This window comes from Scleropages formosus, chromosome 8 (genome assembly GCF_900964775.1).
Source record: "Scleropages formosus chromosome 8, fSclFor1.1, whole genome shotgun sequence".
Taxonomy (NCBI): domain Eukaryota; kingdom Metazoa; phylum Chordata; class Actinopteri; order Osteoglossiformes; family Osteoglossidae; genus Scleropages; species Scleropages formosus.
In genome coordinates this window covers 25,331,907-25,449,400 of record NC_041813.1, presented here as the reverse complement: position 1 = coordinate 25,449,400, position 117,494 = coordinate 25,331,907, and the positions used below count along the sequence as shown (strand labels likewise).

The 117,494-nt window shown below is 41.5% G+C and overlaps 3 protein-coding genes and 1 long non-coding RNA gene across 10 annotated transcripts; 3 read left to right on the top strand and 1 right to left on the bottom strand.

Annotated features, from left to right (window-relative positions):
- Positions 1-13,132: 13,132 nt before the first annotated feature.
- On the top strand, positions 13,133-26,719 carry LOC108937199 (tumor protein 63-like). The gene is made up of 4 exons (XM_018756995.1): positions 13,133-13,498; positions 21,422-21,553; positions 24,323-24,452; positions 26,678-26,719. The coding sequence occupies exons 1-4, from the start codon at positions 13,446-13,448 to the stop codon at positions 26,717-26,719; spliced, it is 357 nt and encodes a 118-aa protein (XP_018612511.1). The 5' UTR covers positions 13,133-13,445.
- Positions 26,720-32,189: 5,470 nt separating this feature from the next.
- Positions 32,190-64,669, top strand: tp63 (tumor protein p63). Of its 6 annotated transcripts, none has more exons than XM_018757241.1 (12): positions 32,190-32,341; positions 43,053-43,310; positions 53,814-54,000; positions 54,383-54,498; positions 55,878-55,987; positions 56,098-56,222; positions 56,516-56,598; positions 56,693-56,817; positions 61,246-61,391; positions 61,813-61,960; positions 62,950-63,043; positions 63,132-64,669. In XM_018757241.1, the coding sequence occupies exons 1-12, from the start codon at positions 32,300-32,302 to the stop codon at positions 63,426-63,428; spliced, it is 1,731 nt and encodes a 576-aa protein (XP_018612757.1). In that variant the 5' UTR covers positions 32,190-32,299; the 3' UTR covers positions 63,429-64,669. The 6 variants fall into 6 exon arrangements, 5 of the variants coding, with proteins under 5 accessions (XP_018612757.1, XP_018612756.1, XP_018612758.1 ...); XM_018757240.1 differs by having other exon boundaries at positions 56,098-56,234; XR_001966341.1 differs by lacking the exon at positions 61,813-61,960 and having other exon boundaries at positions 56,098-56,234; positions 63,132-63,212.
- A 1,273-nt stretch (positions 64,670-65,942) lies between these two features.
- Positions 65,943-115,786, bottom strand: p3h2 (prolyl 3-hydroxylase 2). The gene is made up of 15 exons (XM_018757273.2): positions 115,175-115,786; positions 78,335-78,487; positions 77,186-77,375; positions 73,293-73,424; positions 71,934-72,061; positions 70,480-70,569; positions 69,620-69,660; positions 69,162-69,253; positions 68,910-69,037; positions 68,647-68,742; positions 68,353-68,503; positions 68,077-68,194; positions 67,893-67,968; positions 67,629-67,769; positions 65,943-67,046 (listed from the first exon to the last, which is right to left on the bottom strand). Exons 1-15 carry the CDS (start codon positions 115,610-115,612, stop codon positions 66,954-66,956), a joined length of 2,067 nt encoding a protein of 688 aa, XP_018612789.1. The 5' UTR covers positions 115,613-115,786; the 3' UTR covers positions 65,943-66,953.
- Positions 91,257-112,102, top strand: LOC108937369 (uncharacterized). 2 transcript variants are annotated; one of them, XR_001966344.2, is made up of 4 exons: positions 91,257-91,479; positions 91,607-91,793; positions 97,398-97,530; positions 111,861-112,102. It is a non-coding gene; the product is annotated as an uncharacterized LOC108937369 (long non-coding RNA). The 2 variants fall into 2 exon arrangements; XR_001966343.2 differs by lacking the exon at positions 111,861-112,102 and adding an exon at positions 103,140-104,574.
- Positions 115,787-117,494: the final 1,708 nt, after the last annotated feature.

Genomic DNA, 117,494 nt, shown 5'->3' with positions numbered 1-117,494 from the left:
CATGTTAATGCTCTCTGCCTGTGGCATTCAGCTTGTTCCACTTTCCACGGTGTCCTGGGCCAAAGTCAAAAAGAAGGTTTGATCGGATCAAAAATAATTCCCACTTCCAGTCTCTTCACTTGCCTTGCACTAAAAAGAACCATACACACACACACACATCTGTGGTTAAGGCATCTGTTTGTAAAAATGCATAATGTATAATAATCATTCTTTTAACCTGACCTCAGCTGAAATGCTATTGTGCTTGTTTGTAGCTTTCATAAGCTGTAAAAAAAAAAAAAAAAAAAAAAAACCTGTGTTGCAATGAGACTGTGTGCCAACAGGGGGCGATAAATACCATCAACCTGACGCAATGCTATTGTGTATAATGAACGGTACATAATTTAAAAGTATTATTAATTACCATTATCACCTTTATGAAAACTTCATGAGTTGGAGAAATCAACTTTAAAAAAAAAAAAATATCACGTTTTAATAATTTAAAGCAAAATCCCATCCTCAACTATTGAAATGTGAGCACTATATTAACATTGGCTTTAATGGCCAAGTGTTGGGAATCACTGCCTGTCGGCCTTAGCGTCAAACCGCTTGACAAGGGCATGAAGTTACAAGTGCACTTGTGATGTTAGTCTGACGCTGAGTTCAAGGAGCATAGCCCGAGAAGACCGACCCATCTAAAGCGTTCCCTGGCCTGACCTCTCTGGACAGGAATGTGATGGCTTGATGCTAAGTGAGCATCGCTGAATCCACCTCTGGTGTCCCTGGCCCCTCCTCAGCGTCTGTCACTTTGTGTCCCCAGTAACCCATTGCAGCACAACAAATATGTCCTTGATATGGCTGGCACGCCACAAGCAGATGTCGGCGAGCGGGAGATGAATTTCAGAGCATGGAGATGTAAGGCCGGTGACAGCTGGGGCTACGGTTTCACCAGATGTCCTGCATTTTAACCTTCGGCAAACACGAGCTCGCGGCCTCCGAGACGCACTTTGAATGCACGCTAAATACTTTCGTGGCGCAGGGGTCGTATCAGGCGCAAACTAGAATTTCACCAGTGAGTCCCACACATGTGAAATATTCAGAAGTGGGTGATTTACACAGCTTCATAACTCCACTGATGCCTATTTGGTGTGCTTTCACATAGCTGGATTGCCACTCCTTGTTAAGTCAAATCACATCTGGAATTTCCATAGCGCTGCAGCATGAGCCACACTACACCTAAAGATCATGCCCTGCTATTTATTGCCCCCAGTTTTAATCTGTTGTATGTAGCAAAGCATGTTTAATGTGACAATAACAGTGGATAAATGTTTGAATGCCTCCTCTGTGCTATTTTGTGAATGTCCCCATCATGTGCGACAGTTTCCCGGTTGACTTAAGTTGTTCTGCAGACAGGCGGCTGGAAGGGCTTAGATGTTCAGACTGGCAGCTCATGTTGGCTCATCGCCTCTAGACGCAGATCTTAACGTCCGGGATGCTGGCATTGCAGGGTAACCGTGTGGAAAGCAGTGCATGGACTGGCATCACTTACAGAATCGGCGGTTCACTAAGATGCGTGTTTGCGTTCAGAAATCAACGTTCACCCATGAAAAGGTACCAAAAGAATTCAGATTAAAAAGCATAATTACAATTCAGGGACAAAATCAGAAGTGTCAGTTATTCTTCTCTTCTTTGTCTGTGTCTTTCTTTTCATTTATTTATATTTATTCAATTAGCTGAAACTTTTCTCCAAAGGGACTTACAACGTTAAGTTACTCAAAATTACTTGCCCATTTATAGAGAAGGGTAATTCTACTGGAGCAATTCAGGGTAACTACCTTGTTTCAGGGTAATAAAGCTGGAGGTGAATCTACAACTTTCAGATTCAAATACAGCACCTCTAACCACTATGCCAGCAGCTGTCCCAGCTTCTCTTTGCTTACTTTTCATAGGTGCACAGTGAATGAAGAATCACTGAAAACTGAGGAAAAAATAATTGAAAAGTAAAGAATGACATCTACAGTGGAACAATTCAAAGGAGGAGGACTCAAAGAGATTCTCTCACTGACTTTCGCGATGCTGCCTCAACATGACCGTTTCTACCGTCACGCTTTTCTGTCCTGAGGAGTTTGAGCGCCCTGAGGCTGCTGTGCAAAAAGCAACAATAAAGACTCAGAAATTACTATATCAGAGGTGTGTTCGCAGCAGTGCTCTCAAATCGTTCTAACCTTCTCTTTGTCTTCTTTTATTAGACCATAGAGCGCCTACACAACACACACTAATGCATCTTTCTCAATGAGCATTAGAACGCTTCCGGTTTCATTTCATACCTGGGGATCGAGGGCATTATGCAATTTTTTTTTTTTTTTTTTAAACACCTGAAGTCACATATTTCACACTATACATGAAGGAAACAAGAAGGTCCCACTACTGCTGCTTTTAAATCCGGCGACACAGAGGCCTACAGAGGATCACTTCCACAACAACTCCGACCCCAGGCGCACGTGGAAAGGCATCCAATCTATTACTAACCACAAACTAACAATACAGTCCCCACCAACCAGCGACGCTTTCCTCCCAGACGAGCTCACCCACTTCTTTGCTCGCTTGGACCAGGTATCAGACATCACGCCACGAATGCTAACTCCTCCTCTGTTGACCCCCCCACTATCACTCTCCACAACTGAGGTATATTCAGCACTAAGCAGAGGAGATGCACGCAAGTCAGCTGGCCCTGATGGCACACCCGGGCGTGTGCTCAGGACATGTGCTGGTCAACTGGCACAGGTCTTCACTGACATTTTCAACCTGTCATTGGCCCAGGCCTCTGTTCCCACATGTCTGAAAAGCACAACTATCATACCTGTGCCTGAGCATTCAAACGCAAAGTGTCTGAACGATTTCCGACCTGTTGCGCTCACCCCCATTGTTATGAAATGCCTTGAGAAACTGGTACTGAGTCACCTCACAGCGGGCCTCCCACCTACACTGGACCCACACCAGTTCGCCTACGGCCCAAACAGGTCGACAGAGGATGCCATTCCCACTGCCCTTCATTCAGCTCTCACCTACCTGGATAACAAGAACACATAGGTAAGGATGCTGTTCATTGACTTTAGCTCCGCATTTAACATGGTCATTCCCACACAACTGATCACAAAGCTCAGGGACCTGGGTATCTGCACACCCATATGCAGATAGATTCTGGACTTTCTATCCAACAGACCCGAGACTGTAAGGCTGGGCAATCGTGTGTCTTCAACCCTTACTTTGAACACCGGCGTCCCACAAGGTTGTGTGTTGAGCCCACTGCTCTACTCCCTGTTTACCCATGACTGTGTTCCTCTGCATAACTCCAACATCTTCATCAAGTATGTAGATGATACCACAGTGGTTGGCCAGATCAGTAATAATGATGAAACGGCCTACAGGGAGGAGATACAACGCCTGTCAGCATGGTGCTCCACCAACAACCTCACCCTCAATGCCATGAAGACCAAAGAGCTCACTGTGGACTTCAGGAAATCTAACAGCAGCAGACACCCCCCTGCCTACATGAATGGTACAGAAGTAGAGCGTGTCTCCAGCTTTAAGATCCTGAGTGTCCACATCTTTGAGGATCTGTCCTGGCATCAGAACATCTCAATTCTGGTTAGGAAGGCGCAACAGCGTCTTTACTTCCTGAGAACAGTGAAGAGTGAGAAAGCTCATCTGCCCCCTGAGATTTTAACTAATTTTTACCGCTGTATCAGTGAGAGCATCCTCACCAACTCCTTTACAGTGTGGTATAGCAGCTCTACAGTGTGCAAAAGAAAAGCCCTGCAAAGGGTGGTGAAAACTGCCCAACGCATCACTGGCACACAACTACCTGCCACTGAGCTTCTTCACTGACAATGACAATAAAGTTGTATCTATCTATCTATCTACAGTGGGTACTTTAACAGCAAGGAGTCTATGGAGACAAATCATGGTGCACTGTGAGTAGTGAGCAGTTATTGATTCCGGGGATCAGGTGCCCTAACCAGGGAGCATTGCTTTGTTGGTTCAAGTGCAGGCTTCCAAAATGCCTCATGTGTTCCTATGGACACTGTGATGCTCCAGGAGAGACAGGAAGAAGCAGAACAGTGAGCACAGAAGGGCAAGACTGAAGCAGGAGGACAGTGAGTGCAGAGGAAGTGACAGTTAAACAATACACGATGGAACAGAGTGAAACAAAAATAAAACAAACACCGTTCTGCACTCTGGACTTTTGTGGTCACAGTAGGAATTCAGCAGTTCTGAGGGACAGGTGGAGCTCATTCCAGTACAGTGGATGCACAGTTTGGTTTGCATGGTCCTGTGTTTGACAGGGACATGTTCTTGGGTGTGCCACTTGTTCTTTGACATGACTCTGACCCCTGTGATGACTGCAGGGGTGCTCAGCACCCACAGCTATCCCACAGTGTTTGCATGCAAAGGCACAGCCAGCATTGCCTGCACACCCCTATGAGCAGAACAACACGATGCCGTTCTGGAAGTGATACGATGGCGGCCAGCCTGAGGAGGAGTGGTACACTTGCAGGGAGTCAGAGTGAACACGCCGCTGGAGGAAACTGTGGGGTTTCCACAATGCCTCAGTGCATGACACAGCAGCCACTCAGAGAGCAGAGCCTGGGAGAATCCATGGCCCGTCAGGGCTCCACCGACTGGTCCTGCAGCTTCGTCGGATTGCTTCCTTCATGCTTTCTTTCACACATACGCACCACAAAACTCAGTGCTCTTCTCAGTCACTGAGAAGTGATTTCAGCAAAATAACATTTTGAAAGTAATTACTTGTATTTTAAATTGTAGAACATACAGAAAATGAGAAAGCGTTAAAGATGGAAAATTATTTAGAAAATCCATTTCAAAATAAATATAACATAAGAACTCAAACATTGATGAGAAATTTCATGTAAGCTTCTGTGAACCTCTTAAGAGGTGTAAAGGTGAATCAGCTCATGAGGCTGCTTGGAAATTTTACCTTCTTTCCTTATAAGGTATTACATAGGAAAACACCATAGGTTCTGGTGATGCTTGACTGACTCTTACTCAGGAGACATTGATCACACTGTTTACTCAGCAATGACAACTGACATCAGCCCTGTATGACTTTGTTTGCTTATGTGTTCCCTATGTAAAGACATCCCGTGTAACACTTCTTGCCACCAACTTTGTTTACAGTTATTTAGTATTTTTATTTATAATACATAGCCATGAATGGTTTCATGCACCAGATTCTGTACTTCTGGAGTTGTTCACTTTACTGAATCTTATTCAGTTTAGATGCATTAATAAAATTGTATTATATTAAAAGAACTGTAATGTATTGATTATATAAGAACTCTGAGATGAAGGTATATGTTGATGAAAGCATTTCGGTTTCCTGAAAAAAACATGGTGAGAAGCTGGGTACCCTCTATATGGAAAACAGTCAAAGGCACTCATACAACAGGCAGTTTAGAGTCACCAGTTCACCTGAAACTGATGTGTTTGGACTGTTGGAAGAAATCCATGTGTGCAAAGGGCATGCAGACGTTGTGCAGACTGAGCAAAACTCAAACCCACTCCCAAACTCACAGTCCAGGCACTGTGAAGCACAACCACTACCCGCTGAACCACCATGCCACCCACTGTGGAAAAAATGAATGCATTTAAGTTTTCAAGGACAATGGAAAGATGGGGTTTGTGTCAAAGCACAATTCTATAATTAAAAAAAAAATAAATAAAATTAAAAAATTACTGACAAGTCAGTTTTGTTTAACAATCTATTTTTCCTGACAACACTCATTAGTCACACTAAAAACAACACTTAGAAGTTTGGCGATAAAGAGAGCGAATTTAGTGCGTCACGGGCTGTTATTTCCCTGTAATTAAATCTGTCATTGTGTCAAGTTTGATTTTAGAGAGTCTAACGTTCGAGTGTAAAATCCCGGCTGGTTAGTCAATTATAACTTTGCGATAACATGTAGTTTAGAGTCAGTGCACAAATTAAACTTTGGTTCAATTCACAGACCTAATTGTGAAATATGTATGTGGTCCAGCCTATTAATTACTTTTATTAATTACTTTTATTTCATTGACCTTATTTTCCCACTGCTCTTATTTCACTGAGACAAAATGAAGCTTTTCTCACTAAAATCTCTCACTAATTATGGTTTTAGGAGATTTTCATGCTTTCCGGACTAGAAGTGAACACCCAAATGTAAAATAAATTTTAGTAGCATTTTTACTTTTAGATTACTTAGGAAACATTAACATTTTTACCTTTGTTGGTTTGACTGACAAGTTTACATTAAAAAAGAAAAATTTCTCTCTGGCCATCTATTCACCTATTTATTTATTATGGGCACTGACAATTCATCAGTTACATGAAAATACTCCTGGTACTCACGATATTTGTAGGCCATTATTAGCAAGGCAAATTCAAGTAAAGCACGAACTGTTTCAAATAATGAGAAAAAAGTGAACATTTTTTAAAGATGCCTACATGAAGTATGTACATATATTTCACCAAAAAAAAAATTGGGCTGTGAAGTCTGACACGTAGCGGCCACTCGCATGGACTCCAAGGCAAGGGAGGAACGTGAGAGGTTTGGCAATGCCTTATTCTACGCACATCTGGAGGGTACAAACTCCACACCCCTGACCCGGACTCGCATCCCACACCCAGAAGGACCGGCTTTAATCCCAAAAGAGATGTATCCAGAGCAAGTGCCCAGAGCAACCTTATACTAAAGATAGAGCTGAGATGTTGCGGGGAACATCCTATGAAGCTGCACTGGAATAAGGTAGATTCTGTGAATGAGCTTTTGTTCCTGGAGGCTGGTACAGAGCAGCTTGGATCTCCAACTAGGGAGTTCTCAGAGCACAATAAGCACAACTGGGCCGCTCAGCCCCCTCCCCACTTATTTGGCTTCTCCATCGCTGCAGTAAAGACCAGCTCAGCAGTTGCCCAGCAAGGTCTGCTTGGCCCAGGTCATCTGAGAAGGTACCACAATACACGGAGCATGATGCCCCTCGTCAGGAATGTGTCGAAAGCAGAAAAGAATGAATCGCTTTTGCAGTCCCCATGTTACTCTCTTCCCACCTGGCAGCTGGCCCGGCTGATTGACAAGTGACGCCATTCGCCTGGAACCTGGGTCCAATGAACACTACCACCCCCTTCTGCCCCGCAACCTCCCACTCACCCCAGCTCAGCTTTCACACGTAGCTCTCGCTATGTAAATTCTTAAGCCAGCCCAATTAGAAAAACAGATTACATGGCCTTCGCATCTAATTGAGATCAGCCTTCCATTACAGATGGAAACAGGTAGATCAAATGAAGTAAATGCATTGGAACTCATTGATACACAGTTATTGGTGAGCTGTAAACATCTCTCTTCGTTTTTAACAGTGACTCACAGGGGAAGTTTACCAACTTTAAATCAGCACTTTCTAAGGTGATGTCCTTCTCATTTCCTCTGTCAATGCCAGTCATGTGGGACATCTGAAAACTCAAACCAAATTAACACAGTGATCCATCCATCGATCCATCCATCTATCTATCCATCTACTTGTTTGGTTAGTTGTTGGTTTTTTACTTGTTTTTCAGGTCAGTTGTATTTAGTGTCCCAAAGTAAAACAGAAACACTGCTTCAATGTTTTATGATATTTGAAAATGGTTGAAAACCTCACATTTTGATTTGCATTAGTGACTGACTTCTCATGTGGAAAAAAACAGAAGAGCTTTTCATCTCAAAATTTCAGCTAGCTTCACAAAGATCGTTTTGTTCACAAGGGTTAAGGGTTACAATGGCATTACTCTCAAATACAGGGCGACTCAGCAACCGAGACCTTTAGGAAAGACTTACTAAATACCTTCTTGCATTCTAGCATCCCTCCGTATCAACTGCATGTTTTATTTTTAAAGTATATCCAATGACAAAAGACACTTTAAACCCTTTCTTACATTACATGGGGATGGGTGTTAGCTCATAGATACAAGATAAAATGTCTTTGGGCAGGCTCTAAACATCATTATGTGCTGCACGTACATATGTTTTAATAGGCTTAGAAGCAGACCAATCACACTTGACTTTCTGTTACTAGGTTACCACTATCCTGGTAGCTAAACACCAGGCCATAAGTTTTACATCATGCACTATATTTCAGAAAGTTATAGAATATGAAAGATAGGATTACTTCACAGAATTGCTGAAGCAAGCTTCTCAAAGCCATGGACACCTGCTCTTTCAGGGTGTCATACTAAATTAAAGAGGGCCTTGTACGAATGCCCCGTTTACTAGATCTTAAGAGTTTTCGGTGAACTTGTATAGCAATGCTAACAATTATTTTGGTCTCACTGGCCCAACTATCCTTTCAATGGTGTGAAAAAGAGTGAAACAGAATAAAGAGTAAAAAAAGCAATCCAGTGCATAAAACTCTTAATATTAGTAACCACAATACTTAAATTTTGACTATGAATTTTCGTTGTCTGAAACTGTGTTTAAAATATACTGTATATCTATGGCTTTCACAAAAACTGAACATTTAGTTTATTACACAATGTAACAGAGGTTGCCTCAACACAATACCTGTACTCTGAAGTGCAAACTTTGCCTCATAACAAAGTTTATTGTTGTTTTAAAGAAAAAAGAGGTAATATCTGACCATATCTTACTATTTAGAAATAATCTGGAAAACTGTGTCATTAAAAATTCATACTCTTATTAAGCAACCATTTTCTGACCTGAAGTTAGTGTATTCACAGTCTTGCCAATACTTGCCAATTTGGATGTTTTATCTTTTCACTTTGGCACATGGCCTTCCCGATGCTAGCTGCAGGCAAAAACAGTTTTCCCATGAATGGAAGGTGACACGACTTATGTAATGGTTCAAAAGTCAGTGTGGCAAAAGTAATAATAAAGCAGAGCTGTTAAAAATCACAGCGTGGGAAAGCTTGCTCTATTGTCTCATCATCTCACAAAGAGTTTAAGGATGCACGCAGAGCATGTTGACATTTACACTGACAAACAGGTTTTCATTCTTTTCAACCATACTTTTATAAGGTATTATCAGTTTTAACTGTAAGGACAAACAGGACTTTTGACAAATGTATGAATAGTGTCACTGTGCCACATTATTTATTGTCATTTAATAAGCACTAAATACTGATTCACACATAGAAGGCATACTGGTTGGGCAGCTGATTCGTATTGTTAGATCCAAGTTTGAATCCCACTACCTCCTGTAATACCTTGGATGAAGGTACATACACTGAACTGATCGAGTTCCAATAACCAGCTGCGTTAACAGCTAAATAACTGTACGTAGCTTTGGACAGAAATATGAAATGAGAATTTACTTTGGGGAGAAGCATCAACTAAACAGTTAAGAGATTTTGTATTGTGACAGCAATTTTCTTTACCACATTTACATTTATTCAACTGAACTGTTCTCCAAGGCAAGGTACAAATCCCGATGAGTGCATTTCACATATGCAGTTTGCATACCCTAGAAATGAATATGGTAAAAGTCACCTTTTCTCATAGTTTTCACACTAATTAAAAGTTGCCTATGTTGATTTGTCTTCTCAGATTTATACTTTTCATTTAACCTTCTGCTTGTTGGGCTGGGCCAGTCAAGGACATTCCCCTTTTCTCATGAACCATTTCAGTGATGCTCTGGCATAAAACTGCATTTTATCTAAGGCTTCATAGCTTCAGCAAAATGGAGCAAGTTGCCTTGCAGTATTTGTATGTGCTTTGCGACAAACTCTGTCTTGGTCAGATCACAAAACCTTTCCAAAATCTTGCTGTCTAGCAAACCCCAAAGGGATTTTGAGACAATTCTTTCTTAAGTAACATCCTGTTTCTTACAGGTCAATTTCATACACATCTAGCTGATGGAGGCACCTTCACTTCATTCTCAGACACTGAGTTCTGAAGGTTTCAAAGTGATTATTGGTATCTCATTAATGTCCCTCACAGGTCTTTTAGTCTGAAAGCTTAGTTTTACTACCTGTTTTCGTGGTGCTGTCCGAGTAAAGCGGTGCAGCTTCCAGTTCTCAATGACTGAGCTAAAGGTGCTTTCTGAGATCTTCTTACACTTTTTTTTTTGTTAAATGGGACTCAGTGATGACTTCAGTGGTCAATACAGAGCACAACACTAAGTTTAACATGTGACATAACTTAAGGGTAAAAAAAAAAAAAACTGTAGTAACTTTACTAAAACTGTACTAAATTTAGACAAAAAATTCTGTGAAAATATGCAGCTATATTATTATTACTACTACAATTAAGACATGAAAAGAGGTTCCTGAAATGCCACTGTATATGCAACAGCTATACACCCACCAACATACAGATATATAAAATTTCAGACACTAAACATGATTTCAGGTGTGCATTTATTGACTTTAGAATAAGCATACTCATGTTTAAAAAGCCACAGCTGTATAAACATTAACATTATTCTTGTAATAAATGTACTGTATCCCTGAAGCTACTTTCTCATTTTTCAGTTCTGTCATTTCTTTCATTTCAATATTGGCCCTGAGCAAACAGAAATGGCATGTATTAGTCTGAGCTTGATGTACTTTGGGACTAATTTATTATTAATATACAGAAGTTTTTTTTTTTTTTTTTAACTTTACTGTTTTTACTTAGCGTACTTAATTTTAATGATGCTGCCATGAACAAAAATAAGCGTTCAATAAACCACTTTGAACGTATAACTGCTGCGGCAGCTTGATTGACTCAAGGTCACAGTGATGGACACTGGATGAATTGACTCATCTGGATGTTCCTTGCATTAGTCACCAAGAAAGAAATTTGCACCAGAGTTGCCATGCAACAACCACAGAGAACCGCTGGGCATTCATGAGCCACGTTGTTAACGCGGCCCGCTAAAGGCGGACGGGTCCGCATCATGGCCCACTTCGTCAGCTGCTCTTCCATTTGCTGAATGGCATCCCATAAGTAAACTCTGGACATTAATAGGCCAATAGATGCCTGGCTGTTATGCACATAGGAAGACAGAGTAATAAAGGTGTATTAAGGGGATAAGGAGTGAGGTTACACAAGATGGAGTCATTACTTCTATTTGCAATGCACAGCTAGCTGCTGATGCAGATGCGTATTAAAAGAAGCTTAACAATATGCGTAGTTAACAAGGCTGTGTTCATATAACAAACAACCTGCTCAATGACAACAGAAAGTGGCTGATGTACGGTAATTGCAATGTGTAAACATAGCCGTACAGTTCAGAGCTAAGCGGTATTGCAAGTAGTTTCCAATGATGTAATGTTAGCACAATTAATGATGTAAGGGTTCATATGTCATTATAAATATCACATTTAATTACCGGTGAAGGTCGCTTCAGCAATTTGGATTTGTCCTTGCTAAGCATTTTCTTATTGGTTTCGAGGGGCAATACGGCCAACTATATACGTTCCGTTTCAATTCCTTTAGAATTCTCGTTCAATGGAATGCGATAGGCAGCCATTGCCTCCCTGCTATAACTGAACACATCTTGAAGGTACATCAGACTATTCTCGACTTCATAAAATGCAAATGGTGTCTGTGACACTCGATCTGCACTCTCCTCACCTGCTCTTTCGACGCAGCTCTCTACGAAGCGGCGCTGGCATTTTCTCATCTGTTGCATTAACATCAAAATAGCGACGTGAGGAAGCGGAAGAACTTTGAGAGGGTCATCGCATCAAAGTGGTAGTTCCTGGCTCGCTGTCACTGTGCGTTTTTTCCCCCGCCTGAAGACTTCAGATAGTTCCACTGACCTATTGATTAAACTCATTGTTTGATGACTTGGTTGAAAACCAGTGGATTAAGGGACAATGAGGACAATTAGCTTTGCAGATTAAAGGTATGCCCAGGGGGACCCAGCTCCAGGTCCAGGTCAACGCCACGCAAGACAACGCATCCTGTTTTAGTTGGACGTGGTTCAAGAATGGCATATTCAAACAAGGTTGTTCAGTTTGCAGATGTTCATAACTATCTGTCTGGGTGTGGGCAGCGGGCAGTGGGTGTTAGTCTAAAATAACCGTCTGCTGCCTTGGTATGCAGAGAAAGAGCAGAAGCAGCGGAGAGGGCTATTAGGGAGGGGGATTTTTCCACATGTCACTTTGCTTCACAATATATTATCCAAAAAAAAAAAAGGAAAAAAATGCTTGTGTTTCTGAACTCACCAGCTTGGCATGTTTTGCTGACATCATGAACTCCCACATGCACTGTGAGCAAAGAAGAAGGAGGAATTTTTTTTTTTTTTTTAATTTAATGAAAGGTACAACTGTCCGGCTCAAGGGGTTGGGTTCCCTGGATACACTGCATCTATTTATTATCGTTCCCCCTTCTTTGACCCTTGCTTTATTTTAAGGCCTCTGATTCATCGGACATTCATTTCTGAAAGCCACAAAACAGCTCTTGGTTTTCAGCTTGTACTATATGAGTGAGAGAAGCAGTTCTATTCTGTATTTTTTGTCTCCTATGCGCATATTCCCTTTTGCACAGTAAGCATAGAGTGTGACTGCTGAATAATGTGGTGAAAGACATGTTTGATGAGGGCACTGGTTCTCACCATCCCAGTGATTCAGATTTTTTTTTTTTTTTTTACCAGTGTAGAACAGTGAAGTATCTCTCCATGGGCATCTGCTAATGTAAAATTTTCTTTCCTTAGACTCACAAAAAGTAATGAAAGAGCACCAAAGAAGACCTTTACCCAGCAATAAGCGGTATCTTTCAAACACAGGAAAATCCATCCATAGCAACAGGAAGCCACATGGCAGTAGAGCAAATCACAAGCCCTTGTCTTGTTAAAATGTTGCGGTGACTCTGGTTCTGTAATTTGAAGGAATCCCCCTTTAATATGAAGAAACGGCTCGAAATGGGACTTTCTGTAAGTGAGCAGTGCTGCGAACTGGCGACACCGTTGTTCATAACAAGAGCGCCAGTGGACAAAAGGACCACAAGCCACTGTGATGCAACTGGCTGCACACCAAAAGCACCGGAGAATGTGGGGTGGAAATTTCAGGCCGAAGCAAGCGAACAAGTGGCCTAGGACGAGGCTTTCTGCACAGTCTCGGGTGGGACAGGGAGGGGGAAGTTCAGGGGCGAGGGGTGCTGTCACTCAACCTCTACAACCTAGCAACTGAGGGAGAGTGATACCCAGGCCAGCTGCTCTTCAGGATTGGTCAGACTGCTAGCATGGGCTCCGCCTATTTACTCAGGCAGGAGAGAAAAAATACAAAAAATCTAAACATCTTCGACACTATATTCACTCCTGTGCACTTGACCTCCCAGCACTTTAACCTCTCATTTTTTTTTCCATTGTTTTTATTTGTTCAGAAAAAAAATATATTTTCTTTTGCGCTGTATATGTAACTTTATGTTAATACATGTGCTATTTTTATCCGCTAGCGTGGAAGATCTCAGCAAATAGAACTGCCTTGCAGAATGACTTCTCCGTATCCCACCTTACAGTACTGTCCAGAGCACACTTTTCAGCGGTAAGTAACAGCTGCTTGTGCATATAAAAATAGCCCTTTATTATTTCAAATACTAGCAATCACTTATCTTAACATCTAAAGCAATATATTAACGATGATCTTTGATGGCGATAGAGTGCTCAGTGACTTAAGTGTTGCCCAGCATTTCTGCAATTCATTTAAAGCTGATAAGGGTCATTGTTAATTGGTGCTATGTTTATTGTGAAAAATATTCAGTACAGCCATGGCAGAAGAACTGCAAATCCAAATTTATATCCATGTTTCAGTCCATTTCCCTTCTAAGAACTTCTAGAGAATGGTTCTTTTGTGGAGCGATCTAAGGTAGTGGAGTCAGTGTGTGTGTGTGTGTGTGTGTGTGTGTGTGTGTGTGTGTGTTGCACACAGGTGGTATTTTTAGCTGTCATTTACTTATGGCAACAATACAAGTGTACAGACGGTTCAGGCTGAAAGTAGCAAGCAGTTAGAACTCCTAGTCTCTGGCTAAAAATCACTTCCTCACTGTACACTCAGCCAATGAAAAGGGTGTCAATTTGGCCTTTAGATGTATTATTATTATTATTATAATTCGTCTGTAACAATAAGTGCACTGGACCTTATTTTTCATTTAAATTTCATTTGCAATGATTAAAGTGTAAGTTTAAGTGCTCAAATTAAAGTAAAACTTGTGTGATTCTTCACTGATGCAAAATTATATACAGCTACAGTTCAGGCTGTAAACTTTATCCATCTTTACAAAGAACTTTCGTTATATGCGATGTAATATATACTTAATTAGTATAGAAAAATAACATGTTTTTGTAATTTAGGAAGTGAATTCTATAAAACACATATTTTGCATTTCAACTCTGTCTAATGCATACAACTAAAATATAAAAAAAGAACCTCACAAGTATTAATAGTTTTGAAAAATATTTAACATTGACAATTTACAGTACTAGGTTATTACTTGCCATGTTAATAGATGGTGCTAAATCTAAGGTGTTAAATTACCTTACTTGAAAGTACGCTACATAAATGCATAGTAGTAATCCATATTATGTTGTAGTGATTACTAAACTGAGCATAACATAACAGCTTTTATAAATAAGTTTTAATAATAGAATTTTTTGAAAAAACACAGGCTAGTTCATATTCAGCTTAAGAAAAGTAATTTCATACATGGGGAACCTGTCCAACAATGGATTTAGAGGAGTGATCCTAGGCCCCTCAGAACTCTGGCTGTGTATGTAGACCTTCAGGAACTAGTAAATCTGCCAAAGCTGAATTTTCATGGCAATGCAAGGATATAAATTGACAATACGCAACTGTTCTTTAATATTCATATATCATAAACCAGAAATACTTTAAATTTACTTTTTTATGCCTGTTTTAATACAGATGAGGGATTTTGGGAATTATCTACTCTGGTAGGGTCCTTTCTTAAAGGGTTATACATTTCAATCCAGCTGACTTTGGTTTTACAGAGATGGTAACCCCTCTGAAGTAACTCAATACCAACACTTAGGTACATGGTGAATGGCTTAAAGTAGTTAAATCTTTCCTTCGTCAAGTCACTAACAAATACATTGTCTTTAGTTTGCTGCCGGGAAAGTGGAAAACACAAAACTAGCTGTATCAAGATTGACTGAAAGACCCCTGGCTGCTTCAATCTGGAAATTTTAGCGATATGAAATCTCTCATAATATGACATTTATTTTGCATTACTGCAGTCTTTAGTGTGTAACTGTTCTGTACCTTTGAAAATAAAAAAGAAAATAATATTCAGGCAATTACCTGATTTACCCAGGTTTACTCACATCTTTTTTTTTTTTTTCCTGTTTAATGGATGCTTTGGCGACAAAAGCAGGGAGCTTGAACGTAAATTGTGAGGATGCAACAATGGCTCTGACAAATCATTCGACACGCCGTGTGCAGCAGCGTAAGGTGTCTCACTTGTACATCGGCAGCCTTTCTTTCACCCAAAACTTTTTGCAAGTAATCCATTAATCAACCCAGAATTGCAGTTTTTAGTCTTTGACAATATAAACAATATAAAAAGGAACTAAACCCAATATGTGAGTTCCCATTTATATAGAATTGTAAATAGACCTGAATTTGTTCCTGGATAAAACAAAAATGTGATTTTTATGCAAAATATTTTCACTTGTTTATCAAACAATCCCTTCATACAGATTTTTAACTGCACACGTTTGGAGAAAAAATTAAAAATCACAGCTACCGCAACATTATTTTACTGTTGTTTTGATATTACAAACAAACAAAAGTAGATCTTATGATACTGCAAACTGATCTGCTCCATATAACACTGCATGGGTTATTTACAAAAAAATCCCCTGTAAAGTACCAAATATTTTCACTCTTGCGTTGCCATCACTATTTCTTTAAAAAATGAATGAAATGCATTCAGTGCTACTATTGTTGAACTCATATTACAACTAAGGGGACTGCATAATGAAACAATGTTTCTGTCTCAAGACTATAAATGCAAATAATGGTAACGCATGAGAACTGATCAGGAAAACTCTTTTAAGGTTATTTTAGGAGGCATATAGATCATACGCAATTATTTCTGACAAACAATACTATGGGGGAACAACGCTAGCCCAGTTATATAAGGGGGTAAGTTACATTTTTACTTTGAGAGGGAGCAGAGCTGCTAAACAATTACCACGTCAGCTGAAATTATATACAAAACATATAAAATAAGCGAGAAATAGTGATAAAGAGCCAGTTGTTATTTTAATACCGCTAGGCAAAAGGAAAAGAAAAAAGGGGCTTTTTGGCCTCCAGGTGTGATTAACGGAGACACTGAAGAAGGCCAGTGATCACCAAGCTGTTTGTTTTGATTGCCTCTTCATTCAGCGGACTTGAAAATGTGGACGAAGACAACGACCGGCCCTGTTTAGTGGTGACCTCCAGCCCGGTCACTGTCTAGGGAGATCGCTGTCTTTAAGTGGACGCTGAACAGCCTTGCCCTGAGGCTCACAAAATAACTCAGTAGGTAACCAGACACCTGGCAACAGGCAAACAACAAAAAACCCCCAGACTAACATTCACATGCTTGTCTCTAAGCTGTGCTTAAATCTGAACTGATGTGAAGATATGAGCCTTCAGCACTTACTTTCATTTCTTTTGTTATTAGAGAGATGAAGATTTTAACAATGCTCCTAAGTCTGTCCAGTGTCCCAAAAGATGACCAATACCTGTTTTACAGGTTACCTTGACAACCGTAATAGTAATAATAAGGCATATCTATAAAGTGAACATTAAAACTAGTCACTTCATCTTTCGATCCCTTGTTCGATTTCACAACAGGTTGGATTTTCCATAAAGCATTTCCTACTCTTGACATGCTAGTCAACATTTGAAGACCTTAAATTACTAGATACATTCCTTTGTTCGCCCATTTAGATATGAAGTTCTTGCGCTCAGCGTAGCTTTCCTCTTGTAAATGAAGTAAGATGTGACTTGTATCTTGAAGTCTGGATGCCTCTTGCTGTTGGTGCTGTGCCTTTTTGTGGCATCATGATGTCGATGCTGGCTAGTTTTTTGTTGTCAGGGTTGTTTTTCTGGCACCCCACCAATGATGGAGGCTATTTAGTTGCCTGGTTCCGACTCTACCCCGGTCCCGTTTCCTCACTGGACAGGCTGCTTTCCATCTTGGAGTGGTGATGTCATTATACCAGGCTGTCAGTTGGGCTCTTCAGTCTGCAGGAGTGCATGTGAACTATGCTTGTACTGTGTGACCTGAGATAGCAGCCATTCAGCACCTGCTGCAAGCCTATATAATCCCTGTGTTCTCACTGGGCTGAAATGCTTGCAAAATTAAGTTTGAAAATGTATAAATGACCAGGATATTAAATCCACTTAGTGTGTTTGTGGGCAGAATATGCTTTACAGTATATCAGTCGGGGTACAGGACAGTACCCGGTACCTTTTCAATCTAACGGCATTAAACAGTCCTTCAGCCACCAAACCTGTGGGAATTGCAAGTGAATATATTGCTCAACACGCACGTTATATCACTACTTGAGTTACTTATCGCTTTCAAGCCCAAAAAAGGTAAGCTGCTTCCTCACATCTGGTTCGAAACTGAACATCTTACTGTTATTTACAAGATGGACTACTAAGATATGCAAGATTCCAGTATCGTTTCAGCTAAGGAGCATTAATCTAAATGAGGTAACAGCATCACTGCCTCTTGCCTCAAAACCCCTAGTTGTGCCTATACTCACCAAATATCATGAACTTTTGAGCTACGGTATTCAGAAAAGGTGCAGAAGCCTAACTGGGAGTTGTCCATGTTGCCAAATGTTTAAACGCCTCCATTCTTTACCCTGTTTTTCTATCAACATTATCCACACCAGTTATTGAAGTATTTCTCGACTTCAACACACAGCACCCATAGGAACTCAGTAGGCATGACCACAACTGAACAGCTCAATTACTACTAGAAGTGAAAAAATCTGTACCAGACGATGCTAATTTGCAGCATCTGCCTGGAGAGGGTTAAACATACCTTGTAATGCACTAACTTGTATACAGCATCACTAAATCACAATATCACATGGTATCACTGAGTATTCAGACACCTTTGCGCAGGCTGTCAGACCCGAGCCTGAATCTGCTGCCTTTAACCCCCAGTTCACTTCTCTTGAGCTAAATACTCTGTCCAGAGCCTCGGTAACACAGTGTTGTCACCAACTGCCCATGATACCCAACTCAACGCACCGTAGGCCCTAAACAAAGACGGCACCGCAAAGAGATTCATCTTGCTGTAGAATCTTCCCATTGTTCAATGGAACATTTTACTGCAGTCTAACAAAATCAGGAATACATTATTCTTTACAAAATAAACAACAAGAAAATAAAGAATTTTGTCGGAATTCAGCTGAAAAGTCATCGGTAGCCTGTATTTGCTTACGAATTTATTACACACTGTATTAATTCTACTCTCTATAATACACATTAAAATATTTATAAATGAATTCCACAGTGCTGCATGTATGAACTCAGTTATAATTTAATGGTACAGTTATAACCTTCAAAGATGGTTATTAGCGTGTATAATGAATACAAAATTATGCTGTAACAGTGTGGATGAAAAAAGATAACAGTGATGTGTCTGATCATATTTAAAATAATTTTGGGTGGAGGAACTGTAATGGGCAGAAGAAAGCGTTCATCAATAATATTTCAAAAAAAGTACATTTTATTATGTAACATGATAAAACAAAATGGAAACTAAAGGGAAAAAAAAAACTGCTTACTTGCCAGTTTTTTTTTTCCTGAGCACCATATTGTATTGGAGCAGTACAAAGACTTTACCACTGCTTAGAGTAAGAGTTCACTAGGATCTGCCTAGATGGGGAATTTTTTGCAGAAGAATGACATATTGTTACTATTAGTAGAGGCAAATCCACGCCTGCACACTGGTTAAGAAACTGTACTTTTGACCGAAAGGTTGCCTTTGTGCCCTTCAACACGTTAACCCTAAACTGCTTAAGTGAAAGACACCATCGTGGGTAAAGCTTTGTGAATCTGAGAATAACTCAGTAAGTAACAATTGCATGAAATGCACTACTGTGGTGGTCAGGTTTTTGTTGATCTTTTTCATTTGTGTGAAAGCAGCTGATGTTGGTCCAAAAAAAAAGAAAACTGTTTAATATCATTTCTCCTGCAGCAAAATAACACTGATTTTGATCCTTTTTTGAATAGTGCAGAAGTACTGACAAATAATTAGAGGAGCTATACAGTCAGTATTAGAATAATTTTTTGATTAATGCTTTACGTTTTGTTCATATTTCATTAGGCAGAGTTGCCGACTGTGAAATTTCTCAAATTATATTTCTCCCGTTTTGTTAATAGATGGAAAAGTAAGCATGCAGGAACCTCATCAGCGAGAGGTTTGTGGGTGAATAACTTGTCAACTATGGCCTAGTCGTGCCCAACACCACAGTAACAGAGACAGTAAAATTTATAGTTTAACACATGCTTATACCAACCACACACCCCAGTGATCGACAGCTAAACAACATCTTTCACAGTAATGTTTCACGTCATTAAATTTCAAACAGCCTTGTGAAACTGATATTAGCTCCCCAGAAAGCTTTTAGCTCAGCTTTAAGGATTATTTAGTGTTCAAATCTGTAGTAGCACAGTGCATCCAAGTTCAAGATGAAACGTGCTGTAAAGCTCATGATGAGCTGGCTTTGCTCTTGGATCCTGCATTATATGAGATATTTTTATCTATTTAGCTAGGGGAGAGGCTGGGAATGTGATTTAAACCTCCTCTGCTAGAGTGTTTGATCAAAACGCAGTGGAAACGCACTTTAGTAACAGTATTCAAAGTGCACAGGTCTGTAATTGAAATGGAGCTCAGTACTTGTTGGCTCACTTTCAGTGTTATTATTAAACCGCCGAAATCCAGCGCAGGTGCTCCTGTGCACAGCTTTCCCGAACCAAAGTAGTTTTGTTTCAGCCCGTTGATGACGTGCGCAACTTGAACCACGATTGATTGTTTATCCATCTTGACTCAAGAAGTAAATAATTTGAATCACAATTTAGACAAAGGTGCGGTACCGTTCTTTTGTTTTTTTGATTAAAAGACTAACGGTGTTAATGTTATGTCTTTTTAAAGGCTCTGGTGGAGAACTAACCAGTAAAACAAACATGTCTGCAAAGACAGCTACTTGGCACCAATTTATTTATTCAACTACATATCGCTTGGTTTACATACTGAAAACACACCTTAATCCTGTGTGTGCAGTTAAATAAAAGAGAATTGCCGCATTGTGGGGTGCGTTAGAGTGGAAAAAAATCTACACGCAGTATTATCTATGTGAATCATACCCTGTTTTGTGATTATAACCACTGGCAGATCCAGCTGGAAGACATCTCATTGACACTAAAATTTCACAGGACAGTTCTTTATATTTGGGGGCTGTCTGTTCCAGCGCTGAAAGGCCACAGGATTTGGAGGTTCTGGCTGCATTTAAACTCTTCATTGTGTTACTGAAGCAACAGCTTCTACAGAAACTCGCGTCATCTGGTGTTCCAGAAACAATTCATGCACTACTGAAGTTACACTTTGAAAACTCCAGAACTGTGCCCCTAATACACCTACTTGAAAACAAACGTGTCAAACCTTTGAAGAGCCCTGCTGGGATTCCCAGTCATAGTAAAAAAAAATGAAACTGTTTATTCTTCAACATAAAGATGAATCTCTTAATTCTCCCGTGTCAGAGCTGGGGCTCTTTTTCGGTGTGTTAACATATTTCTGTGCTACTGAGTACAAGATTTGGATGGATTCTAGCTGCTGATGATTCTGGCTTTAAAAGCCCGGCCTGAGCTGTGCTCGGGATCTACTGGGATTTGCCACGCTTCATTATAGATGTTTGGGTTTGAGGGGGTTGCATTGATATCTTACTGCAGATGAATTCGGGGGAATTCCTGCAGCTCAGAGGGTGCCAACTTCTGTCTGTAGGTCTTCAGCTGTACACATACCAAAAGCTGGAAATTGCAGCACACTGTCATTTATACCATGGGGGAATTCCACTGTAGAGAGACCACAGCGCAGTGTCGTTCATTAGCAACGGCAAGGCAATCAGCCACAGCCTGGTGTACCGTTTCATGTGTCTGCACCTTGCAATCTTAAAGATGACGTGAATTTTCAAGCTGGGTGAAGAATATAACTACCGCGACACGCGTTGCCAATGTCGATATCCGATAGTGTCGTCAGATTGTTAGAACGGGGCAGCAGGTGGAGTAGTGCTTAGAAATACCCCTTCTGGATCAGAGGTCACGAGTTGCCTTCGAGAAAAGAGTTGGTTCAATGAATAAATTTACATCAATGAGCAGAGGGTAATTTGAGTATTCAAAGTTTATCTTCAGGTATCTTATATGTGCCTCTCTTATGTGCAGACTGAGAGACCCATCCTCCCGCAAGTGGACAGAGAGTTCATTCCTCACCTCCGTGCCCCAGTCCCAGTCATCGCAGACCAGTGACATTGTCAGTCAGGATGTTTTCAACCAGTTGCTGGAAATGTTGGATCAGTGAGTAAAATCTTCAATGTTTGTTATAAAAAAATTTTAGAATAATTGCCCCCCTCCCAACAATACCCAACATTTTTAATCACTATTAATTGTGTAGTGCATGAGGGTGGGGAGGGCATGGTGGGCTGGACCGGGTCCTGCTCTCTGCTTTCCGGTAGGTCTGGGGTTCGAATCCCACTTGGGGTGCTTTGCGACGGACTGGCGTCCTGTCCTGGGTGTGCCCCCTCCCCCTCACATCACGTGTTAGGCTCCGGTTCACCATGACCCCTTATGGGACAAGCGGTTTCAGATGATGATGATGATGATGTTGTGTGTGTGTGTGTGTGTGTGTGTGTGTGTGTGTGTGTGTGTGTGTGTGTGTGTGTGTGTGTGTGTGTGTGCGCATGAGGGCGGTGCTTTGGGCTCTGTTCTAAACACTGTTATAACCCAAAACACAAAGTCCCTTCAACAGATTACAGAAACAAATGCAAACAAAACATTAACAAAAGGCTTCACAGGAAGTACTTCAATATATTAGAACACAAGTAACATCACAGTTAACTTCAAGAAAAACACAGAAGTTTTTTAGAGAACCTCCCCACTCTCAAGCACAGTAACTTTAACACCAGTGTCTAGAATACACACACACACACACACAGTCTGAAACCGCTTGTCCTAAGGCTAAGCGGAGTCTAACCCGGCAACACAGGGCACAAGGCTGGAGGGAGGCGGGTCACAACCCGGATGGGACACCACCAGTCCGTCACAAGGGCGAAGCAAGGCACCCCATCATGCGGGACTCGAACCCCAGACCGACCAGAGAGCAGGCTAAGCGTGGCAAACCCGCTGAGCCACCACCCGTGTCTCCAATACTACTAGTGACGTCCGGCGGAGTATTTTAACTTTACGCCCCCTGGCCTTGCAGGCCTGATCGAAGGAGCTTGCGCGCGTCGTTGAGACCAAAATGGCCGCTTCACGTCATGAGCGAGGGGGGAAAAAAAGAAAAGATCCGCAGTTTACCTCGTCCGCTGTCCCTGCAACAACCAGGAAAATTCGGGATCGTCCACTCGCGTTTCCGGGGCGTATGAGAACTCTAGCGAGGCCCGAGGAACTTGGTGCGTCGCCAGGAACACGAACTGACGAAGCGCTCGGTTCTCCTTCTCCTTCTCCTTCTCCTCCGTCGTCGTGTCGTCGTCCGTTGCAGCTCGAGCCTCGACGACGGCGATGCAATAAACGCAAGACAGACAATATCAATATAGGTTGTAACTGTACACGCACGCGTTGGCACTGCTTCAAACAAACTATGTGTTGAAAACAGAAAACTTTATTTAAACCCTCAAAAAAATTAACCGACAAACTCGCAGCACAACAGGGCTGCACTTGACATTGCTCTATCAGCTCTATTCATGAATTTCACTGTGTTGACTTTAGTGTAAAAAAAAAAAAAAAAATAGCCTGTCGACAAAAGTTGTCAGACTTGCAATTAAATAATTTTATTGCACCTTGGGAAATACAGAAGTTTTTTTTAATTATTATTATTATTTTTTTTTTTTTGCTTTTTCCAATTATATTAATGTTCCAATTCTCTGTACAGTATTTTATCAAAATAACAATATCCTTATATGTCCAAATAAATTTGTTAGTCATTTTAGATGAAGGCATTGATGCACCAAAATACATAAAGAGTCATTTTAAAATATCATTTTTAACACATAAACCTTTGAACTGTAATTCTGAGCAAAATATTTTGAAGAAATGTTTCAGACTGCTGCTTATTCACACAGCCTGAAAGGAAATGGCAATAGCTAGAAATATTTATTACAATCCTAACACAGCGTAACAAAATTTCCCAGCAATAACGTCCACTATGCAGGCTTCTATTAATATAGATTTACAGTCAATTTCGTTTTCACTCTTTTGCGAAGGTTAAAAGCATTTGGGGTATTTGAGAGCTTGATAAGATATGGTATTACAGCATGGTGGTATGGAAACTTGACTGTCCGATCAAAATCGAAACTTGCACATACTGCTCTAAAAATTCTAGGGTGGGAAGAGATAACGACCCATACTGGAGTTGTACGAGGTATCTATTTTAAAACAAGCAAAAAAAAAATTGCTGCTGATGATGACACACATATTCCACATGAGAATTTTTAACGTTACCCTCAGGGAGACGATTTAGGATTCTGATGTGCAACTCAGATCGTTAGAAAAATTATTTTGTAGCAGCTGCGGTTAAATTATCGAACAGAGAATTCCAAAACTGAGATTTTTAGATTGCTATACAGTAGGTTTTTAATATAGTTGATTGTGGCTTAGGGGCACGGTGGGTTGGACCAGGTCCTGCTCTCCAGTGGGTCTGGGGTTCGAGTCCCACTTGGGGTGCCTTGCGATGGACGGGCGTCCCGTCCTGTGTTGTCCTCTCCCCCTCCGGCCTTACGCCCTGTGTTGCTGGGTAGGCTCCGGTTCCCCGCGACCCCGTATGGGACAAGCTGTTCTGATAATGTGTGTGTGTGATTGTTGCTTTATTTCTTATTTTAGTGTATGTTATGGTATGTATTGTTTTATGTGAGTCCAAAGTTGTGCACTGGCCGTGTCATGGTTGTCCAAGACAAATTTCCCAGAAATGAAACAATAAAGTACATTCTATTCTATTCTATTCTATTCTATTCTATTCTATTCTTAAATAATGTATTTCACCCATTTGTTAGTTTAAGGAAGAGCTCTTTGTACAGACTTGTACTCGGTCTTTTGTGACGCTGATTCGCTTGAACTTCTTCTCCACGCCAGGTCTGCATTTCATTCAGTCCAACCAATAGAGCTCAATTTCTCAGACCAGCCAGTGGACGGGTCTCCAGGCAACACTATTCAGATCAGCATGGACTGCATCACCATGCACAGCCCTGATGACCCGTTTGCTGTGAGTACTACTATGTAACAAGACAAGCAGCCATTCATGGAAAAGTGTGTGTGTGCAAGCTACCCATGGTCCCAGGAGAACATTGCCCAGGCTCTGTGTAGTACTGTATTTCTAGACATTCAGGTGTTGCGTAGCACCATCATTAATATTTCCAGCCAATTTTGTTTCCCCCGAAGGTTTGAAGGTGAACGGTCGGTGTGTTGGTGATGTACAGTAGCTGACTTGTTTCGTGGACCGGGGGAAGGAGTGGGAACCCTTGGAGTTGGTGCTGACTTGATAGAAAAGTATTCTTTGGTCCCACACTATGTCACGATTCAGCTGCGTTCATTGAACCAAAAAAAAAAGCCTTCTTTTAGCAAAATTTTTTACATTCATTCAGCTGACACTTTTCTCCAAAGCAACTTACAATGTTAAGGTCACAATTATTACATACTTGTAATTATTTATATAGCTGGGTAATTTTACAGGAGCAATTTAGAGTAAGTATCTTGCTCAAGGGTACTACAGCTGGAGGTGGGAATCAAACCTGTAACCTTTGGGTCCAAAGGCAGTAGTTCTAACTACTACACTACCAGCTGTCCCAATGCCCTGTTTTTATGAATGAATGAAAACTTTATTGATCCCAAAGGAAGTTACACCACAAGGATGCATCCACACACACATTTTCAGAACCGCTTGTCCCATACGGGGTCACAGGGAACCGGAGCCTACCCGGCAACACAGGGCGTAAGGCCGGAGGGGGAGGGGACACACCCAGGACGGCACCCCAAGCGGGACTCGAACCCTAGACCCACCGGAGAGCAGGACTGCGGTCCAACCCACTGCGCCACTGCACCCCCTTGTTAGGATGCATCCATGCAAGTTCAAATCAAGGACCTTTCACATATTAGAATAAAGTCACCTGTACAATAACCAGCACACTACTGAAGTGGTCTCGTAATGTCAGTTGTCCACCGGCGGTGATACCGCCATGCTCACGCATTTCCCGGCGAACTCGTCAATGGGTACATTTATTCTGTTTTCATAATTTTTTGCGGTTTTATATCAGTTGCAAGAGCTTCAAGCGGACATGGATCCCATAAATATGCTCTCCTAAACACATTCTGAAATTACAACATGCTTATTTTTTGCCATTCCTGTTTATGATGGCAAGTCAGAAAATATCTGCAATGTTGCTTGCAGATAATTTAAAACATTACTGCGGATAATTGTTGATTTAACCCTGCGGATGACTCACATGTGCACAACTTTAAGGGAAATATTTACAGTTTCTCTTGAATTGTTAATGAAATTGTTAAACAGGGCTCAAAAGAGAATAAGTCTTTAATATTCCAGTTTCCCTACTGCCAGCATGCTAAATGGGTTATTGTGGGTTACTGTGTAATTAATAGTGATTTAGAAAAAATGAAAATAAAGATTTGTTGACTGAGGGGAGGCGGGGTAGTTATTGTGAGCCTATAAATGAAATGCTAGGTTCCCTCAGAAGAATCGACGTTCATTAGGCGTCCAGAACAAGACACAATCCTAAACAGTTTAGGGTGCCCTGGGACAAATTAACTCTTTTCTTTTCAGTGTCTTTTCTTTTCTTTTCAAGTTGTCACCGGGGCGCCTCTAAGATAAGCACGTAGCACGTGAGACTCAGCATGATAAGGATGCTGAAAATCTTACACATCAGCAGTGACAGTCCGTTCCAAAGTGTGCCTGCGGTGAAAGAGGATCCGCTTCCCCTCCCACTGATGGAATGTGGAATGCTGGTGTTCTCCTTGGCTGGGAGCTGTCCAGCAGAGGATGGAAAAAAAAAAAAAAAAAACAACGCCGAAACAATCCCGACTTCGGAGTCACGAATTAAAGTGCGATTGCCTCTCCCTTTGGGCTAACAATATGTGCTCTCACTTAACACCCCCTGCCAACTCTGCTCCGTCTCCCTTTGCATGTATCGCCTCCAAGTCTTTGCCAACAAGACGCCAGGCACCGTAAGCACACCGACACCCCCACAAGTCAGGACTTTGGCTGGGACAGTTTGCCAATCAGCGTCCAGTGACTACACACCCTTTGACCGTCCAAACTGGAAACAGTCCTCTCATTCACCCCCAGCGCCCCAACAGGGCGGTGCACCCACCATGGCTCGTTCCAATACAGCGTTCCGCTCACCCCCCCCCGAGGGAAATGTTTGCATTGTGCGGGACTTGTGTTTAATCCAAAATGCCTTTTCTTGTTTTCTGTAGCTGCGGGGCAGCAATTTAATGCAGCACCTGCCGCCCAGTTGAGGTCCAGAGTCGTGTCTGTCAGTAGGTGCCTCCTTGGAAGAAGGGGTGGAGCTTTGCGTGGGGTAGGATGACATGAAGGAATGTGGCAGAAACGGCGGCAAGGGGAAATACAATATCTTCCCCAAACAGCTGATTTCACACCAAGATAAAGCATCAGTCAGCTGAGCATGGAGAACGCAGCACTGAGACATCGCGGCAGTCTCTAGAGGTTCTAGCAGAAGCCGAACAGTGCACAAACGGCGTAACTTAGGGCCGAAAGGGTTCGGGCTCTAACTGGGGTGTTAGTGTGTGACTATACACTTTCTCCAAATAGATACGCAGCAGTGCTTAGGAGAACATACCGTCACTAATCCTTCAGAAGAACAAGTCTTTTCTTTGAAAGCTTTTAAAAACTACTTTACTCACGGAGTACCACAGTTTTATGTAGTACGTACTGTTTTTTAATAAGATCAATGAATATTTATGCGTCTAACTAATTTTTCTATTGCTTAGAGGTCCAGGATTGTGCTTTTTACACCGGATTCCTTTTACACACGTACACCTAGCTGACGCTTTTCTCTCTTTTTCAAAGCCGTCACAGCGCTAATCAACCTACAATTATTTACCCATTTTCACAGCTGGGTAATTTTTCTTTTTTTACTGGAGCAATTTAGAGTAAATGCCTTGCTGAAGGGTAGTACAGCCCAAACTGAGGTTCAAACCTGGAACCTTGTGGGTCCAAAGGCACCACCTGTAACTACTACATTACCAGCCGCCCCATTACGCATGGCAGCCCTGCGCTAAATTGCAGCCCTGCGAAGCATGTGCCGTACGCTTTTTAATGGCGATCGAGTCACAAAAGTGCTGATTCAGTTTGGTGGTATTTTTTAGGCTCTGTTTTTGGGGCATTCAGCCACCATCCTGCGAAGCGCCTGTCCGTCCCTGCCTACGAGCTCCAACTTGCGAGCACCGATGCAGTTTGTCCATGCTTGGCATGAGCTGTCACTATTTTATAAACTGTCCTCCTTGACACATTGCATCACATAGCAGTTTTTGTGACGGACGCAGCTGCAATTCAGACACGCGTGATTTGACGTCTTTGGAATCCGGCCTGTAATAGAAACATATAAAGGCGTCACCGTCGCTGATGCTTTATTTTAGGTTATTTGCAGAAGAACTCATAAAAGCAAATTAATTATTGTCGTAATAATTATGGTGCAGTTGTCATATTTTCATAAATGCACAGAGATTTGTAAAATTTGTGTTTTCATTAATTAATAAATGGCACATACTGCTTTTAATGAAATGAAGAAAGCTGATAATTTTTCCAGTTTTGTGATCAAAACCTTGTGCTGTACTCCAGAATGAATATTGTAGTCAGTACAATACCTGTACTGTACAGTCCATTAAAATCCAGCGATTTAACAATAAACAACACACGTAATATTTTCCCAAGCGCTACTGTCGGTGGTGGTCTCGTGTTATACCTGTGAATATGTCGACATTTGTGTTCTCACACTTCTGCCAGTTGCCTACAGGACTCTGATCATAATCAAAGCTCGCCTTCTTTCACGACAGAAAGGAGTGACGTAAATTTCACAGGTTAATTATCATTGTTGGCACATGGCCTGCTTTTTTAAATTTCCTTCCAGCCTTTTTTTTTTTAAAATATCTTTTCCAGTGATAATGCCATTCATTTCGTCACATTCTTCCCCCTTTAGCCGAATGGAAGCTTTTCTCACTGGTGCTTTTTCAACCATGTCACGGCATCTAACGTACAATGTTGAGTCGAGTTATCACGTAAATAAAATACTAAATTGAGATGATCTAGAGAAGGTGCCCAGCACTGAGATACAGTCCTGCCTTCATCTAGGGGACTGTACAGGTATACAACACATTTATTATTTACAGTAGCTGATGCTTTTCTTCAAAGCAACTTACAATTATTCACCTGTATATACAGCAGGGTAATTTTACTGGAGCAAGTTAGGACAAGTACCCTACTCAAGGGTACTCCAAGTGGAGGCAGGACTTGAACGTGCCACTTCTGGGTCCGGTAGCAGCAGCACTAAGGATTGCTCTACCAACTGCCCCGGAGCTCTAATGAGCACAAAACTGGTCTCTTGTGTCGACTCCTGCTGTACAAATGGGAGAATGACTGTAGCTATATTAAATCTAACATCACAAGTCACATTGGGGAAAACCGCCAGCTAAAATTCATTTAAGTAATTTTATTTATTTATAGTTGGAACCGCACAGTTATTTATCGGACACTTTTGCAGAGCAGAATGAGTGAACAACTGGAGGGACATCTGTATTATATAGCTTTCACTGATTCTGACGTCGAGGCAGCGGTAGCTTCTGATTTACGGCCAAATCGAGTTATGGCCAGACTTCCGCTCCCAGTTTGCGTTCGTAAGTTGAGGAGCCACTGTATCGAGGGAATATACCTGCTGGCTGTATCTTACAGCAGATGACTGGGTATGGCAACTTCCGACCCGAGGATATCTAATTTTAGCAAGAGCCCTTGAACTGTCCCGGCCGAAGGGTAGGAACATTCCCAGTGGGACCTGCAATAATGGAATTACCACAATAGACACTTCTTGGCACTGGCAATAGTCATTTCTACAGCTGTTTTTCTTGTACTAACAAACTTTTTTTCTGTCTTCCGGATAATTTCGGATATTTTTTTCCCTTCTGAACGATTTGACTTAAAAGAAATTTTCCTGTTGATCATACCCCCACAACTAGCAAGATGCCTCAAAGGAAGAGGGTGTGAACACCCACCTTCATGACTCTTTTCACACTATGTCATTTAGGAAAGCTGGTGCAGATTAAAGGAGTGGCTCGTGTCTCACTGCCGAGAGGCAGCAGGACTCTAGTGAGTCTCAAAGGCGTTGTTTCGTCGGCGAGCAGAAGCTAAACAAGTTAAGCTGACAATATCACTGGCACAGGAAAGAATTAAAATTTCAAGTGCTTTTCGAGAAAACCTTCCTTGAAGAAAAAAATGGGTCCGCTTCGTAAATCCACAAGGGTTTGAACACATTACCTTTATATTGCTGGATTGCACACGAAGCGGTCAGTAGGTGTTAAAACTGCAGATGAGGTCCAAATGCAAATTTTCGTTTAAAATGCTGATTTGTTTACGGAGAAAAGCTGAGCTATTTTATCATTTGTAGGTGTTACCACATAAATAGGTAGGTTTTAGGAAAAGGTTTACTTCTGTTACAAGGAAATTATGAATGCTAACACTTCTAAATTTAGTCGTAAGACAGTATCCCATAAATAAATAAAAAAACAAACAAAAAAAAAATCTCAGCTGCATTTACAGAATCTTGTTTTTTTGTGATTCTAGCATTGTGCAGTAGCTGTGGCCAGGCTTTCAGCTCCTGGAGTTGAGAGTAGAGGACAAAAAAGCAGGTGTGCAAGTTGATGTCATGGTGGATCCTACAGGACTAGGAAGCCTAATGGGATGTTGTATGGTCACATTCTTGTGGGTCACAGGTCAGCACGGTTAAAGACCCAGCCCTTTCACAGAGCAGGTTACAGTTTACCACCTTAAAAGTGACTATTCAGGGCATGTGCTACAGTGCTACAAGCCTTCGGATTCTGTGAGAGCTATTCAACCCCATTTTAAAATCACAGATTCATTTCAAAACATGTAACAGTTGGTAGTTATACATTCTTCGTTGAGCTATTAAAAATATGTAATTTTACAGTCATTTTTCATCTTCTATTCAGTGGCAATTTGAGAAGAGAGGCCTTTACAACCTTTATGTTTCCACAACATATTCACAGTATTCATAGAGACCCTAATAAAGGATGGATACAAGCATTTGATCTGATCTGATCTGATCTGATCTGATCTGATTTGATTTGATTTGAATTGAATTGAATTCAAGACTTTACTATCATTGTACTGCTGTGAAATACAGTGAAATTATAGTGGTACTCACTGAGTACTTTAGACAACTATATAAAACACAAACACTGAAGTATAAAAATAAAAAAAATTAAATTTAAACAGACAATAGAGTAAATAAATAGAGAATACAGTATAATACACACACACACACACACACACACATTTTCAGAACCGCTTGTCCCATACAGGGTCAAGGGGAACCGGAGCCTAACCCGGTAACACAGGGCGTAAGGCCGGAGGGGGAGGGGACACACCCAGGACGGGACGCCAGTCCGCCGCAAGGCACCCCAAGCGGGACTCGAACCCCAGACCCACTGGAGAGCAGGACTGTGGTCCAACCCACTGCGCCACCGCGCCCCCCAGTATAATACAATACAATAAAAATGAATGAATTATCCTGTATCGCCTTGCAAAGGGGTGTAGTTTGAAGAGGTGGTGAGAAGGGTGAGTGGAGTCCCTGATAATTTTGGAGGCTCTGCTCTGACATCTGGACTGATAAATGTCCTCAACTGCCGGTAGCTGTGTGCCAGTGATGTTTTAAGCCATCCTGATGACCCGTTGCAGAGCCTTCTGTTCTTCTCTTGTATAAGTGCCGTACCATGCTGTAACGCAGTACGTCAGTACACTCTCCACTGCACATCGGTAAAAATTCATGAGAAGATCCTGGGGCAGTTTTGCTCCCCTCAGCCTTCTCAAGAAACTGTGGCGTTGTTGTGCCTTTCCAATAACAGTAGAGGTGTGTGTGCGCCCCAGGAGAATTGTGGGGAACGTTGGTGTGTGTTGGTATGGGAACGTTGTGTGTGGGGAATTCACATTGTTAAGGGCTGTTGGTCTGGGTGCTCTAATCACAAACTATTTTGAGTATTTTGCATATTTTCTATGTTAATCACTTCTTTTCTGCTGTCTTAGCCTTTCGAGCTCAATTTCTTCTTGTGTCTTTTGCTAGAAGAACTCAATTAAAGCCCAGAAGAGCTACTCTCAGCCTTTGAGAAAAAAGAAATACGGGATTTCAGGAGCAAACTATATAACAGGAAAAGAATACCACAGCTTTGAAACCCACCATTTCAATAGTTGTTTCACTTTTCCATTTTAATTCAAAATCCTCAGTGCTGCTAATTAAAATAAAAATGTAGTTACCCATCTCCTGGCTCCAGAATTATTCTTATTCTTTTTTAGAAAATAAAATCTTTGCTATTGTAATACAAAAGAATTTTATTCTCATAACATGAATGCACTTTTAAAAGTTCTAGTTTTAGTTTTACTGTACCACATGAAGTACAAGAAACCCTCACCGTGCAAAAAATAAAGCTGTGATATTTAGGTTTAGAGATTTGTTGGAGTTTCACTACGGCCAGCAAAGTTCTTGACTTCCCCAACCTACGGCAATTTATTTATTTCAAGGGCACCACTTTTCCCTTTTGTATTTTTCGAGTAAACCTGCAGTCACTTCTCACGTCCTGGGGATGGGTGTGGACTCAGGTATTGGACAGGTAGCTGTCAGACCCCACCCCCATGCTCCTGGTATATAGGGCAATCCCTGCAGAATCCTATAGAGACTCTGCCTGTCCCGTCCCCATCCATAGCCAACCCAAATCTAAGTGTGAGGGGAAAATAGGTAGGAAAACCTGGAGCCAGAGGAGCAAACGGCAGCTGCACTTCTCAACCTGAGCGCCAACATGTTGTACCTGGAGACAGCCGCCCCAGCGCAGTACAGTGAGGTAAGGGGTGCCCAGAGACGGACGGGTTCATCGCTGGGGATGCTCTCTCCCAGAGTTATGTTCTGGGGGCAAATGGTGCAGCTCGAAGAACCTGAGAATGAGCCTTGTGCTAAGTATGACACCAATGAGCACAGCAACATCTTAATATTTAGCTTTTATAATATTTTGTTTTTCTCTCATTTGCAATGACAGCAGTTACAGTATGACTTACGCTGGGTTGTGTATTCTTCATTCAAAAAGACAATAACAACAACAACAACAATAATAATAATAATAATAATAATAATAGTAATAATCTATATGTTTCACAGTTAGAATATTTCATTTGAGATTTTTTTTTAGAAACTGCAGGTTTCCGGAGGTAATAGGTGCAGAGTAAGTAAACAAGATATAGACAGGCACACTTGCAGTACATGGTGTTGTTGTGGTTTCTTTTAGTGATTTAGTGGCGCAATTTCTTGTGTCAAAGCCGAGAGGAGAGCACTTTGTTTTGTAATAGTCCCTGTTTATCAAATAGTGGTGTCCTTTAGTCTCTATTTAACAACTTCAGGAAAAAAAAACAAACGCACTAATAAATTAAAAAAATCCCGAAAACTGCCAGTTGTCAACAGGCATATTGACTTTTCTTTATTTATGGGTGGTAAATACTTTAAAACTGTAAAAATATAAATGTTTATATACTGTATGTTACTTTAAAAGTATTTGTTAACTTGTTCTTTGTCATGCTGAACTTACGTAAAGTAATCCTGAGTACAGTAAGTTTTGCAGATAAACTGTAAAGATTGTTTCCAAAAATATAAAAGTAGCTAAACGGAAATGTGTTTAATTTCTTCCCAGTTGTAATCATTTGGTCATTAAGTGTTGTTTGTAGACTGTTAAGACTCAGTCTCATACAGACCCAGTGGCTGACAAGTGTCAAGGATGAACATGAAGGATGAAAACACGAATTTTTTTTTAAACGACACAGGGCAATTTGGGCTGCTGTGAAAAAAATACCGACACGCACACCGAAATGTGCTTCGTTCTAATATTCTGTATATGAAATACTGAAAGCAAATGTGAACATACGCTGAAAATTCTACTTTACCCATAAAGTTTTTTTTTTTTCGTAACCACTTGTTGAGATTTGAAAGCACCGTGTTAAAAATTTTTAAACAAATAAAGCACATTTTTGGTTGCATTTTACATGCTGCGTAAATTATTCTGAATATCATTAGAATAGAATTTCTTAGAAAATTTTCTGAAAAGTCCTGTATGCAAATGATTTCCTTTCCAGCTTCTTTCCAAGCCTTTATTTCTAAACATCACCTGCAGCCAAGCTAATGAATTCTTCCTGTGACAGTAAATTGTTTCTTATATAACAAAAACTTTTACGAATCATTGTGAATAGTTTGACAGTCCAATATATATTATGCATAATATTATTGTATTATGCATAAACCGTCTGATAATGCAGACCCCTTAGATGTGGAGGTCATGGTGTGGGAGGAATTATCTTTAACCTCAATTAAGAAATATGTGAGTATTATTTGATTTCTAGTGTTAAAGTCTGAACATCTTAAAATCATGAATGTTATCATAATGTTATCACTTTAGTAGTATTAATTTTCTCTTTTCTACATTGTAATACAATGTTTTTTGTTTGTCACCTCATGCATATTACAAATTATTTTGCATGTGTTATCAAATATACGTTCATGTAGGATATATTAAATTTTAAAAAAAAAAAGAAAATCTTCCGTTCTAAATAGTCCCATGGAAGCTGCTACCCTATTGGCATTTACCCACACCTTTGAGATGGCTGGTGGATCACAACAGATCTCGTCGTTTGTTATCTAAAACGAGCATTCTTTGTAAGCAGGTGGTTGTGTTGTCTTCTGTGAGAAAGAGAGAGAGAGAGAGAGAGAGAGAGAGAGAGAGAGAGAGAGAAAAGCACCTTCGGCTGCACTGCTGTCAACACACTGTTTTGGTCGAGCCACTAGGGCAGAGGTGAAAAGAACCTCCACTGTGGTGTCCTTTCTCATGTTGTCAAAGCTGGACCCAAGGGGATCTATAGCTGCCTCTCTCTGTATCTGCATTTCTGTCTATTTATTTATTTATTTATTTTTTTATTTATTTATTCATTCAGTACAGAAGTAATAAACAGATCTTAACTATATTATGAATATGAGGTCTCTTCATAGATTATTTTGCACTTAGATGATGGGAGGCTAAGTGTGGGTGAAGTTTGTTATCAGGACCCAGCGGCTGCCTTGCCTTGTCTTTTTCTCTGAAGGATTAGGTTTTCCACCCAGTGGTCCCATGGGAGCACCCGCGCTGTAAGAATGCCGTCGTCCAGGCACTGCTGTTTAGTTTTGAGCCGTAATTGCTTTAATGGTGTGTTGGTGTAAAGATGTAATCACCCGCTCCGCCTTTCCCAGCAGGTATGTGGTACAGAGAGACCCCCATTGGGTGGTTAGTGTCTCTTCTCTTCGGTCGAACCCATAACAGTCGCACATGCGTCGCTTTGTCCAGAGAACTCAGAGCAGGAATGAAAGATATTTCACCCCTCAGGTAATAAGGCTAACCTGGCAGTTCTTTATTGGCGGATATTGTCGGCTCTGAAGGCCTCGTCGCCCTTTTGCAGGTGCACCAGCTTTTAAACTGGACGCTCCTAATATGCTATTTCAGAAAACTTTTTCATTTTGCTGGGTTTTGCTACGGTTTTGTTGCAGTATAGAACACCAAATAGTAACCCCAAAATTTCCCCTGGACAAGAAGCAACAAAGAGCAAGTGCATGGACCAGATGCCTAAATTGGGTGAAAAAAATGGTGGTCAGGGTTATAGATATATAATATTAATCACTTCCAAGTCATTATTATTAATGGCTGGCCTTGCTATCCAAATGCTCCCATTTTTCCTCTCATAGATGAGGTGGGAAATGTTTTGTTTGCTTCCTGATGTAATGGATCCTGTGAAGATCAAGTCATGGATTGTCTGTCACCAGCAAAGCGACACACGCCATTGTTTACAAGCTAAGAGTATTATAAGGAGGGAAGGCTTTCCTAATCATCGTTGTCAATGATGACTTACAGTCAAAGGAGGCACAGTGGCAATTCATGTGTAACTTCTGTGATTTGACCACTAGTGGATGGATTACTCCAGTTTGTACTCCATTAGCTTACATCAGAGTCCTCTAAATAATTTTGAAGACTTTTATCATAAATCTTTCATTTGTCATGACAATGTGAAGATGAATAAACAAATCAGTTAATAAAACAAAAAGATAAATTTTAAATTCTTCACGTTACATGCACAAAGAATGAGTGACCAAAAGACTAGCAGCAATTTTGACCTTTAATATGAATTATTGTTTGCACGTACAAAGCTCTGGCTATCCTCTGAATAATCTAGATTCCTCTAACAGAATCAACAGTGTCACTGTGAAGGTCATTTTTATTTTCTTCCCCCCGGAGTGTGGAATGGCAGCTATAGCATCTGCTTCAGACAAATAAACATTTCAGTGTCTTGAACAGAATGCAAAACCTTTCACTCGCTTTATTGTAGGCTGTCAGGGATGTCAAGGCCCTTAATTTACAGCATTTCTGCTTAGCGTCATGACATATAGCTTTGAGGGAGCTATAAAGGGAAGGTATTTTCAAGAGGAGTTAAAGTGGTTATTATGTGGATGGTGTATTACAGTGGAATAAGATACGATTAAAGGAAAACTCGAGAATGTCTCTCTCTCGGCCTTTTCCGTGCGATAGCCCACTTCCACTTCATTAACCATTAAGAATTTGTTTCGGGGAACGTTTTACTCAGAGAAAAACTCATCGTTAGACCCATATATCCAAGTTTGCCCTCTTTATTCTGTCTAAAATTCAATACATATCTAAATTCTTCAGATTCACTCTTTTGCAGAGTTGGTATGTCATGAGTACATATGTAACTGACAACATAGAAAGAGAAAATTAGTTTTTCAGACAAACTACAGTATTTTTGTTAAGTATTGTGCTTTTCTCCCTGTTTGTTCAGTGAAAGAAGTATTGGGACATTCAACAAAATGTTGTAATTGGTTTGAAATCCCTTTTAACTGTTATTTTTTTTAAAAGATGTATGTTCTTCTGCAAGCATACGTACATTATTTTCTTCTATAATTACAGTCTGTTATAGATACCACAAGAACCACATGTGTCAGAACAGCGATTACGCCACATTAAATTAGGTGGTAACGTCACTGTGCAGCTGTGCTGTCTCATGCAGAAGGCTACAAGTTGTTAGATCAGTCATTCTGAGGTACCAGGTGAACAGGGCAATGGACACCCTTGCAGAATTACTCCGTCATCTGACAGTTCTACATACTATGTCTGTGTATAATTTACATCACATTACATTTACATTTATTTACTTAGCTGACGCTTTTCTCCAAAGCGAATTACGGTGTTAAGCTACCTACAACTATTTACCCATTTATACAGCTGGGTAATTTTTACTGGAGTAATTTAGGGTAAGTACCTTGCTCAAGGGTGCTACAGCTGGAGATGAGCATTACTTAATGGTATGATGAATGTTTTCTCTTAGTGTCCGCTTGTTAAGAACTTTATATATGTTCTTAATTCTTCCTTTGTTTTTACTTATAGCATTTAACTTAAATTTATAAAACTAAATTAAATAAATGTAATTGCTTGATGAAAGCAAAAAATTAAAACTTTGCTGCTTCTTCCAATGAGGCTTTTCCATTTACACGCATTCATTTAGCAGATGCTTTTCTCCAAAGCGACGTATATCTCGTAGAAAGTACAGTGTGTTCATTACATTAGCAGAAAGAAAGGCATAGATGCAGATGTGTGATTCTTAAATGTAGTTAGTTTTTTTTGTCCACCATATGAACCAATGTTCATCACACGAGTAGCTGCATAAAACTTAATTTGAATATCCACGATTCCAAATCACCTTCCTTGTAATTTTTTTTTAAAGATACATATATTACGTTACTTTTTTGAAAGGCACACAGCTGTGCTATTATTCTAGTAAAAGGGTATTACAGTAATTGATACAGACATTCTGCTATGCAACAGAAAAGCAACAAAGGCACTGGAACAAAAGAAATTCCAAAGCACAGTGTAACTGTTGGATTCCCGAGCAGTTTTTGCAAAGATTTCACGTGAAAACTCATTATGCCGAGAAAACAGAAACAATTTACCTGCGTTTCGAATACTATGTGTCTAAAGACCGAGCCTAAAGAGGTCCCTCCTCATGCCTTCGCACCCAGATCAGATGCTGAAGGCAGCGCCGAGGCCACTGCCATCTGAAGAGCCCCATTGTTCTCTAATTGTAGCTGTATTGTGTTGTCCTCATTGTGAAGGAACACGTGTCTTAGAATAACGCATCCTGCTGTAGGCTGGGGGCTTTGCTTATACTAAGATTTCCTTTGTGTCTGTCTCATTGACAGCAGAATACACACATCTTCTTTCACCTGACCTCCCCCATCTCCTCATGCACCGGCACATTGTTCCCCGCAGCCTCCTAAAAGCCTCGGTGTCGTATTTTCGAGGCTGTGCCGTCTCGTGGTACACGCACGCTGACCCTTATCCGCAAACACAAGAAAGCCACGATCCAATCTTGTTGTAGCTCGGAAGCCGGGCTTTGCAGGCCAGCCTCTTTCAGGTGCTTGTGCCTGCATGCGGGACTCTGGTCACCTGGTGCAGGCAACACCTGCCGAAGGGTGTGAGAGCAGGACAGCTGTGGCCCACTGGGCCAGAAATAAAAGTAGTGGCCCCTGCTGCGATTAATAGCTGTCTAAAGAGCCACAGAGACATGGCACCTAGTCCAGGAATGTGCGGGTATAAATGGAATGGCATGGAGTGAATGGCGACCAGCTCGGGCAGGACGGGGGTGCTGGAGGGGTAGGGGAGGGGGTGTGACACTGCCTTCAGCCTTCTCTGAAGTGGCCATTTCAGCCCCCTCTGCTCCTTCCCTGCTGTCTGCGGCGATGAAAACCCTGGATTGCTTGCCAACCCAGACCCTTCAGTGTTCTCGGCATTGAGATCTTGTCCAAGGCACTGCAGTAAATCGACATAAAGCCATTCTCTTTACATATGTACCCGTACTCGTGATTTGATTTTTATTGGAAGCTGTTGAGAACCAGATGTGAGTCAATAGGGAATGTTTTTTTATGATGTAGTGGGTTTTTTTTTCAGTCATGGTCATGGAACGATTGCGTCTTTGGGTAGGCAATGAGTCATGTCTGTACTGATAAAATGTCTGCCTCGCTTTCCCATACGAACCAGATCACAATGTCGATAATGGTCAGGTGATCACATGAGCTGGCTGTAAAGCAGCCACATGTCCTCGAAGGCTATGTACTTGTGAGTAAACTTAGTTATTAAAATATGCTGCTGTATGTTATGCTAATGCTGAGAGAATTGGATTTAAACCCCCTGGCCAGTGCATGGCTGTGCCACGCTCTTACATGTTGACTTAGCATAATTACAAGACAACTTCTTTGTTCCAGCAAGATGCTCAGAGTATCTGGATATCTGTTGCTTTGGGTTTCCAAGATTAAAAAAAAATAGGAGATCAACCTTGGGTAACCAAGGAAACATAATAAAGACTAATGTTGGCTAAAAAGACAATTTGACAATGTATCTCCTTTACACCACATTGCAAAATGTAACAGCATGTCATGATGTCAGATGCATGCCCTGAACATCCTATGTCACCTAAAACTGTCAGATGAGAATGGAAGGGCCGGATATGGTAATTAGATAACGGAGATCAGAAACGTCTCATAACAGCTGGTAAAAATCTGTTTGTGAGTCTATAGGTACAACGAATTTCAGAAAAGAGACTGCATAAGCGTAAAGCTCAGGTATGATCTGACCATTGAAGCAAGACTTCAAGTCACCTTCTTCCCCTGAGTTACTTGTTTATTGTCCCTTGGAAAGAACATCTTCTGTATCAGATTCCAAAAGTGGTGTTGAGTAGAATTGGTCATCCATGACCATTTCACCAAATGTTAATTTTACCCAACATTACACAGTTTCCACCTCTGTCAAACTATTGGAACCCAAGGGAATTCCATAACAGTTAAGCCAACTCACATTACATTTATTCATTTAGCTGACAGTTTTCTCCAAAGCAACTTACGATGTTAATCAACCTACAGCTATTTACCCATTTATAAAACTGGGTAATTTTTACCGGAGCAATTTAAAGTAAGTGCCTTGCTCAAGGGTACTACAGCCAGAGGTGAGATTCAAACCTGCGACCTTTGGATCCAAAGGTAGTAGCTCTAACCACTACATTACCAGCTGTCTACAAAAGAATTATTTTGCTTTTGCAAAATAATTCAATTCAATTTATATTTATAAAATGCTCTTCTCACACAGAGATACAGAGCACTGAACAAAGGATCAAAGACATACTAACAAAAGGTTGGCTATATATTAAACTAGTACAATAGCTACATTTATTATTAAAACTGTTTCTAAGCCAACTGGTCCCAAAGGAAAGGAGAGGAAAACTCCCAACCGAAAGGCAAGGAAGAAAAAAAAAACATTTCTGTCGATCCAAGTGCCAGTTGATGTCCTGGGTTGCACAGGCAGGTCTCGACCACCATGGACGATGGATGGATAATAGAGCTTTGGTTAATTTATCCGAGACAACATAAACAACTGGGTGAAAAAGAAAAAAAAAGACAAAGAGCAATTAAAAATAGACTGTTTAAAATAATTGTTAACAAAAACGTTCAAGCTCTGTTGGTCCTTTGGTTACAACACGGAAGGTCTGTTACTGAGTTTTCAGCATATCAAGTAATTCCAGAGGTGAACTGACCGTGCAGGCCAAAACTGGTCATGTAGGTATCCAACAGACTCCCAGGTAAAGTTCTGCCTCTGGGAAATGGGAAAGAAAAGAAACACAGATATAATACACGATAAAATATAACATCTGAACTGAGGGATCAGAAACAAATTGATGTTTCGTCGACAACAAGCTAATTTTCAAAAATGATTATACAGGATACATTTGGCTCTCCACTAGGCTCAGGCTCTGGTTTCTGCTCTTGATTCACACTAAATGCCTAAAGGTGTGTTGAGCTGTTGTTTATATTTCAATGTGAATTTTTAATTCAGATTCTGTGTTTCGCAGTGTAATTATAGTCATGGGGTTATATTTCCTGAGGATACATTCTTTAACACAGCTACCTTGAACTCAAAATGATCATTAAATGTGAGCTAAATTAAGTGCAGTAATAGAGAATAAGGGCAATAGATGACAATTTTTGGTATTTTTTTAACTTATGTATACATATAGTTGCAGTTCTGCATGTCACTCTTAACCTTTCTTACATGCATGTCTCATCCTTCATTAACACAGGTAATTTGTCCCTTAATTTAGGCTGAAAATTGAACATATTTGTTCTGTTTTCAAGTTTAAAGTAGTGTATTATCTGGATGTGGTCTTACATTAAAGTTAGTTGTGTAAATCATCATCTCTCATATTTACATAAAATATTTTGTGTTGAATTGGATAGAATTATTTTTGCAAATAGTTTCAGCCGCAAAATATGTAAATACCACCAAAGCTGTAAAAAAATAGAATAGAAAAACACATTTTTGGAGGGGATGTACATGTGGGGGATGCTATGATGAATCAGAAAGTTGAGAATTTTCTGAAAGACTACACTGTACTCTACATTGTGCAGAAAACTCGCAAGTATCTGAACCAAACTGGAAACCATATATTTTCCACTGAAACTCAGACCTGTATTCCATACAGTACTGTGTAATTTCACTGCAGATACTGTAAAAGCCTGCATGATTTATGTAGCTCTTCTATGTAAGTGCCAGATGTTAATTATTTTACTGTATTTGTCACAGGCTAACATTAAAAAAAAACTAATTTGTTTAGCTGACATCTTTGTACAAGGCAGTTTACACTTTCTTATATCATGTACTCTGCTCTTTAGAATGATGTTACCATTAATACAAGTGGGTATTCTTACCGGATCAATTTAGGGTGCTGCAGATGGCAAGACAATACCTTAACCATCATGGTACCTTCTGCTCTCCTTGAAGTGAGCCTCCAGAAACATGAAGTGAAAAGCCGAGTCAGCAACAGGTGTCATAGTCATCTCCTCTGCTTTTCGTGATGCTTCAAGGTCATCACCATCAACCATTAGAGATTATGTAAATCTTTAATCGATTATTTGAATCTTAAGGATTATTGTTTAATATAAAGCCAAATAGATGTATGTACACTGTATGCTTGTGAATTTTAGGATTATAATAAACACTAGCGAAATCTAAACAGCATGATGATAGTGAGATAGTGTGAGATAACTGATACGAAATAAAATAACTAGTTAGTTGGTGTATGTTTCCTGTTCTTTGACGGTTGTTCTTCAATGATAGAATCCATTGTGGTCTATAACTAACCTTAAATCTTCCATTAATAAATGAATCACTCCACATACCCACCAATATACTTTGGACATACAACATTTAAACTTGTTTAATGTTAAATGTAAATGTCGGGTTTAATTCTTCATATTTAAAGTTCACATTTACATTCACACGTAATAGATTTTCCATTCACATTACCCTTGTAAATAACTGAAAGTTTCTTTAAATTATTATTAAGCATGTGAAAGGTGTACATTAGAAAAACATTTTTTTAAACATTCTTATCTGACAAAATAGGCTGAACACGAGGAAAGCCGGTTACATACTGGTCATAGGTGTCACCTTGCCATAAGGAGACCCCTGATTTGCATCATGCGCTGACTGTGATACCCATAAAAAAGGTAATATAGTACCACAGAAGGAAAAGCCAGCTGTAAAATTGGTAAACAGTTGTTTTTACCAGAGTGCACAAAGTTTACCATGGAAATTTGCCTTGGGCAAAAAAAGTGTCAGTCAAATGAATGTAAATCACTGCGAGAAACATCTTCCACTTGACACCTCCTACCAAGTGGAACAAATAATGCCGATGACTTTGATCCCCCTCTGAACCACAGCAATGTAGTATTTGTGTACATGTAACACAATATAAATTAATGTATTTGCTGCGTTTTTCTATAATTTTTAATTTACGCAATATTGATGTGGTTGCAGATTGTACCACGAGACTTTGAAGTGATTTGCATGTTATGTGTGTCTAATATGCAAAACTGAAAAGAAACAATGGTGACATGCATGATGACTGAAATCCCTTACGTTTCCAGAGGTTTCAAGCTGTTGCACGAAAAAAGACATTTTGCATGTGTGGAGTACTGACCTTTGCCCTTAGTCATCTGTTAAAAGGGAAAAAATGCCCTAAATCTTGTCTCTTCCTTGTTTTAGGAATTTATTTGATTTTGAGGTTTTCTAAGATAACAAAACGATTCTCATAGTACCACCTGTGTTACAGTTTTGGGCAAATTCTCTTAGTCTGAGATACGTTTTATAAACTTTTAGTGTGCTGATGCACTTCGACCTTTACTTTTGAGTTATATTGATGCATTACATGGTCACAAATTATACTTTTACATTTGAGCTTTTTAAAATGTATAAGCAATGGCACCGGTTTCCAAAGACTTCATAATCTCCTCAATCCATGCAGTTTCTTTTTTTTTGTCTACATATAGCTCTATGTGTAAAATTATACCATATTGTAATTTCATTTTGACTGGTTGGAATTTTTTACTGCCTTTGACACCATGGTATATTGACTTCTCTTTTGTTCCAGTCACAGTACACAAACCTGGGGCTCCTCAACAGCATGGACCAGCAGATACAAAACGGTGGCTCTTCTTCGACGAGCCCTTACAACAACGAGCACGCCCAGAACAGCGTGACGGCTCCATCGCCCTACGCTCAGCCAAGCTCCACTTTCGACACCCTATCTCCATCTCCTGCTATACCGTCAAACACTGACTACGCTGGTCCACACACCTTTGACGTGTCCTTTCAGCAGTCCAGCACAGCCAAGTCTGCTACCTGGACAGTAAGAGTTGCACTTTATTGTCTTCCAGATGTGTAAAATTGTATATTAAATTGTATATCATGTTGTTAACAAACTGTCTTTTACATCTGAAACTCATTTCTCAACTATCCCAGTTAAAGCATGTTAGGGATTGTGAGAATTTTATGGTAAAGATGCAATTTACCATTTTTGTATCAAGAAAAGTCTAAAGATTTGGAAGTGCTGGTTGGTTGGTTGGTTGGTTGGTTGGTTGGTTGGATGGATGGATGGATGGATGGATGGATGGTTTGTTGCTTGGCTGGATAGATGGATGGATAGTTTGTTGCTTGTCTGGTTGCTACTTTATTTATTTTCTTATTTTTTTTATTTTGCATTGTTTGTACAACAACAATGTATTTTGTAGGTAGTTGTTAACCAAAAACATCTTCATAATGCCAGGTCTGACAGCGACTTTCTGTAGGTCATATTACTTAACTGGAAGATAATACTATCTCAGTTTGCTTTCCCCCTACATATTTGTCCTTTGGTATAGTTTGATACTGTGAGTTATAATACTGCACTGTTTAGCCAATATGCCATCTACTGCCAACATTTGAAAGTTCTGTTGAAAAGTGCACACTCTGGGAAGTTTATTTAGGCAATTCTGCTGTATTACTAAGTAGGTGTCAAAGTGCAGCGGTGTGGAGAAGTAATCAAACGAGATTCTCAAGCATATAGTGAGGGCGTGGGAAAAGTTCTTGCGTCACCGCTCCAACTGTACGTTCCATTTGTGCATCTCGTAAGACAGTCATCGTGAGGTGACGCATGTGTAACGCGTTGGGGAAAAACTAAGAATGGTGCCCCCTGACGGTGCCATAGCTGACAGTTTTCTCCTGCAGATGGTGGCATTGTCGCGCTGAAACAGTAGCGCTGTTTGTCATTGAACCCATTTTGTGATCGTGCCTAGTACCGCTACGTTGTGTACCGAATGTATATAAATGCAATTCGAAATGTCGACTGACTGCGAGACCGAAGAAGCAGCTATCTAACACCAGATGCACTGACATCAAGAAGCTGAGGGCTGAGTGGAGTCCATTTGGAGTGTACGGTATACAGGTGGGATTGAATGTACCAAGGGCATGCCTGGTCTTCTCAAAATACACATGGTGAAAACTTAGAGAACATTAAATCTATGACCCTCAGATTTACCTTTGATGGCTGAGTCTTTCCTGCCTTTACATAGCTGCATCCATTTGAATCTGTTACGGCACCCGAGACATCATAACACCATCAAGACGTTTCATCTCTTTGGAAGTGTGATTTTTTTAAAAACTGTTCTATGGAGCATCTCAGGATTTTGCTGTATCCCGCCAACTTCTAAATAACTCATGTCTTCCCCTTTAAAACACTTCTGAACCTATGAGTGAGAGCAGACCAAGCTGATAACAGCTAAAAATGCAAACATATAATGGGTTATTGTCAATCATTAATTGATCACAATGTCACTGGTTTCTTTCACAGCTGATCTAAAGAGCCATTAATTGTCATCAACCAGGGAGCCAAGTCTTTAAGGCTCCATGGCAGATTGCGCAAAAATTAACCGATAAAAAGTTTGTCTTCAAGTAAACAGGCAGATTAGAGGAAGTTCTGGGGCCATATCTTAGTCAATGGTTATAGCAAGTGTGGGATAATGACTTGTAGCCGATTCCCACAGTATGCTTTTTACCCTTTCATTTTCACCTCGAAAAAATAAAGTGTCTGTCAGACTTGCAATTGTTTTCAAGGATGTGTGCGGGGTGTGAGTGGCACACCCCAAAGCCACTGCCCGTGTGTCCCGCTCAGGGCAAATCTCAGCAACGGAGCATTTAGAGGGAACGTATGCATGTCAATGAAATGGAGTGTAACTGGGGAGGAAACATGTCAGGTGTGTGACTGTGTCCTTCTGTTACATATCTGGGGTTTCAACTGCAAAATGGAACAAGGCAACAGTCTCATGTAAATAGGAGTGCAGTCTGTGGCCAAGAGTGTTCGGAAAACGGTACGGCATCAGTTTGTTTCCTATCCATGAATCAGTGACATCATCTTCTAATGTTTCACTTCACAAAAGCAGCTGAAAGGGGTTTTTTGTCGACTTTGTTCTCTTAGTTGGTGGCCCTTTCACTCTGTATGAATTACCTGCATGAACATTAGGCGGCAAATGTTACACTCATCTCACAATGCGGTTATTTTTCCCTGGGGGTGGGTATGAAATGACATGCAATTAATTTCTAATATAAATTACATTGTCTTATATAAAATACAAATAAACTGAACATTGGTTGCTCCGTATAAAAAGAATTAAGGTGAACGCTTTAGTTAAGGAGTCATAGTGGAGGAATTCGTTTTAAGTGCCAAGTAATTGAAAGCGCTTCTTCCTTGATTCATCCTGACTCTACTGAGAATGACATGTTCACATTTTCTTTAAACAATGCAGTTAATTGAAAGCTTATCTGAGAGCAATTAATTACACCAATTTAAAAAGCACCAATTACAAAAACAAATTCAAAAACACCCATTGAAACAAAGGCCAGCATACAGTGCAGCATTCATTGGACACTGGCCTGAACTGCAGAATATTGAACATAAATATCATCTGTTTTGTGCGGTATGATTCACACAATTTAGATTTTTCCATACCTAATAACAGCTATAAATTTAAAGAGCAATCTTTAATTATTTCACCCCCGAAACAGGCAGTGTAATAAAACCCAAGACATATATTGTGTCAGAGCTATTAATTTCATTCACTCTTTTTTTTTACACATATTTGCTTATCGTGCAAATAAAACTCTTGTATGTGACAGGCTAGGATAACCAACTCTTTGTGGGCTGAATTGTTTATACCAGCTCCGTCTTTTTGAACGGCCCCAAGGACTTTTATTGCTCGCTGTGATGGCTCATGAGATCACCGGGAGGAATTAGTGTGCTGCCTGCTGCTTTGTTTGATGAATGCTTTCTGGAGACGGACCTAATCCAGTACCCACACCTTAACCTTTTCCTGTCTGCATGTCTGGCACATGTGGACAGTTTTGCTTTCTCAGGTATTACTGGAAGAAAGTAGAACCAGTTTGCTCACTTTTTATTCCTCCTTCTCATGCACCTCTGCTACCACTTGACTTTTTTCCTGTTGTCTAATTTTGAATTTAGATTGCAAATATTTTACCCAACGGTGCAAACTCTGATTGTTGAGTTTACGAAAGGCATTTAATTAGTTTGTTGACCGAAAAAAAAGAAGAAACAAAACACGAGGAAAGTATGTAGTAGGTAAGATAAGTAATGGTCCAGTGTAAAAAAAAAAAAAAAAAAAAAAATGATGTCACTAGTGAGATTACTGCCTGCAGTTTAAAAGTTAAGGACTGCAAGCAGGGGATTACTATAATGGGATAAGGGCCTATAGACAATGCTTTGTAAACACTGAAAGTCTTTCTGTGAACTCTGTACTCCTGAGCTGATCTCAGGAGTTTTGAATGAGTTAAATTCAGTGATTATGTCTCATATTGCACCTCGGGCAAAGAGGGTGTGTACGCGTGCTAAGAGATGAGTGCGACTGCAAAGTGGCAAGATGCAGCTTGCCTGGGAACATCTGTGGACCCATCCCAAGCCGCACGAGACGGAGCCGAGACTCGTTTGTGTCAAGAAGCCTGTCCCGACTTGTCTGTCACAGCGAAATGAGCCCTAAACCTGCACCGAGGAAGAAAGCAAGGGCTAAAAAGATTTAGCGATAGGCAAACGCTTTCTGGGTAATGGCTTTGAAAAAAAGCTCTGTTTCAAACAGGTTTGTGCTGCTTTGAATTTGACAAGGGGAAGAGTTAACTAATTCAAAGGAAAGTCATTTGTCTTTTTTTCAGATGTAGCCAAGCCTTGTAGACTTGAACTCCCCAACAGTCTGATTTAGTCTCAGGGATAACTTTGCATTGGTGTGCTTGGACTGGATCTTGCAGAGCACGTTTCATACACTCTTACTGCAAAACTGCTAAGGTAAACACTACATCCACAGCCACAGAGCTTAGAAGAGGTCAAATGCACAATATTTTCTGCAAAAGAAATCGTTCCGACCCAAAATGTGAAGTTGGAAATATAATAGTACATGTCAGAGGAGTCCTTCAGAAAGGGAAAATCCACCATAATTACACAAAGGTCTTTCTTCTCCCAGTGACAACACTGGGAGATCACATTGCTAAACCTGATATTTTAATCATAAGGGATACAACAGAAATTCTGAAAAGCCACGTGAATGTAAAATGCATGCCTTAAACAAAAGGTCCGGCACGTGATCGTCATGGGCATCTCTATGAATGAATGAATGATTGAAACTTTATCAGTCCCGGAGGGAAATTTACTTTGGCTGCAGCAGCAATCAATGTACAACATACACACATACAAAATATATGTGCATCAATACATATGTAAAGGAACCAAACATATAAATAAACGTACAAATGAACTGAGAATGTGATGCTCCGATGTCATTTGAATTACGATGCGCGTATAGAAAGTACTTGTTGAAGATCACTTTACTGACTTTTTGTGGACAACTTCTTGAAGCTGCAATTAAAATTTTCATTTGCAAAGTTTGCTGTCTGTGCTGTTCGCTGTCAATAGGGTTGGCAGAGTTTCTGGAACAACCATTGACTACCATGTGGCACAGGCATGACGCGATGGGGGGTGGGGGGGTGGGTACTCATTCATTCAAGAACACGCACAGGTCAATGCAAGTCATGTAAAACACCAATCCCGGCATTTCCGTGGTGGCTGCTGCTTGTGGGCACTTCCCACCTAACTTCCCTACAGCCCTTCATTTTTGTCCAGTTTCAATGAAGAACAACTTGACTGAAGAATTGCTTCTGGTCAACGGAATCTTTTACAGGTTAAATGGACAGTAAACGTAGTCGCGCCTTATTCTCCGCATTTTTATCGGATTTCCTCATTATTTTTCTTCCGATCTTCAGACAGATAGATTTTTCAGAGCAATATGTGAAATTTCTATATATTTAAATTTAATTCACTTACACTCTCTTTGAAAGCGTGTTTGGAAATGTTTTCTATAATGATGTATCTGAAGGTACACTGCAAAATTGTAGGTCTCCTGTATGTTTTCTCGCTGGATAAATGCACTTTGCATTTTTGTGTGATTAAACAGGCTCTGGTGGAAGGGGTAGACATGACACTACTTGCACGGTACCTCGCAAGACAAGACCAAAGGCGCCAAACATGCTTGGTTAAGGTCCGGATGCTGCCAGAACTTGCCTCGCTGCGCCCGCAGCAGTAGTGCAGAGAAAGGGAGTGATGCCTCGATAGGCCTGCCTCAGCTTGTGTTGTCAGGGAAGTGTGTTACCATGCGTGCCTGTGTACCGTACACTAAAGTTCCTGCGCTCATCGACGCTGCATTATGATTCCAGCTGTGTCCTTTTTCAATGTGGGAAAAATTAAAGGATTTGTCATGTCAACTGGATGTGTCAATGATAATGCACATGTACAACAAAGATAAACTATGTAAAGTTAACAACTGTCTTACACATGAAGACTGAATGTGCAAGTAATGGATTTAACCGGATTTCTCAGATTATTCAATTCCTTAAGTGCAATATCGCATAAGATTGTTGTTTGACGGTGACTTCCATTGTTCTCTGCTCACTAACCGCATTAATCACACTGTCACCATATATACATCACACAAACCATAATATGTGTATAATTATATGTTGGAGCCTCAGTGTGGACCATGTCCTGTCAGTCAGCTGCATTTATTCATCTTGGACCTTTTAAGACTTTGACTGATACCTTTTTAGAACAAGTTCCAGCTTTTAAGCAAAAGAGCGGCGTGACTGCTTAGATTTGCACCTTCAAAGTTCGTGGCTCCAGGGCTGGGTTGGAGTTCCACTGGAAAAGCGATGTGTCTGTTTGTGTCTTCATTGCCACTGTAATATCTGACTGGGAGCGAAGGTGTATTATTCAGCATCAGCATTCTCGAGCAGCTCCAGCAGCGCTGCTGGAATATTGCCCAAATCCCAGAGCTAGTCCGCACAGGTGATGGAACAGCGCTTTCCAACTCTGTTGCTAGGATGCATGGTAAATTTGACATTTTCCCCTTTCCCCCCATTCTTCTCTTACTGTTACAATAGTGACTGCTAGTACTGCAAGATTGCCTGGCAAAAATTATGGTTCTCAAAAGCCAGGCATAACTTTTTTTTCTTAAAATGTCTGCAAAGATAAAAAAAGGTTCTTATCATAACTATAATGAATTCTCAACATAAGGAAAAGACCAGTTTCACCAATTTAAGGCAACATTTTTAAGAGCTCCTGAGATTTTCAGTCCAGATTAATGAAGTATCATGAGGGAGTTTCTGAGCTGAATTGAAAACAACCTCTCACCTTGCACATCATTAACAGAGTGATGTGTCATTTTCATGGCTAGCACTATATGGGTGTCAAAAAACAGCTTTTTCTATCTGTACTTTTCTCCAAAGCAACTTACAATGTTAAGTTACTTACAATTCTTTACCTGTTTATACAGTTGGGTAATGTTACTGCAGCAATTTAGAATGAGTACCTTGCTCAAAAGTACTATAGGTGGAAGTTGGATTCAAACCTGCGTCCCTTGAATCCAAAGAGAGCTGATGTGTATACAGATGAAAAAAAAAGTTATATTCACATGTCATGTAGTAGTAATGTGTCCTGCAAAACTAACTGAAGTCCCATCAAGGGCACATCCACCTTTGCATCTTATGCTTCCAGGATAGATTCTGGACCACCATGAACCTACGTTGGGCAAACCGTTATTGATAATGGATGAATGGATGGATGGAGGAATGATTCAGACAGACTTCTCTGTTTCTGTAAGCTGTAAGGAGACCTGGATGTGAGGATGCGGGAATTTAGAGCCCTCGGGGAGCTGGGGAACCATGGAAGCGACACTTTGTGTTTGCCTTCCCTTTCGTCTCCTCTCCCAATGGCTGTGTTATGCTTGTGTGAATTCTCCATCCTTGTTGTATGAAGTGTGAAGGGCTTGCTGGGCAGGCCAATATGACCCAATTCATCTGCCCTGCTAGAGGCACATTATGCTGATTGAATAATATGAATAAATGTTAATTTAGTTGACACTCTTCTGCAAAGCAACTTTCAAAAGCTCCTTACAGTGATTTGGTCATTTAAACATGAGGGTAATTTTTACTGGAGCAGTTCAGGGTAAGTACCTTGCTCAAGGGTGGGAACTGAATCCCCGTCTTTCAATCGCAAGGCGACAGCTCTAACAACTATATTGCCCTGTGGCCCATCCTTGGGTTTCCTATCTCTTCCGTTGACTTAAGTGATTGACGGCAGCTTTAAGGGCATCAGTTCAAGATCCAGAGGGCAATTACAGACAGTCGTTGCACTGTTTTATAAAACCTTTCACAACCAGGTCTTGTTTCATGAAAGGAGCACTTAAATCATCCTGTCGCAGACAATGTCCAACAGCAAAACTCTCGTAGACAATGTCCAACAGCAAAACTGATTTGTCAAAACCCTAAAATAAACCCGTTGTAAATACAACGACCTAAGGTTACAGCGGTCTCTGTTACCGAAGGATAGCAAAGAAATGCTTTAATGCGGATATTTTAATGGAGTGTGGCTTCAGTCTTGGGACTGAAGGACTTGATAAAAGAAGAGGCGTTTCTCTAATGGTGTTTTGGGAGAGGCAGCGGCAAATTCACCATAGCTAACGTCGTGAATCCACGCCTTCCCGGCGCTACCGACTCCTTGAGAAGGGAATGGATAGCGGAGGGCGGTGGCTACGAATGGAAAATTCCTACCCTCAGAAGAAGGTGTGTGCTGTAGTAATTAGAGGGCACAGTTTGGTACACTGCATAGGTGAGGTGCTGCTCCAAACCTCTAAAGTACTGCTTACTGTACTGCTTCTGTGCCCTCACAGAAATGTATCAGTCCAGCTTGTTGCAGAAGGAAAAACTTAATTTAAATGAAATTAATGAAGCATTCAGTAAAAAAAAAAAAAAAAAAAATTCAACCAGCATGTTGCTTAATGTGCAGCTTTTTATTTTTATTTTTTTAAGTACAAAAATTTTCAATTAAACGTTCTTTGAAGGCAGCAGGCTTTGGCTTTTCAATGTAAATTGAGCAAAGTTGTTTGTCGGCCCCTATGTGTGTGTGTTTGTGCGCATATGTGTTTGTTAGTCATTTTTTTAACGATGTTTTCCTTAGGGAAAAGAGAGGAAGCATGTTCGAGGCACTGACGTGGTACACATCCCATTGCCAAACTTGAGTAACGTTATAACTCAGCTTAGACAGGTGCTGGGATGGGCACCTTTCATTGGAACATTTCATATCAAAAGTTAATGGAAATGGAATTTAATGTATCATTGTTCTGGAAAACAGCCCCCGGCAGCGTTCACATACTCTTTTTTTCCATTGAAATTAACCTGAAAGGGAACTTGCATTACTTTTTTTCTATGTTTGCCTAAAGAGTAGGACTTAATACTTTAAGGAGAAGCAAAGCATGTTGCGAAACCGTGTCGATGACTGAGTCGAATTGCAGCACAAAGAAAATAAAACATAATTCTAACCTGGCCTTGGTTAACCCAGTCCAGGCAGAGCTGGTCTACTTGCTTTGTCTGGATACAGGATTCAAGGATGATGAAAGCAGATGTTCTGAACGAAGTGAACTTTGGGAAACACATAAACAGCCTTCTGATACATAATCAGTTCTTCACCTGGGTGCCCAGAGGTGCTGCAAAATTATCAGCAAATTTGCCTTGGCTTGATTGTCAATTTTTTTTGTGTAACTTTTACGATTTCCCTCATTTTTTCACAAGTATATTAACAATTAGATGTACTATTTTTCTGGAGCCGATGCCCATTCTTTTACATTGGTACACATACATGATTAAGAATGAACCTAAAGTAAATTAATATATTAGTCACTGTATGCTGCACATCAGTTTCTTTGTTTACAGCTGTCAGCATGTGATAAGTTTTCGTCGTAGGATGTGGCACACTTGTCTAGGAGATGCATCGCGTCCACTCCTCACTCATTAATAGAGTATTGACCAAGTGCCCATGGAAAAATGGCTCCGACAGAAAACTGATGGAGGGTGTCACAGAATAGGATACATGACTCAAGGGCGGCACCGCTAGAAGAAGTTTGGAAACCGCTGCAATAGACTTTGATGTCCTCGCAAGTTAAGAAAGGAAAATTGCAGTGCGTGGTGAGATGAGGCCATGCGATAGCTACTCCTGCCCTGACATAATGAGCTGTCAGCACTGGCATCTTTATTTTTCATGCTTTTTTTCTCCCACCTTAGTTATAACCGATTACTCGATTGTTAAATGTCCACCTTGAGATGACACCCCTCATGCCATCTCGGGAGGAACCAAAGCTGGTGCTGGTATATTAGCCAGCGCACATGCTATGTGCCACCCGCTTTTTCTCATGGTACGGGATGCAGGCTTTATTGGGTAACGTAACACGCTTGGAGGACAGCGCTCTTTGGCCCCTACCACCTGCACCCCTATAGGCGTTTAGCCGACCATAAGTCTTGCTGTGATCGCCGAAAGGGGAAGGGCTCTAGTTATCTCTGCCATTCAAGGAAAATTTGCTAGTGTTTCTTCTTTGGGTCTTCTCACCACGTGTGGCTAGTGTGGGGGCAGCAAATATCCCACGGTGGGAACTAAAACCTAGCGTTCTAGGAAATTCACCATAACGCATTAATCCGCTCTTCTCTGTAGTGTTTAGGTGGAGGGTTTCGAACTTGCGGCCCACCTCATACCTGAGGGGAATATTTGAGCTGTGGCTGAAGGAGTAGCACACTTCGGAAGTGCCGGGGGGGTTGTCGAGGGTACATCAGAAACTCTGGGTGTGTCATAAGTCCTCCCACCTCCACAGTTTTAAGATGATTTTTTTTCTTTAAATGAAAAACGTAATAGCAGGTGGCCATTTAACACTTTCAAGTCCGTCCACAAGTAGAAAGAGCTTAATTTTTCATATCAAGTTCTGCAGAAAGTTTGTAACTGGAACATCAAGCATATTGAAACACAAGCAAATTTTATAGGACGCTATCGGGATTCTTTATTTTAACTCAAACTCCGATGATTGAATGTCAAGTGGAGCCTGTCTATAAAATACGAGTTTCCCGTATGTTGGAGTTCAGGACACAAAGTAAAGAATGTCCTGCCATTGTGGTATGATGTTCAACCATGGAAAAACATGCTCTCCTTTGGCTGTGAATATGCAGTGTGCTACGCAACAACGGAACACATTTCGGACAATTTTCAACCCAGAATATACGAAAAAATACGAGCAGACCTTAATTCAGTCTAATATTAGAATATTCCTTGCCCCAAAGACTGTCCATTTTTCATAAGGACAACAGCCGTATCTCGCAACATTAGTGTCGCTGGAAATTCATATTTCAGAAGTCAATGCTGGCATCCAAGGAAACATAGTACTCAGGAAATAAATTACGAAAGACGTACACAGTCGTAATATTTTTATTTTTCCTTCTTTCTCCTCAGTACTCCACAGACCTGAAAAAGTTGTACTGCCAAATCGCCAAGACCTGTCCCATCCAAATCAAGGTTCTGACCACCCCGCCCCAAGGTGCCGTCATCCGGGCCATGCCCGTCTACAAAAAGGCTGAGCATGTGACCGAGGTGGTCAAGCGCTGCCCCAACCACGAGCTGAGCCGCGAGTTCAACGACGGTGAGTTCAACGTCACGCGCGCTCCTCTTCTTCGTACCTTCGCTTCCAAACACCGCAGCATTTGTTTTTTCATTTTTTGAGTCGACTGAGTCTATTAAGTGTTGCTATTGCGGTTCTTTTAATCCTAGATGTGGAGCTGTGTATTTGTAAGTGCTTTAATTGGATTTAATTCGATAAAGGGACTAAAAGACTACCTAGAGAAACTGTCTATTTTGAAATCCACTCTACTCTTTACTGTCAAGACTATCCTTTAAATGAGTTTTTCCCATCGTTTTCTTCTTAAGTCCCCATTTAAATATTTTTTACACACGCAGTACTGAGAACAGTTTCCTCTATATTTGTTATATTTCATTGTTCGAAAGCCATTCAATTATTGTTACAGGCCAGATAGCTCCTCCCAGTCATTTGATCCGGGTGGAGGGGAACAGCCATGCCCAGTATGTGGAGGATTCCATAACAGGCCGTCAAAGTGTGCTCGTACCATATGAGCCACCCCAGGTAAACCTGCCGTCATGACGCGTCACTTTTCGGCGCAAGGCCATCGCTCGTTCTTCCAAGACCTCTGTTTTCCAGACTGGGTCACAACACACTCAAGCAGATGAGCTCTTCTGACCCCGGATCTCCACACGCAGCCCTCAGTAACCCAGTGTCAATCATCCTGCCTGCTGCACGGAGTGGACCTGTTGTCATAGCAACAATCCCAATAAAGCTGCTCATGCAATCACACAGTTGAACAGATCCAACCGCTGACAATTACATTTCCAAAACAATAATGTGAAATGATACTGTACTGCGCGCCACTTTGGGCTCCGATGGGGTGAATAATGACACGTGGAAACTGTACATGACAAACGATGACGGAAACACAGCGACGTGATTAGCACGGAAACGATGCTTTCGGTCCGAGGATAGCTTCTTCCTCAAGGAGCTGCACCTCAAGCCAGCATTACACATGCTTCACCCCCCTAGACACTTACCTCCTTGTTGCCCTCGACAACCCCCAGCTGCGGTTGCGCAACCACATTACATTCCCCACAATTGCCATTATTTGCAATGATCACAATGGACATCTGTTCCCACCAACTGCCCCAGCCTGCTTGGCTGCTTTTGGATCCAAAGTTGGAGGTTTGAATCCCACCTCCAACTGTAGTAGCCTCGAGTGCGGTACTTACACTGAATTGCTACAGTAAAAATTACTTATTACAAATAATGGTAAATCACTTTGGAGAAAAGCATCCGCTAAATAAATGCGAACTTTCCCTTTTACTTCTAATTAAATACAACTAGTTGTGCTATAACTATGAGATTTGGATGTAACGCAATAAATATATTGAGGAAAACCATTTCACACCAACTTCTGCCAGTGCCATTCGTGAATATTTCAACCCCGTTACAGAAACTCACACTACAGATATTTGGTATTTGTGCTCATTTTTGTTTTTTCTTCATCTACTGCTTTATGGTAAAACATGGTTAGTCTAAGAGATGAGAATGTAAAGTTTTCTGTGGACCCAAGCCTTGGTAAACACAGCAAAATAAAGGCTATAATGCTGGAACAAAAAGTGGCTTAAAAGCCAAAGTGCCTTAAACTGTGAATTCCTGAATTACTTCACATTTTTTATCGTTTAATTGTTTGCAGTTGATTATGTTTTTGTTTGCTTTTGCGATATTTTCTCCTTCAATGTTGAGTGCGCTGTGAGTTTTTTGTAAGTGATGGTTACCGTATTTTTACGTGCCCATTTCTCATGTTTCAGTAGCTATTATTTTTATGATGCAAATTATAATGTGACGTTTCCTAGGAAGGCAACTATTGCGACAGATTTTAAATTTTTCTCATCTAGTTAAAAGGTAATAATTTTCCTTCATCCCCCCAACAGGTGGGAACAGAGTTCACCACCATTCTGTACAATTTCATGTGCAACTCCAGCTGCGTTGGGGGAATGAACCGACGCCCCATTCTAATCATCGTCACTCTCGAAACTAGAGAGTAAGTCCTCCATCGTCGTCTTCTTGACGCGGTATCTCCGCCGCTTGCGTCTCGATTCCGTTTGGGAATGGAATTCGGCTCTGAGAGCTGCTCTCCCCTCCGCGTCCTAGTGGCCAGGTGCTCGGGAGGCGCTGCTTCGAAGCCCGAATCTGTGCCTGTCCCGGAAGAGACCGCAAGGCGGACGAGGACAGCATCCGCAAGCAGCACGTCACCGACGGAACAAAGAGCAGTGAGGGTACGAAGCGCCGTAAGTAGTGGCAGGGGCTGGTGTAGGGTTTGCTCGTCCTGCGTAGTTCATTCCCCGTCTTCCCACGAATGCTGCCTGGTCTCTCACTCACCGCAGGGCCAAACACGCCATATGGTCCATCGCCGGATGGCAACGTACTGCATGACCCTCATCCCTCTCACACTTGCCCTTCTTCTCCTTGCCATTCATCACGCCTCCTGTCGTTCGTTCCTCCTCATCCCCATCCCCGCCACCCCGAAGCTCCTCCACGCGCTCACGTCGCTTTTCTTCCGCGTCCGCAGCTTTCCGGCAAGCAACGCACGGCATCCAGGTGTCCTCCATCAAGAAGAGAAGATCCACCGACGAGGAAGTGTATTGTCTGCCTGTAAGTGACCCCCCTCCGCGGCCTCGTCTCCCGCCGGGGCCGCTGCCCGGCGATGCACCGAACTGTCACTTACGGCCCGCTCTTCTCCCCGCAGATTAAAGGCCGTGAAATCTATGAGATCTTGGTGAAAATCAAAGAGTCTCTGGAGCTCATGCAGTTCCTACCCCAGCACACTATAGAGTCATACAGGCAACAACAGCAGAGCCTTATCCAGAAACAGTGAGTACCTCAAAGCCAGAAAACAGCTACTATTTCCACTGTGAGACGCGGAGCGGTGCGGCGAACACGGTAAACGCGTCTGCTCGGCAGCTTTACGGAAACAACGGGTCACGGTCGTTTTAACCGATCGCTGCCTTGCCTCATCTATTTATCTTTTTTTCCATTGCATGCTTGCCGTTGTACTCATCGCCGAAGGACGTAGCTGGAAATCATCTGCATGGTGTGATTTTAACACGAGGCTCCCGACTGAGACAGTTAAAAAAAGAAGATAACAATAAATAAAAAAACAGCGATGAAAAAAGAAAGAAACATTGTTAAATCTTGTCGAGACTCAGCATGTTGCTTGTCGAGTGGCCTTTTTTGGACCGGAAGCCGTTGGCGACTTTGCGTAGAGCGTGTGCGGTCATCTCTGCTTGGCTGTAGCTTCAAGATCTCACCTGATCTTTGATGGGCTTCATTTGTGCTTCTGCTGCTCAGTGGGAATGTTCATTTACTACGGTGGGGAAAAAATAAAAAAAAAAATAATAATACTAATAATAATGTGTTCAATTTGTGGCTGTCGGAACCGCTCCGAGTGCTAACAGCTTTGCGGCCGCTGACAGCTTCCGCACTTTCGACGAGCGGTTTTGCTTTAAACTAAAGGCTTAATTCGCTTAACGCACTCGAACGAGGGAACGCTCAACACTGCAGTGTGGCTTTACCACGGCGATGGGAGGGTCGCGGCGCATTGCCCAGCTGCGTTTTTCACTCAGACGGGTGGGGCTTGGGGTGCGAGGCCACGCGGAGAGCGAGCGTCTCCCGCCATCGCCACATTTACACGAGAGCGCCGGTTACACAACCGCCTTCCCTCCTTCCCCTCATCCGTAAAAGCAGCACGTCGCTTTCTCAGCAGACCGTGCCTCTCACCCGTGAAGAAAAAAAAAAAAAAGCAAAAGTTTTCCGCAAGTTGACAGCTTTGTTAGGCTGTCTTTAACGCTCCTTGATAATTATTGCTTTTGCTATCACTTCTCCTTAAGAGAGTCTCGGAAAGCCAAACGGTGAGGTAACGCGTACGCGCACGGCACTGCTTCGAGAAGTGTCGCCTTTTCTTTTTTCCCCCCTCTTCTTCTTTTCCCTCCTCGCTTCACCCCTCCTGTCTGCGCTGAAAACAAGGAAGGAACCGCTAAAGTGCTGTTTTGGCTTTTCGGTTTCAGACCGAAGTATGAAGTCCAGTGTTTTTATTCCCCTGCTCCTGTATCTGCTGGTGCAAACGATTAGACAGGGATGATGGGCGAGGTAACTATTCCAAGTTTCTCACATCCGGCTTTCTCGCACTGCTTTTTGCGGCCCGTCTTCTATTATTGTGCGCAGAGTGACAGCAGAAAACAGAGGGCAGCGCGTGTTGGGTTCGAGAAAGGAAATTCCCTCTTAATGTCATCTATTGTGCTGATGCTACAAGTACTATGTTTAAGTGCAGGGTAAACACGGGCAAGCGAAAGCAGCGCTCCCATTGCTCTCCTGATGCTCTCTCTCTGATTTGGTTTTGTTCATTCACTCGACCGAGTTGGTCTCGGAGGAAACCCGAGACGAAGTCCTTTAAATTTTACCTGCACGATGGCTGTTCCCCACCCCCAACCCCCCACCTCTTTCTGTCTTCTGTTGCTGTGTTTCATATGCTGTTTTTCCATAGCACACATTCGCCATCATTCATCATGGTCTCTGTAACCCCCCCCTCCAACCCCAAACCCCACATTATGCAAAGTGTTCTGGACACTAAGCAATAAAAGCACCCATTTCCCTGGAGGAAAAATAAAAAAAAAACCCAGTGTGTCAGTCTTTTCTTTATTTTATTTTTGGCCCGAGAAAATTTCCTGGACTAAAGTTTCCAAAGTATTCTGCAGTACAGAAATAGGCGCGTGTGTTTTTCCACTTTGTGACTGGCTTAGTGTTCCAGCGCCATCCAGTGGTCGTTGATGTGCGCTGCACCTTCCCTCTGAATTCAAACCAGTCTCCTCCAGCATGAGTGAAGAAAAACAGCACATTATTCATAAGAATACAAAACTTGTTGCAGTTTGACGGCACAGCGCAGATGTGTGACTTTTTATATTTATTTTCGGACGATAACGGATATAATGAGATAAAATGGAAGTGAAACTCTAGGTTTGGCTTCATATACAGTCACTTGTGTATTCGTTTCAGTTACTATTTATTTCCCTGTTGGCAGAGTGTCGTTTGAGTGAAACACATTTCCAGAATGTCGTTCTGGGTCTACATTAACGGCGCAGGGAATGAACCTGCCCTTAACCCTTCCTTTCATGGTCCGAGAGACGGAGCAGGCTGGGCGCCGGCCCCAGCCGGTCCAACCAAACCCGTCGAGTGTCCACGGTCATGAAGATGCCTCCTTCCCCCAAGACCGCTCCCTTATTTTTCCTTGTCTTTTCTCTCCTCTCTGGTTCCTCTCTGCAGTCTACTTAAAGCCCGTCTCCGTACTGAGCTTTTGGAGCCAGTCTCTGAGCAGAAGACACACTTCAGCGTGGCCTAAATGGCAGCCTCACATTCCTCTCCCAGTCACCGTCTGCGGTGCCTTAGATTGGCGCTGGGTCCGTTCAGCTCTCGCCTCCCTCTCGGGGCATTTTGTCCTCAAGAACGTCTTCCTGCGGGTCTCACGCTGACCGATTGAAAAAAGACTGCAGCCGATTAGCAGGAAGTGAGCCCCGGAATGCGGGTACACTGAGACTGTAGTTGCACCACGGTAATTATGTATGGTACAGTCATAACCGCATCATTTTTAAGCAGCTGGAATTAAAAAGACAGCTGACAGAAGGGAACTTGAGTCGCCTTTTCAGAATGGATCTCCGGGGTGAGATCACTGCTGATTCTTATCTTTTTTTTTTTTCTCTTGCATGTCTGGTTATCTGAATATTTCTGACCTCAAACGTCTCATGTGTTTCATAGCCGAGAAGTCAATTTTTATAGCCGAGTTCGTTGCTTCTTTCATTTTGTAAACACAATGTCCGTTTCCCACTTGCATGAGTTAGGTTGTTTGCTTTAGTTTTTGTCGATGAAAACGGGAAAGAAAGATTTTTTTTTTTTAAATATTATTATTATTATTATTATTTAGACTAGACCTGGTTGTGTTGCACAAATACATTGCACATGTACAGTGATGGCCTCAGCTGACCTCTTCATTTTCCTCACACTAAGGGAAGTTCTCTCAAAGGACTGAATAGACAAAGCTGGTCAGGAACCAAGCGCTAGTATTTTTCTACCTGATTTGTTGCTGCTGTTGAGCTGCTTTGTACGCTTGCTTTGGTTTCGTTGTGGTGTTGATATTGGAGCTGGACTCAGATTAATGCAGTTGTCACTGGAGATGTTAGAAAAAAAAAAGGAAAATATTTCAAATGTTACCTTTACAATGCAGGTCATGTTTTATATAATCACTGCTGGACAGTTGTGTTTGATTTTAATCTTTTTTTTTGGAGATTTTCATAAGAAAGTCCTTTCTTTTCTTTTTTCATGAGGATGAGGAAATGACTTATACTCTATGTACCATGAAGCTCAGAGCAAAGTTTATTCAGAACTAAGTATTGTGTCTCTTCTGTTTGAAACAGACACTTGTTGTGATGTATGGCTTTTGCACTTTCTGTCATTGCTCAATAAATGTCTGTTTTCTGCCACTGATCTCTTTTCCTTTCTTTGTCTGTGAACGCAATCTGTCACCTTTTGTCCGTAGAGCGGATCTCTTCAGTAGAGAGCAATGAACGAGAGGTGCCTCAAACACCACAAAATGTATGCATATAACAGTCATTTAAAATAAATGTCTGTATATCCAAAAGAAGCACATATTTTCATCAGTGCTCTCCTGCCAGAAAATTTCAGTCCCTTATACATAGTTATGATTTAAAATATGGATCATATATATTTTAGTAGCTATAACCTTGCAGTTAGGATTCATTATCTAAGAGGAACATTGGGGAAAACTAGTAACATAAAGATGGGTTTGAATTTTTAAAAAGTGTGGCGCTTTAACGTAATTGCTATAGCGTAGCCACTATTCAGCTAAATATGAACACTTAAAACAGAAATTGTTTCCTCAATGAACTCATGGAGCGTAACGGTACTGATATGTATTTCTGCGATAACAACCTGCGGGCTCACTGTCAGAACGGTAAAAAATAATTACGTATATGTGTCGTGTCAGGAATGTCAGGAAAGGATGTAATACGGAGGAAGCCATTCCAAAAGTTACTACACTAAACAGTATTCTCGCTCTATGAGAAGTCCTAAGCGTCCAGTATGCCTGGACGAAATGTCTGTGAGTATTAGTTAACGGTGGTGTCGCAGAGGGAGTGGTCACGGTGGATGTGTGAAGGGCCTTCCTGTGTCCTGCTGAACAGAGGGCACCTTTAAGAGCCAGTGTAACGCCGCGTGTGATTTTCTGCCTCCCAGGAGCCCCATCGCATCCCAGCCGTCCTTCGGCTCCAGCTCCCCACCCCACAGCAAAGTGAACAAGCTGCCCTCGGTGAGCCAGCTCATCAACCCCCAGCAGCGCAACTCCCTCACCCCCTCCAGCATGTCCACAGGCCTAACTGACAGTAAGTTGGTCCCATCCCCACCCCCACTTATCCCTTCCTAAGGGCTATCACATCGCATATCAGGGTTGCATGTCAGGGCTCGCTCGCACCTTGTACACCGTAGATTCTGCGTCTTTCTGGCTTCCTGAAGCTTGCGAATGTGATCCCTGTGGGACCGTCTTACTCAAAACGCCATTGTCCTGTAACGTTTACCATTTCCTTGGAACGTGTACTGATTCCCATCATCCCCAGGAGTGTTATTATTTAGCCCGCACTTTTACTGAAACGACGTCACGTTTTATCAGTCAAGGGTACAACAGCAGCGGTCTCGGAGGCACTTGATCCAGGAGCCCTTATGTTATGTCTTTCTCCTTAACCATCTTGCTACCGGCTGCCCAGTGTTCAAGCCATCCGATGCTAACAGCGGTTTGTGTCTTTGCAGTGACCCCCATGATGGGCACGCATGTCCCCATGGGTGCTGACTTGAGCACATTGAGTCCAACCCATGCCCTGCAGCCTCAGTTACCCATGGTGCCTGCCTCCCACTGTACCCCCCCACCACCTTACCCCATGGACAGCAGCATCTCCAGGTAGCTTTCTCAACCTCCCAATGTTAAAAACAAAAAAAAAAAAAGAAAAAAAAATCCATGGTAGGATGGGAAGGTTTGCATTTTGAGCATTTACAGTATTATAAGCGTTTTTTGAGTGTGCCCAAATACTTTAAAGTTGTACACTCATCCTCCATTACTCCCGCTCCTGATATCCGGTTTTTAAAAATTATAAAAAGGATGGTTTGGATTTTCACGTAATATCCAGCCTGTCACATCCAGTCCTGGCCCGCAAAATTCGTTCCAGCTTGATACACTGCATTGATAGCCTGCATCACGGTATTTCACAAAGCAGCTGTGTGAGAGACCGTGAGACGCACTGCATTGTGGGAACCGTGTACCCACGCTCTCATATGTGTTCCGGCATCCTCTATAGCCTCACCTGCATACTCATGTGTGTGTCTTTGCGATCCCTGTTTTCCGACACTAAATTTAACACAAAATATTACTCTATGAAAATAAAATTCATGTTTCTTACGTCTCGCCTCTTCTTATCACACGCGATTCAAGGAAATGTGTGTTAGACCACTTTTTTTTTTAGCACCCTGGCATCATTTTGGATGATATCTCGGGATTAGGCAAACTGGAATTTTTCCCCATAAAAAATAACAGAATCATTAATGTCATTATCCAGTTATTCCTCGTGCCGTTCGTATTCTGGAACAAATTAGAACCAGTTAACGGGGGCACAAAAGTGTAACTCTGTATACATTCTCAGGATGATCAAACAGTACTGTTATTAATAACTAACTACTGTGAGCCTCATTTGTACATAATGGTTTAGGAAAAATGATGGATAAATTGTTTAAATAATTCTCATTGTCGGTATTGTATTATTAACGTTAGGGTTAGAGGAAAAATGCACCCATTCCGGTGACGCTGCAGAGCATTTTGAGCAGCTCTGACAGTCCTTTTCGACAGTTTGTTGTTACTCCTAAAGAGCTGCACGTGCCGCTTGTGTTCCTGCGCAGCTTTCTGTTGCGGCTGGGCTGCTCGGCTTGCCTAGACTACTTCACTGCCCAAGGCCTGACCAGCATCTACCAGATCGAGAACTATAACATGGAGGTGAGGCTACGCCTGACCCAAAGTAAACCACACTGCCATCAGTGTCATGAGTGTCAGTCCTGAGGGCTTCTCCGCGCTCTTCCCGCAGGACTTGTCTCGGCTGAAGATCCCGGCCGAGTTCCAGCACGTCATTTGGAAGGGCATCTTGGAGCACCGGCAGGCGATGGAGTTCTCGCCACCACCGCACATCCTCCGGACCACCAGCGGCTCCTCCACGGTGAGCGTGGGCTCGTCGGAGACGCGGGGCGAGCGGGTGATCGATGCCGTGCGCTTCACGCTGCGCCAGACCATCTCCTTCCCCCCACGGGATGAGTGGAGCGACTTCTCTTTTGACATGGACTCCCGCCGCAACAAGCAGCAGCGCATCAAGGAGGAAGGCGAGTGAGCAGGCCACTAACCATCCCTTCCATCCCTCCAAGAGCAGATGAGAGGGTCCCCCGAAAAGTGATCGAGTGTCACCTCAAATATCCTCATCCGTACCCGTACTCTAGTTTCCTTTCAGGATAAAAGTAAGATGTGCACTTATTTCCTTTCTTTTCTTGCGTTTTGTTCCGCCGTTGACATTTCAGTGAGAGAGAACAAAGTCGAAAGGTGCTTCGCAGTAGATATTTTCCATTCCTCGAAACTCTTCGCCAGAGCACTTACCGTATCTAATGCCGAACGTGTGCCGCGTCGTCGCGACTCGAGAAAAGGTCCCGTTCTCCGCGCTCTTCTCGGTTGAACGTCGCGCTCTCTTCCAGCAGGACATTTCTTTATTCGGAGCGACAGTTAATGAAACGTAAATAATGTGGCTGATCGAGAGAGCGATGTCTGTGAAGTGGGGCTCTGCTCAGACCCTTTCACTTCTGCCAAAATGCTGTTATTCTCCCACATTATGGGCCCATTATGATTGTATAAAACTGAAGTGTTGTGCTGTGCTCTTTCCACCACATTGCTGTCAGAAGAAAGTATTATTCTGTCTTTAAATGTGACCTTTTCAGACTGTACTTTCAATATTCAAAAGTGTTGCATTAAATACACAAATGTATTATTTTGTCTTATAGCTGCCTGTAATTACACAAAGTCTGAAGTATTGAACGCGGCTTATAGGGAGGGTTCAAAATCACGTGCAGTGCCTAAGATGTCTTTTGTTTTCTTTGAACTACCAGCCCACATAGTGATGCACCCGCGCCACCATCTGGTTTACTTCGGTTTACCACCCATTACCTTTTTTTCCTATGGGGCACTCACTAAAATAGTGTACTTAACAGCATTGGGCTGGTAAAAACACATTATGGTTCATATTGGTAACTTTAATACATTTCCTACTTAGCTTTGCATTTGTGTTGGGCAAGTTTTTGGAACTTTTATGCAGTAGCAAAAAATATTGTGGTGTATTTAGTGGTCACCCAAAACCGTGCATTTACTGTAACTGTACATACAGTACCTGTTCTTGTATAGAGTTGATCGATTGGGGTGGGATTTTTCCCAGATGTAGTAACTTGTTATATTTTAAGGAAGCGTAATACTTCCTTTTTTTGTCAATTTCGGGGTCAGTTTAAACAAATTGAGCACTATAGGCAGATAACTATTTTCACGCATCTCAGCAACTTAATGTATTCAAACCAGTTATTTTTAGTTGTGTATCAAGGGATGTTTTCTATTTAGTTTTTAAAAGGATAATTAGGTTACTAGATTTTTGCTGCTCAGATGAGAACAGAAATAAATAATCATTTAAGGTATCTGATATTTGCTTAATTAAATAACATTGTTTTACTCTGTCATGTATGAGTCTGTCTGACAAGCAGAATCTTGAGTCCTTTTTCCAGATAAAGGTACTGAGACTTTTTCCAGTTATGAAAAGTACTGAAAAGTATAAGGTATGAAGTCATTTGCGGAGTCCTATAAAAGAGAATATGTTTCAAAGTCTGAGTGTACTATGGAGTGTTAAAGTATTTCAAAGTGTTTCCAAGGTCTAATGAAAGTTAAAACGTTTAAACGTGTTTTCGCAACATTACACTGTACATTTCTTGAACTGAAAGCGTTAGAACCACTGTTTTGAATGTCAGGAATTATTTCAAGCTCAACTTTTTACTTAGTTTTTTTTTTATGTTGGTGTGTTTTTATTTTTGCATTATTTGGGAAGCTATATGTCATTTTGTACAATTGGTTGTAAATATGTCACAGTTCACAGAGTTATAAACTTTTTCCATATTTTGATATAAACACAAAATAAAAGTTAATTGGTTAATAAAACACTGAAAATGGCTGAACAAGTTTTTTTTTTTTTTTTTTTTTTTTAAATATCTATTTCATTGTAATCACTGTGCCCTGCTGGGGAGTTTGTGAAACAATTTACCATAAAAATGAGAAGAGATTACCTTGATGGAAATTTCTTTATGCATTTTTTTCATATTTGTGAAAAAAGTAGCAATTTCATGAAAACACAATCATGTTCGCTACATCAGACATTACTGCATACATATACTTAAAAAAATACTAAAATGAATTTTTCATTGTGTATTTAAGAAGTAGACAGGCTGCTTAAAAACAATAACAATGAAAATGTAAATATTTATGTAACTACATACTTACTACACAATGAATACAAAGAGAGTAAACAAGAACATTTTCAATTTCAGTTTATTTTAGAAATATTTTTTAAAAACATTAGCACTTTTAAAATAAAATACAGTGGCCTTCCTCCCAAACAAAATTACAATGTGAGCTAAAATGACCTCATGGCTCAACACAGAACATACATAATGTATGCATAATTAAATCTGCAAGGTAAGCAAAGAAGGACTTTCATTTACACTTATTCATTTAGCTGATGCTTTTATCCAAAGGGACTTACAATGTTAAGCTGCTTACAATTATTTACCCACTTATACAGCTGGGTAAGTTTACTGGAGCAATTTCAGACTGAGTTCCTTGCTCCAGAGTACTGCAGCTGGAGGTGGGATTCGAACCTGCGACTTCCAGTGTCCGTTGGAGTAAAAACAAACGGACCGAATGGCTTAAGAAGCAGAGCTTCGAAAGGAAAGGACATCAGTAAAGTATCAGATTAAACAATTCCTTGAAACAGGAATAAATGCAATACTTTTTATTAAAAAAGTCTGCTAATATCAAACAATGCCAGTTGCAACAGTACCTGTCTTTTAGAACACATACCAAAGCCTCATGTGAGTACGGTAAACAGTGTATAAGCTTTTATTGCATTTAAACCAAAAAATGAATGCAGAAAGTTAACTGATCACACTATCAAAAGAGAAAGTGCACAAATTAGGTGAGTCTACTAGCTCGATGTCCGTATGCTGACATGTACACTTGTATGTACGCCTGAGATAGATTCAGTGAACGTAAAATAAAACTGCCCCCCGAGTGTTTAATATTGCCTATATTTGCGCTGGAAAACTCTCGATTCCAGAAGTAAAAAATGTAACATGCTGTATGGCCTCTGATAAGTTTGTGAAACATGAATGGATAAACATGATGCTTTGTATTCCTTTGGGTCGATAACTCAAAACGTGAGGTTCGTTATGCTTGGAAACCTGTGAATTTAACTTCTGCTCTTCAGTTTGGTTTGTTCACAGTGCTGCGTGGACCTCATACTAAGAAGTCAAGATATGCCTGCCTATTCAGCAGAAAGAACGACCGCAATGCTTCTCACAGTGCTTCTCGGTTCCTGTGAAGAAATGACCATCGAGTATCTCAAGGCACAATTTCACCCTAAACACTTTCACGGGTGACTGGTGACGCACAAATCAAACTGTACGAGCTCTCAAGTACTGGTATGAGTAACACATAGACACATCATACTGTTTCACACCAACTGAATGACTTGCACTTGAAATAGTACAAAAATAAAAATGTTTTAAGATTAACTTCATTAAATAAATAGATAATCAATTAGATTGCTTGATCTCTTCTACAGCTCATCTTTAGGGTTAATATTCAGCTCCTGGTCCCAGGAATTTTGGCTGTCCAACGACTGTATGACTTCATCAGCCTGGAGTCTCTCCTTTGGAAGAGAAAAACAAGTAGATAATTCATATATAGCACAAATAAAAACTGACACTAGAGGGCTCGAAGCGTGAAGCCACACGTTCGAGCAACATTTACCATGAGCTGGAACCTGTACTGAAAGAGCAGAACATAACAAGAAACAAGGTAGACTGGAATCATATCATTACACACAACATTGTTTGCACTGAACAGCAAGTGGGAGTAAGTGTAGTATGGTCTTTTTGGAGAGCAAAAAGGGGCTCTCCCTGGCCACCCTTCCATGAAACCCATACTTGTTTAGTCTTTTTTTGACTATGCGGTCATGAACTTCAACATGCAACAGTTAACCAAGGCCTGTCGATCTCTACATGGAGCTCTTGGGCTCTTTGCAATTTCTCTGAGCATTATAGGGTACCAGCTTGGGGTGAATTTACTGGGACGCCCATTTCTGGGAGGAAGCATATTCTGCAAACGCATTTTGAAGCATGTGTGTAGTTAGCGAGTTGGAGGCCAGCATGCATAACTACCGTATTTCTAAATAAAAATCACCCTGGATTTACAAAGAAAAAGAATATGAATAGGGTCCCTCCCTGCTCACCAGCTCTCTGAAGAGCGGGTCCAGAGTGAACCAGAGGGCCACAGCACACCTTTGCCCATTGGTTACTGCTCGGACGCCATGAGGGTTCTCCCCGCCAGAAGAGAATCCCACCATCCTGCCACACTTGGGCTTGATGGATGCCTGTGGGCAAAAGGGAGGAAAAAGCAGGATTAGCCCTGGGCCCAAAAGGTCAACTGGTATGAAATTATGAAATGAATAAAAAGAAACATTTCTAATAATGTGTCAATAATGTGTCGTACTCACTGTAACTGTTTTTGCATCCATCTCAGTGAAGATAAACTCCCCTCCATCAAAATCTCCATTGAGATACAACAGTGCGCTGCAATGAACCAGAAGGAAGAACATGAACTCTCTTAAGGCTACACCTTGGGTTATATGTGTTGGGTGTAATATACTATCAGACCTCCTCCCACATATGGTCTCTCACCTGTAATCTCTGTAGGTATAGGCAGGTGGTTCTTTCCAGCACTCGTTGGCCTCTGGGTCCAGGAGACAGTTATCAGCATGGATGGGATGACTGAGGTCATTTCTGTGCTCTTGCTGACCTACAGTCAATACAACATAGAGGAGGCGGCTTATACCTCATGAAGAACCACTCGACAGAGCAGTTAGTAGAGTCGTTCATGTTTTCAGTAAGCCACGGATGCTCTTTTATATTCTTTTCTTTTTTTTGCTATATTTACACATGGGGTTCAGTATTCACCTTGAATGGCAGTCCGGCACACTAGGTGAGTGTAGGAAAAATGCAAGGTTGTGTTGAGCATGAAATAAGACTCGATGATCCTCCTGGCCTTCTCGCTGACATCGTAGAACAAGCGGGCACTTCTCAATGGGATCCGTCCCTCATAGCCATACTGCCATTAAATATATATTAATTAATTCACACCAAAATTACTGCAGCAGAACAAGCAATACTACAACTTATCAATCAGGGTTCTTCACTACTACATGATGTCCATATATACAGATATACTGTAGGAAGTTCCTGACCGCCCACCTGCAGGGTTTTCAGTACGGTCGCTCCTTCAAACTTCTCATTGGGAGTATGAGGGGACATCTTTCCTCTGTACCCATCTCCTGCCATTGTGACAGACTGCAAAACAATGGTCGAAACCTCCAACTTCTGATGATACGATAGCATACACATGTAAAGCACGATACCCACAAAACAAGCACTGTAAACAACTAGTCAATTAACATACAAGTATTTCAGTGTTTGATGTTTCATCAACAAATTTTGTTGTAAATTAATCAGCTCACATGTGCCAGGTCTTTCAGCTCAGTGCACTCATCCTCAGAGATGACGTTATCGAGCAGGACCCTCTGGCTCCCATTCAGGTCCTCTGACTTCTGGACCAGCTGGACATTGCTGTACAGCAAAGGTCCTCCTGGTGGTTAAACAGAGAACCGAACCAGGCTTAACCATCATTTAAAGAATAGTAGAGAAACGCACGATATGCGTGTATAAAAAACTTGAATGGTTGGCATGGGTTGCTGAGAATCAAGGCTTACCCTCTCTCAGTTCTTTCACAGTATCCGTGCTGAGGTTTTTCTTCTCAGAGGTGGGAACATACTCCATCCATCCATTGGTGCTTGTCAGGAGTCTGTAAAAGTAAAGGTACAATACTATGAGTCGGAAGGGGGTGCGGTGGCGCAGTGGCGCAGTGGGTTGGACCACTGTCCTACTTTCCGGTGGGTCTGGGGTTCGAGTCCCGCTTGGGGTGCCTTGTGATGGACTGGTGTCCCGTCCTGGGTGTGTCCCCTCCCCCTCCGGCCTTACGCCCTGTGTTACCGGGTAGGCTCCGGTTCCCCATGACCCCGTATGGGACAAGCGGTTCTGAAAGTGTGTGTCCTATGAGTTAGCCAAATAACCATCTGGATCATCGTTGTGACAGCAGTGCTCTTGTGAGTCATACAACGGGTAATCCTTAAAGTACAATTATTCACACATCATCTGTTTTGTCACTTACCTGTTGACATCTTCTCTTCCACCAGAGCTGCTCCAATAATTCTGGCAAAAACACAGCATAAGCGGTAACGGAGTTTGTTATTGAGTAAACTGCTGCGTTTTTTTGGACAATATTTTTCCAAGATGCTTAACTAGTGTGGCAACCAAATGTATACCTTTCAACAGTATCTCACTGCTCCAATTTAAAATCACCCTACACTAAATATAATACAATGGGACCCGTTAAGAAGAAGAGTGCCAAAATCAATGGTTACTTCAAGCAACAGCTGACATTTCGTTGTTTCTCCACAATGCGGAGCTATTACATGAGGATTAAGTTCCTTCGGACACTTGCTTCAGAATATTCTCAGGTCCCCTCAAATGCAAGTCTTTAGCGAGTCTCTTGAGATGCGTAGTATTTAGACAAAAAATGCAATGTGCGATATTACTGATGCTAATGTTTTACAAATTTTTAAGGCAGTGAGTGCAAACACAAGTGGGACGCTCAGAAGTAAACGTATTGTCTCTGCGGAAAAAAGGGAAATGGGCAGGGTGGAGTGAACACTTTCTGAAAGCATGCTGTTTTTTTCCTACGTCAGCTGTGGGTGCAAACGATACACATACATGACCCAAAGGCCCGAAGTCTACGCTCAGCGTGCATTATGAGATCCTCTCATCCCTCTCCCAGTTCCCAGGGGACCCCTGAGGTCGGTCTGGTGCTCCAGCTGCCGTACAGCACTCATAAAAAATGTGCACTACGTTGCAGTAACACACGGCATGAGCACCCAGAGTCCGTTTCCCCTATGAGTTTGGGCCATGACGGAGATACATAATTACATCAGTAAATGACACAGTTGTCCCACCTGATTCATTCCACCTTACCCCTTCCGTGTACTCCATTCCAAGGTTCTCACTGCCCAGTTGAAGGAGCTGAAGCTCCTGCAGATGACGGCGGAGATACCAGTCAGCCTCCTGCGTATGAAAATACCCAAGGCAAGGTGAAGAGCACTGATGATAAAGTTTCAACAGAATACGAATTAGTGTGGGAGTCATTATGGAGTGTAACTAAGGCCCTGTGCTGAAGTGTGTATCTTCAAGGGTGGAACTGGGTAAAAATGCATGGTATTCCAGAGCATGTATTTACTGGGGCAGCTGGTAACGTAGTGGTTACGGCTGCAACCTTTGGATCTGAAGGTCACAGGTTTGAATAGCACCGCCAGCTGTAGTACCCTTGAGTAAGGTACTTACCCTCAAATTGCTCTAGTAAAACTTTAAAAACGGATAAGTAATTGTAGGTAGGTAAACACTATAAGACACTTTGGAGAAAAGTGTAAGCTAAAGGAATAAACATAAATGAGTGGTTTTTGCCCCAGTTAAATTTAATTTTAACAGCTAGAATTGGAGCTGGAGCAAAAGCAGGAATGACACACAAAGGCATCAGTAGACTGTTTTGCCAAGGACCAAGGCAAAAACTGTGCTTGCTTTGAAACCAGAGAAGCCCAGTAGCATCTGCGGCCACGAAAATTCTTGCTCTGACCACTGTGCAGCAAATCCCAAATTGTTTCAGTAAATTCAAATGGATTTTGGAAAGCCCTTCAGTGCTGTTTCTTTCGGTTTTGTTTTTTGTTTTTTTCTTTGTTCCTCAAATGCAGAGTTCTCCTATGAGGTCTTCCAGTGAAGAAGTGAATGACCTCACCATGGCTGCTCCTTGGCTTGCATGCTGCACAGAGTAGTAAGGCAGCCAAACCTACAGCTCCCTGCTTGAGTCCAGGACTCCAACAGCATCACTCGCCTCAAAGCAGCTTACTGGAAATACATCATCCAAAGCATGGAAGGCCGTCCACAGTAGGGTCACGACCTTAGCTAAAATTGCGCAAACAACCTCTGTGGTGATGCTATTCAAACAGACATCAAATCTGAAAAGCAATGCAGTGAAATTTCCAGAGGTTTGATATTATTGCGAGCTTGAAACACATTCACACATGGCATTTACCATATACAGAATGACAAGCTGGTCCATGAAGAAGTTTATCATGGTTCATGAATATTCGATTGACAGCTAATGCCACTGCTACTCTACGAGCCGTTGGACATTGGCATTAAGATATCAGTGTACATGATATCAGTCAATAACCTTCCACAAAACTAACAGAAAATATAGAACAAGTGGAGAATATGGGTAGATGACAGTGAATAAAATTTTTCGGAAACTTTCCGCTTTTGCGACGCCAAGTGTTAAGCATTGTAGCAAAAAGAAAAGAAAAACATATATTGGAATTTTTACATAATTGCTGGATAAAGAAGCAAAACGAGTGCAAAATGTAGATGTGTTTCACCTGGCGGGGTTTCATGTCATGTCCCAGCACCTCTCTGTAGTGCTCCATGTTCTCCATCATGAATTCCTCTCCTTTGTGGAAGAGCAGGTAGGACTGCGCACACTCCAAAGCCTCTGAGACCTTGTTTGCTGCAAAAAGAAGGGTCATTAAAATCCTCTCCACACATTCAGGCAGCTGCTTAACCAGCCTTTCCACAGGCAGTGATAAAACATGCCATTTTGTCACGAACAGTTGCCATCACTTACATCACTGTGAAATACTTCACCCTCTTCCCCAGACAAATCCACTTAAAAGAATCCTGAAATATGTCGACCGTGCCACCTGTCACCACACCAGCCATAGCCAGCCTCTCAAATCCCTAAATTAAGCTTCAGCAGTCCATTGTGTGTAATAAAACATGACCCATGGAGTAAAACACTTCACAAGGCATCTGAAGTGCATCCAGTGGGACATTCCAGGGTAATGACCATGAGGGAGTCAGGGCAGCAGAAAGCGCTGAGATAGTGGAAACTAAACCCAAGACAAAAGGTCTATTTCCAGGGGCTATTGGACTCGTAATGGTGAGGTGAGGTGAACATGCCAACTGCTTTCCTCTTCCTATGCTTTACGCCTCAATAAAACCACTCTGGTCCCATTTCTTACAGATGTAACAGCAGTGTTATGGAAACGCTTATGTAATTCTCTCATCTGTACTGTTTCCTAACTCGTAAATACTGAGCAGATCCAGAATTCGTGGAAATAACAGGTTGGTTGATTAACAGTTTATTATGAAACCATTTTTTTATCATGGTGAGAGACTGTTTAATGACAATATGACTGATGTTAAATGCAACAAATAAATATTGTAAAATTCATAATATTTTTTATGTCAGATTGCTGCTACTGTTGTGTCGTGTAGCTGATGTCAGTCCCTGACCAACGCATAAACCACGTGCCTCCAGAATTTTCTGTTATGTGTTCCATCCGTAGTTCTTATGATTGATGTTAGTTAACATTTTTACAATAAACGGTTATATCTGGTGGGCGTAAATTGTAGCAAAACTGTTTTTTTTAGTACTACTACTTTTTTGTAGGACTAGGTATTTTGTGTCAGTGTCTTGTAAGCAAAATATTACCATGAATACACAGTGTGTTATGTGTTGCTTTTCAGTATGTTACGAAAGTTAACAAAAATGCACAGTGATGATAAGATTTATAGACTGAAAACACTGCCTGGTTACCGTATTTTCACATGAAAAAAATTAATACTGTTACACAGTCACATGCTGTTGCAGGCATTCCGGGGTCCTGTGGTTCTTTTTAATGCACTCTTTAATGGATCATTTAGCAAAATGTTGAATCTCTGGAAAAAAGTGTTACCTTTGAAGTAGGCAAACTGAAGGTAGTCATAGTGAAGAGGTAGGTAGTTCTCCATGGGTGAAAGACGCCCAGGCCGTGTGGCCAGGTCCCTCACACATTCGTGCTTGCAGTGCAGTACCTGCATCAGGTGATCTGAAGACACACAGCCCCATCAGTCACGTCATTTTGTAGTGATTCAACAACAGTACATTCGAAATCACCAGAGAAGTGTACAATATGTGCGTAACTTTTGCACACAAAGCAGAAATGCATAAAAGAAGCAACACCTTTTCTTTTTTCATATGCGACCTTGTACGTAATGATTTGTAGATAGGCTGCTAGCAGCAATTACAGCAGTTTTCTTTAATATATTTTTAAGAGTTTTCTGGGGCTTTTTTGGAATTTTACCATACAAATTTTCTTAAACTCTTCCAGGTTTTATAGAGTTGGCAAGCTTGCGTTTGGGCCATTGTTGCGTTGTAATACCAATCTTCATTCTAAATACTGATATCGTGCCCATTAAAATAAATTTCTTCACAATTTGCTTGTATCCATCTTTGATGGCAAGAAACTTTCTTCAACAATCCCACAGCATGATACTGCTACCACCATGTCTGAGATATATGTTTGGTTTGCATTAAAAATAACGTTTTACTTTCAAGCAAAAATCTCAAAGTCAATTTCACTTTTGCAAAAGACAATGAAATTATCAAAGTATGATATTGCTCTCTGAAAAACTCCTGGTTCGACTTCATGTTAATCTTTTCGAGAAAAGCCTTCCACGCAGCAATTCTTCCAAAAAGTGCTCCTTGAAATCTATGTAATTGTAATGAAGAAATGGTTGATCTCAAATTTTTTTTCCCATTTCAGCCAATGAGCTCTTCAACTTTATCAGTGTTGTAACTTTTTAGCTGGGCTCTTGAGCATTCCACTGACAGTTGTCAAACTGTTTCTCAGTTAGTTTTTAGTTTGTATCACAACCTGAAATCAGTTATCAGTATAGTGCTTTTTGTTAACATTTTCAAATTTCATTTTTTCAAAGGTGACAAGCTTTGTGATTCTTCCCACACTTTTGCCTCCTAACAGTTTTGGCTTTGCAACACAGCAGAAGGTTTTCTGCACAACTAAATATACCTCAAAAGATACCTATATACAATATCTATGTATACATTATGTCTAATTTAACTTTTTAATATTCTGCCAATTATGGCTCTGCATACCAAAATGGAGCTCATTCTTCATCATTTAGGAGAGGCAATAACATCAGTATTTTTTTGAAGCAGCCATTCTGTGGCTGGGACAGGAGCCACCTTGGAAGGTCAAGACAAGAATGAGGTTGAGTTTGAAAAGCTACCAAGCTACACTACCCTCAATGAGGGGACAGCGGTCTGCTTTCGAGGAAGTGTGGTCAGAGCATCGCTAACGGATCACACATACAGAAGTCAATAAAAGTCATTCAATTCACTCAAGTCATTCTGTCTGCCAGCACAAGCCACACCACATTTTGTATCATTCACATTTTCCAAAAAAACTTATTTTTTAAGGCTTTTCCAGTTTAGGTTCCATAGACTGGGAAACATATGAAATATTTTAATCATGCAGGGCTACAGAAAAAAAATCTGAAAAACAATGAGTTTTGATGTGTAATACAGCCTAGCACATCTGTCTCATAACCCTTAGAGGATTTTTCATTAAACATTGTACATTGGTATCCAGCTGTGCTTCTCTATCACGTAACATCTTTACCATCTAGAAAACTCTGCAGTGCACTGGCTAATGATGTTGAAAATGAGAAAAAGACTTTTTTTTCTCATGTTCTTGCTAGGTTCAAGGAAAACTGGGTTGATTTAGAAAATTCAAAAACATGTTTAAAACTGGTAGCCAAAATATGATAAATACAGCTTTCCTGCAGACCCAGATAATTCATACACGTTTTTTCATACACACCAAAATTCATTCCGTTCTTATGACTGTGGGACTATAGGAGCAAAATACGCAACAAGAGCAGGAATGGTACAGAGGAGCTGGCGTTTTACATGTTGATCTGCACAATGGTGTCCATTGACCTGATGTGGGGTGCAGGCTGCTGGTCCCAGACATGAAGACCTTGGGTGGTTTTAGCTAGGACCTCCCAATGATGTCTAGGTATATAGCAGCGCTCTTCCCTAAAGGGAGTCCAGACCCCTTCTTTCAACATATATTACAAAATTCATTCATATTTTAATTGCTTTTATCGTTACTTTATTATATTAATTGTGATCCTGGGTTCAAAGAGACCATGCAATAATACGCTTAAGGTTTTTCAGGATGAAAACACAGGTATTCTCTCTCCTTATATGCCTTTATTGCTATGCAAAGGTCTTGCATACAAGTTCCGATTCTCTCCTTATGAAACTCAAATACCATTAATCTAGTAGCTGGATATCATCCAGCGTTAAAGTAATATAAAATTTAGCAATGTCTTTTAATAATCTTTTAAATAGTTATGCTCATTCTTACTTGAAGTCTGTTCCATCCCTTAGGGAAAGTACAAAGTGCATTAATATACAAGAATGACAATAAGAGAGTTTTGAAGAGAAGAGGTAAACTGAGAAACAGCTTAAATGGAACCATGTGTGTCAGGTCTCAGTACTTGGTGAGTTAAAAAAAAAAAAAGAAAAGCAAACAATATTTCTGTCCCCCCCCCACCCTGTTTATCAAGGGAATTCATAATTGTTTAAGACCAAGCCTAACCTGAAATGTTATGTCAATTTTTGTGGATCATGGACTAGAACATGTACAAACCAAGCTCCCCTATGCAGTCCAGTAAGGCTTCGGAGATGAGCAAAGTCATGTTGTCTGAGCAATTTTTTTTTTAATAAAGATGGAAACTGAGCTGCCAATTCTGACACTGGTATTTTGGGGCCAGTTAGCCAAAATAAGCAGGCACATTGTTCCCTTCCACGCTGCCTCATTAAAAAGCAAGGCCAAGCAGCTGTCACAGCTCCTTCACTTCCAAACTTATCCATCTGCATCACAAAAGAACAGGAACAAAAACAGTTGTCCCCAGTTAGTCCGCTCTGACGGTTCCAGGCGAAAACCTGCTTACACAACCATCAGTGTTCTCCTGGCATGCGTCATTGTTGCCACTGTTCCTAATCACTTGTCTCTGCGCCCCACTGTGTGTTTTCCATACGCTTTGTGCACCCCAGTGGACTGTTTGCCAAGTCTCCCCATGTTCCAAAAAGAGGTGAACAGATTTTGCACCGCAATTCTGCACTCAAAACCAAGCTCCTAAACAGTAAATAGTGTGTATATATATATATATATATGTGCGTGTGTATAAATATATATATGTGTGTATATATATATATAGAGAGAGAGAGAAAGAGAGGGAGAGAGAGAGAGTTTAAAATATTGGAATAAAAACCAAACAATAATATTTATGCCATGCATGATTTCTAGATATCTGCTTCCAGTTAAGCATCAGTGATGTTCCAGCAGAGCACAAAAAAACTTGAAACTTCTGCTGTGGGTTATGGGTCAATGTCAGCACCTTAAGTGTAAAAACACAAGGCCCACATCCGTGCTACATAACTGGATTAGTCTCATTAGTCCTGCAGTGTTCGATTACTCCTGCCACTCTCCCCATTCCCCCAGAGGGGACCAATCTTCATGTTTTTGTTGGGCTGTATCCCACACTGAACCAATGTGCTCCGCACTGGTGCACAATGGGCACTCTGAGTTCAAATCAAATCCAGCACCAAGACGGATGCTGAGCCAAGTGTCCTTTGCCATTACATCTCTTTGGTAGGAAATCTCAATCGGATCATAGGACTGAGTGGCTAAATTGAGATCCCTCTAGCTAAAGGGAGTCTAGTTCTTAAATTCACCGCAGGCTTCGAAAATAGATTAGTAAAGTAAAACCACGTTACCTGAGATTAGTTCATAGAGACTGGGCCGATAGTGCAGGTGCTCATTATCGGCAAACTTCTGGGGCCCTTCACACAGAACCCGGCATTCGACATCTGCGTTGAAGTACTCCAGTAAGGCTTCTTCGAAGTGCTCGATGGCCTTCTCATAGTCACCACTGTCATAGTGTTTCACTCCCATTGTGAAGGCTTTCTGTCAATCAAAGGATGTGTTCAGAAGCTATGTTTCACATCACAATGAACAGCATACCACCATTCATAAATAATTTTACAAACCGATCATTTCTAGACAACTTATTCCGAAAAGTCTCCTTCATATCAGTCATGTAATAGTTTCATAAACAACCTGTGTCATAATTACTAAACAAACTGCTTTTCAAGTGCCGCTTCAAAGTATGCGAACCTCCCGTGTCCCTTAGTTTTACCACAAAATTGTTTTATAATAAGAACCAGTCTTTCTCATTCTACATAACAGGTGTGTAATGACCAATTCCATTTGTTGCTTTAGAGGAACTCATGTGAAAAACAGAAGTAGCGGAGGTGCAAAAATGTGAAACCCAAGTTGCATTGGTTAAAACAAGTAGGTAAGTAGAACCAGGTAAGTATCTTATAAACGTTTATTCATTTTGTAAGTTCAAGATTTAGATTTTATAAATATATTTTTGTATTTTATACAGGAATAATGACCATTCCTACATGATTCACATACTTTCTGGCAGCACTGTAGATAAATGGTATGTAGTTAACTGAAGATAATGATGATATTAAACAGCTTTATGTATATTTCTCTGAAGTTGATTGGCCGAACACTGGTGGCTCCTCTGATTCACATTAGATTCTGGTTCTACATAATTGGTGGGCCTTTATGGGAATGGTGTTCCCCACAGACTCCAATCAATCTGCTAAACTTATCTATGTTTACCACAGTGCAATGGCCACTGTTTGCTGAGCACTCAAGACTGTAACCACAAAAACTCCTCTATATAACAATTGACTATGGTATTTCAGTATTTCAAAATGCTGGCAAATTATACATGTATTTAGAGACTATTCAATTGTTTTTTGTTCTTCCACAACTTGATCTTTCAGATTTCCTATTTTAGTCAAACATTTCCATAAAATTATAATGTTTTGACTCTTGCTTCCTCTCACCTGATGTTGGCGAGCTTCCCTGTCAATGAAGTCCTCTTCCTTCACACCCTCTAGTAACTTATACTGCTCCAAGTGCTCACCCATCTCTACATGCTCCGGGTTGGCTTGGAAGTAGGTGTGTGCAGCCGCCACGGCCTTGTCGGGCTGCTTCAGCTGTCAGAACAATGCAGAACAAGACAGTGAATGTCTGCTACATCAGTACCAATTCCTCACACAGAGTCAATAAATTATCCATACACATAAATATAAATATGTTAGCATCAAATACTAAAAGGAGCACAACTATTAATTTCTGTTAAAGGTTTTTTATCTATATGAATGAATATTTTGCATAGGGGGGTGCGGTGGTGCAGTGGGTTGGACCACAGTCCTGCTCTCCGGTGAGTCTGGGGTTCGAGTCCCGCTTGGGGTGCCTTGCGGCGGACTGGCGTCCCGTCCTGGGTGTGTCCCCTCCCCCTCCGGCCTTATGCCCTGTGTTACCGGGTAGGCTCCGGTTCCCCGCGACCCCGTATGGGACAAGCGGTTCTGAAAGTGTGTGTGTGTGTGTGTGTGTGTGTGTGTATTTTGCATGTTATACAATTAAATGACCTTGGTTATGTTCACATTATTCAAATTTAGAAAAATATTCAAACATATATATATATAAAATTAGAAAATATAAAAAATAACATTTGCTTGAGAAAAACAATGTTTTCAAAACAAAATCCATGAATATGTTTAGCTAGAGAAATCAAGCAAAAACATAAGTACTTTGAAAATACCAGACGTTTTCTATAAAACAGAAGAGTTATTATAGCTTTAATGGCACAATACCCATGGTCTAAATTACTATTGAATCAGACGTGGAAGACATGCCTATACTTTGCTGAAGGAAATTTTCAGACATGTTACTTTATGTCTCATAAAGGTGATGGATTGCTGAATGTGCTGAAATTGGACAAATGACAGCATTAATAGGACTTCTAAGAGCCAGGGCAAAAAAGTAGACAAACAAGACCTGCTATTTACAGGGATAACTAATTTGTACAGTCTTTCCAAATCAAAACAATCCATTTAGCATGTCTGTCAGATACCACAATGCATGACAATGAGAAAATATTTCCTTCCTGTCTATATTCTTCTTCTTTAACTAGACCCATGCAACATTCCTATAAACATATTTGATCATCATAATATAAGAGAAAATGGAAGATTAAAAATCTTTCAGAGTTCCACTGCCCAAATACAGAATGACAGATAACTAAATGATTATTAAAAAGAAATTAATCCACCATCCACGCTATATATATATATATATATATATAGTGTAGAATAGTGTACACTGTATAACACCAGTATTGTATAGCACATGTTGCTAATGGAAACATGGTGGCTTCTCATTCTGTTGTCAGCCTCAGCAACCTCAACACAGTCTTAGAACTGCTCCCTCTTCACAATGATTTATTTTACATAAACCCTTCCTCATTAGTTAAACATGGTACACATTGATGTAATGCCTTTTTTTGAAGTATGCTCTTCATCAAATATCAAATGCATCACTTGAAAAAAAAAAATCCCTTTGTCTTCCATCTCCCAACAATATGGCATCCTTTGTGCTCCACCCAGAGCTTCAACAGTGTGTTTTGTATCACTAATCCCAAACTCCTTTCCAAATAAGCTGCCAACTAAGGGCTTTTTAAGGTCACACCGAAGATTAAGTATCTCTACACAACCATGAGCAGTGACGTTGACGCAAAACACAGGTGGGGTTTTAGAAGTGCCATTGTACAAACACCGAGATGCGGATGAAAAGCTCCAACAGCTGCCTTCTCTCAACAGTAAACAGGGGGAACTATTCACACAACATAACAACACACTTCATTTTCACTCCCTTTCTGTATCTGGGATCCCATTTATCTTCAAAGAGAAAATGTGAATTGCCATAACAATGCTAAAGTAGTCTGATATACTTGGTGGGTTGTTACGAAAATTTAACGGAGGTAACCGATCACATTGTTTTCAAGTTTCAAGTAAATGTTCCAGTTATCCATTGGATACGGTACCACACCAAGAGCAACACCACACAGAACCAAATGCAATAAATATTTCATTTCTGCTCTCCGAAGAGACAACTAGGGAAGGAGTATCACCTATGACTGGCGTGGTTAAGCAATACCAAGCAATGTCAGCTTTTTCAGAAAAGAAAAATATGAATCATCAATGTTCCTATTCCTTTTCTTGGCTTACTTGGCAATGCTCCTCCTTCGAGAGCTGATGACTAGTAATCTACTCTTCCACGTTAGGGTAATTTCTTCTGTTTTCCTGTTTGCTAGTCAGGATTGTACCCTTTTTAGTCCAATAGAGTAAGGGGGGAAAAAAGACTGGGGCCCATGCTCCATTACCCCTGAAAGAGCACAGACAGGGAAACCACGTTCCAGGAACGCCTATCTCACATCACAGCTGGATGAATGGGGTGCAGCTGTGACATTCTGGACTCTGGCTAAATTACTTTCTTGCTTTATTAAGGGCTTGATCACACAGCTAGAACCCGAGTCCATTGGTTTCATAATGAGGAGGCCAAGGAACTTGGCCACATGAAGACAGACCAGAGGATGTCTAATGCTTTGTGGTTGGATGAAGCAGGTTATGAGGACATCAGAATGAATGATCATTGTACAATCAAATGTGTCAACATGACCCAAAGAACAGAGAGTAAAATTTTTCAAGCAACAGTATTTATACAAAAAAAATATCCATATACATATTATTATATGTGAATGTAAATATATACATGTGGATGTAAAAGCTGGAAGAAGCACGGTAAGAAAAACATAAGCTCTTATGAATTGTGGAGGTGAAAATTTACAAGGATACCATGGCTAGAGAGGAAAATAAAAAGACTGATCCTAGATCAAATCTAAACCAAACTCTCACTGGTAGCACATGTCACGAGACTGAGGATATCATACATTGGATATTTTACACACAGGTTGGACAATTCTGAAAACATGGTAATGCTTGGAAAAGCTGAAGGAAAAAGAAGAGGGGAATGAGTACAAGCCAGATGAAAGGAGTTAATCATAGTTACTGTCTCCAGCCAAAGAACATTCTGTTGATGGTTTATCTGTGTGGTCAGCTAGAGTTGAAACTGACTCAACAACAATGAAAATATCACAGAAATATAATTTGTGGAGGACTATTCAATGTATGTAAAGTGACATCATTAAACTCTCCATGTGGTTTGAAAAAATACTCCCTTTTGGAGCTGTGAGGTTCAGACTGCAGAACACACATCACAGAAACATCTCAAAATAAAGCCAAGGAGAATGTGATGCTTTGGGATGATGCAAGACATAGTTCAAAGACCAAGATGTGTATTAAGACCAGTTGAGTGGACTATGGTTACCTGTGTAGCTTGTCAAGTGGATGAAGGCCAGAAACACACACCAACGTACGTTGAAAACTTAAAAGGCACCTAAGTGAACACGAGAATCTGAAGACAAACGGGAGTAAACCAGATAAGGGAGTATCCATGGTTGTTTGTGTCAAATACAAAAATAAAGCTACAACATGAGAATTTCCAGAATTTCCAGGGTCAAACGTATGAAAGTGAGATGAGTGGCTTGGTTTCTTTTTAGAGACAGTGGAATGAAACACATGCTTTCCACCATTCCGATACCAGTCTTTCGTCTGATTTCTGCATAAAGTTATGTTAAATTGCTAGAGAACAACCACATTTCGTTAACTGATGGGCTGTACAATATCCACAGCCAGTCAGTGATGGAGTGGGAAAACAAAACTAAATGGACAGTATTAAATTAAAAAAAAAAAGAAAAGAAAAAATTATAATTGCCATTTTCTGACTTCATCAATAACTAAACTGAGAATGGGTCAAACTGAGAGCAAAAAGCCAAGATGAGAGCTATTTGAAATTTTAACATTCAAAAACAATCTTAATCACCACTTTCAGCAATAAAAAGACATTATAATTCTCAGTGGTACAATGCAAAGTTCTTGGTTGGTGCTTGAATGGTGCTATGCAGTCCATAGAAAATGGAAAATAAACTGTACTTCTTCTGATGTAACATCTTCAGTAACTTTCCTATGAGGGTCCTCTTTGAGACACTCCCAGCGGAATGGGCTGGAGTAGACCCAAGCAGGCTGTATCACGCAAAGTCAGTCCGGGGTGAACCAGGAACGAACGTGAGCTGATCTCTATACCCACACAAGGGGTATAGTGGGGTACAACAGATGGCTCCAACCAGTCTCTCCAAGTCCTTGTTCAGCGTCCAAGGCCAATCACAGAAAGCGTAGGGCATAAAGCAGGACACCTTGGATGGGTTGCAGTGGTTTCTCGCACACACACACATTCATTCACACACTAATTTAGAATCAGCAATTCACCAGCAACACATGGACTGTGGTAGGAAACCAAAGCACCTGGAAGAAACCTAAGGAGAGATGGACCAAAAAAAAAAAGGTTCCACTTTTGCTTTAAATCTATGAACATATGTACACCATGAAAATGAACAGCAAAGAAAGAGTGACCGCTCATTTGGATGGAAGGAAAATGTGTGGGACTCCAACGGTGTCTCTCTTCTCCATATACAGTATTTAACATTAAGCATGCTTTTAGGGGCAGCTATCCAACCTTTTTTTCTGTACATGCTGCTCTGATTTCTCATGTATAGGCTGGAATTCAATAATCCACTAGAGTCAGGGTTAAACAGTGCTTAATTAAAAGAATGTGTAAAGTGTAGTGTACTAAAGTCTTTCTCAGATATAAATAATCCAAAAAAAATGCAATCCATTTATTTGGACTGAAACTGGTAAAAAAATTTTCTGGTACTTCCATAGAGTTTATGTCATCACAAATCAAAATGTCATCACATTTTATTTTTCTTTGAATAATCTGTGTGTTTATTTCTGCAACTAATTTTTTCCCCCCTTGTGTCCCTTGTAAATGTTTGTTTAAAAAAAAAAAAAAAAACAAGAAACCAATTAATGAACTTTTCAGACACTGAAAACAATCTGCAGCACTGAGTTATTTTTTTCCTATCAAAACTGAAAGCAGATCCAAGAGACCACCATATAGCAGACTACCACCTACCCTCAGAGAAGAGAGCTGGTGAAGGCCTCTTGGCCGGGGGGTTTGTGATGGGATTATGGGTTTCCCTCCGCATGATGTCACTGAGACAGGGGCCGGAGTGGAATGAAGGGTGTGTATCCTCCTCTGCTGACAGCTGCCCACACTGGCCCCATTCTGCCTACCCCGGCTGCGCTCGCCGACCACGCATGTTGATTCAATAAGGTAACGTCTGCGGAATTTTCTAAAAGCCACATAACACAAGCTCTTTTATTAGAGGAGAACTACAGGCTATTTCAGAAGGGGCTGGTGACAAAGTGAAGAATAATCTGAGTCTGTGCAAGATGTCTGCACGATAATACCCTCAGCATGTGGGGTTTCTCTCCATCCATATCCACCTATCTGTCTGCCTGCCTTTGTTTGTTTGCTTGTTTGTTTTCCCACAAATGAAGAGTAAGACTGGATTACAGAACTTCGGCCAGACTGAAAATACTGAATTCCAACTGGAAAATTTCAGGTGGGACAATTTCAAGAGAAACTGGCACCCTATAAACATCACAATCAAAAAAAAAACTGTATCTTTAATTAGTGCTGGGATGGTGATGTCCCAAAAATAGCAGAATTACAGACAAAAAAATTGTGCCATGTTCGCTTTTAAGACAATAGCATATATTTCTTATCTCTTGCAACCCTTGCAAAAGCAGAAGGGGCTCAACCAGTCAGATCACATATTAAGAATTATCGTTACTATCGCTGAATGAGATTCAATGATTCTTTAAAACGGCACGGATGGGCATAAACACAACACAAATACAAAATACACCACGAGCATGCTTTATGACATAATGCATGGCTGAATATCTGAGATGTTCACAGAATTCACAGGACCAGCTAAGACCATGAGAGACAATCTTACAGTGTTCCATGAGAGGCCTCTCACAACTCTCTGCTGTTGCTTGAAAAGAACTAAAACCTTCTTACACATCCATGGACTCAGCACCCAGAACAGCAGCTGCTTTGGTTCACAGAAAACACAGCGGTTACGTGGGTCTCACGCAGGGGGGAAATGGACTTGAAATGTTGACGCTTTACCCTGGCAAAGACCTCAGGGTGGAACATTCCCTTCCTCCCAGGAGTTTCTAAAAACATGCCCCGGACTGCCGCATTATTTTTAAAATCTGCTCACTTGATTTCGGATGCCTGTGGTTTCCACTTCCATAAGGGACCCTTTTCTGCGCTACTCTAAAATCTCCAATTAGTTATTCCTTCAGTAAACGTTTCCACCATTTTTCCGCTTATTCCATTTGACTTGGGCGTGCACAACCACACATATGGACACTTTTTATCATAAACCAGTTTACTATAACTACCTTTACACCTTCACAATGCTACTTCACAATCCCATGCTAAATTTCTCCGGCAAACCTTAGGCTGGAAAAGTGACAGAAATCCTGTATTTAACAGTTTTCCGTAACTGGTTATGAAAATAGTTGGCAGCACGTTGGCACAGCAAGTAGTGCTGCTGTCTCATAGGGCCTGTGTGGTGCGAGAGGACGTGGGTTTGATCCCTGTTCACTCTGTGTGGAGTTTGCATGTTCTCCCTGTGGGTTTCCTCTGGGTGCTCTGGTTTCCTCCCACACTCCAAAGACATGCTGCTCAGGTTCACCCATAATGTGTAAGGGACACAGAGAGTGTGTTCCACTGAGGTATGGATGAGTGACCCAGTGTAAGTAGTGTATCTAGCAGTGTAAGTCACTGTGGTGAATAAGGTGTGTGGGCTGGTAACACTACATAGAGTTCATTGTAAGCTGCTTTGGAGCAAAGCGTCTGCTAAGTGAATAAATGTAAATGTAGTTAAAAACTCATGGCTTATTGCAGCTATTAAATTTTCACTGGTAAGGTTTTAAGGATACATTAACATACGGACTTGAACTCAAAGCCCAACAGCATCCACACTTGAATTGCTCAATATTTCCACTGAGGCCATGAAACATATGGTTATGAGAACAGTCTGACAGTGGAATAAAGCTGTAAAAAATAAAGTAGTGATCCACTGGCTGTTGGTGTCTACTTCCCACACAACTGGCCCTGTGTCGCATGGGAAGCTGTGGGCCCTTTGTGTGCTGACAATACCACCTTTCATCCAGGCGGCCTCCACCCAGAGAAAAATGAAATGTAGTCATCCACCTCCATTCTGAAATTAATCTGTGGACCCTTTTTTTCTGGGGGGGTGGGCTGAATACATTGAGAATCCTCAGTCTGTGAAACTAAACTAAATAAACCAGCACTGCAACTTAAATCATACCTTTGACAATAAGCCATTGACAGTATTTGGCAGCATCTTTTCAACTTGCCACTCATTTCTCAAAAATGATGAATGACTCATATGTATCACAAGGGAGGGCGAACTTTGCCTCATTTCATAAATATTTCATATTGAGTTATGAGTAACACTGCCAATGTATTTTCATCTGAGAACATATGTTCCAGTGTGACAACAGCATTCTGTGGTCAACAGGGTGAAACAACGTTCCTTCCACAACTAGACAACTGGTCCAAGCCTGGAAATATGTGCTGAAGCCAGAGGGGACACTACTGAGTCAATGTTTTGTTTCCGTTCCATGATGTACAGTTCACACCATCCAAACAAGCCAAATTGGCAGCTTCACAAAGTACATTTATTGTATCATATCCCTGGGTCTCCATTTCTTGCATTCAGTTAAGTGCAGATGCCTTTTGAGGGGGTTCACAGTATTTTATTCTTTTGCACTGCAGGAATTTTCAATTAAATGCCAATTCTTCATTAAAAAAACCCTATTATTTTTAGTAAGTTCAAAAAACAAAAGTAAAGCAAGAATGAATGAATGAATGAATGAATGAATGTTTATGAGCTACTGGCTACCTTCATCTTTATGGATTATCTACATCACTTGATTGATTTGGGGGTTAGTTTCTGTAAAAGTCTTGTATAAAGCTATAATACATAGCTTTGTACTTTGCCTTTTTGATTTCACCGTTTTTATTAACTTCAAAATACATAAAAATTTCTTTTTTAAAAATAATTTTGGTCTTTAGTACTAACTGTCGAGTAGGGGCGTGATGGTGCGGCGAGTGTGGCCTGCGCCTGCTTTCTGGCAGGTCTGGGGTTCGAGTCCTGCTTGGGGTGCCTTGCGACGGACTGGCATGCCATCCTGAGTGTGTCCCCCCTCCCTCCAGCCTTGCGCCCTATGTTGCCAGGTTAGGTTCCGGTTCGCCGTGACCCCGCTCGGGACAAGTGGTTTCAGACTGTGTGTGTGTACTAACCACTAACTGATGCATCTTATAAACTTGTCTAATGCTCCTCGCCTTATTATTGATCACGAAGGCTAACAAATAACAGACAAGCTGTAAACACTGTAGAAACAAGCTGATTCCCACACTCCTACTCCATCTGAGTGTGTTTTACTACAAACTAACGGCTGACTGCAGAAATGCAGGTTTCTGCACAACAAACATAAAGCAGCTAAGTGAGGAAAATTAAATTAAAAATAAATAAATAAAATTCTTCCGTGAAATTCAAAACTCAAACATTCATATCACAAGGAGCCAGTGTAATTTGAAGGCTGCTGATTCGACTCCAGGAAATTGAAATCAGTTCAGTATGACATCCAGCTGTAGAAATTAATACCTGAAAGTCACAAAGGATACAAAAAGACTGGGCTGGAAGCACAATTATACTAATCAACCAGTAGAAATGGATTCCTCAATGAATGCACTATATTTGGTGCTGCTGATAAACTGCTAAAGAGTTATTTAAAAGAGAGCTGAGGGAAGCAGTGATATTTTTGGACGAGCTGCAGCACCTGGCGTTGACAGTAACCTGGCAAGCTGCTCCTGCGGCAGAGCAGCTCCACTGGATCTGTACAATGAAGTTCATCAGAGGGCCAGAAGCACTATTAGAATCCCCGTCAAGCGAGAAGCCCCAGCTAAAGTCACAACTATTCCACAAAGGAAGAGCAAACATAAAATTAAGGTCATTAATGTCGAGGTGAGATACATGGATTCACCGAAGCAGTTTTTAAAAAAAACTGTTTTCTGATTATTCGTTTCCTCTGTAATAGATGTAAAAAAAGGTCGAGGGACACTTTTTTGGCCTCTCCACAAGCCACTTTAAATTTTGCCTGAACCACATCAGGCAAAATAATCCATGATTATGCTTACTTAGGAAAGTAAAAGTAATCCCTGTCAATTGCTACCATTTCACAATTAAAAAAGAACATCTTTAGCTCTTTCCAGGCCAAAGGCATAGACATGAAATATACATATCTCGACACCTTAATCAAGAGAATAAACAATAGCACATGGTGTGTACTAAAGAAAGTTCATTACGATATTTTTTGAATGGATAACACAATCTGGACTGTAGAAATGACTGTTATATTTTTCCAGCTGCAAGTGAAGAACGCAGACTGCATCGCATATGTGGTTTGCAGCGATCCCATTTAAAAATATTACTAATCCCTCCTGGTCTTGAACTGATATATAGCTGAAGACAGGAGACGAAGGGTCAAGTGGAGAGATTTCATCTTTTTTTAACACTCACTCACTCACGAAAAAAATCATATTCATCACTTGGTTATTTGGCTGTTTAATGTGGTCCTTCCATTGACACTGGAGGAAAAAAAGATAAATATTCACAGACAGCTACGTGAGAGGCTGCATGAATATGAGTGGGGCCTGCTGTAGATTTAGAGTCTCATTGCTTTTCAATCACATGTTATATAGATTTGAACCTACAGAGACCTAAGCCTAACAGATAAGCCTTGGCAGGAAGGCATGAGAGGTCTGGTATGTTGCATCCAGAGGAATCCAATTCTTAATCTAAGATGTTCTTTCTACTTCATGGGCCTGCTTTCTCAGACCTGCATTACATTAAGAATACTCAAAATGCCATGGTTGTGTCATTGGTGACATTGCAGTTGCATGACTGTAGAAGTCACAAGAAACAAAGTCCTATACCTTCAGGCTGGGTGGGTTCTGGGACCAAAGGGCAATCAGGGCAGCAGGCTTATCTTTATCACATTTTTGCATGTGCTTTTGGTGACTCTTATTAGGTAAACCATTTATAAGTAGGGCAAAGTCATCCATCTCTGGACAAAGATGCTTTGTCTCTGAACCAGGTATCAAGAAGTTACTTCATGCCTTCGTCTCCAGCAGGTGTAACTACTGCAACTCACTGCTGTCCAGAAGCCTTGCTGACATCATCTTCCCCTTCAAATTGTCTAAAATGTAGCAGAAGTTGGGAAATATTGTCATATCACCCCAATTCTCTACTCTACGCATGCATTGGCTAACAATTTTATACCGATGCAACTTCAACCTCCTTCTGCTGACTGACAAAGTACGAAGGGGTCCAGCTTCATCTTATCTCCCCAGTCTCCTCAAAAACTACATGGTAAATTGTGCTCTTAAAAAGCCGTGTTTTAATCTAGCTGTCTGGTACTTCATAATTACTGTGCTCATTGACTTCGCTCTCTTCCTATCTATCCTGGAGTATCACGGCCCTCACACCTGAGCCACCCTGGAAGTTGGCAGCCAAACTAAAGCACTAAACCCCTTTGGGTGCTGCCTGAAGTTAGGACGGGACCACACCAGCAACCTGGGACTGGACTACAGACTAAGCAGTAAAATATAAGTATCAAAGCTTTGTAACGGAAAGAAAAGGTCCAAATATTATTTTTTCAGCGTGAAACACGCACACCAGAAGGAACTAAAAAGGATAGAGGCAAGCCTCCTGATATTGTATTTTCAAAAAAGGATTTCAGAGCTGAGGCCAAGAGCACGTAAGATGTGCCAGTGTCCTCGGCTATAAAACACTTCATTACTGCATACTGTGAGAAATAAAGCAGTAACTTTGAATAGAAGACAGCTGTGTCAAGAACCAACACTGAACACATTTACATTTAATTGTCCACAACCAGGGGGTGCGGTGGCGCAGTGGCGCAGTGGGTTGGGCCACAGCTCTGCTCTCCGGTGGGTCTGGGGTTCTAGTCTCGCTTGGGGTGCCTTGCGACGGACTGGCGTCCCGTCCTGGGTGTGTCCCCTCCCCCTCTGGCCTTACGCCCTGTGTTACCAGGTTGGCTCCGTGGCCCTGTATGGGACAAGCGGTTCTGAAAATGTGCGTGTGTGTCCACAACTGGCTTCTCTAAAGTGTTCAGGAGAACCCAAGCGAGTAATGTAGAAAGTAACAGCTGTCATGGCGAATATAAGTGTCGTGAGTTGGTTGGAGAGGGATTAATGTTTAAACGAGCTGGTTTGCAGGACTGAAGGAGGCAGAAGTGCTCTATATGCTCTTCCGGCATTTATTTCTGTTGTTGTTTTTGGAACTGTTGCTGGTTTTCCATTTCCCTTTTTTCTTGTCTCAATTAAAGGGGTCTATTCTGTGGCCGTTTTGTGTTATTTATGTCGGTTAATGAAAATCTTCATTTGTTATGAGTATGCTGTCTACTGCCTTTATCTTGTCAATGTCTCCACCTTTGGCTTATAAATAGCTGTAATTGGGACTGTAATTAATGTAACTCACACTCCGTGGACAAAAGATGACTTTAAGGAGCAATTTTACTAATAATACTATCAACAGCCTGCCAAAACATCCTTCCTCAGGCAATCGCGTGCATTCCCATCATTACTGAACAGAGACAGTCCTGAAAGGTCAAAGGGCAGCCTTGTCGGGAGTCTCTGAACTGATGCTAAAAATACAATGCATGAGCAATGTTTTAGGAATGGAGCAGGGCCCATCTCTGCAATGCCCTTCACGTACCATGTACAATTATTATTGTACAAGAAAGGCCTGTGAATCACTTTAAAGGAACATGTGTGTTACATTGATGGGGCTCGAGACCCTTCACAATCTGGTATCACCATAGTGTTTACCATGTGTCCCCCGGGCCGGCGTAACCACAAAGCACGGTGTGAGCAGTGCAGCATGAAGGCAGCAGTCAACTTTCCACTCATTTCATCGCTATGTCTGTACATCGTGCAACTGCTGCAGATCTTTATAACATCATAAATGGGTTATGCTCGCGTAATGAAGGCTTCTGGGCGATTGCCCTCTAATGTGGGAAAACAGCCATAGATCAGGGATTATGGCTTCTTTTTATATCCTTCAGGAAAGCGCTCAGAAGTTAAGGAGGGCCAGCAAAGGACTCTCTAATTATGTTGTGGAACTGTACAACATGTATGGAACAGAGGAAATATGTGCTACCCAGCCTTGTAATTAATTTTTCTCTGGTTTCCATAGCTAGTTGTTTTTTTTTTTCTTCAATCTCTCTTACAAAATGGCTGTCATGTACAGTATATCATAAATATAAATATACATGCAGCACTGATGCCTCACAGCTCCAGGGCCTCGTAGCGCAACCCTGCCTTGGACAAGCACTTAATTATAAAGAACGAAGAAACACATCTATACATTGAAAACACTTGAACTTTTGAAATTATTGAAGAAAGGCAAATAAAATTACTGGTAAAGGTTCTTAATTATTAAAACAGTCAGAAATATGCCACCCATTCATCTATCTATCCTACGTGTTGGAGTGGCAAGACCATCAGGCACATTTCTTATATTTATATTTAGTTTATATTTCTATTTTTATTTATTTTTATATTTATAATAATTTATGTTCCTTAAGAGGGCGCCGGTGCGTGACGACGTATGATTGCTGAACCTTGATTTATATTTTTATATATATATATATATAAAAATATATATGTTTATATACGTATATGAGGAACCTCGTAGCGCTACTAGTTTGTTCGTTCTTTTTTTGAGGGTTTAAATAAAGTTTCATGATTTCAACATATAGTTTGTTTGAAGCTGTGCCAATGGTGAAACGGTGTACAACCTACACTGATGTTGTCAGTCTTGCTTTTATTGCCAACTGATTGGGTTTTGGTTTGAGAGAAACCAATTAGAGGAAGGAGGGATGGAACGTATTATAGAAAAGTTTGAGAAGCTTCTGGAAAGGAGTTTTATCGAGTGTTCTAGGTGTGAGGAAGAGGAGGAGTTCGGTTTTTTTTGGGTGCTCTGAAAACAACCAAGGTGAGAAAATATCGTTTTATTTTGTTGTGTTTTGTTTGGAGAGTTGAAGATACGTTTCTGTGTTGATTTGTGTCCAGCGAGACAAGTTTTGTTGGGGAACTCTGAGCCTGAGGGGTTTTCACTTCAGCTCGCGTCGTCGCGTCGAGGCTCAAGCTGCAGCGCCAACGGACGCGGAGAACTCGAGGCGATGGCGCTTCGTGTTCCTGGCGACGCACCAAGTTCCTCGGGCCTCGCTGGAGTTCTCATACGCTCCGGAAACACGAGTGGACGATCCCGAATTTTCTTGGTTGTTGCAGGCAGGGACAGCGGACGAGGTACCGTAAACCGGTGTTTTTTTTTTTTTTTTTCCCCCTCTTTCTTTTTTTGCGTGTGAAGCGGCCATTTTTTTTTTGATCTCGACACCGATCAGGCCTCGGTGGTGTTTTAATAAAGTTAAAATACTCCAAAGTATTCTAGTGTTATTGTAAAGGAAGTTTGAGAGTAGGAAGGTTCTAGAAGTTTCGAGAACCTTCCAGTCTTATGAGTTACGAAGATGTAACTGAAGGTCACGTCACACGTGTGTCGCTATTCCAACTTGCTGTGTGAAGCCAAGTGGGTACGTGAACACTCGCGCATGTCACGTCGTCACAATCTCGTTCCCCTTTCTCGCGTTTGCAGTTCGTCAGTTTGCGTTTTTCATGGTCAGTCCTTGAGCTTTTCGTAAACCGCCCGGTAGTTACGTTGTGCACAGTCACCCCAACCTCCACGTTCCGGAACCGTGCCATTTAAGTTCTATGTTGTAGTTTTCATCTAATGTATAATCTGAAGGGACTTTGGGTTTTTCTATTTACACAATTACAGGGAAAATTTAATGAATTGTGTGGACTGTTACCAAGCTATTATTTGCGTAGGGTTTTAACATTTTCGTTCTTAGAATTTTAGTCCCAGGCCGCAGGCACACCAGGTTAACGGAGAGTGGCGCTATACAGTATATTGTGCGTGCGTGCATATGTGTACATACTGTAGACAGAGGGGAAGCCTGTCTTTGAAACCACAGCAAAGTGTGGAGAAACAAAGCTGGAAATCTGGAGTGTGGAAGTGCTGTTGACATTTACTAATGGAAGTCAATTGCCCTTAGTTTGGGCTCTACATTTGGTTTTCATTCTTCACACAGTGAAACACATGCGGCTCTATTCCGCTATGATTAGGCAAATTTGAGAGCAGAACCAAGGAGCTATGATGCCAGCAGCAAAGACCACAAAGCTAGGCCTAAGTAGCTGAAACACTTCATTGTGTGCGAAGAGGAAAGGAAGACTTGTTGCAATCTGTGTGTGTACTGGGGGAGCAACAGCAGACAGCTGCACAATATTGACCCTTGTTCTTTGTCCAGTTTCTCCATTATACACTTCAGCCCTTGGCAACGCAGTGAGGGCCCAGATCGCTGCTTTTTTTCCACGTCTGATATTTCTGGCATCTCTGCACGATATCCGCTCAGGCTTTTAGTGTGGTGATGGTTCTTCCTAGCGTGTTGTGTTCCTCAACTCATTACTGGAGTATTGGAGCAAGAGCTGGGCAGGGTATCAGCATGAACTGGGTGTACAGGGTGCATGTTTACAGAAGCTATAATGTGGAGTTCAGCCTTTGTATGAAGAATCAAGCATGTGTACACATGAGTAAGACAATGAACTCTGCCCCCCCCCCCCCCCCCAAATGACACACTGTTCTACACATTATTCAGTGCTGTTAAAGTGGTGATATGATTAAATACTTCGATTGTTTGTGTCCATATGTGTGATATAAGTTTACCTAGAGCATGAATGTATGCACTCATTGTATGCGAATGCTGTTCTCACAAATCGTTTTTGGTTTCAAAACTTTGAAAGTTTCGGTCTGGCGGCCGCGTTTTCATTTGTTTCTTTCTGCTTGGAAAGGCTTCGCCTTTGGAGGAGCGACAGCCTGCAGTACCAGACTGAGCTAATACAGCTGGTAACACATCCCCTCATGGAGACTGATGGCAACATGCAGGAAAAATAAAAGGTGTAAAGGTTGATGTCTCCTGAGAACATTAGATGAGATGAAAAGCTGCCGAGATGAAGTATGAACAGAGGCATCAAGTCTTTTACAAGTCTCTCATGCAAAGATAAATTCAGCATTAAAGAAACTGCCTGCAGTAGGAAATGTCACAATGGAAAAAGCAATGTGACCGAGGCATTTCACTTTAGCCTTATTCTTTCCCCACCTAAGTGACCATGTAAAGGATACATCGTCACACTGCAGAATGGACCCATAGAGCCAACACTGTATTCATTCCAGCAAGAGCCACTGACATGTTATAAATATTTAGAAATTCTTCGCCCTGAGAGGTCACAGTACTCAGAAGGGTATGGACCAGACTTCATGATGCTTGTGGAAATAACTAATTGATGAGAAGATGGATTATGGAGATTTTTAAATTAGACATTTAGTGGAACTGTACATTTGTCAGTTGTGCTCATGTTAATCCAAAACACACTTTGAAACCTAAACTGAACATATCCATAGGGTTAGAACAAGATTGTTTGATGTGGATACTCCAGAGATTTGTCTAATCTTGCCTGAGAAAGCAGAAGAGTTTTAGGAGTTATGACTGCCTGCTGGAGCATGTTCCATCATTCTAATCCCAAATACACAGCAAACTGCAAGGAAGTTGTCTGATGCTGTATGTCAGACAGGAGGTTGATTTGAACCCTTGAGCTGTGTTCAAGATAGTTTTTCTGTTTTTGTTGTTCCTGTCTAAAATTTGGCAGCCCATTGTAATTGTTTCTAAAGAAATTACAGGCCAGAAGTGACTGTACATGCCATAACTGCGCAAAATTTTAAGAAAAAATGTAAAATGCAGTGAGACCCCACACACACACACATTTTCTGAACCGCTTGTCCCATACAGGGTCACGGGGAACCGGAGCCTACCCGGCAACACAGGGCGTAAGGCCGGAGGGGGAGGGAACGCACCCAGGAGGGAACCCAATCCGTCGCAAGGCACCCCAAGCAGGACTCGAACCCCAGACCCACTGGAGAGCAGGACCCGGTCCAACCCACTGCGCCACCGCGCCCCCCCACGCACTGAGACTAGTGATCATTAATTTTATGTATTCAGGTGATATATATTTTGGAGGATGCCATGAAACCTCATGGGAATACAATGAGAGAAACTATTTACATGTATGATTCACCCGCATCTTAAGTGTCAGCAAGTGTTAAGCCTCTGCTCTGTGGAAAAAGTCTGAATTTCTCAGCAATTGTTTAATGCGGTGGTTCATTTAACATTTAACCAGTTTTGTTCTTTTAAGCCTTCAACAAATGATGTCAGACCTAAGATAAAATTGTTTGAATCTTAATGTGTGGGAATTTCAAAAAAAAAAAAAAAGAATCGATGGAAGTGGGGAAAACTTAAATCAATACATAAATTCTTATGTCTTTAAATGGAGATTAGGCTAGTGTGAGGTTTTGTTCCTTAATTTTCAGAATTTCATAATTACAGTGCATTTCATTGGTGATCTTGAACAAGATTATCAAGTAAAAATATTAGTTTTTCAAAACAAGTGGTTTACCAAGAAGTATGGTGAGTGCAAATGTAATTTAAAATAAAAAAAAAAAAATCATCTAAACCACATCTATTCGAATAGCAATGTGCACTCTGTTCAGTAACTATCATTGAAATGGACTTGTGCAATAATGGAAAACAATAGGCGGTAAGCTGAGTAAACACTGGCTGCTGTAAAGCATAACACAGACACAGCAGTGACCGAAACAACAAACAGTTCTCCGTGTTCCCAGATTTCTAAGTATTGTTGTTCCTTCAAAACAAAAGTTACGCATCTCAGTGCCTTAACCGGTGTAGTGCTAGAGGGATAATAGCTGAATAACAGGAACAATTTGTCTTCTGAAATGCAATATGGAAAATAATTTTTCTGGCTCTTCTTTCAGTCCAACTCACTTCATGAATGTGAGGCCCAAAGGAATATATGGCACATGAAAGTTATTCCTAACGCAGCACAATAAAGATGGCTTTACCAGAAAGAGTGATGATGTATGCAGCAGACTGTTGCGGGACAGCCAGAATTCAGGGTGCAGTTACCTTCCAACATACGCATTTGACAGAGGGATGTTCTCCTACGCTTCCTGCTCTGCTGAAATCACAGAGGGCATCCTGTATCTGATGTCAGACTCACTGATGGCTGAAATCAGATGTCTAGCTGTAGGAGCTTCTTCATCTCCTTGCAGTTCTAACCACGAGGTGTTAGGACAAGTCAGCTGTGTAGTCTAAGCCACTTTACGTCCTGTGGTTGAAAAGAATTTCCTGGTCAAACAGACTTTCCACACCCCTGTCCGACCAGCTGCAAGTGAGTGAGAACTGGCAAAATTCATTTTAGTGAAAGGTAATATCTTCAGTTCATCTGACCGTAACAAAACAGTTCTCCTTTTCATTATTAAAATTTGCTCCCTGTGGGATTCACAACTCTCTGTATGTATGTAGGTTGACTACATTATCAAAATTAAAGAAAATGCAAGTACAGTACTTGAATACAACTGCTTGATGGCGATATAATTTATAATTCACAAAGTTTCCACATGTGATATGAGCTTTATTTTTTAAAGAACTACTAATCAAAAAAATACTATACAAATAAACACAAAAAGTGGCCTTTAAAAATTAGCAAAGAAAAGTTAAGAACAAACTGAGTAATGCATTATCTCACATGCTGACCCCTTTTGTAATATTTAAAATATAAAATGACAAGGTTAGGCTTTCATAAAGAAATGAGTACATTTTCATGGTTGGTAGTGATGAATGACACAAACTATTAAGTTGGTTCAAAATAACTATTCCTGTAAACCAATGTCCACCGGAAACGTTTACCTAAATCATGTGAAATTAAGAAGGAATCAAAAGTCTTAAAACATTTTAATTTAATTACACATATATGTTGCCTTTATTATGGACCCTGTTCACCCTTCGGTAATTAACTATAGACATGTAAATGTGGCAAACGTGGGGCTGTGGTTTCATAAATAGCACGGTTTCCAGTTGTACGAGACCTGCAGCGCACTGGCACGCTCTCGGAAAGAGGGGAAAGCTGGAAGTGATTGGTCCCAGACATTACAACGGTGTTAACATAATCACTCTCCTGTTTAACAAGATAGATGTATTAGGAATGCATACACACTCATTGCTGATTACCCTTTCATTTTCCGCAGTGGCATTTTTTTTTTTTTTCTTCTTTTCTGCGAAAAGTACATTCTGACAGCGCGTCTTAGGGGGCTGGCAGCGTCACCATGTTAGAACCCTTAGACTACAGTTGATTTACAATTTCAAAGAAATATGAGATGTTTTTCTTGCTTCATTTCCAGTCATGGGACATTAAAGATACTGCTCAGTTAAGTGAGATTATTTAAAATATTTACAAATACTATGTCCGAGTCAAAGAAATAGTTTGACAAATATTAATTCATGTTTTAGTTTATTCAGTCTGGAATGGGTTAACACTGACAGTATTTACCTGACTTTTTCCACACTCATCATTTAGAATTAAACAGTATTTAAATTGAATATCAGGATCTAGACTGAAAGAGATCCTGCCAGAAAATAGAAAGGACTCATGCTAGTTTGAGTTTCTTATCTTGCAGGGTTGATGAACATACCTTATATTTACACTGTTTGGCATCAATTAAAGTCAGGACATAATATATTATGGAAAACGTACTATGGTGAGGGACAGACTGAAAGGTGCCCATGCCCCGTCAGAAAACCCACCCCACCAGACATTCCGAGAACTGTGAAACTGAATCGCTATGTTTCTGCTCCAACAAAGAAGTCTGGGAAATCGATCAGCTCTGAAGCCACCACCTGACACCCAGCTTAAGGAGTGAAAAGGTCATTTGTTGTGCTGTTTTGTCAGAACCCTCCAAGGCCTCCGGAAGTTGCAGATGGCACTGCACCCGATCCATTCCCTTGGTACAGATCTGCACAAGGTCCGTGGACAGAAAGTGCTGCCCACCCATGAGACAACTCCCTCCTCCTGCTACATAGATGTGAGTCAGCATGAAAAATCTCGTGTTGCCCTGCGTCTGGAACAACTACTCAGTTTACTAATGTGCTGATAGAAGGTGGAGAAATCCCACATTTTAACCTACCAAGAACAAACTGTGTGATGTTTCCATGTGGTGCTTTTATGTGTTTTTTGTTAAGTTAAAAAAAAAAAACTTAATTCCTTAACCTTAAGCCTATACCGTGTAACTTAAAGTGCCAAAAATCTGGCAAGAGCACACACAAAATAAAGCACACAAAGCTCAAGAAGTACAAATACACATATTGTTCAACACAGGAAGGCAGTTTTCAAAAGCATTCAGTTTAATTTCAGAGAAGCTCTTCCAGTCTCGTCTGTCTGTCTGACAGACTTTCACCATGTACTCAGACGTAGTCTTGTCAAACGAAACTATCATAATAGTAAAACCTAACGCCTCTTTCAATCGTGACCAGAGGCAAGATGAGGTTTGTGCTAAACTGCTCGGACAACAAAAAACACTCAAGGCAAAAAGCAACATTTACATTTAATTGTTGCTGAAAAAACATTGAGGACTCAGGTCTGCTGAGTTAAGTAGATCAATATCACACTTCATAGCACCAGAACAGTATTAGTTAATGATATCCATTTTATGTTGCATTTGGAGGAAAGCACCTGCTAAGATAAAAAGTCAACGTAAATAACGTAAGTCATGTCATTCATAACGATATTGTCTTCTAAGAGAATGCTGTGCACTTACTGACAAGTGTTAGTATAAGTTTTCTTTGCACCTCACATGTACAGGAGAATGTGCACATTGTGGAGTTAGGGAACTTTGTTAACCCCATCTGAAGCTGTCACAGAGGGTTGTTGAAATGTCTGGTCTCACAGAATTTTTTATGGGAGTGACCAGATGTTTTGTTGGAGTTACAACTTACATTTATCTGTAAATTGGGCTGCAAGCAGTGTAGCATAGTGGTTAGGACTCGTTGGATTTTGGAAGCTGCACACTGAAATCCCAGTTCCTGCTGTAGTACCCTTAAGTGAAGAACTTACCGTGGAACTACTCCAATAATAATTACTCGGCTGTGTAAATGAGAAAATAACATTGTAAACTACTTTGGAGAAAGGCAAATTAAAATTTTTAAAAAGAGTATATGTCTTATACAGGAAACTGGTACTTATTTTAGAGCATACAGGAGGTCAGTTTGATAAATGAACAGCCCAGTATTCATTTCTGCACTGTACACCATCGCTGTAACCCAGAGGTCTCTGAACACCACCACAAAAACAGGAGGTAAAATACAAACTGAGGGTGACAGAGAAAGTGTTTTACAAATATTAGGAAGGAGTGGGGCCTGCAAGTGAGAACTGCAATCTAACAGGGTGCATATATTCTCTCTGAAGCCAGAAGAAATGTAGAAGGACAGGGAGGGCAACACTGTCCTGAGATATGGAAATATGAAGGATTTTAAGGATGAATAAATAATGGAAGTCTCCAGGGCTTTGCAAAGGCTTGTCACACACTGTACGCTGCCGCCAGCCCACTGAGGTTGGCCCACCTGTTTCTGCAGTGACTAATTCTGTTCTCAACTTTCCCCATTACACACCAACTCTGCTATGCTTAATACCATGGTGTGACCACAATTTTTTTTTTTTTTTAATTAGTGACTTGACATGGAAAGTATCAACCTGTGGGTTCCATACACAGATTATTGCAGATGTCACCATATGATAAATGTGGGAATGAAAGGGATTGACTACTTTTCCCTTGCAAAGTTATTCCAGGGGTAACTAACCTTACCATGTTACATCTATACAAGTGTACTTGTTGACATGGTTGTATTTTGCATTTTATTAAGCTGATCTTACTTTCAATTTTCCCCTGGGATTCCATTTGATCAATGAAGACAGGAAGCGATGTGGTAATTAAAATGTTGAAAAGGTAGACCCTGAATCAGACCAAAAGGCATCAGAGATACTTTGGAATAAATGACAAATTTAATTTCTGACAGATAGAAATGTAATACCTGGTGCCATTTGTTCCCCAGTGACACAAATAGCCATGCGGTGTATCTGCTTCAGGTTTTGAATTTGTATGGGACAATGAGGTATTCAGGTGTGAATTAAGCAGAACTGCCTCTTTAACAGTAATATGTCCCTTGTTGTGACTTTGAAAAACCACATGGACCTCAGCTTCTCAGCTCATAAAAATTCTTTACTGATGAAGAGACCTGGAGTCGTGTAATAGTATCCCAAAGCATGTCTCGTTGACAGTGTTAATGCTTTTAGGTTATTAAGTAACCCATTGAAAAGGTAATCTGTTAATATTTAAACGAGTAACTGCAGAAAGATTTATTTTATTTATTTATTTATTTATTTATTTTACCTGCCCTAAAACAAACAAACAAAAAAAACTTAAAACATCTTTACTTCCCACCGAGACTGAAATGATTAGGGTCAATTCTATGAGTAGTGGCATGCATATCAAAGCAGTTTACCATGATAAACTATTATTATTTGGTGCTAAATTGAACTGGAACAGAGGAAACATTGTAATATTGACATTATTATTAATACTATTACTACTAATAATAATAATAATATTAGCACCAATAATAATCAAAGATGGGTTGCAGAGACACACACAACCTCATATTGGTCAACAGGAAAGGATACTCTGTGTGTGTGCATGTGTGTGTATGTGTGCACAAATAGCATAAGAAAAAAGTATGTATCTCTCGCATGCAAAATGCATTATGCTTCCACTCATCCCTAAGACGTTCCAAGTAATGTTTGCCAGAAGTGAGAAATAAGCTTGTTTGTTTATATTAGTTCTGACAAAAATGTTTAGCCTGAGAACAAGAAAGGGAAGAACTTTGTGCCAAAGTCCTTTTCCCCTGAGGTATAAAAAGAGAGACAGACTGCAAGATGAAAACAGTTTCCAGGGAACTACTTAAAGCTATTGTGCAATGAAGGCAGAAGTGGCTCAAGAACACAGGTTCAAATGGACCATCTCACTGTGAAGGCCCACACATGGCCAGGCACTTATTTCCCCTCATCAGAGCCATCTGCCGAAGGCAGGCCCACAAAAGTACGACTTGACCAGGCCTTACAGGATCAGAAAGTGTCTTGTGGAAAAAAGTTGATAAATGTAACCTGCTTTTTACATTTGCATTTTACTCCTCTCAGTATTCTGAGAGTTTAGCTTGATGTTTATTCGAAACGTACGCAGGTTGGCCTTGGCTCGTTTATCTACATCTTTTTGATGTCCTTCAGCACCAAAAGTTTAGCACTGCTGAATATAAAGTACTTTAATTGAACAAGTGATTGACAGTTTCATTCAATTAAAGTTACAGCTGAAGGAAAAATTAAGTTTACATTACATCTTTTTAGCTGATAAATTTCTCTAAAGTAAAGTGTCACATTAAGGTTAGAATTATTAACCTGTTTATACAGCTGGGTAACTTTACTGGAGCAATTCAGGGTAAGTACCTTGCTCAAGCGTACTACAGCCAGGGGCAGGGATCAAACCTACAACCTTCAGGTCCAAAGGCAGTGGCTCTAACCACAACACTACCAGCAGTCCCATGTAAAAGTTTGTCTGTGTTTTTTTTTTTTTTTTTTTTTTTATTTTATTTTTTATTAAATGGCATTTAGCTGGGCGTGTGAAACAGGGAATTGTGGTATGTACACGTTCCCCTAATGATGTCATACAAGATGAGAGACTAAGTTTTAACATGATTTTAACAGATTAAATGAACAGAACTTGAAGGAACTGTGAGAAAACATGGTCAGATAGAGGTGTTGCTGTTAGTTTACTCTGATGTCCACTGAGAAAAAGCTGTACTGCTTTCAGAAAATAACTAAATTACAACTGCTTTAATGGGATTACACTTTCACCCAGCAAAAAGGCAAAACAGCTTCTCAGTTTAATGATTTTCCTCGTTAAAACAGCTCTATATTAAGGCTAAGTATACAGAAGGTCCACATTGTAAAATTAAATCTGCAGCCTGTTGATCTCAAGCCCAGTTCCTTAACCAGAAGATATGCACTTCAATGTATAAAAGAGAACCACACACAAAGATGTGACCCACTCAGCACTGGAGAAAGTGTTGGGTGGCATTTTCCAAACTTGGGATTTCCATTTAGATTCATAGAAAACGGCCAAAGTGCAACCACATGCCAAGAATAAGCCTTAGAGAGGATTTAAGAAAAAGTCTGCCTATACAGTATGTTGCTATGGTAACCACAATCAAGAAATTGAAGAAAAATACCAGGAGGAGCAAAGGCAACAGGAAGCTCAAGTGAACTATGGGGGGACAGAGCAGATGTGTTTGGTCATGAACCTCCCCACTAAGTAGGAGCAGATTTGTCCATCGCCCCTGATGCTCACTTCATTGATCATGCAAGCCTCCAGCATGGTTGTTTCAAGCCTCCTACACTACTATTCTGCCCATTTTTACAGAGAACTGGACACAGCTACTGGAAACATTAATTTCTGTTCCCTATAAATTAAAGTGGCCATCGTGGACTAGCCAAGCTGCATCTGTAATCCCTGCGCCAAAAACCACACTGTTCCGTCAACATGTATAGTGTTGTGATGGTGAGCCAAAAACACTGCAAAATAGATGTTCTCTTATAGAGGGGAGAGCCTCTAGATGAGGGGGATGGGAGTGCAGCCACACAGAGAATTTCGTCAGCACTCCTCCATGTGCAATAGCCCAACGTGCTGCATTCCACCAATGTACAACTGTTTCCCCAGACAGCAGGGCTACAAAATTAACATTAAAAAGGCATAAAAGCATTCGTTATGGCCACTCTGTTCAACCTCATGTCGTATATGCAGCATCTTCAAAGCTCATTTACATACAGATACATGTGTAGACTTTAAGTGTGCTGTGACATCTGCAACATACCCTCCCATTGACTTTTTCACCAGGGATGAGATTAGGAAGGAAGAAATACTGAGCATTTAATGTAAAAACCACACATTCCAAGTCACTTATAACGCTGCTTAAATAAGGCTGTAAAATTTATAGGGACTTTCTAACAAACTTTTAGGCATTCATTATTACTGTCATTACTAATAGGTTACAGAGGTGTTTGGAAAACTGAAACATATGAAGGAGCTACACCATCTTCTCTAGGTCAGCTATGGCCAGTACTGGGCCCAGGCCCCTACTGGTATTACCATCTGGGAAGTGGACCTTTGGAGAACCATCAAATGGACCCTGTGCAATAATAATTTGGAGGCCCCTTGCACAAATATGATATTTATGGATATGGCAGAAAGTAGACTTCCAGGGTTCTACCAAATACCTGATTAACTGATCAATTGCTTTTAATATCTGACCTTTTTCATGCTCACAAGAGCATATTTTGTGTGGACCTGCTGATTTAATGAAAAGGTGATGTGAACAGACACACTACTGACTTTGGAGAACAACAGGTAGACTGTCAGGCCCCCCGTCTCGGACGGTGGCACGGAGGCACAGCGGGTAGTGCTGCTATGAAGCAGTGCCTGGGTGGTGCGAGAGGTGGTGTGTGTGTGTGTGTGAAGTTTGCATGTTCTTCCCATGTCTGCCTGGGTTTCCTCCCACAGTCTAAAAACATGTTGTTTTGCTTGACCATTAGCTGCGAAGAGGGATGTGCATCAGTGACTTCTTGGCATGATCTCCTGGATACCAGTGGCCCCTGACAGAAGTGGGGGAGGAGACCTTCCAGGCTTCAACAAACAAAAACCGGATGTATGCTCATTAACCTATTGTTCATGGCTGAAGTATAGAGGTTCCAATCTAGGTTTGTTTATGATCATGTCCCTGCCTTTAAATCTTGTTCCTATTGTCTGGAAGTAAACACATGCTTTATTGGCCATTGCAATATGATACAGGTGGTTACGACACACGCTTATTAAGTACTGGCTTGATATGTTTGCATACATGAGATGTGAAGGTATCTTGTTTCCATTGCTTTTGTCATATGACTGCATACAAGTGGGATTTCAGAGGTGCAAGTTGCTTTAAAAAAAAAAAAAAAGGGCCTGCAAAATGAATAAATGCGAATTTCAGTCTTAATACTAGGCAAATTACTTTTAGTCTTAAAAACAGAATAATTTTAATACTAACCAAGTAGAAAGCAGTACCATCCACCAGTCAGCATCTGGCATTGTTTCTGAATTCAACATTGTATAAAAAAATTATATTTTGTTACCCAGATGTACTTTTAAACTATGCCCCACACAACACATTGTGATCAGAGGTTTATGAAATCAGACATAACTTTCGCATTCTTAACGGGACATGCTGCACGTCACAAATACAACAAATAAGAGCTCTAAAATAAACAATATGGGCTTTTAAAAATAAGTAAGCAAATAAATAAATAACATTCCTAAAACAGGATGTGGGCTAAGACAGAGCTTTTTTTTTTTCTTACAGGCTTTGCTTTCCAAAAAAACAAGTGGGGATGAGCCTTTCTGAGATAGCCTAAAACAGGAATCAGTTTCCACTCACCCATGTAAACTCGCCCTTCTCAAGCACAGCATGTGATTAATTTGTTTTGCTATGGAGTTTACTCTCTTCTGATTTAGCAAATGCAGTTATCCAGAGCATTTCCGTATGTAGGCATGAGTAACACTCATTTCGTACATTATGTACTGAATGTCTTGTGTCTTTTTCATGGCTACAGTCGAATTACCAGCATTCTGGAGGTTATGATTATATTACCTGCTGTGGAATATGCAGCAGTCAAGCAGTAGTAGTGTCTCAGTACTTTTGTAATTCACTTTCCATATGGCATTCTTGGTAGAAAATGAAGAGAACAGCTGTGAGAACATTTTACACTGAAAAGTATTTAAGAATAAGCCCATTCCTGCTCATGAATGCAAGAACCATGAGTGCAAGTAATATAATTCAAGTTATTCTAGAGAGCCCCAGATGTCCTAGATCAAGACATGTGAACAAGTTTACTCAAGCACTAAACAAGCAGTCACATCTTCACTCTTACACTCCCAGAGCATCCCTTCTATAGACAATATATACTAATGTTTAAGAAAATACATCTTACCCCTCTGCTCACCCCAGAAATACAGTGAGAAATGTCTTTTCTACTGAATTCATCCATCCATCCATCCATCCATCTTTCTCCGCTATCTGGGGCCAGGTCGCGGGGGCAGCAGTCCGAGCAGAGTCCTCCAGACTTCCCTCTCCCCGCACACCTCCTCCAGTTCCCCTGGGGAAACCCCAGGGCGTTCCCAGGCCAGGCGGGAGACATAGTCTCTCCAACGTGTCCTGTGTCTGCCCCGAGGCCTCCTCCCAGTGGGACATGCCCGGAACACCTCACCAGGGAGGCGTCCAGGAGGCATCCGGAACAGATGCCCGAGCCACCTCAACTGGCTCCTCTCGATGCGGAGGAGCAGCGGCTCTACTCCGAGCTCCTCCCGGGTGACTGAGTTCTTCACCCTGTCCCTAAGGGTGCGCCCAGCCACTCTGCGGAGGAAACTCATTTCTGCCGCTTGTATCCGCGATCTCATTCTTTCGGTCATGATCCAGAGCTCATGACCATAGGTGAGGGTAGGAACGTAGATTGACCGGTAAATTGAGAGCTTCGCCTTATGGCTCAGCTCCCTCTTCACAACAACAGACCAGTGCAATGACTGCATTGTGGAACACCGCTTCCCCCCTCTGAGTCGATTTGCCGGAATCTCTTTGAGGCCGACTGAAAGTCTTCTTCCATGGCCTCACCGAACTCCTCCCAAGCCCGAGTTTTTGCCGCGGCGACTGCCAGAGTCGCGTTCCGTTTGGCCCGTCGGTACCCGTCAGCTGCTTCAAGGGTCCCATGAGCCAGCCAGGCCCGATAGAACTCCTCCTTCAGCTTGACGGCATCCCTTACCTCCGGTGTCCACCACGGTGTTCGGGGATTGCCGCCGCGACAGGCGCCGGAGACCTTATGGCCGCAGCTCCGAACCGCCGCCCCGACAATGGAGGCGCGGAACATAGTCCATTCAGACTCGATGTCCCCCACCTCCCTCGGGACCTGGTTGAAGCTCTGTCGGAGGTGGGAGTTGAAGACCTCTCTGACAGGGGCCTCCGCCAAACGTTCCCAACAGACCCTCACTATACGTTTGGGCCTGCCAGGTCTGTCCAGCTTTTTCCCCCGTCATCGAATCCAACTCACCACCACGTGGTGATCAGTTGACAGCTCAGCCCCTCTCTTCACCTGAGTGTCCAAGACATATGGCCGAAGATCAGAAGAAACGACTACAAAGTTGATCATCGACCTCCGACCTAGGGTGTCCTGGTGCCAAGTGCACTGATGGACACCCTTATGCATGAACATGGTGTTCGTTATGGATAAACCGTGACTAGCACAGAAATCCAATAACAACTCACCACTCGGGTTCAGATCGGGGAGGCCGTTCCTCCCAATCACGCCCCTCTAGGTGTCACTGTCACTGCCCGCGTGGGCGTTGAAGTCCCCCAGTAGAACGATAGAGTCCCCAGTGGGAGCGCTTTCCAGCACGCCCTCCAGGGACTCCAAAAAGGCCGGGTACTCTACACTGCCGCTAGGCGCATAAGCACAAACGACAGTGAGAGACCGTTCCCTGACCCGAAGGCGCAGGGAGATGCCCCTCTCATTCACCAGGGTAGACTCCAACACATGGCGGCTAAACTGGGGGGCTATTAATAAGCCCACACCTGCCCGCCGCCTCTCACCCTGGGCAACGCCAGAATAGTGGAGAGTCCACCCTTGGTCGAGAAGAGTGGTTCCAGAACCCAAGCTGTGAGTGGAAGTGAGCCCGACTATATCTAGACGGTATCTCTCAACCTCTCGCACCAGCTCAGGCTCCTTCCCCGCCAGTGAGGTGACATTCCAAGTCCCAAAAACCAGAGTTGGCGCCCGAGATTTGGGTCGGCCAGGCACTCGGCCCCGACCACCGCCCAAATCACAATGCACCGGCCCCTTACGGTCTCTCCGGTAGGTGGTGAGCCCACCGAAGAGCGGCTCCACGTCGTGGCTTCGGGCTGAGCCCGGCCAGGCCCCGTGGGCATAGACCTGGCCACCAGGCGCTCGCATGCGAGCCCCCCCCCAGGCCTGGCTCCAGGGTGGGGCCTCGGTGACTGCATACCGGGCGGGGTAAACGAAAGCCTTGGTTTTAGTTTCTTCATAAGGGGCTTTTGAACCGCACTTTGCCTCGTCTGTCATCCAGGACATGTTTGCCATGGGAGACCCTACCAGGGGCATATAGCCCCAGGCAACATAGCTCCTGGAGTCATTCAGGCACTCAAACCCCTCCACCACGGTAAGGTGGCGGTTCACGGAGGGGCTACTGAATTCATGGTGTTTTTAATCGTAGTACAATATATGTTTATATATTTTACATGTTCATGCATTTTAATGCTGCCACATTTTCCATACTGCTGACACTCGTACAAACTGCATACTCACAATATTTTTGTGGGGTTATTTTGTGCAAGTATTACCACATACAAGCCTCTTGGGTACCTAATATTATTAAGAAGGCATTGATGACAGTTTCGGGGTTAAGGTCTCGGGTCAGGAAACGTGCCAGGAAAACTGTTTTCAGAATTATACATTAGGTTTTTCAGAAAATGCAATGCTTAGACAATGCAGATATTGTACTTTCCATTTTACTCACCAACTAGGTACCCTACCCAGTTCTAGTTGTGTAAATGCAGCACACAGTTGAATCGCTATTTGAATCAGGCCGTTTTGAGATAAGGTGTGGAGAGACAGTTTTTACACAGTAGTGCTTAGCTGATTTATTTCCATGAGGGTGGAAAAAGTAAAAATGAACTTATGTACATGCTGCAGAATACTATTTTACTACACACACATAGCAAACAGCTCTTTGAGAACATAGGAAGGAGTGTATTGCATTTAAGAAAATATATCCACCCGCTACAAAAAACAGAAAACAAAATAAATTTTACAGAAGCAGTACACCGAGAGGTGCTCCAACTCCCAGTACACGGCTTTGTGAGACAGAACAGATGCTGGCTTGGTGTCACGTTCTTCTTTTTCCACTAAGACGACGTCCTTTTCCCCGCACTGCCAGATAAAGCCCAGAGTTCTTCGCTCCTCTCATTCCGAAGCTGATTAACATTCCTGAAACCCAACTGGCACAAGAAACCGCACTGCGCTGCTTCCATACGCACAGAGACATGAGGCTAAGACAAGTGTGGTGGCGGCTTTAGGATTAAACTGCTGGGTACCTTGATCTCATCCTCCGCATAAAAAAGGTCAGGATCCACGCATGCATAAAAGACACGGATCTAATCTGGCACTAGAATGAAGCATCAGTGTGAGACAAAGACCCCTGGGAGAGCCTAATAAAGGAAAGAAAAGCTCAGCGTTAAATGCTATACAGTTAAACAGGTTCCGTCCAATAACTTTCAGCTCCCGTGCCCCAGTGGTGCAACGAATACACAAACAAGACCTCAGGACTGAGCAACGAAGTGGAAAATCCTGTAAAGTCTTCACAGCCATGCCTTTTCTTCACACCACCAATATCATTTCCTTAACAGGATTTAACCAACATGTATATAAAACATCTCCAGAGTCTCAGCAACCTTTAGCCAGCATCATGCTCCTTCAAATGAACGGTCAGTACAATGTAGCCTACAGCAAAATATTTGTTCATAATCCATTATGGCAAATACAGTTTAAAGAACCAGTCCCATATTCCCAGCCTTAAGAACAGTTAGCTAAGACACATGCTTATGAGTCCCCTATAAAAATTTTCATACAACTAAAACTGGATTTATCTGTAAATATTACAATTTTTTTAAACGGCTACTGATTACACTGAATCGCTTAACATGTATGTGTTTAAATGAAAATGCAAATATTTTGATGATTAATGCATTTTTTTTTTTTAAATTTTAGAATTAATTCACTAAAAATGCACCTACAAAACTGAAAGTTGTCAACATGGGTTTGGCATTTTAGTTACACCAACAACTTTCAAGAATGTAAAGAACACAAGAGGCATGATTCAACAGGCATTTTTATCTGTCTCATATCTAAGCACACTACCCTAGCCTGCTGGTACATTTTCAACTTGAAATGCAGCTGCCTTGCTGTTAATAAACTCTAACGTTTTTGTGACTACTGCAACTATCAACGCTCTCCTTCACAAAGTGTACCTTACAGCCCCAGAGGTACATATGTCAATAAACCTTCTTCTAAAACTGGACCTCACACTAAAATAAACAGAATATAGCCTCTGATTACCCCACACTTCTCCACCTTTAGTGATCCATGCCAACACATCACTGTAAGCTATTCATTTAACTGTCGCTTTTCTCCAAAGCAACTTACCCACAATGATTTACTCATTTATAGAGCTGTGTGATTTTTATTATAGCAATTCAGGGTAGGTAGCTTCATCGAGAGTACTACAGCAGGGGTGGAATTCAACCTGGGTTCCGAGTCCTTTGAACCCAAAACTTGGATCAGGATAAACTGCTACCTGAATGATTCATGTTGGATGTCTTTGCTGTTGCTCATGATGAATAAGACTTAACAGGTAGCTTGGAGCCAGAGATGTAAGGTACTCTTCAGGCACATACCATCATAAAGTACTTTTCTCCATGATGAAATCCTGTCCCCTGTAAGGGGTGCCTGTCTCCATGTTAAATGCATTCATGATAGTATTGTGATGAGCAAAATTTTAACCTGAAGGTTGTAAGTCCAAGTCCAAGGTGTCATTTGTCATAGAAAGGGACTTGCATTTTAATTTCGCCACTAAAGTATTTGACTATATTAGTTTGTAAAACTGAGGAGCTACAATAAAATGAACTGTTATATGTTTGCTACTTTATCTGTTCAGCTGCTAGGGTAGTGTTAGCGCTACTGCCTTCGGACCTGAAGGTTGTAGGTTTGAGCCCTACCTGTGGCTGTAATACCCTTGGTACTTACCCTAAATTGCTCTAGTAAAATTACTCAGCTGTATAATTAAGTAAATAATTGTAACCTCAACTCCGTAAGTTGCTTTGGTAAAAAGCATCAGCTCAATGAATAAATGTAAAAATGTTACTTATGAAATGGCATTGAGCACACAGGAGATCAGGGAAGAAGTGAGTCCAAAAGACTTCTGCCTGCTTGACAGCCCAGAAATATCCTCCACTATCAACATGTGAAAACTTTGTGACATTTGGCTGTTATACAGCCAAAGTGGGATGACATGAGTAATAGGAAAAACAGATTGGGGGGGGGGTTCCACTCAAATATGCAGTTCTGAACATTCTTGACTGAGGTCCAGTTTGGTATGGGAAAGCAAACTGGAAACAGATATCTTCTCAGGCTCAAGTCCATTACGGTACACTCATAGCATCAGCACAACACCACCGGAAAGACAGATGGGGGTGCTTGCTGTAATAGCCCAAATGCGGCATGTACAGGGGGCACCCGATCTACTCTCTGGAGAACCACATTTCCATCTGAGAACTTTCCATGTTGGCTGGGGAATAAGACCACTCCATTGTTAAATCTTGTCCTCATTCCATGAGGCCTATCTGGCTCATAGCCCAGAACGTCACTTTTTTGAAAAGATGGTCAAAAAAATTCTGAAATGCTTAGAGGGTCTACAGCTCTGCTGTTTATAAAGAGGCCCAAATGTTCATAGTTTTTAAATGAGAACTGCTTAATTTGATCCCCAAGCTTCAAAAGTGCTACCCTTTCAATTGGACCGGGCAAAAGGAGAATTTTTAAAAAAAATTTCTTCCAATGACTTGACTAAACATAGAGGAACAGCCAGAGTCAAGAGGTCCAAAAAGTTCCTTAACCAGCCAAGTACAACTCAAAATTTAATCAGTCAGTCCATCCATCCATCCATCCATCTAGTGTGTTCATCAGATAACTGCAATTTAACCCTGAGCTTCTTGAAATACTTCTTTGCCATCTTTCTCTGCTATTCTTACAATGTTCACCAAGGTTCTGAACGTTCAAAGAAGAAAATGTTAAAATATTAACAAATCCACCGTTCAAAGAAGAAAACATTAAAATATTAACAAATCCAAACTAACAATAACACAATGTGCAGTCTATTTACAGCAAGTTCATGTCCCAGACTTGTGAGTTCATGCAAGCAACCGGTGAGGGCAGAGCAGGAGTCACCTCAAGCAGGACGTGACACACACCATGCTCCAGGGCACTGGGTGTGTGCCACTGGGTTCTGTTTAAGTCTTTGATCTTGCTGTGGTTTTTGGGGTGTGGAGCCAGAAGGAACCAGTATGATGACCAGGTAATAGCCGCTATGTGGGCTCAGTTCAGCAGTAGCATAAAAATCAGTCTTTCATGCATGAACAAGGTGCAGCTCTCTTCCGTAAGGACAGCAAACAAGCTCCGCTAGAAAAACAAAATATTTGCCTTAATTTAACAGAAAGAAAACCGATGACGCACGGATCTTCTTGGCTGGAGAGGTCTTTAAAGCCTGCAGGTTCTGTGTCCAGTACAAAGGCTCCCGTTGTGACTGCGGCTGCTTTGGGAGGAGGGCATGTGATGCAGGAATGTTAAATGTTGAAAACACCTTCCATCAAATACTCTGATGTCTACTCAATAGGAGGCCAAACTGGAATGCTTCAGATCTCATAATACACTGTACCTGTTGTGGAGTTAGTGGTGGGCCACAGATGTTCAGTACATTTGTATCACATAACTTAAATCGAGTGAAAATTTTACAGGTTTTTTTTTTCTTTTTTCTAGTTTGTTAGCTACTTAAGTACTTTGGTTACTTAAAGGCAACAGTCCATACACCTCAGCAACAGCACTTCCTCCTCCATCTCTGGCTGCCCAAAGTACGCAGGACCTCGGTTTTGTTTCCAGTGTGGTTGAATGGGCTCCCTCTTGTCTCTCAGCACTGCTGGATCTGTCTCGAAACATCCTTCAGACCCACTTCTCTCCTGATTTCCCACCTGCCCTGTACATTTGCATCACAGCATATTTCAAGACTACTTCTGTATTTCCTATTGAAAGCAGATCAGTATGTAGCTACTTGTTCATCGCTTCGGAGAAAACAGTCTGCTAAATGACTAAATGGAAATGTACAGTTACATACATCATATGCCTTTTACACTGGTGAAATTGTTGCATCACTTGTTAAAGATTTTGGTGAATCCATTGTCTCCTCTCAAAAGATGAGCAAACGTCGGCTGTCTAGACACATGCATTGTTTCTTTATAACTCTCACACACAGGTCTCGGCATTCAGAACAGTCAAATGGCTAAAACACCATGGCCTTCAGCTATATGTACGTGCTTTCCGCATTACACACTGTAATCGCTGATAATTGTGCAAATGAGTCATGATTAATTATTTGTCCCTGGGTTATAGGAGTCATTCCGAAAGGTCCTGCATGAGCCATATTTGAAACATCAGTGACCACGTTGACGAATGATGACTTGGAAGCCGATGAGAAAAATCAGATCAGTGCCCTCAGACATGACGTGAAAGGAAAAAGAGAGTAAATGAAGAGCCGAAAGTACTGCTCAAACATTGTGTTTTCTACCATTAAACAATTTACGCTCACACATTGCATTTCTGTTAGACTGTCTTGTTCATTTTGATATACAAGTACAGGAATGTCTCATAAAACTGATAGCAAGATTTGTTTGGAATGTTCCAAAGATATCATGTAAACAACATGAAACAAATTATATACGTATATAGACAGAAGACATCGACATTTTTTTCTTTTTTTTTTTTTACATTCTACTGTAGTTACAATCAGTGTCTACTGGTCTGTGCAGGTTTGGGCTTTTCCTTTACCCTCAGTTTGGAACAGTCTTTACTTTGACCTGTGAGTGCACTGGATTTTTCCATGGACACTTCCAGGAAGCATCTAATCAAAAGAAGCTCTCCAAGATGATTAGGGAATTATTACCTCGGTCTCAGTCACCTGACGAATTTAGAAGGCTTCCATCCTGCGATTATTATGCATTGAAACCTTTGTACATACAAAATACTGATCTTGGTCAATTGCCATCGAATTAACGCTATAAAGCAAAAACTTGGCCACAAAAGTCAGCAAATACTACATTTTAAAAAACCAAATGAAACGTAATAACTTGAAATACAACTTATTACACCACTACCAGCATTTTGTAAGGTCTGCAAAGCATCAACTCACCTTGCCATTTAAACTGATTTTGTTACTTACAATTATTAACTTGTGGGGTTATATGCAGGTGATGGAAAAAGCCCATATAACCTATTTTAATACATCTTCAGCATAATAAAAGAATTTTAAAAGAGGTCTGACATCATTTACCGGCACCCTTCAACCAGGTACCCCTTTTAATATGTTTATTTAGAAATAAAATGCTGCACAAGTAGGAAATGGGTTGTCAAATCTAAAAAAAACATTCATGGCTCTGCCAAGATTTGGCCCACTATATACCACACATACCTGCTGTAAAAATATGCATAATTCAGTCAGGACTGAAAACAAAGAGTGGGGGAAAACTTGTGTGATTAAAGCATTTCAAAGCGCTCTTTCTGAAAAGCTAATTTTATATTTGGCAGGACTGGGTATGTAGGTGTGTGTGTTAATGTTGGCTCCCATATTCCACCCGCTTTTTGTACCATATTTTTAACACACTTTGTAACAGAGGAAGAAATACCTCCTTCTCTCTAAAAACAAAAATACTGATACTGTGTTGGTTTAGCCTTGCATACACTGCTGATTGAAAGTATGCGATCCCTATATGGATGGTCATTATTTTTGTATAAAATATTAAAATAAACTTACAGAATCTAAAACTTAGAAAACGAATAAATTCTAATTTACACCTGATTCTACTTGCTTGGTTTAACTACACGCAAGGAATTGGTAATTACAGACGTATTATGTCAGACAAGAAAGACTTATTCGCATTAAATAGCCGTTTCGCAGTAAAACTAAGGGACACGAACGCTTCAGAAACTTTTAAGCTGCACTGCATATCTATTTGTTAGCCTTTTGCATAAATGTCAGTTTTCCTTGTTTAAAAAAAAAAAAAAAAAAAGTAAAGATGAAACTGAATCACTGGCAGAAGAAGAACTAACTACTAGGGCAGCCGGTATGGTGCTGGTTTGGGCTGTGATACCGCTGGAGATTCCTGGTTCGAACTCTACTCCTGTTGTTGTACCCTGGATCACAGTGCTTACCCTGATTACACATGTAAAAATACCTTGGTCATTAGTGTACTGTAGTGGTTAGAGTTCAGAAAATCTGGGGCAGTGTCCCCTCCAAACACAGATGAGGAAAGAAGTAAAGAGGACGGTGATGTCATTTTATCGGACTATTAGAGGTGACCTGGGAGAAGGGAACAGACAAAGGAAAGTCCAATAAAACACGTGTAAACATGTACATAACGACCCGATTCTTGACAACATGATGTCACCTGCAATAAATTTAAAAAGTTCACGGCAGTAAAAGTCAATGTACCGCAATGTCATTTTCAGTTTGTTAGAACCTGCGTACAGCTTTCTTATCAGCTCCGCATTCAGAAACCCTTTCACACATGCTGAAGAAGTGCTCATCCATTCTCCGCACCATTCAAATATTGTCAGTAATACAGCAACAGTGTATCCAGTGCTGGGAAACCCCTGTGTGTCCAACACCTGTGCAGGCGGAGAGGAGCCAGGCTGTTTACAGCAGGGCTCACCTGAGAAAGCATCACCAGAGAGATACCCCTGGCAGGGCAGCAGGTGGCGCGGTGGTTGGAGCCGTGGCCTTGTACTTCCTGGGTTTGAGGTTTCAGTCCCACCCCCACTGTAACAACCTCAAACACGGAACTTGACTTACCCTAAAATACTGCAGTAAAAGTTACCCAGGGCAATTCATTGGAAGTAGCTGACTGAACAAGCCCAACATATTACAAGTGGCTTTGGACAGGTGACTCGTCAGCATCCTCCCTACACCCATGCGTATGACTGATAGAAGACATGTCAGAACCTATTTATGTTTATTTGTCTGCCTGGTGTTTTTCTCCCAAACCACACATCACAATTTACACATTTATTCAGCATCACTCAAAGGAACTGCAAGAGGAGTGAGATTCGAACCTGAGGCCCGAGTCCAAAGACAGCAGATCTAACCACAACCTCCACCCCTGCTTTTGAATCTTTATGTCACATTGCTGTTCGCAGTATGGGCAGCTGGTAACGTAGTGGTTAGCGCTACCGTGTTTTTGTTTCTAAAGGTCGTAGGTTCGATCCCCGCCTCCGGCTGTAGTAACCTTGAGCAAGGTCCTTAACCCTCAATCGCTCCAGTAGAATCACCCAGCCGTATGAATGGGTAAATAATTTTAACACTGACATTGTAAGTTGCAATTTGCCAGCTCTTACTATACTAATCCGGGGTACCTTGTTCAAGGGTTCTACAACAGGAGCGGGATTCGAAGCTGGCTCTTAAATTGGAGCGCAAGGCGGCAGCGCGAAGCACCGCATCTGTTCGTTAGGGGGAAGGAAAGGTAACTTCAGATGATCGGGTTCACGATTTCCGAGCCCTTTCCACAGCCCCGGGTTCGGCCTTTACCAGGCGAGGGTCTTTTCGGCACCTCGGCCAGGAGTTCTCCCGCACAGCTCTCTAAGCACTACGCCGCCTGCTGGGCGTAGGACGCAAAGGCAGCAGCGCCTCGAGGTGACCTTGCTCCCGCACTCACCTTGCGGTAGGCCAGCTGCAGGAAGTTGTAGGGGATCCGCCGGTGGAAATCCTGCGTGACGTCCTCGCTCACCCTGTGCACGGACTGCGCGCCCACGCTCCTCTCCACGCACTCGCCGAGGCAGGACGCCCTGCGCAGCAGCGTGTAGAAGAAGCGCAGCTCCGACGCGGACTCCTCCTCCTCCTCCTCCACGGGATGCTGCTCCTCGCACCGGAGCGCGCAGCGCACCTTGGTCCGGCGCAGCTGCGAGTAGCTGCTCAGCGCCTCCTCCATGTAGCGCACCACGCCGCTGTAGTCGCTGCTGTAGAAGGCCTCCACGCCGCTCTGGTAGAGCAGGTCGTAGGGCTGGAGCGCGCGGGACGCCCGCCACAAGAGGCACGCGTGGAGAAGGAGCGCGATCGCGGCGGTCGCCGTGGAAACGGGAGCGTTCGCATCCATCACGTTCTCCTCTCCGCTCCGCTCCGCGACGCGACGCGGGGAGGAAGAAGAGCTGGTGTCGCACAGCCGGCGCGACCGCTGCGGGGCTTTAAAGAGGCAGCGAACTTCTGGCACGGGACCATTTCAAATTTACAGCGAGCGCGGATCGGATCCCCTCCCCTCCCCTTCCCTCCCCTCCCCCCCCCCCCCCCACGCGAACCTGCCCCCTTCCAGCGGGGACTTCATGGAGTCGCCGCAGCCCTGGCGGTCCTCGCGCGCCGGATCTCTCTGCAGCTGGATACTTTGAGCAGCAGTCTCTCTCTCGCTTTAATTAAACGCTCGTAATTATTAAAAGTCCAGTGACGATGGATGGAAAGAAAGACGACAGAAAGAGGACAAACGGCAGGGGGACAAAAAGCGCGGTTAGAAAGTCTGAAACATCATCATCATCGTGACATGTTCACGACTCGGCCAGGTCTTTGGAGCTGTGAAGGATTCAAGGAATTAAACTTAAAGCGACTGGAGGTCCGGACAGTCAGTGTTTGTTACGCTCACTGCGGTGCGGCACACGAGCGAGCCGGCGGCCGCAGGGGTTTCGTTTACTCCTTCGGTGAATATGGGTGAATATTTCCCAAGGAAAACGAGCCTACGAGGCGAATCACTGTCACGTCACGCACGCAGTATAGTAGTATTCAGTATTCTCTTTTTGTATCTTTTCCTATCCTGTGACATCACAGGAACAAGCATTAAATCTATAAATAAAAAAAAGCCTTTTCAGAGAAGATAATTAATGATCCGACCCAGGTCTCTCCGTAACTATTATGTATGTGTGTGTGATATATATCATGTGTGTGTGGGTGTATGTGTCTGTGTGCTCTTCCTACCCAGTTCTAAGAGAAATCCACAGGAATTTCAGAGCAATATTTCAACAAGAGCAGTTTTATCCTTTTTCTTTAGGAAAATAAAATCGGGTTAAATCTAGTATTCATTTTATACCAAACTTCACTAACCTTGTTTACAGCTGTATGCAGTATTTAAAGTTTAAAATAAGCTTTACGGAACCATGCTAGTTCCTTTTAGTGGGATTTGTCTCCCTCTCGTGGAGAGGAACAGACAGGACACGCAGTAAAATTAAGGAAACTAAAATTTGCCTGTTTCTAAACTATGAAACATCACCAAGACAACGAATAATAATAATAATAATAATAATAATAATAATAATAATAATAATAATAATAATAATAATAATGGACAGCAAGGTGGGCAGTGCTGCACACATCATTCAGATTTGGATTCTGTCTCCCTCTGGCGGACAGGAACAGTCATGACGCCCAGCAAAAATAGAAAACCAATATTTGCCTGCTAATGTTTTAAACTGTCACAGTTTATATTGTATCGTTTAGATTTAATTTGCGCTGCTTTTAAAGTCTCCTTTATGGATCTATTAACTACAGTCAATAAAAATCAAGTGTCAGAATCCAACTCAGTCTGCATGGAGTTTGCATGTTCCCCCTGTCTCTGTGGGTTTCCTCTGGGTACTCTGGTTTCCTCCAGACTCTACAGCCATGTAGTTCAGGTGAATTGGATTCTCTAAATTGCCCGTACTTTGTGATTGTGTGCTTATATATGTAGCTATCTTGCAATGGGCTGCTTTCCCGTCCAGGTTCTTAGGCTCACTAAAACGCTGAGTGGCCAGTTTTTCTAATTTTAAACATGAATGGATGTGCCAACACCACCCAGTGGTGGTGTTCTGCTCCTGAAAAATTAACTTTCCTGGAAATCCGAGTTTTAAACAGTGAAGGTAAGCACAGGTGTACTGTATGTTGTGCACATTAGGATTCTGTCTCCATAAGTTACATCTCACCCATTAATGAAAATATACATGCACTTGCCACTGAATTTA

What these genes read in the sequence shown, in the direction of transcription:
- LOC108937199 (XM_018756995.1), top strand. Translation starts at nt 13,446, where the DNA reads ATGACTTCTCCGTATCCCACCTTACAGTACTGTCCAGAGCACACTTTT. An exon ending in CCAGAGCACACTTTTCAGCG is followed by an intron (nt 13,499 to 21,421) that starts GTAAGTAACAGC and finishes TCTTATGTGCAG; the next exon opens with ACTGAGAGACCCATCCTCCC. An exon ending in GCCCTGATGACCCGTTTGCT is followed by an intron (nt 24,453 to 26,677) that starts GTGAGTACTACT and finishes TGTTTTCTGTAG; the next exon opens with CTGCGGGGCAGCAATTTAAT.
- tp63 (XM_018757240.1), top strand. Translation starts at nt 32,300, where the DNA reads ATGTTGTACCTGGAGACAGCCGCCCCAGCGCAGTACAGTGAG. An exon ending in CAGTGAGGGTACGAAGCGCC is followed by an intron (nt 56,235 to 56,515) that starts GTAAGTAGTGGC and finishes CCGCGTCCGCAG; the next exon opens with CTTTCCGGCAAGCAACGCAC. An exon ending in CAGAGCCTTATCCAGAAACA is followed by an intron (nt 56,818 to 61,245) that starts GTGAGTACCTCA and finishes TCTGCCTCCCAG; the next exon opens with GAGCCCCATCGCATCCCAGC.
- p3h2 (XM_018757273.2), bottom strand. Translation starts at nt 115,612, where the DNA reads ATGGATGCGAACGCTCCCGTTTCCACGGCGACCGCCGCGATCGCGCTC. An exon ending in TGCAGCTGGCCTACCGCAAG is followed by an intron (nt 78,488 to 115,174) that starts GTGAGTGCGGGA and finishes TTGTTCTGACAG; the next exon opens with CTGAAGCAGCCCGACAAGGC. An exon ending in AGCTGAAAGACCTGGCACAT is followed by an intron (nt 68,743 to 68,909) that starts GTGAGCTGATTA and finishes ATTGTTTTGCAG; the next exon opens with TCTGTCACAATGGCAGGAGA.